The sequence below is a fragment of the Eretmochelys imbricata genome, chromosome 9, assembly GCF_965152235.1.
Source record: "Eretmochelys imbricata isolate rEreImb1 chromosome 9, rEreImb1.hap1, whole genome shotgun sequence".
Taxonomy (NCBI): Eukaryota; Metazoa; Chordata; order Testudines; family Cheloniidae; genus Eretmochelys; species Eretmochelys imbricata.
Genome location: NC_135580.1, coordinates 63,967,726 through 64,110,378, shown reverse-complemented (window position 1 = coordinate 64,110,378; position 142,653 = coordinate 63,967,726). Strand labels below are relative to the sequence as shown.

At 46.1% G+C, this 142,653-nt stretch overlaps 4 protein-coding genes across 6 annotated transcripts; 3 read left to right on the top strand and 1 right to left on the bottom strand.

Moving 5' to 3' along the window:
• Positions 1-25,055: 25,055 nt before the first annotated feature.
• Positions 25,056-48,573, bottom strand: DNAAF6 (dynein axonemal assembly factor 6). The gene is made up of 8 exons (XM_077826190.1): positions 48,295-48,573; positions 46,177-46,329; positions 44,650-44,761; positions 38,443-38,512; positions 32,775-32,880; positions 29,978-30,074; positions 28,677-28,762; positions 25,056-26,552 (listed from the first exon to the last, which is right to left on the bottom strand). Exons 3-8 carry the CDS (start codon positions 44,746-44,748, stop codon positions 26,423-26,425), a joined length of 588 nt encoding a protein of 195 aa, XP_077682316.1. The 5' UTR covers positions 44,749-44,761; positions 46,177-46,329; positions 48,295-48,573; the 3' UTR covers positions 25,056-26,422.
• On the top strand, positions 48,525-66,057 carry NUP62CL (nucleoporin 62 C-terminal like). The gene is made up of 13 exons (XM_077826189.1): positions 48,525-48,609; positions 49,631-49,922; positions 50,428-50,816; positions 52,710-52,820; positions 53,706-53,831; positions 57,008-57,103; positions 58,523-58,634; positions 58,977-59,121; positions 59,590-59,639; positions 59,799-59,933; positions 60,635-60,746; positions 61,761-61,827; positions 65,832-66,057. The coding sequence occupies exons 2-13, from the start codon at positions 49,645-49,647 to the stop codon at positions 65,921-65,923; spliced, it is 1,713 nt and encodes a 570-aa protein (XP_077682315.1). The 5' UTR covers positions 48,525-48,609; positions 49,631-49,644; the 3' UTR covers positions 65,924-66,057.
• Positions 66,058-71,248: 5,191 nt separating this feature from the next.
• RBM41 (RNA binding motif protein 41) lies at positions 71,249-82,366 on the top strand. The gene is made up of 7 exons (XM_077827006.1): positions 71,249-71,306; positions 74,627-74,743; positions 75,307-75,499; positions 76,388-76,592; positions 78,475-78,869; positions 81,106-81,253; positions 81,659-82,366. The coding sequence occupies exons 1-7, from the start codon at positions 71,299-71,301 to the stop codon at positions 81,823-81,825; spliced, it is 1,233 nt and encodes a 410-aa protein (XP_077683132.1). The 5' UTR covers positions 71,249-71,298; the 3' UTR covers positions 81,826-82,366.
• Positions 82,367-90,485: 8,119 nt separating this feature from the next.
• MORC4 (MORC family CW-type zinc finger 4) lies at positions 90,486-123,468 on the top strand. 3 transcript variants are annotated; one of them, XM_077827270.1, is made up of 17 exons: positions 90,486-90,500; positions 90,791-90,863; positions 94,195-94,327; positions 97,551-97,769; positions 99,330-99,476; positions 105,996-106,158; positions 106,460-106,588; positions 108,482-108,601; positions 109,413-109,504; positions 111,661-111,759; positions 112,576-112,704; positions 114,286-114,363; positions 114,881-114,944; positions 116,539-116,729; positions 120,566-121,307; positions 121,599-121,882; positions 123,244-123,468. In XM_077827270.1, the coding sequence occupies exons 2-17, from the start codon at positions 90,791-90,793 to the stop codon at positions 123,395-123,397; spliced, it is 2,817 nt and encodes a 938-aa protein (XP_077683396.1). In that variant the 5' UTR covers positions 90,486-90,500; the 3' UTR covers positions 123,398-123,468. The 3 variants fall into 3 exon arrangements, with proteins under 3 accessions (XP_077683396.1, XP_077683395.1, XP_077683397.1); XM_077827269.1 differs by lacking the exon at positions 90,486-90,500 and adding an exon at positions 90,529-90,703; XM_077827271.1 differs by lacking the exons at positions 90,486-90,500; positions 90,791-90,863; positions 94,195-94,327 and having other exon boundaries at positions 97,640-97,768.
• The last annotated feature ends 19,185 nt before the right edge of the window (positions 123,469-142,653 follow it).

The window sequence follows — 142,653 nt, the reverse complement described above, 5'->3', positions numbered from 1 at the left end:
GCAGTGCAATGAAGTTTGAGAATCCCTGATATATAGTGAATATAAAAATAAAGTGTGCTTGCGGGGGGAGAGGAGGAGTGGGGAAAGGAGAGATGCTGAGATACCATAGGCTAAGGAAATCCAATTCCCTGTTAAATTGGAAAAGGCAGTGCTTTGAAGATAATGCTGATAGGATAAAGGCTCTAGAACAGTGACAAGGCTGCAGGTCATAGAAGCAGGAGAGCGGATGGGAGGTGTGTGACTGAGGGAGCCCATAAGGAACTGTAATATAGAGGAATATGGAAATTAATATAAAATCAGACAGCTTGTAGATTAAAATACACGGCCTGGCCCCAGAAGCTAAATGCATCCCTGATGCCATGCCACTGGAGTTACAGCAAGGGGGGATTTGGCCCCATTTGTTTGGAACGTACTGCAGTCTGCCCTGCTTTGAAGTATTTTGAATGGTACTTTGCAATTCTACGCCATGCATTTTGCATGATGAGTGGAGATGTTAGCTCTTCTCATCCAGTGTATTCCCTCCTTGCAGATGCGATGTAAAACAGGGGCCCTGATCGCACATGGTCATGAGAGACCTTGTGGGGAAAGGAGCTTGCTGGAGTCAGTCCAGTAATGCAGTGCTGTAGTGACTGTCTCAGCAGAGAGGCCCAGGAGACAATGGGCCATGGCGATACCCCACAGGATGAGACTGAGGCGCAAGGGGGGCAGTGCTCTCATCACTACTCGTTCTGGGTGTAAGTGCAGGATTTGTCTCTCCAGGGCTATCAGGCCAGTCCCTTTCAGCAACACCTCAATGCACAGGCACTTTTAAAACAATAATCCCATGTCATTGATTTGGAAGTGTTGAGCGATTGTCCATCAGCTCACTGGCAGAATTCCAGCGGCTGTACTTGCTCCTCCCACCCCCCCTCGTGGTTTCAGTTGGTTATGACATTCATCACTTCCTGTCCTAACTTCTTGTGCAGGGTTGACACTGTGTCCCTTTTAACCACTGCTGCTTTCCACTCTCCAGGGGGCTCTAGTTCAGTAGCGCCTAAGGCACATAGGTACACGCCCATAATAAAGGCCGTGGGAGCTACCCCTCATCCCCTGCCCCCGCAGGAACTATGGGAGGCATGTACCTCAGGCACCATACCTCTCAAGGCTGAGTGGGAGCACTGCTGCTGTCAGCTCCACCCCTTGGGAGGGCATAGAGCGTGCTCTCCTCCCTAGACAGCCAGCACAGCTATCTGGTGCGATGCTCCCCCACATCCCTTTCAGGGTAGCTAGTGCAGTGGGGGGAGCTGTCAGGGAGCAGTTCCTGTGTCTAGGCGTGCCAAGGCACTGCAACGTGCTTGGCCCCTGCATGAGGGTCAATGCTTCTTCCACGCCGCCTCCTGAATCCCACAGACAGACAGCCACAAGCTGGTCCATAGCCTGTAGGTGGCTTTGGGATCCCTTGCGGGTGGAAGGCACAGGAGAAACATACGGCAATATAATATTGCTGGAGAGTGCAGCCAGGTGCGAAGGAGCTCACCCTAGGTGGGAGGCCCAAGCAGGTTGGTGTGAGCAGTCTAACAATAAGGCAATCTCACCTCTTCAATACCCCTCTGACTCTATTTGGCTTGCTCTAGAAACTCCAGAAGTTATTCCATCTGCTGCCTTGGTTTGGACTGGGAAGTTTGTGGAGGGAACTGTTTACTGCTTAACAAACGGGAGCTGAGGAGCATGGCTGAGGGGTAGGAGGAAGACATGGGGGATCATGCTCAAGCCTGCCCTTTATCTCAGGTTCTTACACAGCCCCCATTACTCTAGTATCTGAGCACCTCGCAATCCGTAATGTATTTATCCTCATAGCACCCCTCTGAGGTAGGGCGGTGCTGCTATTCCCATTGTACAGGTGGGGCACTGAGGCCCAGAGGACTAAGGGCAGGTTTTTAAAGGTACTTAGGCATATAAAGAAGCAGCTAGGCACTTCTGAAAATCCTGCTAGGCCCCTATCTGCTTCTTTAGGTGCCTAAATACCTCTAGAAATCAGGGGCACACTGAAGTGTGTGACATAGCAAGGAATTGAACCCAGGTCTCCAATTAGCACCTTGTAACCACTGGGTCACCTTTTCTCCCCTGCTCAATCTACTTTCTAGGCTCCTGCCACCAAGCACTCAACCCAGGATGAAGCAAGCAGCTGTTGAGGCATCATATGGTGGGATGCCTCCCACAGTTTAAAGACTGCACAGAAGACAAACCTGGGGAGGTGCAGTGGGGTGTGGGGATGTACAGGGGCTACAGGGAACCCTATCATTGAGCAGATCTTAACCCAAGTTTAAGGGAATTCCCAGGCAATTAATGAATTAATTAATGAATTAGACACAAGCATAAGGGAGGTGAGTGGGTGCAGGCAAACACAGCAGCCCATTTGTGTTCAACCTGGCCTCACACAAAGGACCAGTATCACTGGGAGGGAACCTTGGTCAGGATACTTGGTAACTCCTCCTCTTCCTCACTCCCACAAGGAACAAGCCAAAGAGACCTCAGTGTATCCCTTGGAAGAATGGTGTAATACCAACCCTCTCCGTTCAGCATAAGCCCAGGGCTGTCCATGGACCTGAAACCCCTGAGCTGTTGAGCCAAGACTGCACCAAGGACTAACAAAAGTAAGAGCCAGGGCCAATGCTATGAGAGTCAAAATGTTCAACACTCTGGAATTTAAAAAGCTCACAATGGTCAGAAGAGAGAGAAAGGACGTTTGCTTTGAAGTACCCGTTAATTAGAGTGTACCACAAGAGCAACAAACAAGGGCTCAGGAGAAAGTTGTGAATGAAGGGGAAATTCGGGGAGCTAATCTATTGGGATATTTATGGCAGTGCTTTGGGGGGGTGGGGAAGGAGGCTAGGACAGTCCCATCCTCAGGAATGTCTTGAGGAGAGCTGGGAAAACTAATCCCATCAGACAATTCATTCAACACACTTAGGCTGGGATCTTCAAAAGGGGCCTAAGGGAATTAGATGCCCAACTCCTATTGCTTTTCTAATCCCAGCCATAGTTCCTTCTTCTGCTTGTAAACTATCTACAGAGAAACTTCTATTTGCACAGATGGGTTCATTATTTGGAATTAGTCAGCTGCTGTCTTGAGCGATACCTTCGTCATGAACAAATCCCAGCGACCATTGCTTTGAACGTTCAATAGTCCTGGTTTGACAGTTGCATTGTGTGATTGGTCATCTAGAAGAGATTACATTGTGTCTGATGTTTTATTGGATGACATCCACGCCCAGAAGATGGCTGCCAAACATATCTGGCACCGATTCCCATGCAAGTACACAGTCGCATGAGTATTCCCCATTCTTTCTCTTCCCACAAATGTTCTTGCATGTCAAAATGCTCTTGCTGAAGGAGAACAAAGGAAAGACGCCTCCAATACCATCACAGTGCATTCACCTCAGCTGGGACGTGAGCAAATCAGTCGTGTCTCAGCAGTGTCAGAATTCTCTGAACCTAATTAGTGCCCCTTCAGCATCTGAATGAGACCAGTTCTCCTCTCAAGGCCAGATGCTGCATTGTGCAGCCATCCCACTGGGAGAGACAGAGACTTGAGACAGAGAGAGAGAGAGAGAGACAATTCCTAATGGAGTAATTAAACTGAAATAATTCAATTACAATGTTAATTGAATAATTACATTTGGAACATTACAGTTTAATTGAGGACTATTTGTACTGTCCCAGCAATGTAGAGAGGCTAGCAGCCCTCTATCAAACGGACAGAGACAGGTGGTGCTAATGAAGGGCAGAGGATAAAACCGAGGTCACAAAATGAGGTGCTGCCTCATTTTTGCCAGAGGAAGGATGACAGTGGTTTGACCCTTATTGCCTTTAGACCAGAAGCCTGGCTGAATTACATAAACAGGTAAAGGAAGAAGAACCTCCGCTGGATCCCAAAAACCGGCTCTGCTATTAGTTATTTTTCACTGAAAGCCAATAAATACTGTGCTTGGCCTCACACCTGCAAGGATGGTCCCTGCCCCAAGTAGCTTGAAATCTTAATCATTCACAGACCTTAGGCTTTGAACATTCCAGCAACTGATGCAAGGCAAAGTGACTTACCCAAGGCCAGCCAGCAGCCCAATGGCAGAGCCAGGTCTAGAACTCAGGTTTCCCCATATCTAGCGGTCTATCCACTAGGCAACTCTGCCTACTTCGGGATGAGATAAAGCTGCTGGTTACAAGCCCAGTGGGTCTGGTCTTCTCCATGACTCATGAGAGTGCAAAGATGGGGGCTGCACAACATACCAGTTGTCATGCTGCCACTTAATTCTGTAACAAAATAATCCATCTGTTATCAACATTACCAGCTTTGCCCGCCTTGGGGACAATACTGTAACCTTTGCCATGCTGCATGCTAACAAGTGGGAGGGCACCGAACTGGACAGAAATTAAGGGGGGCAGAAAAGAGAGAGAAAAGGAATTAAGGAAGTTGGGAGGGGCTGTATCTCATCTTCCACACAGCATCTTTTAATCTCTTGTTTAATATGCCTTCTCCCCTTTTTCTGTTTTGGACAGCTTCACTGATAATTATTTGATTTGTCTTCAGCTCTTCACACACAGATTGACTTGGCCATGAGTCCAGGATTTTTTCACTGTCCTGCTGCAGCTGCAGTCGTTCTTTTGACACCATCTGATCTGCAGTCCCTCCACAGAGCCAACAACCCCCATTGTCTTTGGTGCGCCTGGAGGAGCGCTGGTGCAGCATAGCTGCAGAGACAGACTCTCACTCATGGTCACACAGATCCATACTCCTGTGCCAGCCCTGCAGTAAACCTTCTCACACGTTCTGACATATAAACCACAACCTCCACAGTAGCACCTACAAAAGCCAGCTGAGGGTGGCCCCATGGCGCCAGGCACTGTGCAAACATCTAGTAAGATGCATTCCCTGTTCTAAAGAGCCCACGGTCTAACAGACAAGACAAACAAAGGCCGGTGGGGAAATACAGGCACAGACCAAGGTCAGTGTCAGACCTGGGAACACAACTGAGACTCCTGAATCCCAGTCCAGTGCCCTGTCTAATAAACCAGGCTATTTACATGGAGCTTCATGTGCACAGGATTATCCTACAAACATGTATGTGAGGCACACACATGTACATGACTGCCTTGCTTGTTTTCACAGGTGGCAACCCAAATATGACACAAAATTCATCCTGGGGACCTGCTGGTGCAACTCTTGATTTTGATGGAATTGCAGCTGATTGTACCAGGTATATATTTGGCTCTTACAACCTATACATTACCCACCTCCATGCAACCCTACATGTACCTGATGTGTCCACGTGTGTACATGACACACCCTGACAGACCCTCACATGGCTACGATTCTTTCTCTCTGGAAAGAACGGTTACTTATCTGTAAACTGTTGTTCTTTGAGATGTGGTTCACACGTGTATTCCTTTCAGGTGTGTGCACACCCAGCGCGCCCGAAGCTGGAGAATTTTGTGTAGCAGCATCCGTTGAGGCAGTGCATGTGCCCTATCCCTCCTTGTGGCCCTTCTCAAGACTATTTAAGGGCACCCTCTCACCCAAATCCCCTCAGTTCCTTTGCACTGAAATACGAGGCTAGAAAGTCTGGTGCAGAGGGGACAGAGGGTGGACTCTCGAATAAACAAAGAATGACAGTTACCAGTAAGTAACCATTCTTTCTTCTTTGAGTGGTTCACAGGTGTATTCCACTCAGGTGACTCCCAAGATGTTTGGATAGGTGGTAGGGCTCAGAGTCTACCTGAATAGCAACTCAAAACTATTTTCTCAAAACTTGCATCAGATCTGAAAGCAGTCCTCATGACACAGTACTGAGGAAGGGACATACAGGAGACCACATAACAGCCCTACACAGGACTAGAATAGAAACATCCCGTAAGTAGGCCCTTGGTTTGGCCCCCAGGGCTCTTCCAGACCTGTGGTTGCAACACCATGGTCAGATATGGCACCTGAACTTGAGCAACCCGAGCCTCACAGCAGGGCTATTGAATGGCTAGTCCAGGCACAGGTCCACTGCCATTCGACAAGTCCTGCTAAGCAGTAGAAAACCACCTGCTAAGTCCACCTACCTGCCTACATGGAAGCACTTTTCCATCTGGTCAGCTGCTCAAGGTACCCAGCTCTGGTTCAGGATACCCGTGAGTACTTATTACACCTCAAGTCTTCAGGTCTCTCTCAGTTCCCTGTGGGTCCACATAGCTTCAATCTCAGTGATCCATCCTCCACTCGAGGGAAAGTTGTTGTTCTCTGATCTAATGCTGGGTCGGTTCCTCACAGGTATTATTGATCTCTAATCCCGTTCCCATGTGGGACTTAAACAGAGCTTTTATGGGCCCTCCATTTGAGACTTTAGCTAATTGCTCTCTGGCTGACCTTTCTTAAAAGATTGGCTGTGGGGTACGACTTACTGTTGGGGACCGTACCCTAAAATGTGTTGATGATCATGACCCTGAAGCCTTGGGAACCCCCAAGGTGTCCACTAAGACCATCAAGGCAAGGCCTATGGAATTGGGGGCCAGTATGGACTCAGACAAGATGGCCTGTCGCTATACCAAAAGCAGTCTTTGTTCTCGGTACCAACACTGCCTTTTAGAAGGTAAACTGGAGGTTCTTGTTGACATACGCTGAGGGAGAGGAGAGGGAAGATTCTGACCCAGACTTTGAGGAACTCTCTGAGTTTGCCAAAGTTAGCAGACGAGCTGAGCCCGGGGGAGCTATAAGACGTCCCAATGAGTCCTTAGGCCAGTGGGAATGTGGCAATGTCAGTAACGATGACAGTACAGAGGTCAGTACCAGAAACGTACCCCGAGATATTGAAGGGGCTATGTAAATGGTCGCTGCCAGGCAGGGCCTTTCTACTGGTGCTGGCATCATGGAAGTTGGAGGTGACGTTACCTAAGTCAGAACTGAGGAAGCACCCTTACTGTCCTGCCTAGTCGATGATGATATCGGTACCATCAGTGGATTCCATACCAAGGCTACAAATGCCGACAGACCTGACATGGCTGGAAGTAGGTCCTCATGTGCCATTGGAGAATTTGGGACCAAGAGACTAAGCAGATTGGAAGCTGCTTGAAACGCCTGTAGGGTAGACGCTACAGAAAGGACTGGCACCACAGACTGGTGCCAAGGTTGAGTCTGTTGGTACCGGACCCACTGGCCATCTGGAATCAACAGCACGGCAGTACAGTCCCTTCTCAGTACTGGGGAGAGACAGGATGAGGGCCTGGCTCTAGTCTGTGCACCTGAGGAATCCCTCTTTGACAAAGAGGGGGAACCTTTCTTCAACCTGGAACTCCCACTTGTCTCCTGGGCCCTCTCACATGGAGGGCCCGGAGAAGAAAATTGACCTCTCTTCCTGTGTGGAGAGGAGTCTGAGTCCAGGGGGCTGTCCAAGCCTTGGATGGTGCTTAACGGGCTAGATGAAGAATCAAAGGCTCCAGTGCCAAGGCATGCAGGCATCATTGCCTGTTCCAAGAGGTACTGCTTAAGGTGTAAGTTTCTACATAATCTGTGTCCTCTTTGTGAAGGAATGACAGTGCTGCAGCTCTCTTTAATATGCCCTCGCCGAGGCATTAGAGGCAGCGCAAGTGGGGATCACTGTCAAAAATAGCTACCCCATGTGATAGCCAATGTTTGAAGCCTGGTGATGGCATGCCACCAGCCTTTGATCTAACCTAACTAACTACCTAAACTACCACTAGCTACTGGGTAGTACTGCTAACAAACTAACAAACACTAGCAGGTAAGAGAAAAAAAATCGCTAATTGCATATTAATCATGAGGTAAACCACACAGGGAGCTCCGAATCAGGCTGGGGTGGTGAGAGGGAACTGAGGGGGGGGTCAGGGTGGTGGTGCCCTTAAATAGCCTTGGGAGGGGCCAGCAGGAGGCATGGAGTGCGTGTACTTCCCTGACCAGTAGTGGTACAGAAAATTCTCTGTCTCTGGGCACGCTGGGCATGTGTACACCTGAGTGCAATACGCATGTGAACCACTTGCAGAAGAATATGTATATGATTAATCCTCACATGTGCATGATCCGTTGGCACACCTATGCACTTAAGCAGTCCAAACATACACACACACAGTGTACACAGCCCATCCAAATGTACATACACAGTTCCATGTACACAGTCCACCCGAACACTTGATCTAAAACCACACTTGTATCTATGATAACCCCCACATATGTGTACAGAATCATACCCCATGGCACTTCATATAAAGAACAAATAGTCCACAGTTAGCTCCCCTACACATATAAACATGGCCAATGCATATATATATTGAAAAACTCAGGCATATCTATGATTAAATCACACACACATTCTGTCATAAAGTTGAACTTTGCAGCCCCTCTTTTGTCCTTGCCATCTGAATGAACAGTCATCTCCCCAAATCAGACACAGCGAAAGAAGGAAAATCTCCATCTCAGAAGGGCAAATTGATTCTGTTAGTCCCTATCATGCCAAAACAAGTTAACTGGGTCAGAACTGGCTCACACTGCTACTCCCACTACGTGTAATGTTATTTATCTGCAGCGGTGCCAATCAGATCTTATAACGGACAGCCCTACACAGCAATTGAGGTGAAGGGAAAGCTTATTAGCCCACATGGAAACTGGCTTTTGGAAAGTAAGATGTGATCTAACCAGCCAAATGATCACTATGAGCATCCGTCAGTAAAATCACATGGAACCTGCACACCTTCTAGCTGCCCTGCATGCTAAGCCAAGAGCCTGTGTTCTCTACCCATCTAGTAGAGCCCCAAGACAGTAAATGGAAGCCTCATTAAAACCCTACAGAGGCAGAAAAGGGGGTGGCAGTACGTATAATATTCACATTCTTTGTGCATGGTGCCTCTCCCACGCCCCACCCTCCCTTCTTGTCAACCAATCTACATTTGACTTCACTGCAAGATGTAAGACTGCATCTGGGGGAATAGATGGTTCAGGGACTGAGTAGTGGGAAAAAGAGACTTTCACCATGTGCTGTGTAGCACCCAGCCAGGCTGCTAACAACTGCAAGTGGTTGCCACCTGATGGCTGTTTAGTGACCATTGTGAAATGAGCCCACCTCCATAGGATATCAGGGTTGGAAGGAACCTCAGGAGGTCATCTAGTCCAACCCCCCCTGCTCAAAACAGGACCAATCCCCAATTTTTGCTCCAGACCCCTAAATGGCCCCCTCAAGCATTGAGCTCACAATGCTGGGTTTAGCAGGCTGATGCTCAAACCACTGAGCTATCCCTCCCCTCCAGTTGGAAAGGTATTCACGTCCCAGAAACCATTCCCACATTGTGATTAGTTGTTAGACTCTGAAGAGGTACCAAGCACTGAATGGGTCCTGAAGAGTGAACTACCGTTTTGCTGTTTGAGATGGTCTCTCCAGGTCAGTCCGAGGCTGGTATGGCACTGGGATGGGAGTCAGAAGAGTGGCTCTGCCACTGCCCAGCTGTATGACCCTGTGCAAGTCACGTCATCTCTCTGTGTCTCTGTCTGTCAGATGATGGGGTTCCAATCTCCAACAGTGAAGGCTGAGGCACATCCATAAAGAGGGTGGTTTGTTGGGGAAAGTTTACATGACTGCCCTGTGGTCTAAGAAAGACTCCAGGGTTGTCTATCCAGGAAACAAAAGGAAATGAAGTCTGCATCTCGTTCATAGGAAGAGCTCAGCCTGTGCGTGAACGGGCCAGATGCTCAGCCAGCGTACGTCACCACAGCGCCATTGACTTCAGCAGGACGGCTCCGATTTACAAGAGCTGAGGCTCTGGGCAAGGTTCTTTCTTTCTTGCCTGGAGAATGCGAAGTTGTTACTAAGCAGTACTTGAATCCTCTGCTGCCCCTTAATCAGGGAACTGCATGACGAGGATCAGTTGAGTGTGACATATCCCCTTTCTCTCCCTCACTCAGTAGCAATCTCTCTAGTGTCTCTGCTGCCAGTAAACCGCAGTCAATAATAGATTTTCCCTCCCCAACCTGTCCATTCTCTCTCCCTCAACGCCCAGTGCCTGGTTACATGGACTGCACTGAAGCTCATTTGCGGGGGTAATGCCTTCCAGGCAGCTATTATTTCCCCTGTTATTAAAGCCACTGTTGCACCCTATCACTGCCGCTTTTCTCTCTGCAGGCTCACGTGGCCGATAATGACCACCTAGGTGGTGCTAAGCACTACTGCAGAGGTATTTGTCCCTCTAGTCTGAAGGGCCATGTGTGCACTGGGGCTATGGGTTAATGTTATTGATGGATATTTATTCTCTCTCTGTCGACAGCACATGAGTCCCATCAGCTCAGATGTCCAAATAAAAGCAGGCCACATGTACACACCTTAGCAAATCTCTGATTATACAGCGTCTCTTAAGCTCGCACTCATTCTTCCTGAATTGGCAGGGAGGGGTGGGTGAGGGAAATGCAGTATTTACTATGTGCCGTGAAGTATTGTACAGATATGAACTAATCCGCACAGCAGCCAGACAAGAGCTGTTGGTATTATTATCCCCATTTCACAGATAGGGAACCTGAGGGCTAGAGCAGGTAAATGACTGTCTAAGTCCAAGCAGCAAGGCCATGGCAGAACTGGGAGTCGAACCCAAGAGTTTACGGCACCCAGGCACTTATTCTACTGCCTCTAAAAGACCAACTAGCTTTTGGACACCCAATCTCGGCCCCCTTCAGCAGCCTGCACAAACTGCAGTAGTGGAACAAGGTCAGAGCCCACAGTGACGTCATCTGAACCAAACACCACCTGGAAAAAAGACTCCTCGAGACATTCCCCCACATCCGGAGTATGAGCTGCTGCTTCCTTCCTCCTCTCCGTTCTGCTGGCCCTTCCCTCTTGCTTGGAGGCCAGCAGCGTAATCCCAGGGGCATGTTTACTTCCACCCCATTCAGATGTTTTGTGTTCCATACAATGGATTGCACACACAATGCACGGTGCAGACCAAACTTCTCCCCTGTGCACCACCATCAGCTTCACTGGGCTTCAGTGAGGGATGAATCTACTTCAATGCGACAAACTGCAAACTATATGAAAAATATCACACAGATGGCTGATTTTTATGATATGGCACAAAACTAGGGAATGGGTTTTTTCCCCCTCTTCATTTCCCCCCATCCCTTCTTCCCTGTAGTGCTGGATTTCCCCCCTGAGACACAGCGGATGTCATCGTGTAAAGAAATGTTTCATTATCATCTGCCCCTCAGTTACACAAGTGGTATTTAAACCGTCCAGCCGTATCTCCATGGGGAATGCAGTGCCAACAGAAGGAGGCTTAGCTTGGCAAACACTGCCCAGAAACAGTCCCTATCCTCATCCCGCCTCCTCTGCACAATCTTCATTAACTTACAAATGAATTGCTCCTGTGGCTCCTGGCTTTCTTTGGTTGTTATTCTCCCAGCCTCCAAAGACACATATAATTTTCTCTTGATTTAAAGGTGTAGGCCAAGATGCCTCTTCTCTGTGGCTCGGGCAGGGGGACAGCACTGGGGGAGATGTTTTATTCAAAAGAACAAACTTGCTTGCCAATAATGGCAAAGGTCTGATTTAACTAAACTCACAGAGCGGGAGCCAGAGATCTCAGTGTTAAAGAGAGAATGGAGGCGATTGTGCTCTGTTGCCTTCCAACGGTCCTCACTCAGGGCGAGAAAGGAATTCACTCTCCAGTCAGGGCCTGAACCAAGGCAAATGGTCAATGGGAATCTTTCTATTGACTTCAGTGGGCTTATGGATCAAGGCATCAATCCAGAGTTTCACTTTCACACTGCCACAGCAGTGGCCCACCCCCAGCCTGGAAGATCCTCCCTAATTGTGAGAGAGAAATTCAGTGGCTATGTCCATCCTGTACTGGACTTCAAGCACCGACTCTTCTCCCAATGGACTCCCCCAATCTTGATTTGCAGGGAGCTCCTTTCTGTAGAATCAGAGGGGAATGTTGTCTTCACATACTTTCAGAATTGAGCTGCCCCCACAGTGCGCAACCATTGGACTCAAACCTGCCTCACAAGGTCCTTTTTCAATGGGGAAAGGAGAACGGAGTATAGGATGCACCTGGCTATGGTTCTAGGACCCAAGAACTATCCATTGGCCCTAGTGTGGTGGGGAGTCCCTTCCACAAGGCTTGTGCAATTCACACATGAATTTGACCAGGACAGAAAAATATACAAAGAGTGAGGACATCACAGAAAATCAAGCTGCTTTAAGCAAGGCTTTTGTTGGGGGAGTGCATGAATTCTGGCCCGCTCCCTCCAAGCCCCCATCTTCTCAGAACACACAAGTTCTATTCTCCAGGCTGTTTCCAGAATTCCCCTTTTCTTCCAGTGTTGGCTGGGGTAGTTGCTGAGTGTTATCTTGGATGGTCTCCTAGGAAAGGGAGGATTCCTGACTGGATAGATCTGTGCAGCCTTTGCATTAGCTAGTTCTCAGAGACCAATTGTCTACACAATGAAATTAGGTTGAATTTATAGAAGTCGATTTTTTAGAAAGTGATTTTATACAGTTGATTGTGTGTGTCCCCACACTTAGGGTATGTCTACACTACGAAATTAGGTCGAATTTATAGAAGTCGGTTTTTTAGAAATCGTTTTTATATATTCGAGTGTGTGTGTCCCCACAGAAAATGCTCTAAGTGGATTAAGTGCATTAACTCGGCGGAGTGCTTCCACAGTACCGAGGCAGGCGTTGACTTCCGGAGTGTTGCACTGTGGGTAGCTATCCCACAGTTCCCGCAGTCTCTGCTGCCCATTGGAATTCTGGATTGAGATCCCAATGCCTGATGGGGCTAAAACATTGTCGCAGGTGGTTCTGGGTACATATCGTCAGGCCCCCGTTCCCTCCTTCCCTCCATGAAAGCAGCAGCAGACAATTGTTTCGCGCCTTTTTTCTTGAGTTACCTGTGCAGATGCCATACCACGGCAAGCATGGAGCCCACTCAGGTAACCATCACCGTACGTCTCCTGGGTGCTGGCAGATGTGGTACTGCATTGTTACACAGCAGCAGCAACCCCTTGCCTTGTGGCAGCCGACGGTACAATAGGACTGGTAGCCATCATCGTCATGTCCGAGGTGCTCCTGGCCACATTGGCCAAGAGCGCCTGGGCAGACATGGGTGCAGGGACTACATTAGAAGTGATGTGACCAGGTCATTCTCTTTAGTCCTGCAGTCAGTCCTATTGAACCATCTTATGGTGAGCAGGCAGGTGATACGGGTTGCTAGCAGTCCTATTGTACCATCTTCTGCCGAGCAGCCATGAGACGTGGATGGCTTGCAGTCCTTCTGCACCGTCTGCTGCCAGCCAAAGATGTAAAAGATAGATGGAGTGGATCAAAACAAGAAATAGACCAGATTTGTTTTGTACTCATTTGCTTCCCTGCCCCCCGCCACCCGTCTAGGGGACTCATTCCTCTAGTCACTCACAGAGAAGGTGCAGCGAGGTAAATCTAGCCATGTATCAATCAGAGGCCAGACCAAGCTGCTTGTTCCAATAAGAACAATTACTTAGGTGTACCATTTCTTATTGGAACCCTCCGTGAAGTCCTGCCTGAAATACTCCTTGATGTAAAGCCACCCCCTTTGTGGATTTTAATTCCCTGTAAGCCAACCCTGTAAGCCATGTCGTCAGTCACCCCTCCCTCCGTCAGAGCAACGGCAGACAATCGTTCCGCGCCTTTTTTCTGTGCGGACGCCATACCAAGGCAAGCATGGAGGCCGCTCAGCTCACTTTGGCAATTAGGAGCACATTAAACACCACACGCATTATCCAGCAGTATATGCAGCACCAGAACCTGGCAGAGCAATACCGGGCGAGGAGGTGACGTCAGCGCGGTCACGTGAGTGATCACGACATGGACACAGATTTCTCTCAAAGCATGGGCCCTGCCAATGCATGCATCATGGTGCTAATGGGGCAGGTTCATACGGTGGAACACCGATTCTGGGCTCAGGAAACAAGCACAGACTGGTGGGACCGCATAGTGTTGCAGGTCTGGGACGATTCCCAGGGGCTGCGAAACTTTCGCATGCATAAGGGCACTTTCGTGGAACTTTGTGACTTGCTTTCACCTGCCCTGAGGCACATGAATACCAAGATGAGAGCAGCCCTCACAGTTGAGAAGCGAGTGGCGATAGCCCTGTGGAAGCTTGCAACGCCAGACAGCTACCGGTCAGTCGGGAATCAATTTGGAGTGGGCAAATCTACTGTGGGGGCTGCTGTGATGCAAGTAGCCAATGCAATCAAAGATCTGCTGATATCAAGGGTAGTGACCCTGGGAAATGTGCAGGTCGTAGTGGATGGCTTTGCTGCAATGGGATTCCCGAACTGTGGTGGGGCCATAGACGGAACCCATATCCCTATCTTGTCACCGGAGCACCAAGCTGGCGAGTACATAAACCGCAAGGGGTACTTTTCAATAGTGCTGCAAGCTCTGGTGGATCACAAGGGACGTTTCACCAACATCAACGTGGGATGGCCGGGAAAGGTACATGACGCTCGCATCTTCAGGAACTCTGGTCTGTTTCAAAAGCTGCAGGAAGGGGCTTCATTCCGAGACCAGAAAATAACTGTTGGGGATGTTGAAACGCCTATAGTTATCCTTGGGGACCCAGCCTACCCCTTAACGCCATGGCTCATGAAGCCGTACACAGGCAGCCTGGACAGTAGTCAGGAGCTGTTCAACTACAGGCTGAGCAAGTGCAGAATGGTGGTAGAATGTGCATTTGGACGTTTAAAGGCGCCCTGGCGCAGTTTACTGACTTGCTTAGACCTCAGCGAAACCAATATTCCCACTGTTATTACTGCTTGCTGTGCACTCCACAATATCTGTGAGAGTAAGGGGGAGACGTTTATGGCGGGGTGGGAGGTTGAGGCAAATCGCCTGGCTGCTGGTTACATGCAGCCAGACACCAGGGCGGTTAGAAGAGCACAGGAGGGCGCGGTGCGCATCAGAGAAGCTTTGAAGACCAGTTTCACGACTGGACAGGCTACGGTGTGAAAGTTCTGTTTGTTTCTCCTTGATGAAGCCCCCGCCCCTTGGTTCACTCTGCTTCCCTGTAAGCTAATCACCCTCCCCTCCTCCCTTCGATCACCGCTTGCAGAGGCAATAAAGTCATTGTTGCTTCACATTCGTGCATTCTTTATTCATTCATCACACGAATAGGGGGATGACTACCAAGGTAGCCCAGGAGGGGTGGTGGAGGAGGGAAGGAAAATGCCACACAGCACTTTAAAGGTTTACAACTTTAAAATTTATTGAATGCCAGCCTTCTGTTTTTTGGGCAATCCTCTGGTGGAGTGGCTGGTTGGCCGGAGGCCCCCCCACCGCGTTCTTGGGCGTCTGGGTGTGGAGGCTATGGAACTTGGGGAGGAGGGCGGTTGGTTACACAGGGACTGTAGCGGCAGTCTGTGCTCCAGCTGCCTTTGCTGCAGCTCAACCATATGCTGGAGTATATTGGTTTGATCCTCCAGCAGCCTCAGCATTGAATCCTGCCTCCTCTCATCATGCTGCTGCCACATTTGAGTTTCAGCCCTGTCTTCAGCCTGCCACTTACTCTCTTCAGCCCACCACCTCTCCTCCCGGTCATTTTGTGCTTTCCTGCACTCTGACATTATTTGCTTCCATGCATTCATCTGTGCTCTGTCAGTGTGGGAGGACAGCATGAGCTCAGAGAACATTTCATCATGAGTGCGTTTTTTTTTTCTTTCTAATCTTCACTAGCCTCTGGGAAGGAGAAGATCCTGTGATCATTGAAACACATGCAGCTGGTGGAGAAAAGAAAAAAAAAGTGACAGCGGTATTTAAAAAACACATTTTATAAAACAATGGGTACACTCTTTCAGGGTAAATGTTGCTGTTAACATTACATACATAGCACACGTGCTTTCATTACAAGGTTGCATTTTGCCTCCCCCCACTGCGTGGCTACCCCCTCAACCCTTCCCCCTCCCCGTGGCTAACAGCGGGGAACATTTCTGTTCAGCCACAGGCAAACAGCCCAGCAGGAACGGGCACCTCTGAGTGTCCCCTGAAGAAAAGCACCCTATTTCAACCAGGTGACCATGAATGAAATCACTCTCCTGAGGATAACACAGAGAGATAAAGAACGGATGTTGTTTGAACGCCAGCAAACATACACTGCAATGCTTTGTTGTACAATGATTCCCAAGTACGTGCTACTGGCCTGGAGTGGTAAAGTGTCCTACCATGGAGGACGCAATAAGGCTGCCCTCCCCAGAAACCTTTTGCAAAGTCTTTGGGAGTACATCCAGGAGAGCCGCGAATGCCAGGGCAAATTAATCCTTTCACATGCTTGCTTTTAAACCATGTACAGTATTTTAAAAGGTACACTCACCAGAGGTCCCTTCTCCGCCTGCTGGGTCCAGAAGGCAGCCTTGGGTGGGTTCGGGGGGTACTGGCTCCAGGTCCAGGGTGAGAAACAGTTCCTGGCTGTTGGGAATACCGGTTTCTCTGCTTGCTTGCTGTGAGCTATCTACAACCTCATCATCAATCATCATCATCATCTTCTTGGTCCCCAAAACCTGCTTCCGTGTTGCCGCCATCTCCATTGAAGGAGTCAAACAACATGGCTGGGGTAGTGGTGGCTGAATCCCCTAAAATGGCATGCAGCTCATCATAGAAGCGGCATGTTTGGGGCTCTGACCCGGAGCGGCCGTTCGCCTCTCTGGTTTTCTGGTAGGCTTGCCTCAGCTCCTTAAGTTTCATGCGGCACTGCTTTGGGTCCCTGTTATGGCCTCTGTTCTTCATGCCCTGGGAGATTTTGACAAAGGTTTTGGCATTTCGAAAACTGGAACGGAGTTCTGATAGCATGGATTCCTCTCCCCATACAGCGATCAGATCCCGTACCTCCCATTCGGTCCATGCTGGAGCTCTTTTGCAATTCTGGGACTCCATCATGGTCACCTCTGCTGATGAGCTCTGCATGGTCACCTGCAGCTTGCCATGCTGGCCAAACAGGAAATGAGATTCAAAAGTTCGCGGTTCTTTTCCTGTCTACCTGGCCAGTGCATCTGAGTTGAGAGTGCTGTCCAGAGCGGTCACAATGGAGCACTCTGGGATAGCTCCCAGAGGCCAATACCATCGAATTGTGTCCACAGTACCCCAAATTCGACCCGGCAAGGCCGATTTAAGTGCTAATCCACTTGTCAGGGGTGGAGTAAGGAAATCGATTTTAAGAGCCCTTTAAATTAAAAAAAAGGGCTTCATTGTGTGGACGGGTGCAGGTTTACATCGATTTAACGCTGCTAAATTCGACCTAAAGTCCTAGTGTAGACCAGGGCAAATGCACTAAGTGCATTAAGTCGGTGGAGTGCGTCCACAGTACTGAGGCTAGCGTCGACTTTCGGAGCGTTGCACTGTGGGTAGTTATCCCACAGTTCCTGCAGTCTCTGCTGCCCACTGGAATTCTGGGTTAAGCTCCCAATGCCTGATGGGGCAAAAACATTGTCGCAGGTGGTTTTGGGTACATATTGTCAATCGCCCCTCCCTCCGTGAAAGCAACGGCAGACAATCGTTTCGTGCCTTTTTTCCGTGCGGGCACCGTACTGCTTTCAGCAGACGGTGCAGTAGGACTGCTAACCGTCATCATCGAACCACCGCTTCCGCTGCCACTCTGCTCTCCTGATGCTCTGAATCCATCTCGCAGGTCCTCTATATGACCGTTGTCATCCACCGCTTCCGCTGCCACTCTGCTCTCCTGGTGGTCTCGCGGGGCCGCTTCCGCTGCAACTCTATTCGGCTGCTCTTGTCTCGCCATACCACGGCAAGCGTGCAGCCCACTCAGCTGTTGTGTCCTGGCAGCAGACAGTGCAGTATGTCTGCAAAACTGGTCATCCAACCACTGCTTCCCCTGCAACCCTGCTCTCCTGCAGACGCCATACCACGGCAAGCATGGAGCCTGCTCAGATCACCGCGGCAGTTATGAGCACTGTAAACACCGTGGCAATTATCATGCAGTATATGCAGAACCAGAACCTGCAAAAGCAGGTGAGTCAGCGATGGCAGCTCAGTGACAAGAGCGATGAGGACATGAACACAGACTTCTCTCAAAGCACGAGCCCCGGCACTTTGGCCATCCTGGTGGCAACGGGGCAGGCTCATGCGGTGGAACACCGATTCTGGGCCTGGGAAACAAGCACAGATTGGTGGGACCATATAGTGTTGCAGGTCTGGGACGATTCCCAGTGGTTGCGAAACTTTCGCATGCGTAAAGGCACTTTCATGGAACTTTGTGACTTGCTTTCCCCTGCCCTGAGGCGCAAGAATACCAAGATGAGAGCAGCCCTCACAGTTCATGAGTGGTGATAGTCCTCTGGAAGCTTGCAACGCCAGACAGCCACTTGTCAGTCAGGAATCAATTTGCCTGCAAAGCTGTTGTCAAACTTGGGCCCAGGAACACAAACCAAAGGAGAGTGCACATGACCAGGAGAGGGCCACAACAGGGCAAAAGGTCCAAGCACTTACAAAGAAATTCCACATTAAATAAGAGAGGCAGCCCAGGAAGAAGAGGATGGAATGAGCTTTCTATCACTGAGCGTGATCTAAAACAACTCAAATAGAGAGTTATTACACTAATGCCACTGAACTCAGAATTAGATCCACTCTTTCTGTGGCTGAGAGGGGCTCGGGGCAGTGTTGAACTGGCAGAAAAAAGAGTCTCATAGAGAGACACGGTAGGAATCATTCAAGCTGGGAGGTGTAGTTTAAAACAGTGATTCAGTGAGCATACATAATAATACACATTCAGGAAGTGATGTGTAGTCAAGGCAGCAGGGCAACCTGTCAATGCTTGTGAATTAGGAGTAGCAGAATGTAATCGCAAACTGCCTCCCTTCTATTTTTGCAATCACAGATCAATCTACTTAGTTGGGGAAAGGAGAAGACAAAATATATCAATGTCTCAGAAGGAACCATCAGAGATGGAGAAACTCTAGAAGATGTGTTTCAGAGTAGCAGCCGTGTTAGTCTGTATCCACAAAAAGAAAGGGAGGACTTGTGGCACCTTAGAGACTAACAAATTTATTTGAGCATAAGCTTTCGTGAGCTACAGCTCACTTCATCGGATGCATTCGATGAAGTGAGCTGTAGCTCACAAAAGCTTATGCTCAAATACATTTGTTAGTCTCTAAGGTGCAACAAGTCCTCCCTTTCTTTTTTCTAGAAGATGTAAGTCCTTTCACCTATTTATAGAGTGAGATGTCAAGCAACAAATATCAAAAGCAGCAAACAACTTTCATAAGATTTGGAAAAGATTTGGAAAAATAGCATGACTGGCATTGATACAAAACCACAAATTTTTAAAACCAACATTATGTCTGTCCTCCTTTACAGAGCAGAGTCATGTACATGTACAACAGAAATTTATAAGATCAACTCATTCCAAAGCAAATGCCTGTGGAAGATTTTCAGAGTCCACTGGAGAGAGTTTCTTGTAACATCAGAGCAAACCAATCTAGAGCATCAACTGTAGTAAGACGACAATTATAGACATATTTAGGACATGTTTTAAGATATCACCAACATGACTTCCGTGTCATACAATAATATGGACACCACCTGGGAAGAGAAACAGAGGGCAACCTAGAGAAATATTGTGCAGAACAACAGAGGAAAAAAAGCAAATCCATCAGAATGACACTCAGAAGCCTGAACAGACCAGCGCAAGATGAAATAAATGGCAGAAACTGGCAGCTGCCCTATGCACCTGAGAGTGTGGGAGGAGAAAAAGAAAGAAGAGGCATCTGCCATCCCTGCATGCCCCCTTGCAGTCAGGTGTGGCACTATGGGTGTGCCCCATCTTAATTTCCCTAATTGGGGCACCAATAAATTCACTTAAAAGGATCCGGGCAAAGGGAAACAGAATACAAACTAAGAACATAAGTCTATCCTCGTTAATAAGGTTTCAGGGAGGGAACAGTTTAACCACAGCTCATAAAGCCCTCACCTTAGGACCCTGGTTCAGCACTCCTAAACTTAAAGTTCACAAAACAAAATCTTCGACCCTGTTCAGTCTAGTCTCCAGGAGCCTTAGACAGCAACCATTACAGCCTGCATGGCTTCTAGTCCTCTCTTCTCACTTAGCTTCCTATTCCTGTTTAAATAGCCCAGCCCCAGGGTGGGCAAGAGCCTCCAGGATTATACCCAGGCTGTCTTGGTTGTAGGCTCCAGCCTGTCCCTTAATGGGGTACTACACACTTTCACAGACACACTTAATCCTGAGCTCTGGTATGGACTGCTGTTGAAGACAGGATGCTGGGCAAGATAGACCATGATTTGACCCAGTATAGCAGCTCTTGTATTCTTAACTTTCTCAAGCAGCCAAATAAAGCTTGATGATATAGGGCTGCTGTTTGACTGGGCTTGTAATTTTGGTTAATGAGGATGCCTACAGGTACTGAAGTGGTAAGTGGCTGTGATGTTCAGAGGCAAATAATGCTTTGTGTCCTTTCTGAAAGATCTCTGCAGGTGCTGGTTCAGTAGAGCAAAACTTCGATAATGCCCTTGCTTAAAGTTAACCTCTTTAGGTGGACAGCAGCCCAAGAGTTCTCAGAGACTTGGCAGCACCTTTGTCCCTCCAGTCCAACTGCATTTCAGCTCAGTTTTTGGAAAAATCCCTTCTATCAGTGGCAGGCCTCTGTCACCCTTGATGGGAGGGATGTGAGAATTTGAGAGCCACTTCAAGTAGTTTCTGTTCAGAATTAGGGAAATGCACTTGATTGGGATGATAAACTGTACACAGAGGCCTCCAGACAAAGAAGGATCTACTCTGTTATCAATAAAGCAAATTAAAACACAATGGGCCAGATTCACCTCATGGATTTGAAAGCAGTCTTGAGCTTCCAAGAGGTTATTAATAACAAATGTACCAGTAAATCAATGATTTAAGTAGAACTTGATGCTTTGGGACACCACTAGTTCAAATCTGCCCTATGGTGGCAGTGGCCAAATATCCTTTATTGTCTGGTGGATCTTGAGTGCATCTCTGAAATGAATTGGTGGTTCTCAGCCCTGATCCTCCTGAGCAAGTGTTGATATCACAAAAGGGACGATCAAAACTGCCCCCGCCACCTTGCTGTCAGTCCTAGCAGAGTGGCTATGGATTTTTATGGGCCAGTTAGAGCTGGTTCCTCCAGGTCAGCACTAAATCACAGTGGTAGGGCAAACTGACAAAGCTGCTGCTCATACCATACTCATCCTGGTGGCTAGAGAGCTTCAGTCTTCCGGACTGTCAATATGCTATAATGTATGGAAAAGACCTGGAAAAGCCTTCAATAGTGGAGCTTTCTGTAATTAAGACCATGGAGAGTGAAGCAGGGTGACTGCTTCCAAATGGGTATATATTCGGGGCTACATTCCATTCTTATAAACTAGGGCTGCCAATTAACCGCAGTTAACTCACAATTCAAAAAAATTAATCGCAATTAAAAAATGTAATGGCGATTAATTGCAGTTTTAATCGCACTGTTAAACAATAGAACACCAATTGAATTTTATTAAATATTTTGGATGTTTTTCTACATTTTCACATATATTATATTTTGTGTTGTAATTGAAATCAAAGTGTATATTATTTTTGATTGCAACTATTTGCACTGTAAAAATGATAAATAAAAAATAATATTTTTCAATTCACCTTATATAAGTACTGTAGTACAATCTTTGTTGTGAAAGTGCAACTTACAAATGTAGATTTTGTTTTGTTTTGTTACATAACTGCACTCAAGAACAAAACAATGTGAAACTTCAGAGCCTACAAGTCCACTCAGTCCTACATCTTGTTCAGCCAATCGCTGAGACAAACAAGTTTGTTTACATTTACAGGAGATAATGCTGCTCTCTTCTTATTTACAATATTACCAGAAAGAGAGAACATGCATTTGCATGGCACTTTTGTAGCTGGCATTGCAAGGTATTTACGTGCTAAATATGCTAAACATTCCTATACTCCTTCATACTTCAGCCACTATTCCAGAGGACATGCTTCCATGCTGATGACACTCGTTTAAAAAAAAATGTGTTAATTAAATTTGTGACTGAACTCCTTGGGGGGCAGGGAATTGCATGTCCCCTGCTCTGTTTTGCCCACATTCTGTCATATATTTCATGTTATAGCAGTGTCAGATGATGACCTAGCACATGTTCATTTTAAGAACACTTTCACTGCAGATTTCACAAAATTCAAAGAAGGTACCAATGTGAGATTTCTAAAGATAGCTACAGCACTCGACCCAAGGTTTAAGAATCAGAAGTGCCTTCCAAAATCTGAGAAGGATGAGGTATGGAGAATGCTTTCAGAAATCTTAAAAGAGCAACACTCCGATGTGGAAACTACAGAACCCGAACCACCAAAAAAGAAAATCAACCGTCTGCTGGTGGCATCTGACTCAGATAATGAAAATGAACATGCGTTGGTCCGCACTGCTTTGGATTGTTATTGAGCAGAGCCTGTCATCAGCATGGATGCATGTCCCCTGGAATGGTGGTTGAAGCATGAAGGGACATATGAATCTTTAGTGCATCTGGCAGGAAAATACCTTGAGACACTGGCTACAACAGTGCCATGCAAACACCTGTTCTCACTTTCAGGTGACATTGTAAACAAGAAGTGGGCAGCATTATCTCCTGCAAATGTAAACAAACTTGTTTGTCTGAGTGATTGGCTGAACAAGAAGTAGGACTGAGTGGACTTTGTTTTATTTATGAATGCAGGGGTTTTTTTGTTTGTTTTTTTTTTACATAATTGTACACTTGTAAGTTCAACTTTAATGATAAAGAGATTGCACTACAGTACTTGTATTAGGTGAATTGAAAAATACTATTTTTTTGTTTTTTTACAGTGCATATACTTATAATCAAAAATACATATAAAGTGAGCACTCTACACTTTGTATTCTGTGTTGTAATTGAAATCAATATATTTGAAAATGTAGAAAACATCCAAAAATATTTAAATACACATCATTCTATTGTTTAACAGTGCAATTAATCACACGATTAATCGCGATTAATTGTTTTAATTGCTTGACAGCCCTATTACAAACCCAATTCCTATTATGTAACAGCATCACAAAGCTAGTCTTTTTCCAAGAAGGGCTGGTGCTGTAACTTCTGGCAGCAGCAGCCTGTATATACTCAGCCAGAAATAATGATTTCAGCTTTCTCATACACCAGCACAATCTCCTTCCGCATTGAATCTCAGAGTTGGAGCCAGTGCGTGGTATGATTTATTGAAGTCCTCTGGCAAATAAAAATTCAGGAGGCCTTTAGGCCTTGCCAGAAGTTAAGATGCTCTAAACGGCAATTTTCCTTTGTTTTCCAGACAGAATATTAACACTATAGCAGTGGGTACTGTTACCTGGGTTTCAGCAAAGGGACCAATTGAAATGCCTTGACACACCTCAGTTTCTCCTAGGATGTGACGCAGCCTAATAGAGACATACACCGAAGGCTGCAAATTGTCATTGATCCAACAGAAAATGTTTCTCGTGGGAGATCATTGGCAGTCTGTCATCTCCATCGTGAGGGATCCATCTCCCCTTTACAACCTGTCATGAAATTAGCTGCATGGGCACTGGTCACAGTGGAGCAAGTCAATCTCCTTCCTCCACTTTCATGCAGACCCAAGACATTGTATTGTTAAACTGATTACAAGATCTTGATTGTTAAACATATCCAATCCATCAAAGCCCAGGTCCAGTTTGTCCTCTCTCCACTCTAATCATGGAGCAGATACCTGTTTGCTTCTTGGATGATTAACACCAGTGCATGTCTGCAGAGTGTTATGAGGATTTATTGGTCTGGCTGCTAGTGAAGGAGGAGTGTTTCTTGGGTACATACTGCTGCGTCTCTGGAAGGTACTCCAGGGTTACACAGAGGAACCTCTGCAATGCCTCAGCCCCTCTGGAAAGTGACGCTTTTTTACAGAAGCTTTCCCCTAGTACTACTTTTTACAGCAAGTCTCTCAGGATCCACTTTGGAGAGGGGTGGAGGTAGGAGGAGATCGGCACAATTAATACAGCATGTACTTCCCGTTTAATAAGACAGATCAGGGTAGAGGTGGAGGCACGGCAGGGTGGGTAGCTAACACTGCACCACGCAATTCAGTAAACTGTTCTTGAAAGCCAAGAGGTTCAGCAGTCAGAATAAAGTGCATGCTACATTATCCTGCAGCTCCCAGGGGCCTTGAAGTTGGTGGAAATGGCCTCCTACAGCACAGAAGGCCTACGCGGCAAGAGGAGAGCTGAAATAAGCGTTCCGTGCTAGCCCACTCCCAGCCCCTCAGGGAGAGGGCATTTGGAGGGTAGTTGGAAGTGTGGTCAGAGGGCACTACACTATTATTACTCATCTGTATTGCACTGTTGCCTAGGAGCCCCTCTCATGAACCAGGGTTCTACTGTGCTAGGCACTGAACAAACACAGGAGAAAAAGATACCCCATCCCAAAGAATTTATAATCTACTCTTCTCTGATTCTCAGGGACCATGGTAAGAAGACTGTCAATTAGAGGAACCCCGAGGCTGCTCTAGCTTGCTTGGGCATCAGGCAGGCCCCTTGCAAAGCCCCAGAACACAGGAAGCACAGATGGTTTAACACCACCATTGCATCTTCCTCTCCATTCTTGGCCTAAGCAGAGGAATGGAATAACTGAGGGTTGATTATGTGGCATCAGCCATAAAGACACCATATATTTTCCGTGTGTTCATTTTATAAATAATGACATTTGTTGCACATATAGTATACATGAAAATATATATTTAAATACTGCAGATTGGCCTGTTTTCCTATTTGGAACAGATGCTATGAAGAGGCCTTCTAAATCTGGGACATAGAAAGTATACTGTATCTTACCCGGTGGAGTATTTTAAGTCCCTCTCTCATCAAAATACTCCCAATTTAAATGCATTAACGCCAACTGCATGACTCTCCTAAATATTTTTTATATCTTTATGCATGTTTCAAATCTGTTTATTGAAATTACTTATGTGGAAGAAAACAAACTCCACTCTCAGCTTAGAAGCAACAAAATCAGAGACAGCTTTATTTGAGCAATTGCAAGGGAAGAATACAGCTGACAGAGGCATCTCTGCCTCAGTTTCTTCAAAGTACAAGCAATATCACACAAGAATTTATACATTTTAGTGGCATGCATTAATTAAAAACATCTGCAGTTTGTTTATGTTATGTCCTGCCCATTTCTGTATTTTCTCACTTCTGTTCTCAAAACATCGCTATCTCAAGGCGGGGTCACGCTGACTCTACTCTGCTGTCTTCCCACCCGCTTCTGACGTGAGCCCTGCTTCTACAGGTACCGCAATATTAGGCTAAGACTTAGCATGACAGTTGCTCTGTTTCTTACAACTAAGAGGCCTATATTTAAATCCTTTAACCCTGTTTCCACACTTACATTCCTATTTTTAACTGTAATGGTGCTTTACAAATATGCACATTGTTATAATGAATCAACCTATCTGTAAATTAAAACTGAACCTCGGTATGATGGCTCTTTACAAGATTTGGAAACCAAACTGACCGAGTAAATTTGTCCCATTTTTCCCCAGTCATTATATGTTTCGGTTTCAGGGCCTGATCTCCCCAAAAAGGTGTCAATGCAAGCATTTTAGTTAGATAGGAGTAACATTTTAATTATTCATGGCGTGTAGACTACAGCATCACATTAACAGCAGCAACCCAGTGACAACTAATTCAAACCAAATACATATGTCTGGTCTAGGTCCTGCCCTCTGGACCAAGTGATGCACCACTATCTAAGGCCTAATCCAAAGCTCAGTGAAGTCATTAGGTGTGTTTCCATTGACTTCAATGAGTTTTGGATCAGATCCATGGCTTCTATTCCAAAACACATACTCACAGGCATCTCCTTCCTGAGATATGGAATGATGAGTGCTATCTAACAGGGGAAGATCAAGCTTAACCTGGGAAACCTGTACAACAAACACTAGAGTTCCATGAGAGGCTAAAGATGGAATCATCTCCATCCATGAACTCAGCAGGATTTTATCTAGGAGGCAGAAATGGTGTCTCGCAGTCCTGTTCCATTGGCCATTACAGCTGGTGTTCTGGGTCACACTCACATACCAAGATGAGTTCAGAGAAAATTCAGAGGTTCTAAGAATTTATATGGCAAGGCTGGGATCCCAAGCTCAGAGATAGAATTGCACAGAGATAGAAATACTATCCTATACTTGCTCAGAGACACCTCTGATTGCTATTCACCTCCAACAGACAAATGGGGTGGTTCATTACACTGCCTAACTGCACAACCAGGAGCTGCAGTGGAAGGATCTATCCTTCCTGAACCATTCCCAAGGGGAATAGGCCAATGTTTGGCTATCAAACAGGTAGCCATATAGATCACTGTTTGAAAACGTTCTCCATTTTCCCTTAGGCAAAGTTGATGAAGTCAAACTCTCTTTTCATCCTCAAGGTGACTTCCAGGGTCTCCTTTTCTGAGATGAAACAAGCTTTGCCATTCTTGCTGTCCACAGGGTGGGGGAGATGCAGTAGCAGCTTCCTAGAAAACAGGAAATGGGATTTTTCAGCCTCAGCCCTAAGTAGGCACTAGAGAAGGGAATGCAAATTACTAGTGCCAGGCTAGTGTTTGCTATTTAGAAACCAGAATGTGATGGGCCATGTTAATTTAGTGTGAGGTGGTGGGACAGTGTGAGGTGGTGGGACTCACTGAACTACTGGGGCTCTGCCCCACTGGGCCCTCGAATTATTCCAAATCTGGTTCTCTCTTAACACGCTCTTGGCTTTGTGCTCTGACAAAGATTTCCAGTAATAGATTGTCGGGCCTCTCACAGCTCTTGCTGCTGCATAGTGGTGCATTTTAGATGCAGAGTGAGAATGACTCACATCCACAGGCTGTCACAGTGGTAAAAATCTGAATAATGCATACAGTCTGAACATGTGTTTGAAGAAAATGTAGCTCAGGGAGCAGTAACCTAGCTTCCCCAATGAAGAAAAAATAATAGGAGCATCCTGATTAAAAGTTTGGCCACCCCAATGACACAAGAGGCCGTGATCCCAAGGGATCTGGCTAGCCAAGGATTACTTCAAGCATGGGGGAATCCTTGACTACATAGAGTCAGCGAAGTCTCATGGCTGCTCTAAACAAGGCTCTAAGCTATGTGGTTCTACATCATGCCCCTCCAGGCCCTCTGCTGTAGTAGGGATTGCTGGGAGAGGGGTGTAGTCCCAATTCCCTGTGCCCTGGCTGCTGGAATGGGCCACTGGGAGCTGGCATAGTTCAGAGCAGCCTAAAGCAGCTTTACAGTGGACTGACACAGAACCAGCCCCAGGACCAGAAAGCTGCACACAGTTCCTTTGTGCTCCCCAACTTCAGCTGTGTCCAGCATTTACTGATGCATTCGAAGATATAAGACTGAAAATCTTACTTTCTTTCATAGTGCAAGGAATTGCATCTATACTTGGGAAATCAACACTAGCTCAGATAGTGCCCTATACAGCCTTTAGATTTACTGAGAATCTCTTCATTTGCTGGATTCAGGACTTGCAATGTCTCGAAGCAAAGAAGATATGGCAAATCCCTGACTCACTAATGAAACTGGATCACAAGAGAAACAGCATGTTGAGGTTTCCCTACAGCTGCAGTGTTATTCTTAGATGTCTGATTTTGCCAACTAGGGGTTTTTGCCTAGCCAGTGGCTGCTGGCTTAATATGCATTTCTCCTGCTTTTTGACTGGCATCACTTCCAAAGACTAGTGTTGCATTTCAGAAGGGAAAATTTGGTGGCCACATTTAGTGTGACCTTCCAGTATTCACAGGTCTTTTGGTCAAATTCATGCCTGGTATAACTGTATTGGCTTCATTGGGTCTGAACAGTGCTCAGAAGGCCCTATGGACTTTTGTTTCCCATGTGGCAATTCCTATTTTTTTTAATATTTAAAATAAAATTTTTCTTTAGTATTTATCAAAATATGTGCTTTGAAGCTCTGTGTATTTGTGCATCAACTTAAAAATAAACATTGGGGCTGTTTGGATCTTTTCAATATGGGAAGAATATGAGCTGTGCGTATATGTTCAACCTGCTAATCATGGATACCCAAAACACTTTTGTGTTGGTGGAAGATAGGGAAAACATCTGATCTCTGTATATAAAAGGTTATGCGGAGCTTAAAATGGTTTTGGAAGGATATGAAGCTGGCCCTTCATGTGGTATTATATAGTTAGCCTAATAGGGACAACTTTCCTCTGGCCTTAATCCAGATCACACCTCTTGGATCAACTTGCAGATGGTCCTCCATCTTTGTGTGTGAACAGCTGTATGCATGTACACTTGGCATTTGTGGCCAAATAACCAAGTAGGCATTCAGAACTGTAGGCCCAATTTTGTAGACTACAATTTTGGCCCATAGGGTTTGCTGTTTTAAGGCTATCCTTGTCAGAGAAGGATTATAGAGGTTTCCAGAGATGTTAGTCTTAGGGGCCCCAAACCCAGCCCACTATTAATCTAACAAATTAATAATGGCTGGGTTTCCATCTATCTGTATCTTTCCTTGCAATTAAATAATCACATCTGCATCATCACCTTTGCATGCTGCTGAGCATTCCCCTAAAGCCTTTGTTAAATTCCATTACAGAGAAAACTTATAACAATTCTGCTTCACTTACTTTTTTGGGGTTCGAAGGTCAAGAATCTTGTCCTGGATGTCAAGTGTAATGTCCGAGGACCTTGTATCTGGCAGTTTGATTTTAATCTGAAAGGACAGGTACAAGTAAGACAGAAGTGTGGGAGAGGTAATGGCAGGGGGAATCTAGAGATGCACTGGAAGCTGGGATGAGCTTTGCAGTACTATGGTCTACAGATGATCAGGGCCAGCATTTAGCAGAGGTGATTTCTATCAGAAGAAAGATGAAGTAGTAATAATTTCTTTCAATGGTTTCATGAAGTCTGCAGATACCACTACCCTCTACACAAATCCGGAGTTGAAAGCCTACGTGAAAGATATTTTGCAGTCACTGAAAGCCCCTGCTCTGGTAAAGGCCTGGAGCACCTTATACCAACTAGAATAAAATACACATGAATGTTGCAGATGAAGGAGGTCACTGATCATATATAGTAAGGTGAGAGGTTCAGATACCTGTGACTTTGAGGGCTGTCACAATGTTGTAATGTTCCACTACTTCACACAGTGTCATGACCCACAGTTCTCAAACCCAGGCCCATAGGGTTCATTGGAGCAGCCACACTCAACCCTCCCACTGGTAGCCTGCTAACAGCAGCTTACCTGGGCCACATGAAGTCCAGCCCTAGTATGAGGCTCTGCCCCTGAGCACTGACTGGTGGAGTCCCAGAGCAGCTGATTGGCCCACTGGTCCTATTTAAGCAAGCAGCAGGAACGGGAAGTTGTTTGAACAAATGGGTTCCATCTTGCTCCTGCTCCTCTAACACCCTAACCTGGCTTGAGACTCTTGGCATCTGACTTGTGGTTGCTGATCTCCAGTTTGTATCCTGCTTCTGACCTCCTGGTATCCTGATGCAGCTGATTCCTGTCTCATGACTGTGGACTCTGGTTCTAATAGGTCTGGCCACCCACGACTTGGCTGTGACACAGTCTATTCTTTAACTGCACTATCACTTCAATGAGTTTATGCAAGTGTAAAAAAACCCCCAACCACACAGGGTTATAGGTAAGTGGGTGTAACATCCAGTTGGACCTGCATCCACTTACACCAGGTCTGAACCTGGCCCATAGAACTGGGCAGGTTGTGTATTTTCGGAATATATCCAGCTCTCAAAGAGCTGCATGATACTCAGGGCAGTGGCAATGGCAGATTCACTGAAAGCTACTTAGCAGATCCTGCATAGGTCCAAAGACAGTAATAGAGCTGCTGTGTAGGTATGTGCTACATTGAAGGAGACAGTGAGGAAAGGGGAAGGAGAAGGGACTGGAGCTGTGGTTCATGCTCACCAGCATGTCCTCGCAACAGGCTGTGGAAGGGTCCTTTCTGCTCATCCCCAGGAAGATGTCCTCCGCTCCCACCTGTTGCTTGAATAAAATCTCATACCTAGCAGAGACAAAACTGGTCATCAAACCCTGTATGAATCTCCATGTTAAGGGAGGGCAGGAGAAGAAGAGTATAATATTGTTTCTTCTGGGAATATAGGTCCTTTTATCTCTGCTGGCACTCTTGAGATTCTCCATTTTACATGCCCTTCAAAGGGACACCTGGCTTGGGACTTTATTCATAACTATCACTGTCTCTCATAGTTGGCTGGAGGGCTCATGATGAACAATGAGTCACCCTTCACTTGTCACCAGATGCTGGGCATGCTGCCTCCACAGCACAATCAACCTTTGCAGGACCAGGGAATAAGACACTGGGGGTGGAAACTGAACCATGTGGATGAGATATTTATCTCGTAGATCTCCTAGATAGCCCCCTGTGGAAAAATTTTAAAAGGATGCAGTCAAGTAATTAAGTTGCAAACAATTTTCTGTCCATCATTTGGCTCCTGGAGCCCAAAAATAATATAGCTTTCTCTGCTAATTTTAATGATATTCCATTTTACATACATTGATTTTTTTCTCTCCAAATCAGTCTGTCTAATTCAGAATGCAGCAAAATCTGGAATTCTATGTTCTCTTTCTGTTGGTCTTTAATGAATGAGGAAACACAACTGAAGATTGTATTTAGAACATGTAACACTCTTAGTAAATTGAGCAAAATAAATAGAGCAATTTCTCCAGACTGTTGAAAGGTTGTATGGAAAGAAGCTCTTTTTTCATCTCCAGTGGTCATGCATGCATGTAACACAATTCTAGTCTCTCAGTCAGTGTAAAATCTATCTAATAACAGCTCTAGATTTATCTTTCAAGGCTTTTTCCATGCATTAATTTGATGAACTATTACGAAGATTTATACTCTCATTTTATTTGTGCTACACAGTACATAATTGCTCAGGGCCAAAGAAAAGATATACCTCCTTCAGTAGAGACTGAATGAGTCCAGAGAGTTTGGTTCATATCAGCATTGGACAAATTTACCTTACCTCGACAGGACAATAGAAGTTATAGTTTTAAATAAAAATGTGTGCACAAATGTATGTGGGTGCATAAGTGGAGGCTAAACAGGGAACTGTCAAAAATGTTCATTTTTAAGGTCTAATTTTAAAGGGGAAAAATCAGCCTAGTTTTTAGATCAGGCAACTGAGTGGCTAATTGTATTTATGCACAGAGAAAAGTGGAAATTCTGGGCCAGATCTTCAATCAGGTATACACTGTGTAGCTCTGTTGACTTCAATGAAACTACTCCAATTTACACCAACGGAGGATCTGGCCCTCAGGGGTGCAGTATTTTGTGATAATAAATGTAAAGGCTGCCTTTTGGATTAGTTGACCCCTTGGAGCCGGAGAATTTTCCAGAGCACTTCAGAGCACTTTCCAACCTAAACTACATGACAGCATCTACTTAAGAATGCTTTATTTGAGGTGGGGAAGGAAGAAGTCTATTAGTATTTTTAGGCTGTCCTCTTACAATCCATCTCTGACTGAATGCCATCCATTAGAAAAGTAACATTGCCTGTAAAATACTGCTCCAACAGCAGGTATTTGCCTCTAAAGCACTTAATTCCCTGCAATATAAATATAAATCCAAAGCCCCCCATACAGTACAGCATTATCAAAAGAATGGAACTCTCACTTACTGTCATAAAAGCAGCAGGTAAATTCAGTAATGTTGTATACAAACTTGGCATGTATGAAGGCTAATAAATTTTGGCACTGGCCTCCTTTCCCTCCTAATCCTACTTTACACAAGCATCTGACACTGGGAATAATCTTATAACAGGGATAACAGACTCCAAATTTCAGTAATGAGATTAGAAGGTCTCCTCCACAGAAGAGATTAAAGTCACTTTTTAATTGTTGCTGCTTTGGAGGCAAAGCCCATCAGGATATGTCTACCGTGCATCTACACTGCAATTGTGCTAATCTAGGGCTCAGACCCAGGGTCCCAGGACCCTGCAGGGCTGAAGGGTCCAAGTTTGAGTTAAGCCAAGACCCAAGGTCCGAGCCCTATTGGTTTGCAGTGTTGACACAACCCTACTTGACTCGGGTCATGGGAATCAGTATCCCACAACTCCATGGGACAATTTCCAACAGTTTACAATCCACTCTACTGAAAACAGAAGCCACCCCCATTTTGCAAATAGCAGCAGCTCAGGTTAGCATTAACCCATTCTGTTCTGATCACCGATCTGCAAGCATACTATCAGAGAGTCTCCTGGGTTTGCAATGGAGAGCAAACCGATCCAGCCTTTTGCAAAGCAAGCTGCTTCCTAGTAATGTGCAGGGTGGGCAGTAAAGTTTTCCCACACCGCACCACAGTTCTAGAGCTGCGGGAGTTGGGGGCATTAGGGACCCTGGGATATGGTTACTTTGACTTGGGTCTGTGCACTGCAATGTGGATGCCAGAGCCCAAGGTTCACGCATCACTTGGAAAAGACTTAATGTAGGGGTAAAACACAGTGTAGATCCTCAAAGCCCAAGGTTCCCTAACATGGGTCAGCTGACTCAAGCCCCACTAACCCTGGGCTTACATTGCAGTGAAACGTACCCCTAGTGTACATCCCTTCTGCCCTTCCATGACACAAGCTTTTCAGTAGTGTGTGTTTTGTTGTAAACACAATATATATGCTATGCAGAACATGCTTGTATTTCAGCTACACAAAACCCATGCACACAGTTTTAGCTCTGTTACACTTACTCTGGCTGTTCCCTTGGATCCCAGATATCATCAAACTCTGATCCTTCTGGCACCTCCTCTGTATTCCAGATATCTTTACTATTTCCAGACTTCACATCAGGGGTGACTAGGAGAGGGGATGAAAGCGAGAATTTGATACTGTCAGTTTCTAGGATAGGTCTGTCTTTCTAGGGTTGCTGTGTTTAACCATGGTGTGGTTGTCTGATAAAAGATATTTCACGGTATTCCTAGTCTCCCTAGGATCTACCTAGCCACAATCTAAGTGGAAATTTAGAAAAAGAGGCGATTTTTTATTTCCATAAATTTTACTCTCTTTTGCCCACCCTGTGTGTGGAACAAGTCAGGGAACATTCTGCTCCATGTCACAAAACATCAGGCATTCCTCAAATTGGGATGGGTAAAATCTAAAGGGATTACAGGATACTGAGACTTCTCCAAATAGGATTTTAAGTGAGCAGAAATGATTTGTAAAGGGATCCCCTTTCTCCTCTCATTTATAAACAGCACAATATATCACAGTCCTTTTCATAAATCCTTGGGGATATGCAAAACAAAGGTGATGATGTACACTGGGAAAAAGCATATAGGGAATATGGCAGGGATGGTATCTACCCCTATTATTGAGGGGACGTGTCTTCCCTTCATCCAGTATATAGGTTGGGGTTCTTTTGGCTCCCTGATTGTTTCTGGATTCCTAAGCAGAAACAGTGTTTAAAAGCATCTTTGTTATATTTGAGACTGTTTCTTTTAGACACAGCTCTCACTGCAGTTCTCCATGTCATTGTGACGTCTGGAATGACTCACTGCTATTGGCAAAAACAACGAGGAGTACTTGCGGCATGTTAGAGTCTAACAAATGTATTTGGGCATAAGCTTTCCTGGGCTAAAACCCACTTCATCTGATGCATGGAGTGGAAAATGCAGTAGGCAGAGATATATACACACTACATGAAAAAAACCTAAAAACTTATTTCCCCATGCTAATTTCCCCCTACTGTTACTCACACCTTCTTGTCAACTGTTTGAAATGGCCCACCTTGATTACCACTACAAAAGTGATTTTTCCTCCTGTTGATAATAGCCCACTTCCACTTTAATTGAATTATCTTGTTAGAACTGACTCACTCTTAGTAAGGCAACTCCCATTTTTTCATATACTGTGTATATATAATTGCCTACTGTATTTTCCACTCCATGCATCAGATGAAGTGGGTTTTAGCCCACGAAAGCTTATGCCCAAACACATTTGTTAGTCTCTAAGGTACCACAAGTACTCCTCATTGTTTTTGCTGATACAGACTAACACGGCTACCACTCTGAAACCTGTCACTACTATTGGGCCACTCTTGAAGACTATGCAAATGGTACAGCTGGTGGATAATGCTGCTGCCCAACTGTCTGATAGTTTTAGCAGCAGGAAGGATACTACACCCATTCTGCAAAGACTGCACTGACTTTCTTTTTTTTTTTTTTTCTGGATGTAATTCAAGGTGTTGACATTAATGCATAAGACCCTAGAGGACTTAGGTTCCAGTTGTCTGAGAGCCTGCCTCTCTCTTTACATGTGACCAGTGGAGTTGTCACCACTTGTGCTGCAATTTCCAATTTCCCAACTGAGGACTGGAGGCAGCATGTTCTATGAGGGGTACCTTGAATGAGGAATTTCCTTTCCCCTTGCTCTGGCACAGTTTGAGTTTGTTGATCTTCAGGGCACAGAGTTAAGGCTCAGTTCTTCTCTCAAGCTTTTTCCTAAATAGGTTTGTGTGACTTTTGCCCCGGGGGGGGGGGGGGGTTTGAGGAAGATGTCTATGGTTTCATGGTGGGGTAGTAGCGTCTCCTCCTTATTGGGTGGATAAACTGAGTTCCATGCAGTTTATGTGAAGATGAGCTCTAAAAACCAAGCTCTTGTCTGCTTTGTGTGAGCATTAAAGATTCCACAGCACTTTTTGTAAGAATAGATGTTTGCCAATATTTCCCCCTTGTCCCATAACAGGGCAGTGTGCTGTCTTCTGTGGTGGATACGCTCCGTCTCAGATATGCTACATTTCAGTGGCACTGTATGTACAGAGTTTATAAAGTGTTTCAACCCTTCAGGTTAAAAAGTGCCATATAATGTACATGTAAAATATTATTGTTCTCCTCTCAACAAAGAGGAAAGCAACCAGGGCTGGGCTTACCAGGAGGTGAACTGAGGCGACCGCCTCAGGTGCCAGACTGTGAGAGGGCACCACTAGGACCCAGAGTGTAGAAAATTGTGTCTGCTGCTGGTGCATATGTATTCTCTCTGCTCTAGATGTACAGAGATGGTGGAGTGCTATGCTGGAGGAAAGAGGGCACGAGACATAACAGGCAGGAGAAAAGGTGGGAGGGAATAACAGAAAGCAGCAGGAGCTGCAGGAAGAGAGAGGAGGAGGAGCTTCTTATGTACCTCCCTAGCACCCCCAGGAGTCTGGACTGATTAACACCAGCTTCTCAGGGAGCTTTCTGTTTCCTCCTGCTTCCCTGAACCCACTTGAGGAGAACAGGCAGTCAGCTGAAGTAGTAGGAGCCAGTTAGGCCCTTAAGACACTGATATCGTCCCTCACTCAGGCTCTGCTACCAACCTGCTCATTTGTCCCCTTCAACTGAGTGTTGAGAGCCACTATAGCTGGCACAGAACAGCAGTCATGAGTGAAAGAAGAAAATGCCCCTCTGGGGCAGCATTCAGAAAAAGAAACAAAGCAAAGGAAGCTTTTCAATTTAAGCAGGAAGGAGCTCCTAAGGTACATAAACACAAATGTTCATGGTGAGCCTTCCGGCCCCAGTGAGGATGTGAGTGGTGAGGAGATGCCTGATCTTCCAGTTAGTCAGAGTGCAGGTGACCTGGCAGCTACAGCAGCATCCATATCTCCATCTCAAATGGATGTAACCATGCACATTCCTGAAAAAAAGTGTAGATCAGAGAAGAGTGTGGTGGAGGCGCAAGAAACAGCTGCTGCTGAGTTTAGTTCCTTAAGTCTAGATGATCCAGGACTGTGGACCCACTTGAGCAGTAGCCTAAGGGACTTCCTTGTACTGCATGGGCCACAGCAAGTGAAAAACTTCATGTTCCTCAAAGACAATGAAAACAGAAGTTTCCACCCAACACATTACTGGCGTGAAATCCCCAATGGTGACAAAGTGGAAAGCCCATGGCTTATGTACGCAAAAAACCAAAGTGCTGCGTCCTGTTTTTGTTGCAAACTCTTCCAGTCTAATGTTCCAGCCGCATTGGGTTCTACAGGAACAAAGGACTGGAAAAATCTGGCTAGAAATCTGGCATGCCATGAGAAGGCAGCAAATCACCAGAGAGCATTCCATAGGTGGAAAGAGCTTGAGATGAAACTAAAGTTAAAGGCCACCATAGATGATCAGCATCATGAGAAGATTGCATTGGAGTCTCTTTACTGGCAAAATGTTCTGAAAAGGCTCATTGCTATTGAGAGAATGCTTGCTACCCAAAACCTAGCACTGCGAGGCACTTCAGAGCAGCTGTATGTGCCAAACAATGGAAACTTCCTTAAAATTGTGGAGCTGATGGCTGAGTTTGATGCTGTACTCCAGGAGCATCTAAAAAGAGTCACCACCCAAGAAATCTGCACACACCACTACCTTGGAAAAACAATTCAAAATGAGATCATACAGCTACTGGCAACAAAAGTCAAACAGAAGACTGTGGCAGATCTGAAGTCAGCAAGATATTACTCTGTTATTCTGGACTGCACACCTGACATCAGCCATGTGGAACAAATGACTAATGGTACGTTTTGTAACAACAACAGAACCTAGTGAAAATGTCCCTGCAATGGTGACTGACAGAGAGCATTTTCTAGAATTTATTGACATTGATGATACTACAGGAGCTGGTATGACAAATGTGCTTCTTAAAAAGCTGGAAGATACGGGAATTGCAATAGCTGATATGAGAGGTCAGGGCTATAATACTGGTGCCAACATGAGAGGAAAGAACAGAGGAGTGCAGACACGGATCCGAGAGTTAAACCCTTGAGCTTTTTTTGTCCCATGCAGTTCTCATTCATTGAACTTGATGGTCAGTGATGCAGAACCAGCTTCTAGTGAAGCTGCTGAATTTTTTAACGTAATTCAAAGCATCTATGTATTTTTCTCTGCATCAACTTGTCGATGGCAAATTTTGAAACAACATCTGGAAACATCCTCTCTGACACTGAAACCACTGAGTGCCACACAATGGGAAGGTCGAGTGGAGGCAATAAAGCCTATCAAACACCAAATTGGGAAGATAGATGATACCATAGTTGCCATTATGGAGGATAATGCTATGACAGGAACTGTTCATGGGAGAACAGTGGCAGAGGGAAATGGAATCACCAGAAACATACCTAACTTCAGATTTCTGTGTGGCTTAGTGTAGTGGCATGACATACTGTTTGAAATAAATGTTGTAAGCAAGAGACTCCAAGGTGTTGACCTTGATATATCTGGAGCAATGGAACAACTGGATAAAGCAAAGTCATACCTACAGTCTTACCAGTCAGATGAGGGATTTCAAAACGTTCTGAAGAATGCACAGAAGTTGGCAGAGGAACTTCACACTGAAGCTAATTTCCCACCCATTCAAGAATACAAGAGTCACCGAAGAAGAAGACATTTTGATTACGAGGCATGGGATAATCCCATAAGAGATCCCAAACAACAATTCAAAGTTGAATTCTTTAACCAGGTGCTAGATTGTGCAATACAGTCAGTTGAAGAACGTTTCATGCAGCTCAAGGAACACAGCAGTATATTTGGGATGTTGTAGGATATTCCCAAACTCCTCACTGTAGCTGAAGAAGACCTACACCAGCAATGCAGGGCACTAGAGACAGTGTTGACACATGATGACATGTGCGATATTGATGCGAGTAATTTAGGTGATGAACTGAAAGCCCTTTCAAGATACATTTCAACAGGATCAACTCCAAATGCTGTTCTGGAATATATGTGCACAAATAAGATGACCACCCTCTTTCCAAATGCTTTTGTTGCTCTGCGCATACTTCTAACACTTCCTATAACCGTTGCCAGTGGAGAACGCAGCTTCTCCAAGCTGAAGTTAATAAAAACACATCTACGGTCCACAGTGACACAGGAGAGGCTGGTCGGGCTTGCAACCACCTCAGTAGAGCATGAGCTAGCCCAGACTGTGGACCTTCAGCAGGAAGCAGTTCAAATCTTTGCAACCAAGAAGGCACGGAAAGCACCGCTTTGATTATTCAAACAGATAAAAATGCCAGTGTTTACTATGCAGACAAGAAAAGTTACATTTGCTGTTCAGGCATTTGAAAGTTAAGTGTTACTTAAAATTTTTGAACAAGGCATTTTAAGTTGTTGGTTCTCCTTTATTGGGGTAGGTAGCAGAGCAGTACCATGAGAGGAGTAGAACAGGAAGAAGGCAGAATTGAGACCTTTCAAAGTTTTGGCCCAAGTGAGGGAGTATTGGGGGGCGGCATTTGAGCTCCCTGCCTCAGGTGCCAAAATGTTGTGGGCCAGCCCTGAAGGCAACCGCCCTCAGTCATAGCTGAGACGAGCTATGTCAGAGGCAGCTGCTATTACAGCTATTTTATTGTGGTAGTGTAATGGTGGATCCCTGTCTTTGCTGACACCATTCTATTACAACTCAACTTACCTGTAGGCTCTGCTTTCTTTGCTGGTCCGATATTCCCAGGACCCACGGCGCTAACAGTAGAAGAATGTGACTAAAAAAAGCCAAATACAACTGAAATGAATGTTCTCATAGCCCACCTCAGTAATAATAATAAACAATTAATAGCAATAATACTTTGTATTTACAGAGCACTGTTCATCAAAGGATATCTACAATAGCTATCTATATCAGAATGCTTTTACAAACTTTAATTACATTTTCACAACTTCCCTATAAGCATTATTATCATCCCCACTTTAGAGATGGAGAAAATGAGGCACAGAAAAGTTAAATTATTTGTCCAAATCAATGGCAATACTGAAAAGTCTTGTGTCACAGTCTTTGCTCTAACCACTATGTAACAATTCCCACCTCATTCTCACCAATGAGACCATGGCCTTGATGTGCTACATTTAAACAAGAACCCCATAACTATGGCTTTATAGCCACATGTGCTAGCACCTAACGGTACGTCTACAGTACAAAATTATTTCGAAATTATTCTATTTGAATTTTCGGAAGCGATTTTATACATTCGGTCTTCTGTGTCCCCACTAAAGCGTGTGAATTCGGCAGAGTGCGTCCACAGTACCAAGGCTAGCATTGAATGTCGGAGCGGTGCACTGTGGGTAGCTATCACACAGTTCCGGCAGTCCCCACTACTCTTTGGAATGCTGGGTTAAGCTCCCAGTGCATGATGGGGCAAAAACATTCTCTTGGGTGTTTCTGGGTGTGTGTCATCAGTTGCTCCTCCCTTCGTGAAAGTTACGACAGACAATCGTTTTGCGCCTTTTTGGCGTGCAGACGCCATACTGCTTTCAGCAGACGGTGCACCGCTGCTCTCCTGCTACTATAAATCCATCTCTCATTTCCTCTCATCTTCCTATGTAATCTCTACTATCTACTCTTTCTCATTGAACGCTTCCGCTGCCAACTCTGCTTGGACATCGTGAACCGAGCAGCATAGCTTCCGCTGCCAACTCTGCTCTCCCACTATTGCCGCGCTTCTGAGCTTCTCCATGTTGTCTGTCCTGGGCTCCAGCCTCCGTGAAAGCAACAGAAGACAACCATTTCCCGCCTTTTTTCAGCTACCGTGAACCGAACAGCACCTCTTCCACTGCCACTCTGCTCTCCTACGTTTTGCATCCTTTTTCCAGGATTATCCATGCAGGCTTCATAGCCATGGAGCCCGCTCAGATCTCCGCTGCAGTTTTGACCATTGTAAATACCTCGCACATTATCCAGCAGTATGTGCAATACCTGCAAAACCGGGTGAGGAAGCGACGACAGTGCAATTACGTTAATGATGAGGACTTGGACACAGACATTCCTAGAAGCACGGCATGTGGCAATTGTGGTGGTGTTGGGCCAGGTTCATGCCATGGAACGCCGATTCTGGGCCTGGGAAACAAGCACAGACTGGTGGGACTGCATAGTGTTGCAGGTATGGGATGATTCCCAGTGGCTGAGAAACTTTCGTATGCGTGGGGCCACTTTCATGGAACTTTGTGATTTGCTGTCCCCTGCCCTGAAGTGCAAAGGCACCAAAATGAGAGCAGCCCTCACAGTTGATAAGCCAGTGGCCATAGCTCTGTGGAAGCTTGCAACGCCCGACAGCTACCGGTCAGTCGGGAATCAGTTTGGAGTGGGCAAATCTACTGTGGGGGCTGCTGTACTGCAAGTAGCCAATGCAATCATTGACCAGCTGCTATCAAGGGTAGTGACTTTGGGAAATGTGCAGACCATTGTGGATGGCTTTAATGCGCTGGGGTTCCTTAACTGTGGTGAGGCAACAGACAGAATGCATATCCCTATCTTGGCCCTGGAACACCGGGGCAGCCAGTTCATAAACCGCAAGGGGTACTTTTCCATGGTGCTGCAAGCACTGGTGGATCACAAGGGACATTTCATCGACATCAACGTGGGATGGGGGAAAGGTGCATGACGCTCGCATCTTCAGGAACTCTGGTCTGTTTGAACAGCTGCAGGAAGGAACTTACTTCCCAGACCAGAAAATTACTGTTGGGGATGTTGAAATGCCTATAGTTATCCTTGGGGACCCTGCTTACCCCTTAATGCCATGGCTCATGAAGCCGTACACAGACACCCTGGACAGTAGTAAGGAGCAGTTCAACTATAGGCTGAGCAAGTGCAGAATGGTGGTAGAATGTGCGTTTGGACGTTTGAAAGCATGCTGGCGCAGTTTACTGACTCGGTTAGATCTCAGCACAACCAATATTCCAATTGTAATTGCTGCTTGTTGTGTGCTCCACAATATCTGTGAGAGTAAGGGGGAGACATTTATGGCGGGGTGGGAGGTTGAGGCAATTCGCCTGGTGGTCAGTTTCGCACAGCCAGACAACAGGGCGATTAGAAAAGCGCAGCAGAGCACGCTGCACATCAGACAAGCTTTGAAAGCCAGTTCCATGACTGGCCAGGGTACGGTGTGAGAGTTGTGTTTGTTTCTCTTAAAGTTACCCGCTTCATATATATATGAAAGGAAATAAAGTCACAATTGTTTAAAAACCATTCTTTATTATTTGTTGCACAAAACACTGAGAGAAATCAGAAGCTAGACAGGGGAGGGCGGGTATTGGGTTAAGGGGGTGGAGGAGGAGGGAAGGCCAAGTCCAGAAACCAAATCAAAATTTAGGATATGCCAGCTTTCTGCTGCTTGTGCAATCCTCTGGGGTTGACTGTGTGAGTCCCCGTAGCCTCCCGCCCCCTGTGTTCTTGGGCGTCTGGGTGAGGAGGCTATGAAACTTGGGGAGGAAGGAGGGTGGTTATACAGGGGCTGCAGTGGCAGTCTGTGGTCTTGCTGCCTTTCCCACATTAGATCCACCATACAGCTGAGCATGTCAGTTTGCTCCCCCATGAGCTTGACCATAGCATCCTGCCTGCTCTCATCGTGCACGTCCCTCCTCTCTTCGTATTCATGTAACGCTTTACGCGACTCTGCAATTGTTTGCCTCCATGCATTCAGCTGGGCCCTATCAGTGCGGGAGGACTGCATGAGCTCAGCAAACATGTCGTCCCAAGTTCGTTTTTTCTGCCTTCTAATCTGGACCAGCCTCTGGGACGGAGTAGATAGGGGCCGTGCTGAAACATTTACACCTGCTGCAGGAGAAGAAAAAGGGAGGGTAGTATTTTAAAAGATACATTTTAGAGAACAAAGGGGACACTCTTTCTCAGTGAAACAGGCAATTCATAGTACACAGCACATGTTCTTTCTGTACAAAGTCGCATTTTGCCTCTTATACTGAAGTGCCTGCCACTTTGGTGTGAGTAAGCCATCACATGCGGCCAGGCAACAGAATTCAGCTTTCATGCAGCCATGGTAAGCCCTGGGGGCCCGCGGGGTTCTGCTTCTTCCTCATTCATTTCAATGCTTTCAAACGGCAGGGCCCCCTTTCCCATAGCAAGCAATGCCTGGTGGATTTGCCATATAAAAGGAGGGCCTGTGGGCTGTCTGGGATGATCGCTTCACACAACACCGTCCCCTCCACCCCACACCCACTGCGTGGCTTTGATGAGGCTCTGAGCAGGGATGAGCCCTTTAAACTAAACGCGAACAGCCCAGCGTGGCTGGGTTTCCCCCACCCCCCCACCGTGTGGCTCTGATCAAGCTCTCACTCACCAGAAGTGCCTTCTCCAGGGTCATGGTCTGGGAGCATGCCTTGGGAGTGGGAGGAGACTATTGGCTCTAGTGTTAAGAATAGTTCCTGGCTAGGAGGGAAAATGGATTCCCCACTTGCTGCCTGTGCACTGTCCTCCTCCTCCTCCTCTTCGTCCTCCAAAAACTCATCCTCCTCACTCCATGCTACTCCCCCCTTGCAGGTGTCCATGGACAGTGGTGGGGTAGTGGTCATCCCCCATAACTGCATGCAGCTCACGGTAGAAGCGGCATGTATGGAGCTGTGACCCAGAGCGCCCGTTCTCCTCCCTGGCTTTTTGGTACGCTTGCCTGAGCTCCTTGATTTTTCTACAACACAGCTCTGTGTCCGTGGAGTAACCGCTTTCCACATTGGCCCTGGAGACTTTAATGTATGTATTTGCATTTCTTTTTTTGGAACATAGTTCTGCCATAACAGATTCATCTTCCCAACATGAGATGAGATCCTGTACCTCCTGTTCAGACCAAGCTGGAGCTTGTCTGCGAATCCGGGATTGTGTGGTCTCTTGTGATGGTGGACTCTGCATGGTCGCCTGTGATGGTGGACTGTGCTGATGGTTACCTGTGCTGATGGTGACCAAACAGGAAATTCAAAAGTTCCTGCGGCTTTTACTGCCTACCTGGCTAATGCATCGGAGTTGAGAGTGTTGTCCAGAGCGGTCACAAGGGAGCATTCTGGGATAGCTCCTGCAGGCCAATAACGTCAAATTGCATCCACAGTACCTGTAACCTGGAACTGCAATCTCGATTTTAGCGCTACTCCACTTGCTGAGGTGGAGTACAGAAATCGGATTAAAGAGCCCTTTAAATCAAAAAAATTGGTTTGTTCTTGTGGACGGAATCAGTTTTATTTTGAAGTAACTTGGCTAATTCCGAAATAACTGCATACTGTAGACCAGGCCTCAGAGATCTTTCCTATGGGGCACTTGGGAAAACTGCCCCACTTTGCCTGCCATGACAATGCTGCATACCAATTTTGTGTACTACATGCAGTCCCATCATAGCATTTAGAATCTTTTTAACGCCAGCAATCATGCAAGGCAATAACATTTATTTTAAATGATGAATCACTGTAATGCTAATAGGCAGTCAGTGTGAACCATTGCTATGTTTTCTAAAAATTTCTTGGTTTGATAAAAGCACTTCACATGCAGAGGACAATAAATAAAACAAATATTCCAAATTACCAAGAGGATTGACAAATGGGTGAGGTAATATCTTTTATTGAAGTTGGTCCAATAAAAGATATTACCTCACTCACCTTGTCTCTTTAATGTCCTGGGAGACAACATGGCTACAGCTACACAGCATACAAGAAGACTGACACAGACTTCATGGGCATCACTGAGGGCAATTTTCCATTGCTGGCACAGAAGTGTTATTCATTTTATTAATAAGACATAAACAAATGATCGAGATTTCTTTTCTGACAAGATAGTAAGGCATAATAATAACTTTCAAAGGCAGATATAGAAGAACTGAGGGATGATTAGGGAGTGTGGAGGATTCATATCCTCCCGCTATTGAAGGTAGATCTTGAGGGACTTGCATCCAACCCCAAATGAAGACTACTACACAAGAAGGTTCTAAGGCCAGCCAGTTGGCTCCCGTAGTGGATGCGATGTCATGAAAGAGGACTGAGACATTTGTCATTTTTATTTATGCCATAATAGAACATGTACAAGATTCTATCAGACTTTTCAAAGAGTTGTGAAGACTCCTTGCACCACTGTAGATTGCTTAGCCTGCTGTGGCCTAAACAGGGCCAGACACATAACTCCCCTGATACACACACTCAGAAAATACCAACAACAGTGACAATAACATAGTATGGGCATAGAGTACACTTTCCAGACACCATGACTGTCATCTAGATAAAAGAATGCAAAGATGTTTCTTTCCTTAATCATTGTTTCCAAATTTTTCATCTTGCAATGCTTACTCACCTCTCCCAATTCTATCCCCTCCAACGATCAGTTATCTCTAAAATGTTTCAGAGACACACATAATCAGTACACTGAGTCTCCTCCCAATTATCACAGGCTTTACTCTCAAGTTGCACTGCATCTTTTTATCCCTTCCTATGAAGCCATTTGTCTCTAGGAGTAAATGCCTTCATCTATAGCAGACTGTGGGGAAAGGGAGGGCTAAGTCTGCGTTTGAGGCTAGTTTTCATTTCCTTTTGACTAGAGCATTCAATTTCTCTCCTGTTCCCAGGAGCATGAGCTTTCCTACTATTTCTTCTTTTCCCTCTCCGTAGAATGCCACCCTGCAATAATTTTCCTCCTGTTTCAATCAGTCTAGCACCTGAAAAGATTTCTAGGTTTGATTCTCTTTTTACATTAAATTAAAATCACTCCATAGAGGTCAATGGAGTTACACCAACGTAAAATCAGCGAGAAAGGAGAATCAGGCCCTTGGACTTTTGACTTCCATGGGAGTTGCAGCATTTTCTACCAGACCTGCATTTGGCCCCATGCGACTACAGTATTCCTTATTTCTTGTCAGGTACTCACCCCAAGGTCATTGTCTTCATTGTCTTCTTCCTGAGGGTCAGCAAGCAGTTTAGCGAGAGCTTGCAGAGAAGAGAATTGGGAAACGCTGTCTAGATCCATATCTATTGCTCACCTGTGTACAGAAACAAACATAACAGCTGAAGAAAGAACAATTACTTTTTCCTTGTTTTTTTAAATAACAATACAAAAGCACTTTGTTTTCTAGATGTGATCATTTCTGGGCAGAAACACACACCGATCCTACTATTTATGAAGCAAGATAGTTAGAAAACTTTCTAAGGTACTTATCTAGCCCCTATTGCCTCATTATTTATTATTATTGTAGCTCCAAGAAGCCCCGCTCATGGGCCAGGACCCAGGGCCGGTGCAAGGATGTTTCGCACCCTAGGAGAAACTTCCACCTTGCGTCCGCCCCCCCCCCAAGCCCTGTGGCAACTCTGCACCCACCCTGCCTTGAAGGTGCCCCCCACGCGGCAGCTCCCCGCCGCCCCCTCCCTCGGCCCGGGGAGCCGCGCGGCAGCTCCCCGCCGCCCCCTCCCTCGGCCCGGGGAGCCGCGCGGCAGCTCCCCGCCGCCCCCTCCCTCGGCCCGGGGAGCCGCGCGGCAGCTCCCCGCCGCCCCCTCCCTCGGCCCGGGGAGCCGCGTGGCAGCTCCCTGCCGCCCCCTCCCTCGGCTCGGGGAGCCGCGTGCGGCAACTCCCCGCCCCAGCTCACCTCTGCTCCGCCTCCTCCCCAAGCACACTGCTGCTTCTCTTGCCTCCCAGGCTTGCGGTGCCAATCAGCTGTTTGGCACGCAAGCCTGGGAGGGAGAGAAGTACAGCTGGGCGGCATGCTCAGGGGAGGAGGCGGAGCAGAGGTGAGCTGGGGCGGGGAGCGGTTCTCTTGTGCGCCCCCCACTCCCCGTTACTTGCTGCAGGTGGCCCTCCCTGCGCTCCCCTGCCCCAGCTCACCTCTGCTCCACCGCCTCCCCAGAGTGCGCTTTTGGCCACCCCCAACCACTTGGCACCCTAGGCAACCGCCTACTTTGCCTAGTGGTTGTACCGGCCCTGCCAGGACCACATTGTGCTACATGCGATACAAACAGAGAACAAAGAGACAGCCTCTGCCCCAAAGAGCTTACAATCTAAGTATAAGACATAAGATTGATACAGACAAACCAATAGGGGTAAAAGGAATATATCTGTACACCTCATATTCTTTAATGTAGCTATCCTAACAAAACACTTGTGAGCTAAGGAAGTGCTATTATCCCCATTTTACAAATGGGGCATTGAGACACAGAGAGACTAAGCAACTTGTCCAAGGTCACGCAGGAAGGCTGTGGTGGAGCAAAGACTTGAACCTGGGTGTTCCCAGTTGTAGCCTCATGCCCTAACCCGTTTCTTCATATTGATCACAGAAGCATCTAAACACCTTACGGAATTGGGGTTAAATTTCAGCTAGCTCTGTATAAGAGAAGATGTCAACCTCTGTTACAGAGATGTTACTGATGTGAGAAAATTGCTAAGTTATATGGTCTTATAACTTACTGTGGATGTTGGTGAGTTTGTTTCTTCTGTTTGATGTAATCTGCTGAAGGCTTTTGTGATAAGGAGATGACTTTGACTTCTCAGTTGTTCTTACTTATGTATAATTATTTTGAGATATAATCACTTGATAGTATTAATAAAGTTAGATAGTTCCTAAAACCAATAAAAATAACATAAAAATATTAAAGATTATCTTATGGAAGATGAAATACTTAGCATTTTCCAAACTCTCTGATTCTCTAAGCCTCCAACTCTAAACCTTATGAGTAGAGCCTTGCATGGATTCAAAATTGTATCCACAGCTGATCTGTGATCTGAAAACATCATCTGTGAATAGCCACAGGTTTGCAGGGCTCTATTTATGAGGTGAACGATGATTGTTTGTCCTCTTCTCCCAGAATCCCCTTGGGATCCCAGAAGGTCTTTCAAAATCTCCCATAAATTTTTGCTTCAGTTAGCTGTGCCAGGAACTGTGGGATTGCTACTCAAAGGGCAACGCAACTACAGCAATGTAGTACAGCACTAATTGGGACACAGGGGGAAAATGGCACACAAAACAACACAACTAATGTTGATGCATAATACCAATGGTTCTTATGCTGGTGTTATCCCACTGCATCACCTACCTATGGGTCCATTCCTTTGTGTAGACGCAGCCTGTGAGACCTAATCCTAAACTCTTTCTACAGGCATCAAACAGAATCATTTTGTTCTTCTTCCATCAATTGTCCTTTTCCTAGGATATAAGGCTATAGCTGTACTAGACTGTTTTTCATGAAACATCTAGTTGTTGCCGTCATTGTCACAGCTCTCATGTAAACCAGCCACTTTATTTTAACTGTTGTGTCATCCAATCCTGTACAGAGAAGGCACAGATAATTTATGACAAGATTTTCAAAAGTGGTTAGTCGATTTGAGTGCTTTAATATTTGGGTGCCCAATTTGAGACACCTTAAAAGGGCCTGTTTTTCAGAGAGTGGATGCTCAGCACTGTATGAAAATCAGAACTCTTTAAGATATCTCAAATTGAGCACCAGAAAATTGAGGCAAGCAAAATTGGCAGCCACCTTTGAAATTCTTAGCCACAGAGTTAACACACTGTCTGGCTGCCTATCTAAACTATGCTTGCACTGTTGCTACCAGTGCCAGAGCTGAAACAGTGGTAATGTTTCAGTAGGAAATTTGAAGCAAAATGTTAGTGCAGACAAGGCCTCCGAGTAACTTTTCTATCCCCTTCGGAGATGCTTCTTTTTCTTTCAAAGGTGTCTGGCAATATGTATGGTGGATGGTGGGGTTGTGTGGAAAAGAGACCACTTTCTTTGGCTGATTCTGGGACTACTCTATTTCTCACAGGCCTGGGCATTTGGTATCTCTCCTCTTTTTCTCAGGGACATTGTCCCCTTTTTCCTCTCAGTAGGTCCCATTTCCTTCTTTACACCGGCTCCAGGGCCAAGGCTGAGCATAGGCATCTGCCCACTACCCTCATCTTGCTCTTTCTTCTCCCAAAGAACTTCAAACCATGTGCGGTCAACTATCTGAGCTGTATAGTTCCAGCTTTGCTACAGCACCTGGTCTAAGAGCCGCCTGCCACAGGCTAAAGGTTATGGACCTCACCCCTGCTCACACCTTCGACTCTTCGACACACAGAGCGGCTCCTGGTGGTGCTCGGGGGCGGGGGGACTTTATGCCCCAAATGCAGGGGTCATGGGGGGAAACCCCCCGAAGGCAGCCAGGAGCCTGCGGAGACGGCGACGGGGGCCGAAGTGGTTCGATGTGGCCGCTGCCCCTTGTACTACTCGGCACGCTGGGGGTTTCGCCCGACCCGATCCCGGTCTCTGTCCCACCTCCCGACGCCTTCGCAACGTGCTTGCCCCGCGTCTTTCCCCCTCCTCTCCCCAGCTCCCGCCTCAAGGCCTCCCCTGGGTCTTGGCCCCTCCTCCGTCACCACCAGGCCCTCCACCCCCCCGCTCCGATCCCTCCCGCGAGTCCCCGTCCCCTTCCCCTTCCCGGGAGGAACCCCTGGCCCCCCGCGCTCCCCGCCCCAATCCCCCGGGGTCCCTCCCACTCCCCGACTCCCCCCGCCCGTGGTGCCGGCGCCTCGCTCCCCAGGCTCGGTACCTGGCGGTCTCCAGCGTCTGCCGTTACCATGGCAGCGGCACGCCTTTCCCCCCCTCCCGACGCGACCCGTGCAGGGCGGGATCTCGACCTCTCAGCCAACCCCGCGAGAGCATGGCGGAATGGCAGCAAGGTCAGTCAGTAACGTGCTAGATCCTCTTAACGCTGAGAGGGATTGGCGGAAGCTGGGCCCATCATCCTCGCGGTCCGTACGCGTCACACGCACGCATGTTGCCCGTCGTCACTCGCCGTCAGGGCCGGCGCGCGCGATCTGTAAGGCAAAGAGCGGTGGCGCGGGGCTGGGCCTTGAGTGACCAGGTGAGAAGGCGCCTGTTCCCCTCGGGCCCTGCGCGGCCCCGGCCGCCGCGCCGCTCTGCCCTGAGGGGTGGGGGCAGCGATGGCGGCCCGCGCAGGTGCACGGGCTCGGCGGTCCTTGAGGGGCGCCTCGGGCCTTGCCCAGCTGCCTGGGCTGGGGCGGGGCGGTGCCCTGACGTGCCTCTCGGACCCCGGGTCCTGCCGCCCTCCCAGCGACACGCGGGTGAAACCTGCCCCGCCCCGCGCGTGGCGTCCCGATCCCCCCCACTCAGTGATATTTAACTGGGCGGGCGTCTATGGCCTATGCGATGCAACAGCTGAAACTAGATGAGCCCAGGGGGGTGCTGGCCTTGGGATCTAGAACATTTTCCTCTGCCCGGTCCCCGGGTGCTAAGGGCCCAGCACGGGGCTTCTCGGGGTGAAGGGGTGTTTATTGTGTGTGGGGGGTGGGTGCTCTCCGTGGTGCCTGCTGAAGTTTAAGATCCACCCCGAGGCAGGCGCTACCTGCCGTGATCTTTCCCCTAGTCAGCTGCTGTTGGCATCTCGTGGCACAGCCTTGTAGCTCAGTTAGGGATATCTGTACCCTGCTGTAGCGCATTTCCCAAGGAGTGCTGCCATGTGCCTTCAGTGTGCCCCAGGTTATGATGGCAGCCTCTGCCTTTCTTTGTAGATTCATAGAAGTTAAGGCTAATTTCATTAGTGCTCATCCTTGTAGCACTCGTGACTGGCAAATTCTTATAGTTAACATATGTGTTATGTCGCCTTTGGTGACTGTGGTGAATTAATGTTTCGCTGGTAGAAATGTTCATGGGGAAAATGAAAGCATTGAAATATTCTTTACTCTGCAAGGTAGAGCTCAGTAGCACTTTGCAAGTGAATCACACTAACTGTATTTCATTACCTACTCACAGTGCGTGGATGCACAGAAAAGCCGAATTCCTTAGTCAGTCAGAAATTAGGGTGGCACAAAGTGCGATGGGCAGTTGGGTGGTTTTTTAATTTATTCTTTCTTTTTTCTTCTCAGAGTCAGAAATCATAATGAGTCAGTTTAACTTTGGATCTGGTTCTGCTGGGGGAGGGTTCAACTTTGGCACTCCAAAGACAGCAGCCACCACAGCACCAACAGCATATTCGTTCACACCTGGCAGTGGAGCAGGATTCAGTTTTGGGACACCAACTCAGACCCCAGCAAGCACCCAGTCTACAGGTCTGTTCTCCCTGGCCACCCCTGCTACATCTGCACAGGCTTCTGGATTCACTTTCGGATCACCGGCCACATCAACTGCAGCCCCAGCAGGAAATGTATTTTCGTTAGGGTAAGAACTAACTAGAGGAAGCATCTGTTCGTGTTGTTCTCATGAGTTGCCATAATTGAGTTGTCTTTTTCTGTAAATTTTTAAAAAATACATTGTGTGTGGGAGTGGAGAGAATCTAAGTGGAAAGCTAGTTGATTGATTAAGTCTTGTGGGGGATTCAGAAGAAGGAAGATGGGGAAGATGTTTGACATATAGAAGGAGAGCGGTTGTCCCAGGCATACCAAGTGGTGTGGAAAAGGTAGACTTTACTGAGAGGAGGTAATTAAGGAAGCCTCAAGGTAAGTGGAGTTAAGATGTGACGGGTAGTAGTATAGCGTGTTAGAACTGAGCTATCTCTTTGAGATTAAATCCGATGTTCTACAAAGGAATCTGGTAAAGGGCTGACCTTCCTGAAACTCTGCTTATCTAAAACGTTAAAGATAATCTATAAAAACCTGCCCTTCAGCAGCTTGCTGGACTATATTATAAACAGGGCAGTTCACCTTGCTATTCTTTTTCTGTCTAGGGGAAATGTACCAAAGTTAAACTTGGGCAGCAGTGGCACCACTCAGACTACAGGAATTGCTGGGGGTTTTGGACTTGCTAACAGTACCACCCTTACCAGCTCTATACCAAGCAGTGTGCCTTCAAGTCAGGTAGCAGCTCCTTCTGGCTTTGTTTTTGGCCCTGCTACCACCACCACTGCTCAGGCTGGGACAACTGGAGGGTTCAACTTCGCCAGCAGCGGAACAGCTCAGACTGGAACCCCGAACTTTAATATCAGCTCTGTGGGAAATACAACTCAGCAAGTAGCACCTACAGGGTTAACCTTTGGAGCAGCCCCAGCTGCTGCCACCGTTGCAGCAACTACTGCACAACCAGCCACTGCCTTCAGTCTTGGGGGACAGTCCACAAGTGAGTATCAATCTTGAATTGGAAGCCCAAGTGTTAACAGTACCATATTCGTATTAAAGCTCCTTCAGTCAGCTGACTTCTGAAACTATGTAAATGAAATGGTATTTACCTATTAAAAGTTCTAATAATGCATTGATGATTTGTTTGATAAATAGACACTGAAGTCTGCTGTTTCTGTCTGGTGTGAAATAGAATTGGTGCTGTAGGTCAGCATTTTCCAATATATGCTTGCCAGAAGTCACCAGTTACCTGTAACATTTTTTCATGTAGTCTTTAAGATGGCATCTTTATGGATGGTCTCAATAATGTCACGGAAATACAGAGTATACTTTGCACCCTAAATGTTGATAGTCAGCTTTTCTTTCTTGATCCCCGACAGATAATATGAAATTTAGAACCTTAGCAGGAGTGAAATGAAGTGAGCTGTAGCTCATGAAAGCCTATGGTTAAATAAATTTGTTAGTCTCTAAGGTGCCACAAGTACTCCTCCTTTTCTTTTTGCGAATACAGACTAACACGGCTGCTACTCTGAAATTTAGCAGGAGTGTTTTTGTTTGCTGCTGCAGATGCTATAATGGGAAGTGACAGAGTGTGAGCATGCACTGAGTCAACAAATCAGTTTGTGGCCTAGTTAGATAGTTGCCTGTTAACCAAGCTGGACTCTTTTGTAGGCCATTTCGCAGAGGAAATTTATCTTTCATAGCACTCCAATCTAAGGCCATAATGCTGTGATGAGTGGTCTGCAGTCTTATCTCATTAAATCTTGGGCTACTGACTTGCTCATGTCTTGTGTCTGAGTATCTAGACGCACTCAGATGATGGGATGAAATAAGAGTTTAGAAAGAAACAACTGCAGAGATGACAGTGGGATCATCTGATCTTTATTTTGCACGGCTTGGAGTGTCTTTGCAATCATAGTTCCAAAAACCTTTGTGGAAAGGGTTTGGTACCATAGTATTATGACTGTTACAGATGAATATCTCTTATTAGAACTGTGTTTTCCGTATGTGCTGGTTTTCAACCTCAAAGGACTGAAAAAATTCTGCCACATCCTGAGTGTCGGCAGCAAGTTGAAAAGTGGTTGCATTTGTAAAATCAGTTCTCTTTAGAAAGAAGATCTATATGTGGGCATTTATAGTCAGTTGCTCAGTGGACTGTGTGCCGGGGTTTGAAGCCACCACTGTACTTCCCAGGCCATTAAGGGTACGTCTTCACTACCCAGCGGCTCGGCGGGTAGTGATCAATCTATCGGGGATCGATTTATCGTGTCTCGTCTAGATGTGATAAATCGATCCCCGAATCGATGCCTGTTCTCCACCTCGGAAGGAGGAGTAAGCAGAGTCAATGGGGGAGCCGCCGCGGTCGACCTGCCGCCGTGAGGACGGCCAGGTAACTCAAACTAAGATACTTTGACTTCAGCTACGCGAATAGCATAGCAGAAGTTGCGTATCTCAGTTCAACCTCCACCCCCCCACAGTGTAGCCTAGGCCCAAGAATAGTTCCAGTACCTCAGACAGGGACAAAGTAGAAGTAGCAAAAAGTCAAATTTGACACATCAGCACGAAGTTACAGTGATGGTCTTTTAGCTATTAAAAAGTGGGGTAAAGTCTATAGCCTGGGTGGGTGATGGTCAGCTGCAGTTAGTCTGCATAAGAGCAAATCCTAAAAGTTGTTATGGACAGAATGTATTAGATCTAGTGAATCCCTTTGACAGTGCTGGACCTAGGTCTGTCAGAGAGAGATCAATATTAACCTGATAATAGATACTCTTAGCTCTACTTATAGGATATTGTGGTGTTTTTTTCAGTCTCTCTCCGCAGTTACGGGTATTTTAGAGTCTCTGCTTGAGAACTGTTTGCTCTTGTTTCATTCTTTTTGTATTTCTTAATCCAGGTTTAAATTTTGGAGTACTGGCCTCAACAGCAGCCACCTCTGCACCCACAGGAACATTGACAGCTACTACCATCCAGGGACCTAGTTTATCATTTGGAGCCAAACTTGGAAGTAGGTGGTGACTGGGGCATAGTGACTGAAAGATGAGTCAGGGTGAAGGGGGTCTGACTACCCTTGAAATAGTTCTGTTTATTGGGGTGTGGAGAACAGATCAAAATAGGAGTGGAGTGGACACATTATACTTTGTCTTACAGTGAATTTGCTCCTTGGTAAGCACCCTTCTGTAAGTTCTCTAAGCACCTTATTTTACTGTACAGCTCAATTTTACTTTGTACAGAGTTTTGCGCGTGAAAACTCTATTTCACAATTCTTTATGGGGTAAAATTAAACAGAAAGAAGTTTAAAGGTGATGGGGAGGGGGGGAAGAGATACTTTAAAATTAAACTTGAAAAGATATGTAGTACTGATGAGGCATAATACAGGAAAACTGTTTTAGAAAACAGAAGCTGCAGAGGAGAAGACTCTTGCATCAATAGAAAGCAGATTAGTGTAGATCAAGGATTCTCAAACTTCATTTTACTATGACCCCTTTCTGACAACAAAAATTACTACATGAACCTAGGCAGGGTGGAGGGGACTGAAGCCTGCGCCCCGGGCGGGGGGGAGCCAAAGCCCAAGGATTTCAGTCCCAGGCCAGGGGGCCTGTAACCTGAGCCCTGCCACCCAGGGCTGAAGCCCTCAGGCTTCAGCTCCAGGTTGTAGGGCTTGGGCTTCAGCCCTGGGCCCCAGCAAGTCTAACTCCAGCCCTGGCAATGCCATTAAAACGGCATCACAACCCACTTTGGGGTCATGACCCACAGTTTGAGAACCGCTGGTGTAGATGAATGGAGAAAAGGTGTGTCAAAAGGTCCCATTCTCTGCTTTGTTCATTCTGAGTATGTGTTGAAGCTTCAGAGAAGGATATGTTTATATGGGTTTTGGCTTTTTTTGTTCTAGGCTTGACAGCAACATCCACAGCTCCTACCACCACAGCTTCCCTTCTTGGTTCATCTGGGCCTACTTTGTTTGCATCCATAGCAAGTTCTTCAGCGCCAAACTCCTCTGCCTCCACAGGCCTCTCACGTAAGTCACAGAACATGTATCAGACAGTTTTCCTCACAGTCTGTCCTCGTATTGGCAAGTAGATGGTTAAGGAGTAGGTTGGCAGGCTCTGTTTGTGGTGATGGTGCTTTTTCACTAAAACGGAGGAATCGTGATAAGGCACAACTACAGTTATTTTGGTCTTTGATAGTGTCAGCTTGTCTTTGTTTGCTTCAGGGCAAAAATCTTGTCAGTGATGTATCCTGTTCATTGCATAGAAAGTTTTGTCCAGAACATAATGCATGTGAGAAGAGTGGCAATTTTAACTAACTCTGATTTTTTTTGTGTCTACTGTCCTGATATTGTCATCACAGCTGAACATGCCAGTGACTATGATTACGCATGTTAAACTCAGGCCTGATCTATGCTACAGAGTTAGGTTGACATGCGGCCACTTACATTGACCTAACTCTGTGAGTGTCTACGTTACAATGTTGCTCCTGCTGATCTAAGTCGCTCACTAGGCTGACTTAATAACTCCACCTCCCCGAGAACTGTAGCGCTTAGGTTGATATAGTTAGGTTGTTGCAGTGTCAGTATAAACACTGAATTGACTGTTCTGGCTGTCAATTCCTGGTGGCTGACAGCCCAGAGCTGCCAGTGCCCCACACTGTAAGTTTAAATTGGTGGAAGCGCGCCTGGTGAGGACGTGCACTGCTGACAGCAGGAGGGGAGTGTGGACCTGTAAAATGTAATTTAATTACTACAGTGACTGTACAGCAATGTAACTTAAGTCAACTTAATTTTGTAATGTAGTTTTCCCTCCCTGTGTTGCTATCTTTGAGATAGTGTTTATGATGGTCAGGTCTTCACATTCTATTTTAAAGTGAGGTGCTGGTTTGGGGAAGGGTGTATGTGAATATTCGGTGGTTTTAATATGCTGCATATCTCAGTAATTCCTTTGTGGTAGGAGATGTGCCAGCTACTGTCAGTTACTTCATACCAGGAAATACTAACCCTCTTCTGCCCACTTTAGGGTAGTTAATCTCACCCTGTGTCCAACTGCTCTCTCACTTTGCAAGCCTATAAATGTGTTAACAGTCATAGTCAACAATGGGGAAACAAACGTGACTAAAGAATTTTACCACAAGGGTTGATTTCTGCTGTTAATATAGCTATTTGTGTAGAAAAACGCCACTTTGTACCTAGCCAGAGAGAGGTTTTAAAAGTCCTTTGGAGAAGTGAAAATGTGGATTTATTGCACTACAGTCTTTTTGGCGACTGGAGAATATCTTTTTTGATTGCTCACCTGTAACTTTTAGTAGCTTATATATTTGCTGTATGAATAATTTACCAGATTTTCTCTGAGTACTTGATTAAAACATAGAGTCACAGAAATGTAGGACTGGAAGGGACCTCAATAGGTCATCTAGTCTAGTCCCCTGCACTGTGGCAGGACTAAGTATTAGACCATCCCAAACAGGTGTTTGTCTAACCTGTTCTTAAAAACCTCTAATAACAGAGATTCCACAGCTTCCCTAGGTAATTTTGTTTCAGTGCTTAACTACCTTTAAAATTAGGAAGTTTTCCATAATATCTAACCCAAATCTCCCTTGCTGCAATTTAAGCCCAGTACTTCTTGGCCTGTCCTCAGTGATTAAGGAGCAAAATTTATCACCCTCCTCTTTATAACAGTCTTTTATACACTTGAATACTGTTATCCTGTCCCCTCTGCTCTTTTCAAGACTAAACAAACCCATTTTTTTTTTTCAATCTTTCCCCCTAATTCATATTTTCAAGACCTTTAGTCAGTTTTGTTGCTCTCCTCTTCACTTTCTCCAATTTATCCACACCTTTCCTGAAGTGCGATGCCGAGAACTGGACACAGTACTCCAGCTGAGGCCTTACTAGTGTTGAGTAGAGTAGAGGAATTACTGCTGGTGTCTTGCTTACAACGCTCCTGATAATACATCCCAGAATGATGTTTGGTTTTTTTGTAACAGTATTACATGTAGTTCTAAGATACAGAAGCTTCAGGATAAGGTTGTTCTTGGTCTAATCAGCTGTGACTCAAGCTCTCCAGAATGCTCACTTTCTTTGCCCCTACCCTTGCAAAGAGGCTTGAGGAGGGCTTTTGGCTTGATAACGACAATCAGGTGTCCTCTCCTTTTTTAGATAAAGGCCTGGGTTTTGGCTGCACTGTTTGTGGAGGTTTTTTCCCCTCCCTTTTTTTTTTTTTTTCCTAGATGACACTTTCTTTACTCTGTGGACCAGAGTAATTTTGTTGTTGTTTATATTATTCAGCTGTTTCAGGTGTTAGGACATGAAAGCAGAAGGTTGGGTCCATCAGTAAATACATATGCTATGTAACTTCAGGATCACCTTCATTTTCTGTCTATGAGAGAAACCATGTAGTTTACCAGAGAGAGCATGCAAAACTGGGCCACCTGAAGTAAGAAATAGCCGCTCACTTGCATTAGAAGAAACCAGGCAGTATTTTGAGATCTTTAGGCTGTGTTCATAGGAACATAGCCTAGCCAGATCACTCCAACCAAATTACATTACATGTTGTAAAAACTCAGTGAGTATGGAGTCAATCATGCACCTCGTGGGGACCAAACTTGTCCCTGGTGTAACTCCATTGAAGTTAGTGGAGTTCTACCAGAAATGAATTTGGCTTACTGCCTTCATTCTGCTTACGATTTGGCAGCCCTTTTCCAAAGTGTCTCTCTGTGGGGCTTAGTAAATTTGACAAGAGAGTCTTCTGAGTTTCGCCATATCCAGGTTGCTGTATTTGATACAGTGGATTGTTTCCATAATGAGTTACTCTCAATCCTTACTCTCATTTAGCCTCTGAGAACTTATCCTTTCGAATTGTGTTCTCAACCTGTCTTGAGTCTGGTGTTTGGGTCCTATTGCCTGTTCTAGCAGTTTGTACTTGTTGAATGTTGCATGTTTCAAATTATCCAAATATAATAGTTAGTCGCTTTGCAGCTGAATTGAGAAGAACTCTTAAAACAGCTGTGAGGCCTTCTGCATGTATTCATGGTTTCAATCTGCCATTCTTCACCTAGATGCCTGGATGTTCCCTCAGCCTACATAGTTATTGATTCATTGCTTGTACAGATAAAATAGGGACCAGGGCACAGTAACTTTCTAAAGGGGATCCTTGTGCAGTGGGATGCAGAGGAAGCTGTTTCATTCTCTTCTGTTTACAGTTGGTGGCACCTCAACTGCAGCAACCAGTCTGGGTACTCTTGGATTTGGATTAAAGGTCCCTGGAACAACAACTGCTGCAACCATCACTACCACCAGTAAGGACTAGATTCTGAAAAGAATAAGAATGGTCATGCTGATAACACTATTGTATAGTCCCATGGTTCTCATTCTCTTTCTGCCCAGGATCTGAAAACCATCCACTGTTTTGTGTTATGATACATCTGGTCCCACAATTCTTTGTGGTCATTGTGGACTTGTGTTCACAGCAAGAAACCACAGGTGGTCTTGGCTGGGGGCTGTTGGAATTTGGCAGTTTGGTTTACAGGGTTGGTGAGGGGCTGCTGTTACTGGGGTAGCATCTCCCTCTCCAGCCACCAGCCTTCCTACACAGCAGGCATAGCATTGCTTCAAGAGGCTGTGGATCTAGCTGAACATTGTGTAGGGATAGAGGGGAGGGAGAAATAGGAAGGATTAGGGAGCTGCAGTAGGATTAGTTGGGGTGATAGAATAGAAAGGGAGCATCTAGCTTCTTCCGTGCCCTGGATCCTAGAGAATGCAGAATTTTGAAGCCTTTTCCCCACTTCCATCAACCAGTGGGTTGTTCGCACTTCTGAGTTGCACCCGACTGGTTGAGAAGTCCTTGTCTAGACTTAATACTAACACAGTACCAAGATCCAGGACCCAGCATCCTGTTCCTGACTCTGACAGTCAGTTGCTCTGTGATCCTTGCCTGTCTATGTCTTAGCTTTCCTTTTTGTAAAATAGTAGTATTGCCCAACAAGCATTGAGGCTTGTTTCCTTAAGTCTCATAAAGAGCTTTGATGTCCTGGAACAGAAGGTGCAGTGTAACTGTCAAGTTTTATTAACAGATGTTCATCAGCATCATAAAAACCATTTTTTTTGTTCACCAGCTCTGCTTATAAGAAGTCCAGTTCCAAAAGAAGAGTGGTGATGCAGCTCACAAATTGCATGCGTTGGCAGAGCTATGTGTAGATCCAGTATAATAGTAGTTGGGGTCTTGCAGAACTGGGTTGAGAGAAATGTGTGCAAAGTTTGCATTGTATCTTTCTCAATATTACCTGGTTAAATACATGCTTTCAGTCCCTCATTTTAATAGAGCCACTTGGGTTGGAAGGGAACTTGGGGATCTTCAGTCCATCCCTGTCCATTGTAGCAATATTGATTTATTTATAATCAATCTTCTCTCTATATCTATATAATTTGAAAACTAAGAGAAATAAGACACCAGTTGCTGCTTATACAGGATAGAGCTTTCTAAAGATCTCCTAACACCTTACAAAGCGTTATCTACATCTTACAAATGGAGAAACTCAAGTGAAGTGGCTAATCTAGATCACACAGTCAAGGTCATTTGCGAATAGAACTCATGTCTCCTAATTCCCAGTCTTGCGTCCAATCTGCTAAATCACAGCTGACCTCTCCTCCGACCTCTCCTCCTCTGTATTCATTCCTCTCCTTTTATGTGTGGTGTGACACTAAATCTTCCCTTGCAGGCACTTCTTCTGCCCCTAGCACAGGCTTTGCCTTGAATCTTAAACCACTGACCACCACTGGTACCATTGGTGCTGTGACTTCTACTGCTACTATAGCCGCCACCACAGCCAGGTGAGTCCTTTCAGCCAATTGAGTTACTGCCAAGTGTCCTAGTTCAGTGTCTGAGTACTGAGAGTGAGTACTCAAATTCATGATGTAGTCAGTTTATTGGATTTTGGGTGGAGGAATCAGAATAGGCTACTCCAGACAAAGAGTCTGTGGTGGGATTGGAATGCAGCAGTATAGTGAGTATCCTAGATATACTATATCCTGGCAGGGATGTTCTGTTGGGGTCTATTTATAATTCAGTGGTATTGTGGTTTAGACTAACTGTGCTGTCAGCTTTATATCTTGTCATTTTTGAGCTTATATTCGTTCTAATGCTTAATGCTTTCTTAACTTCCCGAACCCCAGTGCTCCCCCAGTGATGACTTATGCTCAGCTGGAGAGTCTGATTAATAAGTGGAGCCTAGAACTGGAGGACCAGGAGAAACATTTTCTTCATCAGGCTACCCAGGTCAATGCCTGGGATCGGACACTGATTGAGAATGGAGAGAAGGTGAGATGGCATGCCTTACCAACCTGCTTTTCACATAGGGCCAGATTTTTAAAGGTATTTGGGTGCCGAAAGATGCAAATAGCCACCCAGTGGGATTTTCAAAAGCACCTAGACACCAAACTCCCATTGGTGGGTTTTTGGGGGGAGGAGGAAATCCCTCTAGGCACCTATCTGCTGCTTATACAGCTTTACAAATCTGGCCCAGCATGATTAAGAGTTGCCCAGATAAGATGAGAAATCTTAGACCAGCCTGTTTCTAGGAGTTGGCTTTTGTGGCCATAACTCCAGTGCTAAATCTAAAATGTTCTTTATAAATATTTATACCACTATTTCCTCTTTCTAGTACACAATTTTCATGGTGTTTTTCTCAATCCCACCCCTTTCCATCTACCCCTACATCCTGACAAATGATTTCTGAATTCTATTACTACAGTCTCTTAAATGCTGTGTGTTCCTGTCTGGTTTTAGATTACTTCGTTACACAGAGAAGTGGAGAAAGTGAAGCTGGATCAGAAGAGGTAAGAGAGACTGAGTGTTTTAGTGAGTTGTTTTATTTTCCTGGGATAGTGTTCTTTCCATCTCCTTGCAGCCTTCTGATGATGAAGAGTTTATACACCATATATAATTCTCCCCTAAGTTGCTTTCAGTAGCACACTTGTTCATTTGCCTTTTTGCAGGTTGGATCAGGAACTTGATTTCATCCTGTCACAACAGAAGGAGCTGGAAGATTTGCTGATTCCTCTGGAGGAGTCTGTAAAGGAACAGAGTGGGACTATCTACTTGCAGCACGCAGATGAGGAGCGGGAGCGAACGTACGGAAGTGACCCTGGTTAAGCACATGATGGGGCAGAACTAATGTAGTAACATTTGCAAACAGGGAGAATTAAACTTGGACTACAGGGCATTCTACGGGGTTGCTATAGGATGAGGAAACTAGTAACAGCTTTTTGTGGAACATAGTCTTCCCAGTGGCTTAAATTTCCCATATTGGAAGTGGGGATAGAGGAATGGGGAAGTAGAGCTGTCAATATATTTTATTAGGTAGCATCAACGGAGTTCTTTTGAGGGATGTGGACTTAACTAGCTATTTGAGGGCAGTCTATTAATGATCTCTCTAATACTACTGAAAGTGAAGTCCCATGGGTGCTGATTAGAGCCAGGGAAGCACTGTGTGTGATTATTCAAGTCATGCAAGCATTTTAGGGCAAGGACTGGTGAATTCTAGTAAGGCGACCAGAGAGGGCGTCTGACTTGCCCAAGAGATGTCTTGCAGGATCTGGACCAGTTGGTTTGTTTTATTCCTCTGGCAGGGTGTGAGGAGAATATCCTTTTGAATCTTAAATGTCAAAGAGCACTGAAGACATCTCTGCTCCCAGTGTCCTCACAGGTCTCTCTCCTATGAAAGAATGTTGGTGTTGCCTAGTTCGTGTGGCAAAACATTCCTCCCAGTGTACCTGGTATATCTGTTTGATTTGAAACACTCTGACCACATCTTCTCTTATGTTCTTTGCAGCTATAAATTGGCTGAAAACATAGATGCCCAGTTGAAGCGTATGGCACAGGATCTCAAAGACATCATCGAGCACCTAAACACATCTGGGGGCCCTGCCGATACCAGTGACCCAGTGAGTATGAGCCCAGTACTCTTGTGAACATGGTAAAAATCTCTTATAGGCTATTTTAACTTGTGTAGTTCTCAATACTCTTCGTCGTTTGTATTTTCAGGATTTGAAGAGATTTTACAGCTTTTACTCCGTTTTTTTTTCTGTTGGCCAATCTCCTGTTCCAGCACAAGCCAATGTGGCTTCCTTATGCTTCCTCTAGGGTCACATGAACATTATAAATGCTGCCAGCAGAGAGATTGCAAAACCTCCCCACACAATCACTCACCTGTTGTATTTATTTTTTATATAAATATATTTTTGAAGTCTGGAAGATATTTTCCACCATGTTGTAGACTTTTGCAGACCTATCAGATTTTGGGTGTGGACTTTGGATAGTCCTGTGTGCACCACTCAGCTGCCCTAGGGACAACAGGCCATCTCTTGCTTGGGTTTAGGACCAAATACTATTTGTTTTACACAGATAGTGTGGCTGCAATCCTGCTTACTATTATGCTGCTTGCATATTCCTTGTGATGGATCAAAGTTCTCCTCCGTCCCATGTACATCTGACATTATTTCCATCTGTTGTACTTTTCATCTTCTAATTCAGACCTGCATTCTCATCTTTCTCCTGCATATCAACTTGATTTTAATCTCCATCATAGTTTTTGCCGGTAGGCTTGTCAGTGGAGAACTTCCCAGCCTCTTCTACACCACCCTGAGAGTAAACCTTTTACGGGTATGATGTATCTGACCTCTATTAGCTTAAGAAAGCCCAGGCCACAAGGATATTTTCCAAACCAGAGGTCCCTCATACAGCTGTACTATGTGCTACTTCTGTACCAGCTTCACCTGGGTGAAGTGACTGATAGACTTGCTAAATGTATGGAGTATTTAGTTAGCCCTGACTGCTACAGCAAGCCCCGAGGACCAGGATAGACTGGTGTCTAACTGGTATTTCTCTTACTGTTGTTCATTTCCACGTGTTACAACACAATAACTCACACCTAAAATCTTGCATCTATTTCTCTCCAGCTCCAGCAGATCTGTAAAATTTTGAATGCACACATGGATTCACTGCAGTGGATTGACCAGAACTCTGGTAAGAACCTTAATGAAGCCTTTTTTTAAGTAAAAAAACCAGACTGGCCAAAATGTCAGGTCTGAACTGCACTTAGGAAGGAAGATTGGATATCTTGAAGGAGAAGGGGAAGTGTAATCTCTTACTGGTCTCTCTGTTCAGTGCTTAGTGGAGGGACTGAATTTTGAGAGATCAGCTAGATAGTGATTGGTGCTGGTAGTGGACTGTGCAAAACAATCACTTGTTATGAAGTTAAAATACTAAGTCCAGTTCTGGTGTGTGTGTGCGTTTCTTGACCATAGATCACTAAAGAAAGATACGTGAGGCGTCTTCCCCAAGTATCTAGTCTATCGTCATTTGGATTCCCCTGTCTCTTCATGCTCCATTAAAGGCCTATAAATTCAGTAGTTCCTGGATGAAGTTCCTGGACATTTGCTAAATATGCTAGGAAAATCAGTGTTCTAAAACTATCAATAGAAAATGGCTTCCCTATTGATAGTCCTGAGCATGGACTTCTATGATGTTATCAGTCTTTTCTTTATGGAAAATGTCTTATGAGGGTCACAAATGCCAATTTTTAAAATGCTCTGGTCACCCCCATTGGCCTTCCTACCTCAGTACCTATCCTGTGGCCCCTCTCTCTCCTGACTTTCAGCACAGGAAGATTGCTCCTTACACTATTAGCTGAGGTCAAACGTTCCTTCCCTGCAGGTGCAGTAACTCCATTTTCTGAGGGACACTGCAGAAGTTGCAAAGTAACTTTTGAGAAGATAATACTGAGCAGATGTTATGCTTGGTATTAGAAAGGAAGATTGCTCTCCAGGGACTAGTTTTTTTTCCCACTAAAATATTGGGATGCTTCCAGGGTTTAATTGCTTTTTCTAAAGTTATTACACATAGTTTTCATGACCAGGAACCATCTGTCTCCCAGTAAAGGATCCTGAGTATTCTAGCTAGTTTGCATCTCTCCTTAACTGAACCTAATTAGCCACAAGGGGACACTGTTGAGTGATGTGGTGCTGCTCTTTCCAGGACTCAGGTACACTAGCTCTGCTGCATTCTCAACTCCTGCAAAGCTGTGAATGTTCCCAAACCCATGGTTTATATTCATCCCTGTTGAAAGTAGGCACAACTCCCTTGATTTAAACAGACTTGCGTCTCCTTATACCAGAGCTGTATTTGGCTTCCAGATTCCTAAAAGGTGTTAACTTCTCAGTACCCAGTGCTTGTCATCATGATGAGACTTGACAGCTTCTGGGATGTCACCTGTAGCAGCAGATCTGTGGGTCCAGTTGCAGAAAGTATCTGGAAACGTTAGCCTTGTGTAAAGCAGTTGCCTGTTTCTTTTGAAGATGATTATTAAAGGGGTTGCAATTTGTTCCCTCAGTGTGAGAATTTTTCTTGTATTACAAATAGGACCCTACCAAATTCATGGTCAGTTTTGGTCAATTTCATGATCATAGAATTTTTAAAATAGTAAATTTCATTATTTCAGCTATTTAAATTTGAAATTTCATGGTGTTGTAATTGTAGGGGTCCTGACCCAAAAAGGAGGGGGAAGGGGGTGGGGAGGGGGAGGAGGGTTTGCAAGGTTATAATGGTGTGGGGGTTGTGGTACTGCTACGCTTACTTCTGTGCTGCTGCAGCCGGTGGCTGCTTTCAGAGCTGGGCAGCTGGAGAGTGGTGACTGCTGGCCGGGATCCCAGCTTTGAAGGCAGAGCCACCATCAGCAGCAGGGCAGAAGTAAGGATGGCATGGTATGGTATTGTGCTAACCTTACTTCTACACTGCTGTTGGCGGGGCGCTGCCTTCAGAGCTGGGCACCTGGCCAACAGCTGCCGCTCTCCAGCTGGCTAGCTCTGAAGGCAGTGCAGAAATAAGGGTGGCAATACCACGATTCCTCCCTAAAATAACCTTGTGATCCCCCTGCAACTCCCTTTTGGGTCAGGACTCCCAATTTGAGACACTCTGGTCTCCCCTGTGACATCTGTATAGTATACGGTAAAAGCACACAAGACCAGATTTTACAGTCCGTGACGTGTTTTTCATGGCTGAATTTGGTAGGGTCCTAATTGTAATTCATGGCTATTCAGCCAGTTAATTAGATCACTAGATGAATTGAATGGTCCAATGTCTATTTTTAGGGGATATGCAAGTTTCAAAGAGGAACCTGTCAACTTTAGTATGATAGGACTAGCTAAAGATGTTACAAAATGTACTTTTTTCCCTAAATGATTCATGTGCTTCCTTTGTTCCCTTGGGGTGTTTAGCAAATATAAGAGTTCCTGTTCTTATGTACACTTCCCCATCATGTGTCCCCTTCTGCAACAGCCAGAATGGCTTGTCCCATTGGCAGGACTGGGAGAAGTGGAGCTTCTAAGATTATATTTTTCTTGATTTTAAAAATGTAAAACATAGAGATTGTTCACAAGTTTCTAAATCCCATTCCCTTAAAACACCTTTAGAGCCACTTCATAAAAGCAAAGGAGCTCTTCTAGATAATAGTTACATCTGTTATTTTGTCTGAGGGGTTTCTTAAGACTTATGTAACTTTAACATTTGCATCCAGAGAGCTGTATTAGCCTAGTAAATGTGTGGGTTTTTTAAAATATGGAACAGGCACCTACTAGATTCCAAACTCTCACATTGGTAAGATCTGTAAACACACCTTAGGCTAATCTGCTTCCCATTTCCAATGAGTCTGCTCCTTCTCGGCCCACCATAGCACCTTAAAATGACAAGAGCTTAGCTGGCGGAACATGGGTATAGTCTAGAAAATCTTAAGTCTCCCCTCTTGCCAAAATAACTCCATGGAATTTTACTTTCTTCCTGTTTCTCTTACTAAATGTTTGAGGGTTACCATAGCTGACTGGACACTGGTGAGAGCTCTGCTTTGTAATGGGACTATTAAGTTTTGAGATGCATATATTTGTAGCTGATGGTGGGGCTAAAACTCACTGTACACAGAGTGCCCTGCATAATATGGAGCTTTGAAAGGGTATTTAAATTTGCTGAGTTATTTGTTCTTGAAAATATGGGCCATTGCATGTGTTTTAATACTTCTAATACACGTTAACTGCAAAGGGAAAGCTTGTTTGTCCAGGAGAGGGCTTTCCTGGAGTCTGACTTAAGAGTGGAATGAACTCCTGCAGACTCGAAGTACTAACACAAAACATGCTGCTTTCTATTCCAAGTGCAAAATGCATTTCAACCTGCCTTCATTAACAAAAACACATAGAGTATCTTACATTCATTAAAATGTGTATATAATAAACCCATATATAATTTTCCCTTTAAGAAGAAAGAAAACATCCCAAATGCTAGTCAGGTCACTTAATGTGCTCCTGGAAGACTCTCTGATATCCCATGTTAGATGTATTACAAAAACTTAAATGGACTAGAATGTCTCTGTAATACAGACCCATAGTGCAGCTTTATGATAAAGATTGGTGAAATGATTCCGGAGGAGTCACTTACAGGCTTTCAGAAAGAGTAGGCTTTTTCAGTGTAGTGCCTACAGCATACAGAACTATTACAGTAATTTTACAGACAATAATTGACAATGAATTATAGGTCATGAAGAGGGCAGAGCGGCTTGCGTGTGTGTGTGTGTGTGTGATTTGCATATTTCCAAAATATGGAGCCTGTTCCAACTACTCATGTTCAGCAAGTGTTTAGTTTCTAACTTTGTAAAACTTTTGTTGAAAATGTAAATGAAATAACATAAATTAATCAGTAAGGAAGATTGATGTGATGTCTAAAATGTCCTCTTGGGCTCGTCCACTTGTTTCTGGGTGTTGCTGGAGTTTCTCCAATCAAAGCCATCCAATGAGCCTTTTGTAGTTCAGCAGTGTCTTGTGTTGGGTTTTTCTCTCCCCTTCTGTTCCCAAACCTATCTTAATCATTGATCTTTACTCTTTCTGAGACACTCCTCTCTCCTCCAGACCTGTACTGCCTAGGGCTGTCTCTTATGATGTTCATGTGATCCTCATGTGTGTATTATGTTTTTCCCCCTCTTCCCACAGCCCTGCTGCAGAGGAAAGTGGAGGAGGTGACGAAGGTTTGTGAGAGCCGCCGAAAGGAACAGGAACGCAGTTTTCGGATCACATTTGATTGAGTGATCCAAGAAATATCTACTGCTGTAATATTCACCTGATAGCCATTATGTAAAAACTTAGGAAAAATAGAGTAAAAATTGTGATATCACGTTGTTTTTTTGTTTCAATAAAATGCTTTTTCATGCCAAACCTCCTATTGTCTGCAATATCCACCTTACTGGCATTCACATTGACTCGTACCATAGAGATTGCATAGAGCTTCTTAGTTCTGCAGCCTCTGTCCTTGTTCTGTGGTTTTTGTACATATGTTTCATGTATTTTACTCGGTTCTTGTTTGCTGTCTTTAGAGTGTTTTAAACTACAGTGAAGTCACATGACTAACCTCACCAGCTCAATTTTGCTTTAAAATTGGACTTATGATGACCTATATTAAGACCTTAACTTAGTATGTGCTATTAAAATAAATTTAAAAAATTCAAGCAGTACATGTTTGCTGCTCAAGTTTTAAAGGAAGTCAGATCATTGAACTGGTGGAATTCACTGACAAAGCACCAGGAATCAGTTTGCTGAAGAGCTCAACCAGCTTTTGAAAGCAATAGCCTCTTCTGCAGATGCAGAAAATATTTTCTTCATTTCAGTTTATTCAACTAGTTCAGTTCAATGACGAGTGCATTAAATGTTAAGATGATTGGGAGTTGAAAAACAAAACAGAAGCTTGTTTTCTCTTCCAATCTATGACAAGTATGAATGGATGGTGACTAGAAACAACTAGTTCCATTCATTAAGTACAGATAATACTTCCTTTATTTTAATAAATAAGTTTTAAATGCATCCAGCACATTTAAGCTTGTCTGGTTTTTATTTGGTTAAATAAAATTTTAAAATGCTGGGGTGGGGAGGGGTGAATTCCACATTCCATCCAAATAGAGCTTGACAAAAATCACAAGTGAAAAATCCACCTAAAGAAATACACTATTCATCATTTTCTAACAGTGTAAATATTAATCTTAATTTAAGATATACAGTTACTTAAATGTGTATAAATATAGTGTATCCTGCTGAGCAAAAAGTATCAAATTTAGTGTAAAGGCTGTATTTTATTGCAAATCATGTTTTAATGGTTAACCAACTAATGAGAATCAACCTTTTTTAGAAAACTAAAGTACAAATGCAAGACTGAAATCAGTCCATCTTAAATTGGGCTTGTTTCCACTTCTGAAAACTTGATCTGCATTCTGCTGTCTGCAATAAGATGCAGTCTCCCTTCCTGCTTGTACCCCACAAATCTTTTCTGAGATGTCATAACTTCAACCGATCTCTTTTTTTATTCAAAGATGGTTTATCAGGTTACGGAGGAAATGTTGTAGGTGTGTTGCTCCCTGATGCTAGAGAAACAAGGTGGGTGAGGTAATATCTTTTATTGGACCAGCTGATGTTGGTGAAAGAGACGATCTTTCAAGCTATACAGAGCTCTTCAGGTTTTCATGTAGCTCAAAAGCTCACCCACTTCTCTCCAGAGGAAAATTTGGCACTTAGGAAACACTTAACCCAGATTCACAAAGGTATTTAACTTCAGTGGAAGTTAGGAACCTAAATACATTTGTGGATCTGGGCCTTATCTTCTAGCACTTGTAGTGTTCAATGAGCTCTTCTACACCATATATCGGGGTCAGCAACCTTTCGGAAGTGGTGTGCCGAGTCTTCATTTATTCACTCTTAATTTAAGGTTTCGCGTGCCAGTAATACATTTTAACGTTTTTAGAAGGTCTCTATAAGTCTATATTATATAACTAAACTAGTGTATGTAAAGTAAACAAGGTTTTTAAAATGTTTAAGAAGCTTCATTTAAAATTAAATTAAAATGCAGATCTTATCAGTTTAGTGCAGTGGTTCTTAACCTGGGGTGCATGTACCCCCTGGGGGTGCAAGATGCCCTTTCTGGGGATGCGAGACATGCAAGATTCTTTTTTTTTAAAGAAGATAAATCATCAAAAACACAAATTAAGCACAGGCACATAAGTACAACTAGTTTGTTTCATCAAACCTACATAGTAACATTTTTTAACGATTACTGTAATATACAAAGTTTTTAAGTTTTAAAGTTTTTAAGCTAATTGTAGTGTAATTTTTGATAAGGGCTGCAGAGTGCTGGCCCCAGGCCAGGAGCAAAGTGCTGGGCTAGCTGCCGGTACTCCAAGCCGGCAGGAGGGCTGAGCAGGGCTGGAGGCCCGGACCCCGTCTGGCGGGGGCTGAGCGGCTGGAACCCCAGACCAGCAGCGAGGTGAGTGGGGCCAGCGGCTGGTATCCCAGGCCGGCAGCAGGCTGAGCGGGGCAGATGTCTGGGATCCCGGTTGGCAAGGGGCTGGCGGCCGGAACCCTAGACTGTCATGGGCTGAACTGGGTGGCGGACAGAAACCCAGACCGGCAGCGGGTCACCCACTGCTGATCTGGGGTTCCGCCAGCTCCTGCCAGTGTGGGTCCCAGCTGCCAGCCCCGCTCAGCCCGCTGCCAGCCTGGGGTTCCATTGACCCAGGCAGGCACTGAGCTGAGCGGTGCCAGCGGCCGGGACCCCGGCTAGCAGCAGCATACCAGTAAAAATTGGCTCGCGTACTGACTTTGGCACGTGTGCCGCAGGTTGCCGACCCCTGGCATATATGGATTGTGAGGGTAAGTGGCAGTAGACCTCTATCTTCTATATGGTTTTAAACTGATTTTGTTATTTGTAGGAATGTGATGAAACTGGATTGATCTTAATTTGTATATTTGCTGATGGAGAAGGAGCAGCTTCCCTCCACAACTCTCTTTAACTCCAGTTCACTAAGTATATATGAATATCTCCAGACCAATGCTAATAAAATTGAGACGTTAATGCATGATTCCCTTCCTCCTCAACTGGTTTGCCCCATTGCTCCAGTTGCCACCTGTGATAGAGTAAGGGCCTGAGTCTCCTGACATTTATTGACTTTAACAGAGTAACTTTTGCCTCTCACTAATGTGAGGTCAGAATCAGGCCTTCAGTTGCTATACAAATACATAATAAGGAACAGCCCTAGCCCCTATGGGCTTACTGCCCTATTTGGATGAAGATTTAGTGTAATAAGGGGGCAGGGACTTGTCCGTACTTGTACAGCACTTGGCCGGAGGGGGCCCTGATTGTGGTGGGTGCCAAGGACCCATAATGTGGTGATTACTAGCAGGCCAGCCTGCATAGCAGGGCCATGGCTATGGTGGGGCTAGGGTGACCAAGTGTCCAGTTTTGGACCAGAACAGCTGGTCAGAAAGGAATCCTGATGGCTCTGGTCAGCACCACTGAATGTTCGGTTTGCTTCACCGCGGTGGGGCTGGCAAGCTCCCTCCTAGCACTGTGGCCTGCGGGGCTCCCAGGTCTGGAACCAGCTGGCATGTCCAGCTCCTAGCCTTAAGGGCTGCCAGGTGAGTCTGCATGCTGCCCCGCCCACAGGTGCAGCTCCCATTGGCTGGGTCAGGGCAGGGGAGGAACTAGCGCCACTTGCAAGAGCTCAGCAGGCGGCTGTTGAGGGGTCACGTGGCGCATGCTTCTCCTGCTGCTGCATGGCCCTCTTCTCATGTGGCTCAGCTTGAGCTGCGGCACATGCCCTGCTGCGAACCACGGTCTGTCACCCCATCACCAGCACCCAGGAGTTGAAGGTATGCGTATCCCTATCTCCCAGTGCTGGGAATGGGGCTGCGTCCCTATCATGCATTTCTCCCCATTCCAACCCCCACCCCCTATCATTGCATCCCTCCCCTGACCTATCCTATCCTGTCCCCCACACCTACCCATCCCAGCCCTGTACCCCTTACAGCACTCTCCCACCCATCCTCTCTACCTCCCAGAGCCACTACCCCCATGTCCCTCACCCCTGCACTCCATTCACCACCATACACTGCTGCACTCCCATTATGGACCAATACACCCCTGTGCCCCCCACATCCTCATTCACCTGTAGCCTTCTGCCTCCCCACATACCCCTCCCACACCCTCCTCTCTCCTTCACTGCCCCCCTCACCTCCACCCTGCTCTTCTCCTTGGCCTCTTTCCTTCCCCATCCTCTCTCCTCCGCAAACCCCCACATCTTTTCCCCTACAGCCCCACCCCCTTTTCGGCTGGGTGATTTAGGCACTCCCTGGAAAAGCGTGTCTGTAGGCAAGTGTGTGTGTGTGTACATACATGCATGGCAAGTGGGTCTTTGTGTAGAGAGGTGTGTGTATTGCTGCATCACCTGCATGTGTATATACCTGTGTGAATACAATTTGTAGCCTAACTCTTGGACTCTTGTTCCTCTTGCTGGCTTGCACACAAGAAAATAGATGTTATGAAATGAATAGACATTTTATGCCAAGTTTTTAAAAGAGAAGGGAACGCTGAAAGAAACATATTATTTCTTAAACAGTGAATGTTGACTAGTAATCGGCTCTTCTGCAATGTATCATACATTTCTCCCCACCTTTCTCTACCTACATTATAAACTTTGTTGCAGGCTCTCTCTTTTTATGTGGATGTCCAGCACCTACCACCCTGGAAACCTGATCTTTGGGGTCTCTAGGTACTAAACAATAATTGTAATAATAAATAATGTGGAAGTATGTGTTAGTGCATGCTAGATATGTACACATGAATACACATGTGCAGGTAGGTGTGGGAGTTTGTAGAAACTGCTTTATTTTTATAAGTATCTGGACAGGTGTGCATTTCTGTGGCTGTGCTTTATGGGTTTGTATCAGGCTGCAGGAGTGAGCCTTTAATGGACCCACTGTAGCTGTGATAATGTGTGGTCCTACTTCTACATGTACAATTACAATAACTTTAGTGAACAAAAACCATGGAGCTGGTTATGAAAAATGGGAAGAGGGAATGGTGAAAACCTTAGTGAAATTTCATTGACTGTTTTGCTGCCCCCTCTAGCATCATGTAACAAATAAAACCTGAACTTAGCAGGATCCATCTGTCAAAACAATAGCCAGGCCTGTTTGGGCCTTGCCGTGAAAACCAGGCCGTGCTTGCGGGTGGGGAAGACCAAGCGCCAGGGGGGAGATGGAGGGAGCGGAGGGCGTGGGGGGTTTCTGCGATTAGAAAGCTGGCTGCCCTAGCTGGGCAAAGGCCTGTAGCTCAGGCGCCCCAGTCTGTCTGACCCAGCTCGCCCTGAGGAAGCTCGTGGGGCTCGGGCCCAGGGGAACAGACAGAGGTTGACAGAGGCCGCGTAAGGCAGCCGCGCTCTGGTTGGCCCCTATGGGCTTCCGCGGCGGGTTAGCAATGGGGGTACGGGCGAGCCTGGCTGCACTACAACAACCAGCAGGCCCTGGAGCCCGCCCCGCCCCTCCACTCGGGCCCCGCCGCACGGTGCTCCTGGGAGTTGCAGTCCAGGCCTTGAGCGGGCTGGGGCAGGGGGAGTGAGAGGTGCGGGGGGCCGGAGCCATGCGGAGGTGAGAGGGGAGGGTTCCGGGTGGTGCGGGGGCGGGGGCGGGGGGTGTCTCGGATCTCGCAGCTGGGCGCTCGTGACTCCCCCGGGGGCAGCCAGGGCCTGGGCTGCTGCTGGGTTCGGCAGCTGGAGGGCTCCTGTGCCCTCCATTGGGGAGTGGGGGCAGAAAAGGGGTTGCTCTGTGGGAGGAAGTGGGAGTGGGGTGCTCTGGAGTGGGGTTTGGGGGTGCTCTGGGGGAGGGAGGGAGGGGGAAGTCTGGGTGGGGCTGGGGGCTACAGAGTTGTGGGTGCTCTGGAAGGGAGGGAATGGGGAAAGGATGATGACTGGGCGTTGGGGATGCTCAGGTCGGGGGAAGATGAAGACTGGGGGGTTGAGGGTGCTCTGAAGGAGGGGTGGGGGAAGGATGGAGGGAGGAAAGAGGGTTGGGGGTGCTCTGGGGGCGGAAGGGAGGGGAGATGAGAGGGAGCACGGGGGAAGGATGGGGGCTAGTAGGGGGTGCTGGTAGCTGTAGAGTTGGGGTGTTCTGGTGGAAGGATGAGGGATGGGGGGAGTGCTGGGGGCTACAGAGTTGGGGTGCTCTGGGGAGGAAGGGAGGGGATGGGAAAGGATGATAATGGGGGTTGGGGATGCTCAGGTGGGGGGAAGATGAGGGTTGGGGTGCTCTGGAGGAAGAAGGGGGAGTTTGGGGGGGAAAGGAAGGATGGGGATTTGAGGTGCTTTGGGGGAGGAAAAGTGGAGGTTGAAGGTGCTCTGGGGGAATGATTTCCTTGTATGCAAGTTCCTGTGAGATTCCTTTAATGGAGACAGCCTGTACCTGAATTCCAGCGTTGCCAGCTCTCGTGATTTTATTGTGAGTCCTACAATACTTAGTGTTTTTCTTAAAGCCCCAGTTCCTGGATCAAGAGAGGGCAACAATGTCTCAGCTTCCATTAAAAAAAAAAAAAAAAAAAAAAAAAGGGTACTAGCTTTTGTGACTGCAGAGAAAAGCTTGAAAACACCAAGTGAGTTTGCCCTAAAGGATCTTAAACCTCAACAGAAATAAAAAGCCCAGTATTTATTATTTTAAAATAAATCTAATTATTTCAGTGCGTGGCCCAAGTCATGATTTTTGAGGCTTTGGGTTGGCCACCTTGCAATCTTTCATGTTCCCATCACCCCCTGAAGTGAGTGAGGACGGCCTATCTGCTCTGCAGTGAGAGGTTTGAGCAGTCTCCATTTGCTACCAAAGTTCAGTATCACTGATGCAATACCTGGCCTAAAAGCTTCTGTGTTAATTTCTACTCCAGTTAAACACAGGAAAGGATGGTGAAATGCGGGGAGTCTTTGGCAAAGGTAAAACCAAGTAGCAATTTTAAAAAAGAAAGTTCCAGTTTAACACAGAGAGGGGTCAGACTGAGTTGGCACATCACACCAGTAATTGATAATAAAACAAAATATGATAATGCAACCATTTAAATCCATGGTTTGCTCACGCTTTGAATATTGCATGTAGTTCTGGTCGCCTCATCTCAAAAAAGGTCTATTAGAATTGGGAAAAGCCCAGAGAAGGGCAATACAAAGGATTAGGGGTCAGGAACAGCTTTTCTGTGAGGAGAAATTAAAAACGCTGGGGCTGTTCAGCTTAGAAAAGAGGCGACTAAAGGTAGATACGATGGAGGTCTATAAAATCATGACGGGTGTGGAGAAAGTGAACAGGGAAGTATTATTTACCCCTTCACATAACAAGAACTGTGTGGGTCACCCGATGAAATTAGTAGGCAGCAAGTTTAAAACAAACATGAAGATGTACTTTCTTACCCAATGCACAGTCCATCTGTGGAATTCATTGCCAGGGGATGTTGTGAAGGCCAAAAGTATAACAGGGTTCAAAAAAGAATTAGATAAGTTCATGGAGGATAGGGCCATCAATGGCTATTAGCCAAGATGGTCAGGGATACAATCCCATGCTCTGGGTGTCCCTAAACCTTTGACTGCCAGAAGCTGGGACTGGACAATGGGATAGATCAGTACTTCTCAAACTGTGGGTCGGAACCCCATTTTAATGGGGTTACCAGGGCCAGCGTTAGACTTGCTGGCACCCAGAGCTGAATCTGAGCTCCACTCCCACCCAAGGTGGTGGGGCTTGGGCTGTGGCCTCCTCTCCCCCACCCAAGGTGGCAGGGCTCGGGCTCGGGCTCCAGCACGCTCCTGGGGTCATGTAGTAATTTTGTTGTCAGAAGGGGGTCGCGGTGCAATGAAGTTTGAGAACCCTTGAGATAGATCGATTGAAATTGCCCTGTCCTGTTCATTCCCTCTGAAGCATCTAGCACCTGCCACTGTCAGAGACAGTATATTGGGCTTGATGGACCATTGTTCTGATTCAGTATGGCTGTTCTTATGTTGTTATACCAGCACTTTCTAAGTTTTCATTTAAAAACAAAGTGAAGTTTCTAGCTGTGATTGTTGTGAAGAAACCTTCACCCAACACTGAGCTGTTTGCCCAAATGTTCCCCAGTGCATGGCTGTCTGCCTGAGTTTAGAGGCAGCCTGAAACAATCGCTCTAGGAGAGGTGTGGGCAGCTCCATTCATAACAATAAAGTATTAAAGCCTGAATCTTAATACGTGTTTAGACCTTTGTTAATCATTTCACTGTTCATAACTTTTGCAGAAACATCCTGTGCCTCTAAGATTGGGAGTTGGGCTTGAGAAGTGTATCAACTATTTCTTCCCTCCCCCTATTCTGACCTTGGTGCAGGCGCTGAGAGAAGGAAACAAAAAGCCACAGAACAGTAGATGCCAATGTCCTTTAAAGTTCTGTACGAAATAACAAGTGCAAGGCAATGTGCCATAGGTGGAGCAAGTTTTCCCTTAGAAAGGCAGATTGATAATCAAGTTTATAACTATATTCTAGAATGCTGCCAACTTTCTGCTTTCTTTGATGGTCTCTGATGGCTTTGTTTTTGATTTTGGGGTTTTTTTTATTGCACTGAGTCATTTGAAGCTAGGCAGAATTAATTTTTTTAAATAGATCTTCCGTAAATAAAAATTACAGGATTGAATGTGAATTAAAAAAAAAGTGTTCCTGGCATATTTTAAATTTTCCAAAAATCATCTGTGTGCCCTTCTAATTGACATCAGTGAGAATTCTGCCATGAAGTTTATTTTTAGTTCCATCTTGTGCTTTATAGCCCATCTGGACTGTCACATTGTCTTCCTAGTGTTCTTATAAAGGACTGAAAGACAGAATATCTGCAGAATTATAAATATGGTAGATTTGGGTGTGTGGGGGGAGTAAAGCACTCTCTGTAATTCACTGACTCCCTCTGTTGTGTTTCCATGCCCAGGGTCAACAGCAGCCTGTCTAGTGATGAGCTCCTCCTAGAGGATTTGGAGACAGAGGGAGAGAGGCAGCTGAAGAGCCTCCTTCACCATCAGCTTGATACTGCTGTCTCTATTGAACAGTAAGTATTGAACTAGCCAGCATTGTCCAGCAAAGCACAAGGCTAAAGGCTGCCCCTGCTGGCACTTCGGTGCCGGCGGACAGAGCTCATTCAGGTTCTTGAGAGCAGCACCACCAGCAGCACGGCAGCATTAATGCTGTAGCATGCAGGTGATGAGAAGATATTGGTATAGGTGAATCATTGACAAATACATGGAGGCAGGTTGCACAAGCAGAGCTTCCTGTGCTGTGTCTCACTCAAGCAGTGAGCACTGGAGCACGGCTCTTTCTCCCAACAGTGTCATCATGCAAACACACAGTGCAGTTAGATTTTTCAGCCACTAGGTGACACTGCATATAATAGAAATATACACTGCTTGATGCTCCCTTGCTTTATAAGCTTATAGTATCAGATAAAAGAATGTGGAGTATGTCCAGGCTTCAGAAGCACAGCATCTCTGGTGCTCGTGCTAGGCTGGTGGTGGTGAGAGCATATCCAGGTTTATATAAAGGCCAGGATCTTACCCCCGCACTTAACTTCTGAGCCCTAAGGACATCTCGCTGTGCTGTTGATTTGGGTTGCAGGTGCGTGTCCAAACGACGATGCTTCGCCCCAGCCGCTCTTTACAAGCCCTTTGGAGAGGAGGCGGCAGGGACTCTGACCTTATCGCAGTTCCAGGCACTGCAGGAGAGTGAGCAAGAAACAGCCTCTCTTCGGGAACTGGGGCTCTCAGACTCAGAGATCCTGCTCTGGAAGAACCATGGTTCAGCAGATAAGGTGGGGAAGGAGCTTTACTAGCAACCGCAGGATCCTGGAATCCAGCATAGAGAGCCCTCTAGAACAAAATGGAGTCTGGAGTCCAAAGCTCTGCAGAGCGTATTAATACTAGCCAATAATAAATTGCAGATTTTAAGGCACCTCAAGCATTCTCCAAGGAATGGTTAACAGTATGTCTATCTTCCATAGAGCTGCATTCACAAATAGGTAGAGCCCTGTGCGGATACACAGTTTATATCTGCAGATATAAATCGGTAACTGCAGAGCTCTATTGGGAAGTGCAGTGACAAAAGCACAGCCTGGCAGGCTGCCGCTCCCAGGAGCCGGTGTCCTGTGCTGGCAGCTCCTCCAGCGTGGTTGTACCACTCCCAGCCCTGCCCACTGGAGCGGGCACCACACTCACTGGCAGCTGTCCCTGGTTGCACTAGTGCAGTGGGTGGTGCTAGGAGTGGTACAGCCAAGCTGGAGGAGCTGCTGGTGCAGGGCACTGGCTCCTGGAAGCGACGGACCGCCAGGCTGCTGCTTTTACCACTTTGGTTCCGATTTATATCTGTGGATATAAATTGTGTATCTGTGCAGGGCGCTACAAATAGATTGGCAAACTGGAGCAGATGTTAGCCATTGCCCAGTTAAAGAGAGCCAGAAACAGTGGGGTATGTGGATACAAATAAATAAGGAGCAAAGTAAATGAAATCAGAACTATCAGTAAGATCAGATGAGAATGAGCTCTGTGTCCTTTTAACCCCTCTGGGTGGTGGGTTCCTAGCTTTGAAAATAATGATGTTTCTGCCCTTGTCTGGTGATAACAGTAGCTCTTGTCGCTAATCAGCGCCCCCTAGTCTGAATTAGGTGTTTTTTCTCCTAAGCGATGCTGCTACTGTGTTTCAGGGCTCTGGGCTAGGGGCAGCCCCTGAAGCCATGCGGGAACGGCTGCGAGCCATCCAGGAGAAGATCACAGAGCGCCAGCGCATTTTGTCCCTGCCGCAGAGGTTTGCTGGCAGCAAACAGCTGAGTCGGCGGGAGATGGAGATTGAGAATGCGCTCTTCCAGGGGACGGACCGTCACTCCTTCCTGCGGGCACTCTACCACCAAGGTACACTGGCTCCCCAACGCCATCAGTGGCCCTAGCAGGGTGGGAGTAACTCACTGAGCACCTGGGTGTGCAGGAGCAAGTGTTCTGTGAACGTAGATCTGGAGTGTTTCTTTCTTGCCCTTTCTCCCTAAAGAAATCTTCTGGACTGTGCGATGGGCGGGAAGGAGCTATTTTCATTTTGTCCAGAGAATCTTGCATGAACAGACCGTTTAAAGAAAGGACTCTCTAACATATGAGTCTGCACAGAGCCACTGTCAGAATGAACACGCCCGCACTGGCAGGCTGAATTCAGCGCTCTCTGACAGCTGTGCAACCCTGTTGGTTCACTGGGATGGCATGGGTGTAGCTGGAGACAGAGTTCAGCCTGTATGTATAATAGCAGCATGTAACCTGGTTCTCTTATTCATTATTTGTACTGCTGTAGTGCCTAGAGGGCCAACCAAAATCAGTGCCTATCGTGCTAGACAGAGTGAATACACAAAGTAAGACTGTCCCTATCCTGAATTGCTATCAGGCTAAATATACAAGACAGACTCAGGGTTGGATGGAAACTGAGCGGGGAAGTGACTTGGCCAAGGTCACCCAGCAGGGTCAGTGGCAGAGTCCGAACTAGAACCCAGGTGTCCTGATTCCCAGCCCAGGACCCTCTCCACTTCACCACACTGCCTCTCACCCGAGCATCAGTTTTCTCCTGCCCCTTGGTTGTATTCTTTCTTACAGTCTGAGCCTTAGGCAGTGATATCTAGCACTGCCCTAGGCGACTGCAGAAACGCATCATGCACCAGATCATAGCGAGGGTCACCTTTAAAGGGGTATTGCAAGCCTAACAATTAGGTTTTGTTTGTTAGAAAAACTGTTTAATGGAGGTGCTTTTCATGACTTATTTTTAAAAATGCCCTTTTGATTATTCAAGTAAGACATGCATCCGACGAAGTGGGTATTCACCCATGAAAGCTTATGCTCCAATACGTCTGTTAGTCTATAAGGTGCCACAGGACTCTTTGCCGCTTCTTTTGATTATTATTATTATTGTTGTTTGTTTGTATTATTGGCGTGGTTAGGAGCCCTGGTCATTGACTAGGTCCCCATTGCACTAAGCGCTGTACAAACACAGTACAGAAAGATGGTCCTTGCTCCAAAGAGCTGACAATCTAATGACATTGATCCCCATTCCCACCTACAGCTGCAGCGTCCAGGAAGTGCAGCTGCCCAGGGACTAACCACTCTGGTGTTACACTGCACTCTGCTGGGACCCTAACACAGTAAAAAAGCACCCTATTTAATGCTACATGGATGAGGGGAAAGTTTCTTTTTTGCCCTTGCTTCCATTAAATAAACTAAGGCAGGTGTTATTGGTAACCCAGGCAAGGAAGCACCTTTAAATCCCTGATTTTTAACCTGACAGTGTCCCTGAAAGCTCAACAAAATGTGTTTGTTCAAAATAACATTTTTAAAAAGCTGCATGGCAGGAAATAAGCTTCACTAGCTATAAGCACGGACCAGGTGGAGAAAGGTCTCTGCTAGCTGGAGCACAGGGGAACCAGTCAGTGTGCTGATCTCTGGAACATATTGAAATCAAGTGGCAGATTATCAAGTCCCCAGGATAATTGAGTTGGGAATGAGAGCCATAGAAAACATTCTGGTAGAGTTGCTGTTCTTCCCGGAAACCTGTTCTAATCTGGAATACCATCAGTTACTGCTGGCAGCCTACATTTTGCCTTTCAGTGACCCCCAGTCTCCTGCCAGAGGCTGGACTTAGCTGCCCTAGAGCAGAACTTTCTGTCTTTGGGGCCCAGGCTTTAGCCCTCCCCAGTAATCTATTCATTTACTTGTGGTGGTAGTCGGTTTTGTCATGTCACCATATTTCTTTACTGTGGATTAGATGAAGCTCAGAAGAGGATGGTGAATGAAAAGGACCCAATGGGTGATTTGGAGACTGTCTGTCAAGAGATGCTAAAAAAGCCATTGACCGGGGAATCCCAGTCTACAGAAAGTGATCCATGCTTGCCTTGCTTCCCCTCCCCAAGTGGACCTGTGGTTAAGGGTACCGCACAGCTTCTGGATCAGGGAGAGCAGACAGAAGAGTATGGAGGTCCCAGCCTCCCCGCGATTAAGGCAGCGGGAACTGTGGCCCAGCGACCCACCCTGGGGCCTGCAACTGTAAAGGAGCCCGTGGAGTTCATCCCAGAAGAGGAGATCCGCAAGAATCGTCTCTCGGAAGAGGAGATCAGGAGCATCTCCCGGTTTTCCTCCTACAAGCCGGGAGAGCCAAGCAAGGTATGGTAAACGTCAAGCTGAAGGTAATAAACTGGGTATGTTCCCTCTTCACAGTTATAATTGTACCATATAAGCTGGGTGCAAAACTGATTGGAAAACCATTCTCAGAGAGTAATTATCAGTGGTTCACAGTCATGATGGAAGGGTGTATCGAATGCAGTCCCGCAAGGATCAGTTCTGGGTCCAGTTCTGTTAAGTATCTTCATCAGTGATTTAGATAATGGCATAGAGAGTACACTTATAAAGTTTGCGGACGATACCAAGCCGGGAGGGGTTGCAAGTGCTTTGGAAGTTAGGATTAAAATTCAAAATGATCTGGACAAACTGGAGAAATGGTCTGAAGTAAATAGGATGAAATTAAATAAGAACAAATGCAAAGTCCTCCACTTAGGAAGGAACAATCAGTTGCACATGTACAAAATGGGAAATGACTGCGTAGGAAGGAGTACTGCGGAAAGGGATCTCGGGGTCATAGTGGACCACAAGCTAAATATGAGTCAACAGTGTAACACTGTTGCAGAATAAGTGAACATTATTCTGGGATATATTAGCAAGAATGCTGTAAGCAAGACACAAGAAATAACTCTTCCACTCTACTCCGCACGGATTAGGCCTCAACTGGAGTATTGTGTCCAATTCTGGGTGCCACATTTCAGGAAAGATGTGGACAAATTGGAGAAAGTCCAGAGAAGAGCAACAGAAATGATGAAAGGTCTAGAAAACATGACCTATGAGGGAAGATTGAAAAAATTGGGTGTGTTTAGTCTGGAAAAGAAAAGACTGAGAGGAGACATGATAACCGTTTTCAAGTACATAAAAGGTTGTTACAAGGAGAAGAATTGTTCTTCTTAACCTCTGAGGATAGGACAAGAATCAGTGGGCTTAAATTGAGGCAAGGGAGGTTTAGGTTGTACATTAGGAAAATTGTCCTAACTGTAAGAGTGGTTAAGCACTGGAATAATTTGCCCAGGGAGGTTGTGGAATCTCCATCATTGGAGATTTTGAAGAGCAGGTTAGACAAACACCTGTCAGGAATGGTCTAGATAATACTTAGTCCTGCCATGAGTGCAGGGGACTGGACTAGATGACTTCTCGAGGTTCCTTCCAGTCCTTTGATTCTATGCCCTAATGTGGAGCTCTGGGGATGCTGTTCTGGCATCTGTATTAGATTTATGGATTCCAAGGCCAGAAGGGGCTAGTGGGCAGAATCCTAATGGATAAAGATTCCTGCTTGCTAATGATAGAGCATCACCAAACGAGTGTGTGCAGTCACCTCCCAGCCAAAGGAGAAATAGCCTCCTCTGCTGGGGAATAAAGGGGGATCTTTGGAGTCAACAAAAGAGATTCCCTTGCTTAAATACTCATAGGATACCTAGCTGCCAGCCATGCTTCAAACCCAGCCCCAGATGGACTAAAGCGGGAGGAAGATCTCTGGCTCTGAGACCTAGACTAACACAGTGCTGCCTCCATAACTAGTCATGAGCAATCTGACTGCCTTCCCACAATGCTATGTTTAAACCTTGTTTAACAGGCAGCAAGAGCTCATGGTATAAATAACTGGAGCCAACAGGAACCGGTGTAGATATAGCGTGATACAGCCTCAAAGAAGCCATAAGATGCCCTCCCATATATGGCTGTCTCTGTCCTCTAAACATACAACCACCAGTGTGGGGCAGGGGGAGGGCTGTAGGGGGATGAGAGGGGCAGGGCCAGGCCCTTCCCATGTGGGGCAGGGGGAGGGCTGTAGGGGGATGAGAGGGGCAGGGCCAGGCCCTTCCCATGTGGGGCAGGGGGAGGGCTGTAGGGGGATGAGAGGGGCAGGGCCAGGCCCTTCCCATGTGGGGCAGGGGGAGGGCTGTAGGGGGATGAGAGGGGCAGGGCCAGGCCCTTCCCATGTGGAGCAGAAGGGGCTGTAGGGGGAATGAGAGAGGTGGGGCTAGCCCCTCGCTGTGTGGGGCAAGCAGGCTGTAGGGGGAGTGAGAAGGGCGAGGCTAGCCCCTTGCCGTGTGGGGCAAGCAGGCTGTAGAGGGGTGAGAGTGGCAGGGCCAGCCTCCCACCGTGGGGGGTGGGGGGGCTGTAGGGGGAGTGCAAGGGTCAGGGCTAGCCCCTTCTGGTGTGTGGCAGAGGGGCTGTGGGAGTGAGATGGGAGTTAGCTGTATAGAGATGGCCCTTCTCACACAAGGCTGTGGTGACTCTTTCTCTCCCTCCTCCCCACATTGTTCTGGGGGCTGATTAGGTGCTGTATTTGAAGAACCTGAGCACTCGGGTGACAGTGAGGGAGCTGGTCTCTTTGTTTGCTCGGTTCCAGGAGAAGGATGGCACACCGATCCAGTTCCGTCTGCTGAGTGGCCGCATGAGGGGCCAGGCCTTCATCACCTTTCCCAGTGAGTCGCTCAGCTACATCTCGCAGGCCTTTCCTGATGAGTGAAGGTTCAGTGTCAGCTCCACAGTGCACTGTGCTGGAAGGGCCACGCTCCCTGGGGTAAAAGGGGAATTTGGTCTCCATGCTTATCTGACCTCAGCATCCCCACACTGCCCCACTGACGAATTCCAGCCCTCCCATAGAATAAGAGGGGGATTCAGTGTCATATGTTCACTGAGTGCTGGCATTCCCCACACACTGCTCTACTGATGAGCTTATAACAGTGCACAAGAGCTAGAAATAGTCAGGAGAAGACCACATGGTCCTGAGGTCTGTGCTTGAACCCAGTGGGCTTGAGAGCAGAGCTGGTTGTAAGAGCAGTTATATGTGCCCTGTAACCTGAGCTCACTTTACTCTCCTGTTCCAGGTGTCGAGGTTGCACGGGAAGCAATGCTGCTGGTGAACGGCTATAGCCTGCTGGGGAAAACGCTGGTGATAGAGTTTGGGAAAAGTAAGGTGCAGTCATCAAGTGTTGACTCTGTCTCCCATAGCTCATGTGCCACAGACCGTGCAGAGAAACCCACTACTAACTAGTGGACAAGTAATCTGTGGGGGATGTGTGGATCCTCATGGGTTGTGGTTACTCAGCTGTTGGAACCATCCTTTAATGCTCTGATTCTGAGCTCAACATTCAGGTATATAAGTCCCAGCGTGGGACAGGGGAGTCCTGGGAGCTAAGTTCCTTCAAGTGAGACGCAGAGGAAAGCTAGAGGCAGCCCCACTCAGCATGGGACAGAGGTGACGCTTGGGATGACAGGAACAGAGGCAACCTTGCCCGGTGTAAGGCAGAAGGGATGCTGAGGTCAGTGGCTTGATAACAGACACTGGTTTGAAGGAGTCTGAGGATCTTAAATTGCTGTGTGTTTGAACACTCATACCATGCAGCATGTTCTGAGGGATGAGTCCTGTGCTGTATTCCATTCTGTATATAGTTTAAACAAATAGCTTTATGCTGTTTGTACAGGATGCCTACTTTGTCACCACCTCCAGGGTAGGTGATAGCTGTTCCCTCCTGTTTATATCTGTATTTTTGGTGCTTCCGTCTGAATGGCCTTTAAGGGAGGTGAATATGTAAATAAATGTGTTCAAGTTGTATTTTCCTAGTGCATGTCTCTGTTCCCCAGATGCTCTTGAGCCTTTTGCCCTCTCAGTATTGCAGGAAAGCTGCATCCATCATCTCCTTTGCCCAGAGGAAATCTTTTTGGAGACTAGGAGCCTCCTGTGTAGGGCCTTTCCTTTAGGACCAGGTATATTGTGCTTTGCAGACTAACAGCAGATCTCACACCTTCCTCACAAGTTACTGTACTGGAGCAGACCAGCAATGGTCTGTCTGGTCTGGGAGCCTGTCTCTGACAGTGGATAGTGCTGGAGGGTTCAGAAGACAGACATAAATGTCCCTCCCCTCACTCCATAGCCACACTGTTACATCAATGTATTTGATTATACTGTGCTACATGACTGGGAAAACTTCTTGACCCCTCACTCTTGATCCACTAAAGCCCTGAAGCACAACGATTGGTAGACTTTGTAATTTTTCCCAGCTAGTCTCACTGTAGATGCTGTTCTTGATATAAATGTTCAATTGCTTTCTGAGAATTATGCGGTTTTCTTCAGGAACAGCCTCCTCTGTCAGTAAATATGGCAGGTTATTGTAATGCTTCTTCCCCACCAACCCGACTGTTTCTGGAGAGAAGCATTTGAGATCCCCTTGCCCTCTGATTGATGGAACCAGATTTCATGGCTTTAACAGAGATGAGCTGTGCAACACCTGCCACACACCCAGAAGGGATGCAAATTCCCTATAACAGCTGGTTCCTTCCACAAACGTCCAGCTATTAGCCCTGCTGTCTGTTGCTTTTTTCTCCCCTTGTCTAGTCTCCCCCTAGCCTGTCAGTTTGATTTTTTTCTAGCTATTGTTTCTTGTCAGCTCTCGGTAGCCTTTCATCATGTGCCATGTGCAAAATCCAGGCTTGAGTTCAAACGTCAAATGGAGTGATGTGTAGTGTCCTACTTGTAATGCTGGGGGCGATGGCTTTAGAGCAAAACAAGCAGAATGCGGAAGTGTTACTACATCCAGCCTTGAAGAATGCTCTACACACTACAACAGAGCTCTCTGGCTTTGGTTCTGACCACCTTTGCCCTTACAAACTCTGGAGGCCTAATTCTTCAAAACAGCAGCGTGATAGGCACAACGTCTGAGGAGCTTTCTTGGACTCTTCGAACACCAGAGTTCCTTTGAGGCCCTGTCTGGTGACCTCAGCCTGCTTAGTTCACATTGCCACGGAATGTTTGTGCATCACAATGGGGATGGTTCCAAGCTCAGCACTGGCTGGGATTTAAATTGAATTTCATAGGAAATGGAGAAGGTGGAATTTTCTTCCGCTTTAAAAGAGAGTAGAAAACAGAGGGACATGCCAGAGGTAGGTCTAGTTTATCCATTTTGTTTCCTTTCATGAGCGAGTCTTTTAATTCAGTTTACACCTTTCATGCCCACGCTTCCCTGAACATGTGCACACTTTAATGATCATACAGAACTGATAGTGGGACTGGGGGATAGGGTGAGAGCTCTAGCAACGGGGGCCAAAATCACCTTACCTAATACATTTGGGCAAAGTGGGGTGCACTAATTGTTACATGTATGCACTGAGTTTGGGCAGGGTAAGTTCAAAAATCAAGACAGACCAAAAACCACAATATAGTCCTTTTAAAAAAAGCCCTAAACTCATGATTTTTTGGGTCTGACTCATGATTTTTGATCTCTTGAGATTGGCAGTACAGGAGTAGGGTTAGGGGGTTACTGTATTTCAAATTCCCAAATAGAGAACGCTGCTGAGGGGAAGGGGAGCTGGGGTAGGGCGAAGGCACTGCCTTCAGAGCTGGGTGCCCAACTAGCAGCTGCCACTTTCGGGGCAGTGCGTAAGTACCGCTGGCAAAATCACAGACCTTTACTCATATTTCAAAAATCTTCCCTGATAGAGATTGGTTTCCTGACCTGAACATATGGGAATCCTAAAAAGAAAAGGAGTACTTGTGGCAACTTAGAGACTAACCAATTTATTTGAGCATAAGCTTTTGTGAGCTACAGCTCACTTCATCGGATGCATACTGTGGAAAGTGTAGAAGATTTTTTTATACACACAAAGCATGAAAAAATACTCCCCCACTCTCCTGCTGGTAATAGCTTATCTAAAGTGATCACTCTCCTTACAATGAGTATGATAATCAAGTTGGGCTATTTCCAGCACAAATTCAGGTTAGGACAGGCCTAACAAAGAAAATAACAGAACGCCACTAGCCGTCGCCTTCAGCCCCCAACTAAAACCCCTCCAACGCATTATTAAGGATCTACAGCCTATCCTGAAGGATGACCCAACAGTCTCACAAATCTTGGGAGACAGGCCAGTCTTTGCCTAAAGACAGCCCCCCAACCTGAAGCAAATACTCACCAACAACCACATACCACACACAGAACCACTAACCCAGGAACCTGTCCTTGCAACAAAGCCCGTGGCTAACTGTGCCCACATATCTATTCAGGGGACACCATCCCAGGGCCTAATAACATCAGCCACACTATCAGAGGCTTGTTCACCTGCACATCCACCAATGTGATATATGCCATCATGTGCCAGCAATGCCCCTCTGCCATGTACATTGGTCAAACTGGACAGTCTCTACGTAAAAGAATAAATGGATACAAATCAGATGTCAAGAATTATAACATTCATAAATCAGTCGGAGAACACTTCAATCTCTCTGGTCACGCGATTACAGACATGAAAGTTGCGATATTACAACAAAAAAACTTCAAATCCAGACTCCAGCGAGAGACTGTTGAATTGGAATTCATTTGCAAATTGGATACAATTAACTTAGGCTTGAATAGAGACTGGGAGTGGCTAAGTCATTATGCAAGGTAACCTATTTCCCCTTGTTTTTTCCACCCCCCCCCCCCCCCCCCCCCCCCGACGTTCTTGTTAAACCCTGGATTTGTGCTGGAAATGGCCCAACTTGATTATCATACACATTGTAAGGAGAGTGGTCACTTTAGATAAGCTATTACCAGCAGGAGAGTGGGGTGGGAGGAGGTATTTTTTCATGCTTTGTGTGTATAAAAAGATCTTCTACACTTTCCACAGTATGCATCCGATGAAGTGAGCTGTAGCTCACGAAAGCTTATGCTCAAATAAATTGGTTAGTCTCTAAGGTGCCACAAGTACTCCTTTTCTTTTTGCGAATACACGGCTGTTACTCTGAAACATATGACAGGTTTCAGAGTATGTTTCAGAGTAACAGCCGTGTTAGTCTGTATTCGCAAAAAGAAAAGGAGTACCTGTGGCACCTTAGAGACTAACCAATTTATTTGAGCATAAGCTTTCGTGAGCTACAGCTCACTTCATCGGATGCATACTGTTAAGGAAAAGTTAGCACATGTGACTCCATTTTGGTTTGGGGCCCACCATTGTTTAAATGCCAGCACATCATACACCAGGAGGAGTAATCCTTAGATATTGAATCCCTGTGAAAATCCTCCTCCTTGTCTCCAGCCTGCCTTGACTCCCAGTATCTGGTTTTTGTCAGTCTCTAACTCCCTGTCTCTTGGCCTTGATGTGAGGCCTCCCATCCTGATAATAAAAGTTACTGATGCATGGCTTTAGGACCATGCTGTGTAATTAACATACTGGTATAGCACGAGGAATGCACCAAGCAGGGATAGGTGGTAGATAAGACAAGGGTTTGTTTATTGGCTAAGGTTTCTGATGCACGAGGGCAACATGCTTTGCTAAAAGGTATATAACCTTTGTATAATCTGCATTCAGGGTCCCCTCCTGGCTAGCAGGGGGGCACCACGCTCGAGCGTAATAAACTTAGTGTCTTTTGGGAACTCTGCAGTTGTGGACTTTGTTTCTGTGCCTCAGCCTAGATTCGAACTGTGCGTGACCTATCAGGTATAATTCGCAGCACTGGTGTGCGTGTCGTATCAGGTGTAATTCGTAGCACTTGTGTGCGTGTCCTACCAGGTGTAATTCGTAACAGTTTTACCCTGTAGTGCTTTGGTTTCTTTAGCAAATACTGAATGCAGGTTAGCTTTGTCAGTGGACAAGGGAGAGGTTACTAGCACTTCACCTTGTTGTTTTTTTGTTTGTTTGTTTGTTTGTTTGTTTTTGCTGTTTAAAAGGAGGAAAGAAAAAAAAAAAACCCAGAAGGAGGGACAGGCTGATCAGTAGTCGAAGTGAAGTCACCTCGAGGTGGAGGGGTCTTTTTGCAGTAAGAAGCATGAGTCTAGGCAGTCAGTCCTTGGCACTTCACAGCGGTGTTGGTAGTTAGCAGGACTTAATAAGGGCCTTTTCAACATGGGGCCAGAGTAGTATTTTGTCGAGGGACCTTTATGTAGACCCAGTCACCTGGTTTTAACAAATGGCAGGTTTGCTCAGGATTCTTGAAGCAGGACTTCTTTTACCTGTAAATACAGAGACCTAACACATTTCATTAATGTCTGGCAGTGTGTTGCAGATTTCACAGCTGTTTGGGCACATTTAAGCCCCCCTCTTTCTTGGCTGTTAGCCAAATCCTAGCTGTGAGTAGTGTCCTTGGGCAGGCCAGTGTCTTATCTTTGGACCGAGCCTGCCAAGCCTGCCAGCTACAGCATTGAATTAGCTCGTCCTCCGTTTTATTTTTTTTTTCCCCTTCTTGGCTTTTATTAACCTGCAAAGGAAACTTTCACTTTTTACTTATACATTTTTGTTTAATGGGCAATGTACATGTATTCCTTTTTATACAGCACTTTAGTCTTATTGTATAATGTATGCCACATATACCCTTCTAGGAAAATGACTTTATTACAGAGCTTTGGAGCAACAAGCCAGGACAAGCACACCCACTTTTGAGGAGTCCACTTGGTACAATTTCTGGTGCCCAATAGCTTTTTTTCCCTCCCCAGCCCTCTGGCTAGAAATGTGAGGTAGCCAGAAGGATCTCATGTATAATATGGGGAGTGGGTTAACCTTTGATGTCCTTGCTTCCAAAGACTGTTGGTGTGCAAATTTTAACAACAATTTTTTAATTAAAAGATCTGGCCAATGAATTTTTTTTTTTATTTTTTTTTTTTTTTACTTAAGCAAATGTATTAAACTTTAGTATATCACATTTTTTTTATATTATCCAAACACTTTGTATTGCAATTTGAATAAAACAAGTATCTGCATTTTGATTTAACCCTTCTATTTAGTTTTAAACTAAACTGTCCTATGAAAAATTAAACACAGCAATTCTGGCCACAAGACAAACACCACAAGACAGGACATAGAACACAGAACAGAATTTCTATTGTGCCAGTAAATTCATGAGATGTTGAATTGCTTTTCAGCTGGCATCAGTTTTCTCTGATTTTCTGAAAGACAAAAATAAAACACAGATCTACCCCTTTTGGGCAGTCAGTCATTGCTTAAAATATTTCCTTTTTATACAAATACCCTTGTTAATTGCAGGCAAAACAGAGGAATTACCCATATTTTCTTGTATTTGTTTTATAGGCAGCCCAGGTTTCAGTGGTCTCTACCTTATTAGTTAGGTAATTTACATTAAAATAAATGCTTTCCGGCTTGCTTTTGGATCCACAGGTTAAAGATTCTTACTTTAAAAAGGGCACAATAAACTTTACCAGACTTTTGATTGCCTTTTACTTTTAACTCCTGCTGTCAAACACACAGCGACCTGAAAAGGAAGACACCACCTATTGTAGCCTCTTGGAACTTAATACGGTATTAATTAAGTAGCATTGTATAATTGCATTTCTTTGGAAAAGGGCCCATTTTTTTCCAAAATGGCTGCAAAGAAACCAAGCATTTTTTTTTTCTTTTCAGTATTTTACAAAGTTTAACTGTTTAATTCTTTCCAGCAACTAAAGAGTTAACTTTTTACTTTTTTTTTTAAATTACTTGCTTATTTTTCAAAACGACACCCAATTACTTAGATTTTACCATTTTAAGTATTATTCCGGGATTTACGTTTTTCATTCCTGTAATTATTTACTTTTCTTTTTCACTATGACCTTTAAGTTTTCAACCTGTTTTCCAATCTCTCTAGCTGTTGCCTGCCCGCTTGGGCCCGATCCTTTTTTTTCTCTGAACTGTCCCTTCCATGAGCACCAGCTTTGTTTCACTACCAAATTAACAAGGAGGGTGGGCTTCTTAACTAGCCCCCAGCCCTCCTGGTCTCTTTTTTAAAATATTTTTACTTACAAGGGCTACCCGAGTCCTCCCCACATGAGGCTTGTCACCTGGACAGAAAGCACAGCTAATTGGCAAGCAAGGAGGTGACGGGCATAAGTCAAAGCCGAGGGTAAGCCGGAGGAGGGGCAGAAGCAGGCATAGCACAGAGCGGGGCTGGAGACCCCTGAGATGAATAAGAAAAGGAGGAGAAAAGAGGATGTCCTTTTGCATGCGCATAAGTCCAGTTGTCCCATACATACCAATAATCCATCTGGGCTGGAGCTTTGTCCTCCAGCCTCCTTTTAAGCACTGTTAATGTATCCCCAGCAAAGGACCCATCCGGTGGCCATTCAACAGATGTTTGAGTTGTTAGTGCTGGCCACTCAACCTTACATAAAATAACAGCTTTTTTTCTGCCTAACCCATGGGTGCCAGAAATATTCCCCCAATTCTTGAGAATTTCAGCCACAGGGGTCCCCTTACTTACACTCTGCCCAGAACCTATAACGGGCTACCAAAAGAACACAAAATGTGCCACCTTATCGCCTAAGCAACGGCTCACACCCCCCCCCCCCCCCTCGGAGTTCTCAGAGGTGAACTCACCCTGTGCCGGCTGGAGCTGTCCGAGAGGAGGAGTGTAGTCTCGCTTGTTGGGGCGAGCCTAGAGTCCCTTCGTGGTCGCCAAAACTGTTACGAATTACACCTTGTAGGACACGCACACAAGTGCTACGAATTACACCTTGTAGGACACGCACACAAGTGCTACGAATTACACCTTGTAGGACACGCACACAATTGCTGCGAATTATACCTGATAGGACACGCACACCAGTGCTGCGAATTATACCTGATAGGTCACGCACAGTTCGAATCTAGGCTGAGGCACAGAAACAAAGTCCACAACTGCAGAGTTCCCAAAAGACACTAAGTTTATTACGCTCGCACACCAGTGCTGCGAATTATACCTGATAGGTCACGCACAGTTCGAATCTAGGCTGAGGCACAGAAACAAAGTCCACAACTGCAGAGTTCCCAAAAGACACTAAGTTTATTACGCTCGAGCGTGGTGCCCCCCTGCTAGCCAGGAGGGGACCCTGAATGCAGATTATACAAAGGTTATATACCTTTTAGCAAAGCATGTTGCCCTCGTGCATCAGAAACCTTAGCCAATAAACAAACCCTTGTCTTATCTACCACCTATCCCTGCTTGGTGCATTCCTCGTGCTATACCAGTATGTTAATTACACAGCATGGTCCTAAAGCCATGCATCAGTAACTTTTATTATCAGGATGGGAGGCCTCACATCAAGGCCAAGAGACAGGGAGTTAGAGACTGACAAAAACCAGATACTGGGAGTCAAGGCAGGCTGGAGACAAGGAGGAGGATTTTCACAGGGATTCAATATCTAAGGATTACTCCTCCTGGTGTATGATGTGCTGGCATTTAAACAATGGTGGGCCCCAAACCAAAATGGAGTCACATGCGCTAACTTTTCCTTAACAATACTGTGGAAACTGCAGAAGACATTATATACACAGAGCCCATGAAACAATACCTCCTCCCACCCCACTCTCCTGCTGGTAATAGTTTATCTAAAGTGATCACTCTCCTTACAATATGTATGATAATCAAGTTGGGCCATTTCCAACACAAATCCAGGGTTTAACAAGAACGTCTGAGGGGAGGGCCACATATGGGAATCCTAGTTACAGGAGAGCCAGCGTGGGGGCAGCTCTCGGAGACAGAAGGGCTGCTGCCCCAGACGGTGGGTATGCAAATAGGTCCAGGCCTTTAGGGAGCACCATGTGGGGGATCTCTCATTTGGCTAGGTGAGAAGGCCGCCATGTTGCCTTACGGATGTGGAAATGTCCCTTCGGAGGTCGCCATCTTTCTGTACGGCAGAGTGAAGGGGGAATCTGTATTGCCGTAGCGCAGGACGTGAAAACCTCCATGTTGCTGTACGGCTGCGGACACCGAGCAGGGGCCGCCATGTTGCTGTACGGCACGGGAGGGGATCTGCTGGCCGGGGGCCGCCATATTGCTGCGGTTGAAGGGGAAGGGGGCTCTCGGCTTTGCTGCAGTCCGAGCTGTCACTGCGCGGCTCCGCGGCTCCTCGCTTCCCGCTGGAGCCCGCGGCGCGGAGCGCTGGGCCGCCATGGCCCGGAGGCTGAACACGGAGCAGGGTATCCGCCTCAGCGCGGTAGGTGGGGGGTCCGGGTGCGGGGCGGTGGGGCCCGGCCTGCGGGAGTCCGGCCCTGACCGTCCCTCTCTGTCACTCTCCCCGCAGATGAGCCCGCGCTACCTGCAGAGCAACAGCACCAGCCACACGCGGCCCTTCAGCGCCATGGCCGAGCTGCTGGGTGAGGCCGGCTGCGCAGTGGGGTTGCTCGGGGAGCGGGGGGGCAGAGCACTGGGGAGGGTGTTCAGGGCACCGGTAGCTGTGCTGTGGGGGGCAGGGCAGGGGGCTTGGAGGGCGCTGGGGAGGGTGTTCAGGACACCGGTAGCTGTGCTGTGGGGGGCAGGGCAGGGGGCTTGGAGGGCGCTGGGGAGGGTGTTCAGGACACCGGTAGCTGTGCTGTGGGGGGCAGGGCAGGGGGCTTGGAGGGCTCTGGGGAGGGTGTTCAGGGCACCGGTAGCTGTGCTGTGGGGGGCAGGGCAGGGGGCTTGGAGGGCTCTGGGGAGGGTGTTCAGGGCACCGGTAGCTGTTCTGTGGGGGGCAGGGCAGGGGGCTTGGAGGGCGCTGGGGAGGGTGTTCAGGGCACCGGTAGCTGTTCTGGGGGGGGCAGGGCAGGGGGCTTGGAGGGCTCTGGGGAGGGTGTTCAGGGCACCGGTAGCTGTTCTGTGGGGGGCAGGGCAGGGGGGTTGGAGGGCTCTGGGGAGGGTGTTCAGGGCACCGGTAGCTGTTCTGTGGGGGGCAGGGCAGGGGGGTTGGAGGGCTCTGGGGAGGGTGTTCAGGGCACCGGTAGCTGTTCTGTGGGGGGCAAGGCAGGGGGGTTGGAGGGCTCTGGGGAGGGTGTTCAGGGCACCGGTAGCTGTGCTGGGGGGGGCAGGGCAGGGGGCTTGGAGGGCGCTGGGGAGGGTGTTCAGGGCACTGGTAGCTGTTCTGTGGGGGGCAGGGCAGGGGGCTTGGAGGGCGCTGGGGAGGGTGTTCAGGGCACCGGTAGCTGTTCTGTGGGGGGCAGGGCAGGGGGCTTGGAGGGCGCTGGGGAGGGTGTTCAGGACACCGGTAGCTGTGCTGTGGGGGGCAGGGCAGGGGGCTTGGAGGGCTCTGGGGAGGGTGTTCAGGGCACTGGTAGCTGTGCTGTGGGGGCAGGGCAGGGGGGTTGGAGGGCTCTGGGGAGGGTGTTCAGGGCACTGGTAGCTGTGCTGTGGTAGGGGCAGGGCAGGGTGGGGGGGGGACTTTGGAGGACTCTGTGGAGAATATTCATGGCACTTGTACCAGTTCTATATACTATATTAGTGTTTCTCAAACTGGTTGAGCCCATTTTAATGGGGTCGCCAGGGCCAGTGTTAGACTCACTTTGGCCCAGGGCAGAAACACGAAGCCCGAGTTTTCAAGTGAGGAGAAACTTGAGGTATGGAGGACAAATCATATTTCTGAAAGTAGAATAGTAGTCTGGAACGGTTGAGAACCTCTGTGCTAAGTCACTGTGCATGTGCTGGGCAGGGGCAGCTCTGCCAGTGAGAGGTGAAGCAGGCATCTGAGTCTCAGCTCTCTCCTCATTTAACAATGACTCAGTTCTTGACCCATATGTTTGAAGCTCTTATTGACCTGAATGTGACTGGTGCAGTGATGCCTGCCTGAGTCTGCAGACAGATGGCTTCAGTGTCTCTGTGTCTTGTCCAAGAACAGGAATGTAAAATTAAGAACACTGCTATATTTTGCTGTTGCTATTTGGAACCCTATGGACAGCAGTAAAGCTGCAGTTCCATGCTGCTTGAGAAAACTCTGAGCAAGCACTGAGGACAAGGAGTCACAAGCAGGTTAGCATAGGGTAGTGGAAACCGCTCTTGCAGCATCTGGGGATTGAACTTTACATGTCCTGGGCCTCAGGCAGGCATGATTTGATGGAAAGTTCCACAATTGGATGCAGAAGGATGAAATATTCAAGGACAGGAAACTTAAAAAAAACAAAATGTTGGCTGTATGAACCTGCTCAGAAATTTGGAATGTTAGAATAAATCCCAGGTGAGATGGAATAATGGCGGTCAAAGGGGCATGATCACTACTTATCCCATGATACGGTAAATATTGTCATCACTTTTGTGGTGTGTGTCTACTTATAGAATATAACACACATTACCGTGGTTTTGCAATTATCATACATTCTTTGATTGCCTCCTCTGACCATCAGTCCATGTTCCTTCAGTACAATTTCCAACTGTACACACTTCGGAGCAGCTACAAATAGCCAGTCATACTAATTTTTTTTTAAGCAACCTGCTCGAGTGATTCTTGCTTTCACCTCACATGCAGCATTCCCGCCACCAGTTTTCTCAAATTCTACATGCCTGTTGCTCAAGATTGGCTGTGACCAGTCCTGCTTGGGCTTAAGGTCTGATATTTTTTGACCCTTCAGGATTACAAGAGAGCTTCCTCTTGGGACACTTCCTTCTAGCCCTGGAAGGTCTCAAGATACAATCTTAAAATCATGATCTTTTTATGTATAGAAAACACTTTTTAAAGAAATTCATATTGACTTCCTCTAAGCCCTATATAAGTGAACTGAAGGTAACCACGGTACCTGGGTTTACAATGCAAGGGTTCCAATAACATTTTATTTCTAAATCATTTTCAGAATAGTTGTTCTGTAACGCATATAGCACATACAGAATACACAAGGGTGGCATGTGGAGTTATAATTTTATTGACAATTGTTTGAGATGACTCGCATAATTTATTTGTGGCTTCTTCATGCATAAAAAATACCCCACCCCCAACTCATTCTGTTTAAATATTTTGTGTTATATGATAGTATTCCTGTATTTTCTGTATAATTTATATTTACACACCCTTCTTCAGATAAGAAGCTCTTTTCTTGTGATAAGCAGTTTTGGGGAATATGGGAGAGATTAATAAAACAGACTTTTCAGCTTGGAAAAGAGATGACTAAGTGGGGGATATTATAGAGGTCTAGAAAATCATGACTGGTGTGCAGAAAGTAAATAAGGAAGTGTTGTTTAGTCCTCATAACACAAGAACTAGGGTTCACCAAATGAAATTAATAGGCAGCAGGTTTAAAACAAACAAAAGGAAGTATTTCTTCACACAACACACAGTCAACCCGTGGAACTCCTTGCCAGAGGATGTTGTGAAGGCCAAGACTTTAACAGGGTTCAAAAAAGAACTAGATAAGTTCATGGAGGATAGGTCCATCTATGGCTATTAGCCTGTGTTTGCCAGAAGCTGGGAATGGGTGACGGGATGGATCACTTGATGATTCCCTGTGAAGCACCTGGCATTGGCCGCTGTTGGAAGACAGGACACTGGGCTAGATGGAGCTTTGATCTGACCCAGTATGGCCTTTCTTGTGTTCTTATGGTACATCCTTTATCAGACATTTGCCTGTATTTGGGAGAAGGAAGGTTCAAGAATGCTTTCATTTCTGAGATCTAAGGAGATGATCTGTGTGTCAGGAATAGTTGAGGACAATGAGAATGCCTAACTGTCCAGGCTTTTTGCTTCCACAGACAATGCCTCAGATCCCGGTGTGACGGCTAAGCTTCTTTGCATTGATGTTGTGGAGATCAAGGGGGAGCTTTGTTTGACTTTCACAGATAATGGTGCTGGAATGACACCTCACAAACTTCACCGTATGCTCAGGTAACAAGCTAGGAATTCACCCCAGTTATGGTTCTTCTACTGTAGATTCAGATCTTGCAAGCAAGTGTTGTTGTTGACCCAGGGTTCAGGATTTCAGGGATCCTGGTTCAGATGTACACAGGGCTCTCCCTGTGGTTTCTCTTCTCTGCCTCACCCTCACACTGTGCAAAATCCTAAAATAACTGCTTTTAGATTTACCCTCTCACAAGCTGTTTTTTAACATACAGTGCATGGTCCAAAGACTCGTGACTTTTTACATTCAGGGCTGTTCCATATGCAGGGTTCCTCATGTAACAACCTGTCCCTGGCCTAGCTGAAGTAATTTGGCATGAATTAGAAGCAGTAAGCAAGAGCACATGCTTCAATACAGTACATGGGGTAAGGAGTATTTGCTTAAAATGGACAAATGTCGCCTGGAGTTAGTAAATAAATCAGGAGTCCATGATCTCGTTTCTGAAGACTTGTGGTAATGATAAGTTTCCCATCTTGCCTCCCTTCCCTTCAGAATGTTAAAATGGCTTGTGGTTTTAGAGAATGTGACTTTTCTTTAATCTTTCATTCTGTGATGTAAGAAGGTAGGCTTTCCTCATTGCTGGTTTCATGCCTTCTCATTAACAATGGCAGAGGGAGACATGGTGTGACTCTCTGCAGTGAGGAATTTCAATTCAATTTTTATTATATAACTAACTTTTTAAAAAATTAAAATTTAACTTGTTACTTTTTATTCTAAACCACAGAATATCAAATTTGCCTAACTGTAATATCATCTAAAATACTTTTTATCCCTAACAGTAGCATTCTCTAAGAGATGACCTCTCATCCTGTCACCTGCCAAAGGCGTAAAGTTCAGCTGGATGCTCTTGCAGTTGGTTCCTAGGGTAAAATTCTCAGGAGTTGGCTCTGAGGCTGCGGCAGTGCTTTAACATGCCTTTTGTGCTCATGGCTCAGAGAGAGCTCTCCTGGCGCTCTAAAAAAACCCATCTCAATGAGGGGCATTGCTCCCAGCGCTGGGGCACTATTTACACTGGTACTTTACAGCGCTGCAACTTGCTGCGCTCAGGGGGGTGTTTTTTCACACCGCTGAGCGAGAAAGTTGCAGTGCTGTTAATTGCCAGCTTAGACAAGCCCTTAGTAGAGTCTCCACCCCTCACTCAAGTCTGCCACAGCCTGAGTTCAACAAACTTTAGGGTGTGATACAAGGCCTGCTGATCTTATTTGCTCTTGTTTAGGTTAGTTTATTCCGCTTGTGCTTTAATCGTATCTGCTAGTAGTAGTCATACTAGATGCCGTGTGATCATCATCCTTTGTGTGTAGAGAAGGGCCTGGAATCTGTATCTTAAACACCAAAAAGATGTGCTTGAGTGGCTATGGCAGTAGGTGCTCTATACATTGAAGAAGCATGTTAGAACTGGCAGTTAATTTTCCAGGAGTTTATCATAGACTAGAAAATAGTAAAAAGCTTGCTTCTGCATCTTCCTGTGAATGCCTCTTCCGTTACACCTCTGTGCCTGGCAGATGCCCAGGGAACATCAGATGTCTGCTCCTTTGGGGCCACACCAGTCCCACATTTCCATCTTCCTGCTTAGTGTTGGTGCTCATTTTTGTCTTTCCTAGGAGCATCACCAAGTCCTCCCTCCTTTCTCTCCCTAGGTTGCATTTCCAGTCCATCTGCGGATATTTCTCCTCACTTGGATGCTGCTGCACTATCCATTATCCTGTTCTGCTACTTCTCCTCTCAGAACAAATGTCATGTAACCTCTAGGTTTCCATGAGACCTAATAATAATTTTTCTGTTTCCAGCAGGCCATCTGCAAAGCAGATAGTCACTCGTGGTAGGGCATGGTTTGGTTGTTCCTCTGCAACAATTTGTTGATAGATAAGAAAAGGTGCGGGACAGAGGCAGAGAATCTAACATTTCTTCAAATGCTGTGAACACAAAACCACAGGTCTTCTGAAAAGCCAGGGGGGTTCAGGAAGTGAAAACCAGAAGCCTTAGCCCCTTCCTGCTCTGTGTGGTGAGGGAGGAAAGCAATGGCTTGGTCTCTCATTTCAGGTTCTCTTGAGTTAATATGAAGTGGCTGTGAAATTGAAGTGGGGGAGGGACAGCAGGCCTCTCTAGCTGTTAAAATTCTAAGACTGAGATAATTTCACATGGGAAGCTCATTTCAAATTCCTTCCCCAGAACTAGAGAGAGACGCTTTCCACATCTTCTGTAGGACTAATCTATGGTGAGCTACATTGAGGTGTGACAAAGCCACAAAGTGACCCTCTTTCCTTACCACATCACTTCTTCACCCTTCTTGTCATGGTGTATGGGGGAGGGGAAGGACTGTCTGTCTCATGGATGCACACCAAGAGGAAAGAATGAAAAGAGAATTGGATGGTGTGGCCCAGAGTTGCTGGCACATAGACACCTATGTGGAGGACAGATAATGAGAGGAGGGAAGGGAATTTTCTGGTTATTTTTCCTTATTCTCCCCTCCCTCCCCAAAGGCAGCCTCAATATCAAAGAGCCACAGTTATTAGCTCTCCTGACTGCAGACACTTAAGTGTAGAGTTATAAAAATGGGTGAATTGGACATGCAGAGCTTTAGAGGAGTAATGGAATAGTGCTGTGCCAAGGCTGAACCTTTAACAAGTACAAGGCTGGTTTTAGTAGTTTGGGTCACAGCAGCTGAGTCTTGGAGATGCACTTCTTATCTAAACTGCATCATTGCAACATCTTGAAGTTTTTCTTCACATATCATACTCTGCTGGTGCGTTAGGCTGATCACACTGAGGTAGCGTATAATGTAATTGCAGTATCAGTGAGGTGTGGTGGTGTCAGTTTGTTGTGACCCATGAAGTAAAACGTGGGCAGTGGTGACAAACGCTTCCTTGAAAATCAGGGCAGCAGGCATTGTAGATGCCTGAACCAACCTCGATTATGTATGTGATGGGAGGAGAAGCTGGCCTCTCTTCAGTCTTGCCAACCCCTACTGAGGATTTTATTCCACTTGAGGATACAGATTGGGATAGCTCAGTGGTTTGAGCATTGGCCTGCTAAATGGGAAATGCTGTATTAAGGCAAAGTAGTATTCATTTGCCTGACACTTTTTGAGTCAGGTGACCACCATGGAGTTCCACATTTAAAATCACTTTCCACTCCATCTATTCTCTTCCTGTTTACCTCTGTCTATCAGACAGCTCTCCACTTGACTGACTGAGTGTGTGTGATTTGCAGCTTTGGCTTCACGGACAAGGCAGTGAAGAAGAACCACCCATCCATTGGAGTGTATGGTAATGGTTTCAAGTCAGGCTCCATGCGTCTGGGAAAGGATGCCATTGTCTTCACCAAGAATGGAGGTGCACTCAGCGTGGGGCTCCTTTCGCAGACCTATTTGGAACGTGTCCATGCTCAGGCTGTTGTTGTTCCAGTGATACCATTCAACCAGCAAAACAATATCCTTCCCTGTAAGGCAAGAGTGGCTGTGGAATCTGCATAGGGGTAGGAGAAGGGGCTGGTTGGGGCTGCAGGGGTAGGAGAAGTGTGGTACTGAGGAAGCCCATGGCTCAATGTTTCATGAGGCGCTATTGTTGCAACAGTGTCTTCACACAAGAGTTCTGATGGTGAGGGTTGTTTGGGGATATATCTGGGTAGCCTCCCACAGTGTCACCTGCATGTGTTCCTGCCTCCAGGTAACATCTGTGGAGGGCATCAGCCATATGGAGTACTAGAGCAGGGGTGGGCAAACTTCTTAGCCCGAGGGCCATATCTGGGTGGGGAAATTGAATGTAGGGCTGGGGCAGGGGGTTGGGGTGCGAGAGGGAGTGCGTGTGGTGTGCAGGAAGGGGCTCAGGGCAGGGGATTGGGGTGCAGGGAGGGGTGTGGAGTGTGGGAGGGGACTCGGGGCAGGGGGTTGGGGTGCGGGCTCCAGCCTGGCACAGCTTACCTTGAGCAGCTCTGGGGTGGCAGCGGTGTGCAGCAGGGCTAAGGCAGGCTCCCTGCCTGCCCTGGCCCTGCGCTGCTCCCAGAAGTGGCCGGCACAATGTCCCTGCGGCCCCTTGGGGAGTGGGGGGCAGAGGGCTCTGTGTGCTGCCCTCACTGGTGGGTACCTCCCCCAAAGCTCCCATTGACCGCCGTTCCCTGTTCCCGGCCAATGGGAGCTGCAGGAGGTGGTGTCTGCAGGCGAGGGCAGTGTGCGGCACCCCACTTCCCCCCCGGGGCCACAGAGACATGGTGCCGGCCACTTCCGGGAGTGGCGTGGGGCCAGGGCAGGCAGGGAGTCTGCCTTAACCCCGCAGTGCCAAGGGTGGGAGGGGGAGGGGGCAATCCCACAGGCCGGATCTGGCCCGCGAGCCGTAGTTTGCCTACCACGGTACTAGGGTAATGGCAAATTTCGCACTGCACTTGGAGAGCCCCTATAATAGCAACTGTGCTTGGTGTTGCATCCGTCATATTATTCCCCTGCACTGATGTCAGAAATTGTTATGAATCTGATGGGCACTTCTGCTAATTTCCATGACCAGCATAACTTCTGGATAATTTCTGCAGTAACTGCATCTCCACCTCCCCCTGTGGAGTGCCCCCTCTTTTCTAATAGTTGTCTGGTCTGTTCCCCCACATAGTCTTATCCCTTGGCAGCAGTAACATGCTTTTTGGTGTTGTGATACGATACGTGTGTACGGTGCTGCCTTCACACTGATGGGAGCCTTAAATACACAGCTGCCGCCTCAAGTTAACAGCTGTGCATAGCTTTACATACTTCCTTCCTTCCCTGTAAAGTTGGTGCCTGGTGGTATTTTTTCACCAAGTTCCCTTGGTTACTACTTAGCATGGTTCAACTCCCCTTTGGACACACCTGCTGTTGGCACTGCACCTAGTCATGCTTCTGATGGGTGCTATGTCCACGTACATCCCCTGCCTATGCAGAAATGTTTGAATTCTTAATGTCTCATTGGTAGTGGGGATAGGGGAAACCCGGGCCAATCTTGTTCTTTCTTTGACTCTGTGGCTTCTAAAGAAAATGATTGTTACGGAAGATTCTGCACCCAGCCTCGAGGCCATCCTGAAACATACGCTCTTCAGTACTGAGGAGGAGTTGCTGGCCCAATTTGATGCCATTCCAGGCAAAAAGGGCACACGGATCCTCATCTGGAACATCCGCAGGTACTGGGAGCCAGGGCACACAAGGAGGGAGGAGTGGAAAATGATAGGTTCAGCCCTTTGTAAGGCTGAGGGGGAGAAAGAGGTAATAACTCAGTAGCCTAAGGATTGAGTACAGTAACTCCTCATTTAACGTTGTAGTTATGTTCCTGAAAAATGCGACTTTATGCAAAACGATGTTAAGCGAATCCAATTTCCCCATAAAAATTAATGTAAAGGGGAGGGGGTAGGGTTAGGTTCCAGGGAAATGTTTTTTGCCAGACAAAGACATTATATACTTGTGGAGTAGGCGGTATACGTATACAGTATAAGTTTTTAAAACAATTTTAAACAGTTTAATATTGTACACAGCAATGAATGATTGTAAAAGGGTGGAATATTTCCCAGGGAATGCCTTGCTGCTAAATGATGATGAACTACCACTCGCCTGAGCCCTCAAGGGTTAATATGCTCTTGTTAATGTAGCCTCACACTCTACAGGGCAGCATGGACTGAGGCAAGAGGGAGGAAACACAATAGATGCAGGGCAGTAGCTGCAAACACTTCCGTGCAAAAACGGAACATGCTGATGAGCCCATGCTATCCAGCTGGAGCGCACCACTCCCTCCTCCTGACAGCACATGCATGGCTGCACAGGTGCTGACTTTCCAAAGTGCTGGGGGTGAGTGCATGAGTGAGAGCGAGAGATGTGCATTGCCCCTTTAAGTATGCTGACCGCACTTCAAGTACATTGCCCATTTAAGCAGTTCAGACAGGAAACAACAGCTTCCAGGAAGTTCCCTCCTTTCTGTCTCTGAGCCCTGTCCCCCAACTCCGCTTTGTGGAGAGCAGGTATGGGGGGTGGGGGTGGGCAGGAGAAGGGGAACATCCTAATATCAGCACCCCCCCTCTGCCAGCAAGTAGGAACCCCCCCTGGTTCTAATCACCACAAGGAGGGGCTGCTCTTCCAGAGAATCCTGCAAGCAGTGGACAAAGTAGGTAGTTGCCAAATGAGGTTATAAGGGAGCATCGCACAACTTTAAACGAGCTTGTTCCCTAATAGATCAGCAGTGTAAGGAAACAACAATGTTAAGTGAGGAGTTACTGTACCTAGACAGGCCCAATTTGCATCAGGGTCAAATACCCAGTTTTATGCAACTTGCTATGTTTGGTTCTTTCAAGTGTAACAATGGCACCGCCTACTCCACATGTTTGCTTCTTGGGTGGATCCCAGTCAGATCTTCCAGCATTTGTAACTAAATATGTTCTGCTGCTGCTCTTCCCTCCTGTTAGCCCTGCAGAGCCACCACAGCTAAGTGCTTGTCTACCTAGGCAATTTACAGCACTGCAACTTCCTTGCTCATGGATGTGAAAAAACACCCCCCTGAGCACAGCAAGTTTCAGCGCTGTAAAGTGCCAGTGTAGACAGGGCTCCCAGCGGAGGTGGTTTCTTTAGAGCCCTGGGAGACCTCTCTCCCAGCGCTGTGCCATGACCACACAAGACACGTTAAAGTGCTGCCAGTGTAGATTAGCCCTAATAAGAAAGAATCATCTGGAGTGTATTCTCTTCTGTGCAGCACGAGAATGATTTAAGTTCCAGTGGCTTACACCTGTGCTGAAGGTAGTGGGTTAGCATGGGTGTCACCAAGGGCCTGCAGATCTTTTGTTAGAGCTTGTGGCACATGAGAAGTGAAGAACCCAGCTTGAATCTCAGAATTTTCAGTGTTGGCCCTCAGAAATACTTCATTTTATTTGTAGACTGAGCATATTTGATACAGAAGTCATTGAGATCCCAGTAACGGAAATGCATGGTACCCTCTTTAGTCACTTTTCGCAATAGAATTGCAGTTTGATTACCAAGATCCTGCTTTTGGTGGTTGGAGATATAAAGATCCTGTGTGTTGCTCATTAGAGTAGGGTGCTGCCTAAGTCTCTTTACTAAATTTCCCCTTTACCTATTATTGTGTTGTGTTCTGTGTCAGTTGGCTGCCAAATGCTACCCTAAAAGTAGAAGCATTTCAGAGGTGTTCCATGCATGTTGTTTAGGAAGTGCTTGGGAAGAAAGATGCTATAAAATGTAAAATATTTATAGATAGGACTTCTGTTTTTACTTTTTAACCAATAAAATTATCCTGAAGTTATTGTTCACATCCAGTTACTTTGAGGAAGCACTGAGAAAATTTTGTTTAGTTCTGAAGTTTCAATTTATCCCTCAGTTTTTTAATTGGGTTATGCTCTTAAATTTGTTGCTGAGAAATTAAATGATACATCTGGTGATGGGGGAAGCTGAATAGTGCAGCTTAAAGTTTTTCCTGTTTTTTAAATGAGAACATTTTCTAAACTGAGAATTTGGGCTAAGATGCATTGGAATTTAACTTTTTAGCACATAAAAACTAGACAGTCTTGAAAATATACGAAAAATGATCTCCAAAAACTAGAAACCCTATTTATAGATAATTTGGTACTATGTTCACGCTGCTACTGTGAAATGTTGCTTCTTTTTAGTGCAACTTTTATTTTATCAATAGAAAATTCTTCTCCTAGTGTCCCCTTCAATCTCAGCCCCACATGGACTGCAGAATATGTTGGGGTTTTTATCATTATGACATAATGAAACACTGCTAGAGCGCTTCCTTTTAACTTCATAGCATGTGTCCATCTCCATCTGTGGTTTAGGAGATAGTGTTGTATACATTGTGGCACGGGCACTGGCAGAATTGTGTAAGGTTATGCAGACCGATGAAACTTTTAATTTATTCTTCAGCACTTAGCACTAGCTTTGTAGTGTTATTGCGGCCTTCCTCTCCTATCTCGTGGCATAATAGTAATTGCTGTTAGTCCTGTGGGCACCCTTCTGTTATCAAACTCCTATCCTCAGGTATTTATAGCTCCTCTGGAAAATTTCACTCCCAAGATTAGGGTGAGATGGTGGGTTGGGGGGAAGAGCTGTTGGTATTGGCTACTAGTGCTCAGAAACAGACGTTGGATCGTGCTCATTTGTACCTGGCATTGTAGTGCTGCAGATTTCACATTTAGCCTGTCGTATGGATGACTGAAGGCTCTGTCTGTCACTGCAGAAATCTTAGGGTTTCTATGTGATTTCCTCCAACCTAGGCTTCTGTTTAATCAGATGCTTTTTTAATAAGCCAATGGGATATAGTCGTAGGATAATTCAGCTTAGAGTACGTCATCAAAAATGCAGATTTTAGCCTTACACGTCTCTTCTCTTGTACAAGCACTAGCTGATTCTCCTTCCTTCCTTTTCCCCTCAGCAAGTAGAAGGGACTTCTGTAGAACGCTTGCAGAGACAGTTATGGACAAAGAGCTTGTTACGTCATACATCTAGATATCCCCTCGTTCCCATCGGGAAACCTTAGATAAATCTGAATATTCCATCTCCTTCCTGTGTATAATCTTGTTTTTGGCACACAGGGCGTGGGAGATCTGGGTTTATCTTCCTGTTTCTGCCACAGACTTGTTGTATGTTCTTAGGCAAATCACTTAACCCCTCTGTGCCACAGTTTCCCCATATAAAATGAGGATGTTTCTCTACTTTCATAGGGCAGTTGTGAGGTACTCTTTTACTGTGGAATTTGGCATAGAAAAGCAATATAAATAAAATGACTGCCTGTGGGGTAACGTGAAAGAAGATGTAACACTTTGAACTGCTTGCCAGATATATCATGGATGATCTTGTAAGGGGAAAATAGCATGTTAGTCCCTTATCCTGCCACTAGGAGTCAGGAATAGAGGAGCAACTTTAGTCTTTACTTTTCACATAGCAGAGCCCCATCGGTTACTATGTTCTTATTTGTGGGATACTGTGTAGCAGAGGTCCCCAAACTGTGGGGCGCGCCCCCTTACGCGGGCACAGAGGATCAGTGCAGTTTTTCAAAGAGACATTTTTAAGGGCACAAGAGCAAACTATCCCACTGCGTAGAAAAGATAGGAAATATGGCAAGAGACCACTCTAGCTTAACCAGGAGATGTTCAATGATCTAAAACTCAAAAAAGAGTCGTACAAAAAGTGGAAACTTGGTCAAATTACATAGGATGAATATAAACAAATAACACAAGTATGTAGGGACAAAATTAGAAAAGCCAAGACACAAAATGAGATCAAACTAACTAGGGACATAAAAGGAAACAAGAAAACATTCTACAAATACATTAGAAGCAAGAGGAAGACCAAGGGCAAAGTAGGCCCATTACTCAATGGAGCGGGGGGGACAATAACACGAAATGTGGAAATGGCAGAGGTGCTTAATAAATTCTTTGTTTCGGTTTTCACCAAGAAGGTTGGTGGCAATTGGACGTCTTAACATAGTGAATGCCAGTGAAAATGAGGTAGAATCAGAGTCTAAAATAGGGAAAGAACAAGTCAAAAATTACTTAGACCAGTTAGATGTCTTCAAATCACCAGGGGCCTGATGAAATGCATCCTAGAATACTCAAGGAGCTGACTGAGGAGATATGAGCCATTAGCAATTATCTTTGAAAAGTCATGGAAGCCGGGAGACATTCCAGAAGACTGGAAAAGGGCAAATATAGTGCCCATCTGCAAAAAGGGAAATAAGGACAACCCAGGAAATTACAGATTAGTCTGCTTAACTTCTGTACCCAGAAAGATAATGGAGCAAATAATTAAGCAATCAATTTGCAAACATCCAGACGATAATAAGGTGATAAGTAACAGTCAACATGCATCCGATGAAGTGAGCTGTAGCTCACGAAAGCTTATGCTCAAATAAATTTGTTAGTCTTTAAGGTGCCACAAGTACTCCTTTTCATTTTGCGAATACAGACTACCACGGCTGCTACTCTGAAACCAGTCAACATGGATTTGTCAAGAACAAATAGTGTCAAACCAACCTGATAGCTTTCTTTGACAGGGTAACAAGTCTTGTGGATAGGGGGGAAGTGGTAGATGTGATATATCTTGACTTTAATAAGGCTTTTGATACTGTCTCGAATGACCTTCTCATAAACTAACTAGGGAAATACAACCTAGATGGAGTTACTATAAGGTGGGTGCATAACTGGTTGGAAAATCATTCCCAGAGAGTAATCAGTGGTTCACAGTCATGCTGGAAAGGCATAACAAGTGGGGTCCCACAAGGATCGGTTTGGGGTCCGGTTCTGTTAAGTATCTTCATCAATGATTTAGATAATGGCGTAGAGAGTACGCTTATAAAATTTGTGGACGATACCAAGCTGGGAGGGGTTGCAAGTGCTTTGGAAGATAGGATTAAAATTCAAAATGATCTGGGCAAACTGGAGAAATGGTCTGAAGTAGATAGGATTAAATTAAATAGGGACAAATGCAAAGTCCTCCACTTAGGAAGGAACCATGAGTTGCACACATACAAAATGGGAAATGACGCATAGGAAGGAGTACTGCGGAAAGCGATCTGGAGGTCATAGTGGATCACAAGCTAAATATGAATCAACAGTGTAACACTGTTTCAAAAAAAGCAAACATCATTCTGGGATGTATTAGCAGGAGTGTTGTAAGCAAGACACGAGAAGTAACTTGCTTACAACAAGAGAAGTAACTCTTCCACTCTACTCCCCGTTGATTAGGCCTCAGCTGGAGTATTGTGTCCAGTTCTGGACACCACATTTCAGGAAAGATGTGGACAAATTGGAGAAAGTCCAGAGAAGAGCAACAAAAATGATGAAAGGTCTAGAAAACATGACCTGTGAGGGAAGATTGAAAAAAAATTGGGTTTGTTTAGTCTGGAGAAGAGAAGACTGAGAAGGGACATAACAGTTTTCAAGTACATAAAGGGTTGTTACAAGGAGGAGGGAGAAAAATTGTTGTTCTTAACCTCTGAAGATAGGACAAGAATCAATGAGCTTCAATTGCAGCAAGGGCAGTTTAGATTGTACGTTAGGAAAAGCTTCCTAACTGTGAGAATGGTTAAGCACTGGAATAAGTTGCCTAGGGAGGTTGTGGAATCTCCATCATTGGGGATTTTTAAGAGCAGGTTGGACAAATGCCTGTCAGGGATGGTCTAGATAATACTTAGTCCTTCCTTGAATTGTGGGGGACTGGACTAGATGACCTCTCGAGGTCCCTTCCAGTTCTGTGATTCAGGGAGGGGGCATGGGGGGGCCAGGCCAACCCCATGGGCCGTTGCGGAGGGAGCACCACACAGCCCTGCTCCACCCCCAGCTCTGTTCTGGCCCAGCCACCAACTCCTGACCACTCCCAGCCCCGCTGCTAGCTTCATCCCCCCGGCAGGGGCTCTGCTCTCAGCCCTGCCCCTGGCTCCGTTCCTGGCCCACCCTGCCCCCCAGCTGTGGCTCCCTTACCCCTGTCCATGTTCTCCCCTTTCCCTGGAAGCTGCAGCCCCAGTCCCAGCCCTGGCTAGCAGGGAAGGGGGTGCGGACACGGTTGGGGGGTGGGGGGGGGGGCGCAACCCTGAAAAGTTTGGGGACCACTGCTGTATAGCTTCACTGCTATAAAGTTGTTCTATTGCTGCTACAGAATGAGTGGCTGGATAGGATGTTCTGATTTTTGTTTATCATGTTTTTCAGAAATAAAGATGGGAAGCCTGAATTGGACTTTGTTACAGACCAGTATGACATTCGGATATCAGACTTCAGCATGGAGGAATCAGAAAATGCCGGGAAGAAGGTTCCTCCTCGCCTTGAGAAGGTTCAAGAGTCCTCTGCACCAGAAACGGAATACTCCTTACGGGTGAGTTAGGAATGCTGGAGTTACACCAAAGAAGTAGATTGGTCCTTGCCCTATGTCTGTCCTAGGAAAACAGTGTAAGCTAAGAGTCTGTGCTGATGTCGGACAAACCAGGGCCCCTCAATATAGCATTTCCCATGGAATTGAAAGGTGTGGAATCCAAGCTGTGTTTGCCTGGAAAGGACTCAGCTACTTGGCTAGACGGGACTGATTGTGTTGTCAAATGACTTCACTTTTTTCTCTAAAGGTCTCCAGTGAAGTCTGTGTCCATAATACCTCTTCTTTCCCTGTCCCCTCCTCCCAGGCATACTGCAGTATCTTGTACCTGAAGCCTCGCATGCAGATTGTTCTGCGACAGAAGAAAGTGAAGACTCAGCTGATCTCCAAGAGCTTGGCCAATATTGAATATGATGTATACAGACCTACCTCCACAGTATCCTTATAGCTGCCTCTGACCTTTCCTGCCTCCTGGTGACTTCTTTGCATCCAGGGTAGCACACAATGAGGATCACTTGTTTCCCAATTGAAATTAACTCCTCATCTGTACTCAGATGGGTGGATTGGATTGGGTGGCCTGGGGCAGCAGGGTAGAGAAGCCGAGGTTTGAAATGAACTTGGAGACTGACTTTTCTTCTCTGGCCCTCCCTTTACCCCCCATAGAGGCTAGATCCTGACCTGAATAGTTCAAGAAGGAGCCTTGAAAACTCTTGGATGGAGAAGGCAAGGATGTGTCAACTTACTGGATGGAAGCCCTTTCATGTTTCAAGTGTGAGTGAGGTCCAGATGAGTGGAAGGAGTCTTCATGCTTCAATAGTCCTGGCAACTGAATTCCAATACCAGGCTTATCTGATGTTTTCGGCACAAACCTATTTAAACCTGTTTAAAACTATAAACATCTTTAAAAATGTATAGGAAGAACCCTCAGTACAAGCCAAGGCCTGACTTCTGTGTATAAGACCAGAACTTGTGTATGATAAAAGGGAAACCTTGCTCCGTGCTCTCCTTTAACCCATTTATCAGCATTCAATTGCTAGCTTTATTTTTTCTGACTGAATGGAAAGCATGAGATCTGTGTTCATTTCATTCATTTTTTTTGCCTGTTAGCGATATGAACACACAATTTGTCTTTACGCTTTGTGTGCGTTTTGAGAACGCACTGACTGAAGAAGGGAGCCATGATTCCAAGTCAAGGCAAACTTCCAGCCCTGCATACTCAGCCAGGGATCAGAGACTCGGCATGGGTCCTTTCTTGTTTGTGCATCCTACTCACTATTAAATATTTTACAGATTTAGATCCTGCCTTTAGTGACACTTGAGCATAAGTGTACCTAAGTGGAGTTTAGTAAGCGATGACAATGCACAAGAAGGAATGGACTTTGGCTTGTTCTCTGACAACTGTATTAGTTCTGCAGAACCAGCATGAGTAAAATGTAATATATCCCTGATGCTGAAGAATAAAAATTGTTAGAATGCACTTAAGGTAACACCATAAGGTGACACCCAATGAAAATATACCTCTTTGCATATGTTCTGTAAATGTGGGAACCCCCTTACAAGGATAGGCCAACCAGAAGGATACTTCTGGGGTAACAAGATTGTTCTTTATAAATAGCTTCTATTTTTTTAAACCTGGTAGCAGAATTTCTTGCCCAGAACTGAAACCAAGTGAAGTGGGTGTCTCCTGAATTTCCTCTACTTCTGTGGGCCTTGATGTCTTCATTACATTATTTCTTGAGGTTTCTTTGGTTTACAAAGCCAAAACAACCAAATTTAATCACATTTTTAGTCATTTCTGGCCCATCTGGGTTATAACTCAGTTTGATGATGATTCTTTGGTCAGAACTTGATTGCTTTATAACCAGCTTAAAATTAATATTGTAGCCTTTTTAGAGACCTTGGGTAAACCATGTTATTTTAACCTATCTGTAACAGTCTTGTTCTGTCCAGACTGGCTGTGTTAAACTGTTGGAACTCAGATGGGCTGCAGTTATGCTTATCCACCATTTTTGGCTGTGTATGCCAGGCCTTCCTCACTCTACAAAGGCCAATGCTCAGCTCTGCCCTCCTGCTAAAGAAGCAAAGGTGTTACTCTAGTCTAAACGGCACAACGTTTGCATGACACAACCTACATCATGAGGCTGAGACATTGAAAACTTGTGGGCTTTACCTCTTTTTGGAGACATTTGACCTTCTGCTGTTCTCCATCAGCGGCCCCTTTCCCCGCGCCCCCAACCACACACATAACGGCCTTCCCACAAAACGGCATTCACTTCTTTCTTCCTCCTTGGAGCTTGCTGTTTTTCTCCTTTGACGAGCTTTATCTCAGAACAAGAGGGTGAGGATCACCTTTGGGTTTAATTGCAAGAACAATAGTCACTTCGGGATCATGATGTATCACAACAACCGACTCATCAAGTCCTACGAGAAGGTGGGCTGCCAAATGAAGGTGAGTGATCAGTGCTTCCCCTCTGCTCTCAGGAATGGGGGAGGAGAGAGGAACATGGCTTCATCAGAGATAGGCCCTGTCCATTAGATCCTTACTCTCAGGTCCCATGGTCCTCCAGGATCTCACCAGCTTAGCGCAGGAGTTCTTGAACCTGGTAACTGGGCTGTCAGTCTCCGTGAGCCGTTTACTCAACCTATATCCATATTGTACACTTGTCTAGAAGCTGAGATCCAAGTGCGTCCCCTGAGATTATTTATAGCTGCTATAAGGAGCAGATGCTGATGGGGAACTCAAGTTGTGAAAGCCATCCTTTTTGCTCAGCCAGACTACCCTCTTCTCTGAGTGGTGTACTCATTACAGAATTGCATGTGCAGTGGTGGAGCAGCATAGCTATACCAGCAAGCTGGCTGTCATTGCTTTGCTTCTAGGGGTCATCTTAGATACAGATAAATTGGTGGCTTTCAGAGTAAGGAAGCTAGATGATATTCGAGGTTTATGCCTTATGGATTTGTGCTTACGCCTTTCCTTGTCTGCACTGTCTCAAGGGGATCTGCCAGCTGGGGACTGAGATCAGGCCCTTGGAGATTGCCAAGTGTTCATATCTGATACATGTTGTTGCTGTACATGGCACATTCAGAGGTGTTACCATCAACTCCTGCATCAGGGAGGGGATGTATGGTAACTTGAATCTTGTTGCCGGGATTCCAGGGGAATAGGAATTGTTCTCCTGAAGGTGCTACCTCCTTTTCTGTTGTAATCAGTGTGGCTGAAATGTTTGGTTCTCTTCCTTCTTTTTTGACCATTGGTGTAGGGGGATGGCATGGGCGTGATTGGGGTGATCGAATGTAACTTCTTGAAACCAGCACACAACAAACAGGACTTTGAAGAAAGCAAGGAATACCGGTAAGGGAGGGCTGCAGCTGGGTCTACTGTTATGCATGGGCTTTACATATGAAGTAGCTCCATGTTGGCCTATCTTCCTTCCGATGCCCTTACCAGAAAATATCTGACCATGTTTCTGAGCAGTCTGGAGAGACCTTGCTGTCCTGGGTTGAGAGAGGGAGTAGTCTCCATGTTCATCTAGTGCTGGTTTTCATGCATGTCTCCACCCATGAACCCTAAACCATGCCCCTGAGATTTATCTGAAATAGAACAGTGTGTTTTCATTCACTAAAGCAGTGTTTCCCAGGCTTTCAGAAACTGAACCCCACAGCTGGAAAATTAAACCAGTCATGTCCCCACCTTGAACCCTGTCATGTTAGCAGGGCAGCATGAGAGAAACTGACATTGACACTGTTCCATACCTCCCCTCCCCCCAGCTACTCATTTGGACATAGCCCTAACTTTGGGGAAATGCTGCACTATAGAGATGAACATTTATAAATGAATGTAAGCATCGAATTTAGAACGGGCAGTGGGGGAGTGAAGGGAGGGGGTCAGAGCAGACCCTGCCGTTTGTCTTTGCTTTGCAGATAGCCAGCTGCTCTTAAGTTAGTGCAAATAGCTACCAGAGCTCTGGGCTGCTGTGCTGAGGTTAGGGGCCCCCTTGTCTCAGCAGGAAGTGAGAGGTGAGATGTTTGTGAACGTCTCTCTAGTCTGTCATCTTCATGACCTCCTCCCCCACCAATAACCAAGCTGCTAGATTGTTGACTTGACCAGAACTTACATCCTTCTGAGGTGCATAGGTTTCATGCTGCTGCTTGATGAGGGCTTTTGGAGTGAGTCTGACACCAGGAAGCCTGTTTTATCAGTGGAAAGGGTATATTATGGATGCAATTAATCCTTGAATGCAGGGGATGCCTAAAGTTAAGGGAGACGAGGCATCCCCAAATCTTGGTCCCTATAGCAAGCTGGCCTGTAGAGCAAGAGAGACAGTAATTTGGGGTGAGGCTTGTGCTTTGTGTTCCAGTGTGAACGCGGCTATCTAGAATTTGAATTTTCTCTTTTCATAACTGTGTCCGGTATCTCTACATTCTAAGGTATCCTCTGGTCAGTGTGATGAAACATTTTCTGTTAGGATGTGTAGGAGATGGCGAGACTATCCCAAAAAGCAATTAAAGACCTTATTCCGATATACCAGCCTCATCCAAATGCAAAGGGTAAAAATGCAGTTTTCCTTGGGAGAAGAAAACCCTATGTCTGCTCCACCCTCTCTATCTGTGCACAATACCCATGCTTGGGCTCGTATCTAATTTGTTTTAAGTTAATGGATGCTGGCCTTAGTCCCAGTGATTACTTGAATCGTATATAGCAGCCAGTAGCTGGATGAGACATTTCATTAGGCTACCTGGAAATGTTAGAGGGCCTGATGGCTTCTCTTTGGAGGGTGTGGGGGAATTGCCCAAAGGTTTCAGGCAAGGCTAGCCAGGACTAGTTAGCTGCTTGGGTTTGGTCTTAGCCTGTGAGGCCTCAGTCTTCCTTAGTAAAAATTATGTGTTTATGCTGTAGCCAAATTTTGGGGCCAAAGATGAGACCTTTGTTTCTGTGCACAGCCTGACCTTGAGCCAAAGGATGCAGAAATTATAGGATGAGGTTCTCTAGCCTGTGTTGTACAGGAGGTCAGACTACATGATCTTAATGGTCCCTTCTGGTTTTAAACTCTGTGAAAACTGGGGTGCTCGTAACTCTGGTTTGGAAAGGAAATGACCCTGGCTCTGAACAAAAAGGCAATCCGGCTCTAATGAGAGGCTCTAAGACCATTTTGGGTGGCAGAGAGTGAGACCCCAGAGATCATGAGTATCAGGAACCCTGTGTACAGGTAACATAGGGTGGTATTGGCAGACTTCTGAAGCTGTGGGATGGGTGATACATCAGGGTTATTCTTGGTACAAATCTAGATGAATGTTCCAAAACCCAAGTTGTTCCTGCAGTGGCACGTCTGAGTACCTTCTCCATTCCCACCACTGTCATATCTGAGCACCTGTGATTACTGAAGTGAAAGGCAGAGACAGGCAGTAAAGAAGGTTTGCTTCTCCACCTGGGTTGTGTTACTTGTGCTATCTGTTGTGACTTTCAGTGGAATTTGCCTGATTTTCACTGCTGTCTCCCCTTCCCTCTAGACGGACAATTACTGCCCTGGGACAGAAACTCAACACTTACTGGAAGGCGAAGATGGCACAGATGAACTTGGGTAGTTCTAGTACCGCCAACATGATAGCGTGAGTTCGAACATGTTGATGGTCTAATTTTAGTGCAGCATTAAAAGCACTGGGCCTTTCATCTGCAGAGAAGGTGGGGAGTTGAGGAAGGACAGAAAGTATGGCGGGTTGATTAGTATCCCTTCACATTGGGAGATCTAGCTGCAAAGGCTGCTAGTGTAATAAGTTTTTAGTGATCTCAGCCTAGTCCACTGGCTAATGTTGTGACCAGGACATGTAACGATAGGGTGTTCCAGGTGAGAATGGAGGGGCATTGGCAGGCATATGGAGGGCACTGTGACTAGGATAATGTGGTGTTCCAGGCTGGGATGTGCAGTGCCTTGGCTGAGCTACCTGTCCAGATTAGGTGCTAATACGATTGAGCCTTCATTTTCATAGCTCTGATGTGAACAGTACAATAGTGAGGTGAGCAATCTATTCTGAGGGAGCTATGTGCAGCTGACAGAGCATGGCGAGGTGTGGGGTTGAGGTGATGGGGAATGGGTGAGGTGCTGATGGCTATCTGTCCTCTGCAAGGCCAAGCACTTTATGTCTACAGGGAATCTGTTGCTGGCGATGGGGAAGGAGCTTCACTTGGGGCTGCTCATATTATACAGGCACTACCTGTAGAGTGGATCAGAACGTCTGAGAATGGACAGTTATTAAAAACAAAACTAAAGAGGGACACGTGCTGCCAGAAATTGTAGACCAGGCTAGCCAGTCACGCAGTTGCAGCTCTGGACGCAATGTTCTCAGTACTCGAGGGATGAAATATAGGGCAGGGGTAGTTCTTTGCTTTGTATCCTAGACATTTAGTCCATGTATCTCTCTTTCCAGAGGGAGACCAGACCAGACTTGGGTGCAGTGTGAGGAGTGTCTGAAATGGAGGAAGCTCCCTGACAAGGTTGATCCTGCATCATTACCTGAGAAGTGGTTCTGTCATCTCCATCCCCACCCCAAGTACAAGTAAGGAGCTCACCTATCTCAGTCCTTGTCTGAACTTTCTCCCTGCTGCCTCCCACTCTTAATACAAATGCTCACTGTCCCAATTTTTGCTGTCCCCTGCTTCCTTTCCCATGTACATGTGCATCTGCATAGACCTTGAAATACAGAAGCGTACTTGGCCAGCCCTTATGATCGCCACTCAGAAAACATAGGTATGGAACAAAAATCCCCCTTGAAATACAGGTCCTCACATGGGAGGAGGTTAATAGGTTTCCTCAATATTCTGGACTAGAATAGTGGCTGTTTAATATATTAATTAGTGATCTGGAAAAGGAGGTGTCGGATTACAGATGATGCAATTTTCAGTCAAGATGAGTGGATTGTCAGCAACTTCAGCTGAATCTATTTAAACTGAGTAGTCAGGAGGCAAGATAAACAAGTGCAAAGCAATTAAGGTTATTCATACGTACAGATGGTTTCTAAATTAATTGTAACCTTTCAGGCGAAAGACCTACGATATTATGAACAGTTGAGTGAAAACATCTGTTCCATGTGCCATAGTTGTGGTTTTAAAAAAAACACCAAAACAAAACCCATCAAGGTGTTACTAGGAGGTACTTTAAAAAGGGATAGAGAATATTACTGAGACTATTTTTACAGTTTTATATAAATCACTGGTAAACCCAAACCTGGAATTCTGTGCCTACTCATGGTCACCCTGTCTCACAAAGAAGAAGGTCAATGAAAATTATTAGAGCCATGGAAAGACTTCCATAGGAGGAGAAATCAAAAGGATTAGGATCGACTCGTTTAGTGGTAGGATGTACTGGATGTATACACAATAATGAATGGTGTAAAGGTGGTCAGTCGGGAACTCCTCTTTGCCCTTTCTCATAGTATAAGGACTAGGGAATATTCAGTCAAATTTAAAAGTGACAAAGGAACTCAGTGTTTACGTGGCACATAATTACTCTGGGGAATTCATTGCCACAAGGTAAAATGGAGGTAAGGAATTTAGTAGAATTAGATATTTTTATACAATTCATATCCACAGTTGCATTTTTTTTTTAAACTAGTATATAAGGGATGTAAACCCTCCTGCTTCAGGTTATAAGCAACCACTAACTGTCTGGGATCAGGAGTTACTTTTCCCTATAAGCATATTACAGTCTAATTGTTCATTATGGGGGTCTTATGCTTTCCCCTAAGGCATTTGGTATTGGCCACTATGGGAGACAGGGATTGCCACACTGTTCTCCATAGTAACTCATAATTTGAGAGGAAATGACACACATGCAACAATACTTGATGCCGTAAACTCAGATCTTAAAAGCTTCACTTCCTGCCTCCTCATCTGTGTAACTTTAGGAGGTAAGTTGCTTGTTTTCCTCTAAATATTTTAAATTTTGTTGTTTCCAGGCTGCTCCCAAAGCTCTCTTTGTGTGAAATAGATGCAAAGGTTATAAGGAAAGATAAAGTACTGAAGAGTCTGAGAGAGCAGCTGGAGACGTATACAAAGATCCTAAAGACTTGGGGAATTCGTAGGCGACAATCAAACTGTACTCTCTCATGCTCAAGCATGATGGACTGATCTCATTGCAGAAGCTGCTCAGCACCTGAGGAGCAGGAGCCCAGTGATGAGGAGATGAGCCCCAGCTATGACCGAAAATCCAGGAAACAGTTAAGTATTTGCTGACTCCATCCTGCAGATGGGCTAGCAACAGCAAGGGAGTCAGCAAACCAATTTTGTTTTCCCTCCCCAGTCCTGCTGCTGCTTCTGTCCACTCAACCCAACCAGGGAGGGGGAGAAGGAAACAGCAGTACCTCTCTGCATAGCAGCTCAAGGTGCAGGTGACATGTCCCAGTTTTCTCATAGGAGGCGCACATGTCAGTGGTTCCTGAGTGAACATCAATGATGTCGCCTTGGTTTCTCTCACCCACTTTCTAGGATCTGTATCTCTGAAACCAGACTTCTCTAGTTAATCCAAACTGCCTGCTCACTGGAGTCACAGAGGTGATGCCATGACAATGTTCTTGCACTGTAGTAGTAAACTCTACTCATGCTGAGGTATCTTAAAGTCCTAAGTCTTGCACGTGCCACCTCCCAACTGTTTCTCCTAGTAGAGATAAACTTCAGATCCCGATTGAGCCTTACAGAGAGCGGAAACTGAATGCCTTCTTCCTTCCCATCACTTAGAGAACAGACTGCAGATAGAAAGAGGAGGAGGTCGTCGTCATCTTTGGAGAACCTGGAACACCAGGTGAGAGGAAGGAAATGACTGGAGAAGGCTTTGCGACGGTCTGGAGAGTGGGGAACCCTGCTCTTTGCTGTTGAGGATGGCAAAGTCTCTGCCCTGCCCCGGTCTTTCTTATTTCTGTCTTCTGCTGAGAGAGGCGCTGACACGAGGATCACAGTGTATTGGCTGGAACAAGAAAACCCTGTGTATGCACAGCTTGGACATGAAAACACCAGAGCAATATTAACACCATACTTATTAACAGTGTGACAGTGCTTAGGAGCTCCAGCTCACATGCCATTCTTTCTCCCAAGCCCTGTCTTAATCAAGGGGCTTGATCTTGCCCCCTTTCAACACAGAAGAGGGGTCAGTGAGGTCCCTCTTCCTGTCCTGCGGTCGCAGGGCTGGTTCTTTCAGGCCCTTTCCCACTTTCAGGCTATCTGGTTATATAAAGACTGATGTTTTGAATTTTCAGGAGCACTGTCTTTCGGACACGGCTGCCCAGGATGGGTTCTCCGGGCAGCTCTGGACACTGCAGCGTGCGATCAGGTTGGCCGTCCTTTAGGGACAATTCCCTCCCAACAATCATCATGGTATTAAAACATCTTCCCGCTCCCATTCCAACCCCAGCCTAGTCTTGTTGCATGCCCTCTTCCCAAAGATACCCTCATGTCGCATGCTAGACTAGTCTTTCCCTGATCCATTGGGAAGGACAAACCTGGTGAGGACAGGAGACTTCTCACTCCCACCTTCTCTCCTCTCCATAAGCCACCTCCCAATAAGCCATGCATACCGTGAAGCACGTAAGTAGATGAGGCTTTGATCACTGTTGCAGAGCATTTGATCTGGTTTGAGACTAGGAGGCTCTCTGAGGTGTTACTCTGTCCTCACTCATGTTTGTCGTCTCTTCCCACAGTAGTGGCATCAATTCCTCCTCTCTTCCCTTAGTCATTCATGTTTCTTTCATGACATGGTCATCCCACAATTTCCCCAGGTGCATGCCCTTGTATGTGTAGAAAGAAAGTCAGTTTGTCTCTTGCATGCATCCCTCTGTGCATGGACATTCTCACAGAAGCACCAGGAAACCCCTCGCATCCTGGCATGGAGAAGCTAAAGCACCATTGCCTGAATTGGGAAGGAGATGAGCTCTTATAGCCCTAAACACTAACTGTGCCACTTGTGGTAGTGACTGGGGATGTGGAGGAGAGAGGAATTCCCCTTTGGGACAGTGACTGTGCAGTAATTTGGTTCGGTCCTCAGCTGGTAAAGTCTGCTGAGGTGGTTATTGCAAGGGGGACCAGTTCAACATCCAGCTGGCAGAGTCCCCTGAAGTGGTAGCCACTAGGGGAATGGGTCAGTCCTGGACTTGTAGAGACTTGTCTGATGGTGTTGTGGGTGCAGTTCATGACCATTAGGTGATTGAGATGGTGTGGGGGAGGAGAGTGGGTGTTCGTCTTAGCTGGCAGAGCCCCAGTGATGGTACCCACTAGGAAAAATTTCTTTTAATTCCCAGTTGGTGGATCTGCTCAGTTTGGTTAAGTAACTTTTTTCCAAAGCTGCAGCTGGCATGTGAGAGGGGCTATTCGTTTTATTGTTTCAATGCTCCCTTCCTTGCCAGGTATTATCCACTACTCCAGAGCCCTGTCCTGCTCACAATAACAGTGTAACAAGTGTGGCAAAGCAAGAGCCCACAGAAGAGGGGCCTGTTGGGATTGCTGGCTCTCTCACTCCTCCCCCTGCTCTTGACAAGATCAGTGCTGTCTATCTGACCACTGGGCCTTTGGAGCAAAATATACCACAGACAGCAAGGTAGGTGCGATGGTGCAAACAAGTGCCTCCTTATCAATAACAACCCTCTTCCTGTTGTGGGACACCCACCCTGTGAGTGAGATTCTGTGTGGGGGGAGGGGTATGCTTGCTCTTGGAGTGTAGGGTCATGAGGCAGGGAGTGAGAGAGGATTATCTGAGAATCTGATTAAAGCAGGTGTTGGCTGGAGCCAGAAGATCTGTCCTCATTCCTCTTACATTTTCCTTTTTTAACTTCAGATTCTCTGAACACAATTCAGCTTTCTTCTTGGTGTTTTGCTGGCCTTGAAATGGGAACACGGAGAGCTTTGCTAAATGGATTGCAAGGCGATCTGGTTTAATTATGGCTACAGCTAGTGTCTGTGTATCCTCGGCTGAACCTTCAGTGCTGAGATTATAGCAGCACTCAGTGAATCACGGTACACTGGGGGAAGGGATGGTGTGGTTCACTTAATTTTCTAACAAGTACCTAGGGCATGCATGACTGGGCTTCTCCAGTCCTTGACATTGGTACCCATGATGCCCTCCCTTAAATGCTGAAAGAACGAAGTTTGGAATATTACTAACTAATCAGGATCACGTTTGCAGAGTTGTTTTTCCTTTTGTCTTTCTCTTTGAGGTGAGTCTCTTGCCGTTTGTGACACAAATTTGATTTTTCACCTTAACCTAGGACAAGGAAAGTGGGAGCAGGGTGGGCATAGAGGAAGGAACAGAAATCCTTATTATGTCCTAATTTTTTAATCTTTTCCTCCTTTCACTTTGACCAGTGTCCTTTTTCTATCTCATTGGTGCCACCACCTTCACAGCTCTACATATGTAGAGTCTCAACCTAAATTCATCTCAGCAGTTCTTTGCACTGGTTCTAGGGTTGCCAGGTGTCCGGTTTTCGACCGGAATGCCCAGTCAAAAAGGGATCCTGGGCAGTTAAGTCTGGTTTGCAGCACAGTGGAGCTAAGGCAGGCTCCTTGTGGCTTCCGGCAGCAGCGGCATGTCCTCCCCTCCGCTCCTACGTGTAGGGGCAGACAGGGGGCTCCGCACTGTGCCCCCGCCCTAAGCACTAGCTCTGCAGCTCCCATTGGCGGCGAACTGTGGCCAAAGGGAGCTGATGGGGCAGCGCCTGCAGACAGGTCAGTGTGCGGAGCCACCTGGCCACCCCTCCGCATAGGAGCCAGAGCGGGGACATGCCGCTGCTTCTAGGAGCTGCTTGAGGTAAGTGCCGCCTGGAGCCTGACCACCTCCCGATCCCAACCCCGGGCCCCAGCCCTGATCCCCCCTCCAACTCTCCGAACCCCTCAGACCCAGCCTGGAGCCCACTCCTGCACCCCCTGGCCCCACCCCAGAGCCCTCACTCCCACTCGCATCCCAACCCACTGCCCTAGCCCAGAGCCCCCCTCCCACATCCTGAACTCCTCATTTCTGGCCACACCCTGGAGCTCCCACCTCCATCCAGAGCCCTCACCCCCTCCCGCACCCCAACCCCCTGAGTCAGCCTGGTGAAAATGAGTGAGTGAGAGTGAGTGACAGAGGGAGGGGGAATGGAATGAGCAGGGGGCGTGGCCTCGGAGAAGGGGCAAAACAGGGGGTGTGGCCTCGGAGGAGTGACGGGAACTGGGCAAGGGTGTTCGGTTTTGTGCAAGTGGAAAGTTGGCAACCCTAACTGGTGCAATTCTGATTCTCCCACAGCCCCTAGGGTCAGTCTGGATAATGGGCAATGTGACTTCCTGTCATCAGATGGAGACAGGAAATTCAGCAAAATTTGTGAAGTCAGCCCTTAAGAGCTCTAGCTGAAAATCCAGTTGATTTTTGGCCTTGAGCAGGTGGAACAGCTACTTTGGTTAAGAGAAGCTTCTTAGTTAAATTTGAACCTCACTTGGGTTTTAGGTTCATTTTCTCCTCTCCTGTCGCTTGCCCTAGCATTGTCTCCAGGTCTGTATTTACTATGTGAGAAGTCGTTGGTCAGTTTTTTAAGTGCTGCAGAACACCTTCTGTGCACTTGGTGGCACAATTTGTCCACCTTCCCTTTTAGAGCCCCATTGGGAAGAGGAGCTGCTCAGATGGTGAAGCCTGTTCTGTATGCACAAGGGTAGTGACATGTAGCATTAGTGAATTTAAAATGCTTTAGAAATAATGCAATGGCATGAGCAGAGGTTCTCAAATTCTTAAAAGGTTGTCAGTGGTACTCTTTGGTAATGCTGCTTACCTGGTGCTTTTATTTCCAGCTTCTAATTCATGCCAAGAAGCAGAAAATACATTCAGCACCTTCCTAACACTGCTTTTTCCCCTGAGCAGTCGCTGTAGTTGACATTGCAAATGGTAGACCAAGTCTTCGTATTTAAATGTTCCATGGTGTTGAAGAGTTGGAAGACTCTTGTTGTAGAGGATCAAATCTTCCAGTCATAACAGATCCCTGAGTAGACCATACATGGAGAGGAACCACTTAACCTGCCACTAAAACACAGCCACCTCTGGGTAAATGATGGCAGCCATTCTGAATCAGCCAGACTGCATACCAGATTTTAGGATTTTCCAGGCACAGAAGTGAAAATTAAATTCTGGCTGACTGTTGAACCAGGAAGTTTAAGAAGGTAGAATGGAATTGGCCAAGGTGGGATTTGGCCGGGGTAATGGCCAACTCCTGCTCTTTCCTAGTGGAAAGAATCAAGTGCAAAGCAGCCTGGAGAAATGTAAAGCAGTGTGGGATGGAGGCAACAAGAGGAGATTTGAATAAACCTGAAGCCTTACAATCAGGGAGCAGAACTAAACAACCTAAATATGAATAAAGGGGGACATAAGCAGGAAGCCACTTTGTGCTAAAGCAAATGTATGTTCATCTAGTTAATACTTCCCTGATTATTTTTTTCCGACATAAGCAAGCACTGTAGTCACTGCAGAGACAGTGTGAGATTGAGAGGAAGGTGTCTGCCCGCTGGGGAAGATCTGTTTTAAGAAGTGGTCTGGAATGAGCGAGTCTGAGAGCTTAGCTTCTCCAGATCCGTGCATGGTTTTTATGGGTGTAGGTGCACTGTGCACTTACAAATGAGCTGGCTTCTTCCTGGCTGAAGTTCAGTTTTGTTTTTAATTGTGTGAATAAGTCCATCAGCCATCTGACAGTTTGAGTGGCGCAGATTTTGCTTGGGAATGTGGACAATATATGCTTGACAATGTATTGTAAACTTTATTTAACTGGGTCATTTTCCTGATACTTAAAAAAGCCTAATATTTTAAACATAGCCTGTGTTGTGTTTAATTAAATGTATCAACCAAACATTTTTCATGAGAGATTTTGCAAGCTGCAGCTGGTTTCCATTCAGGGACACAGGATTCACAGGCTTTGCTATACTGGAATAGAGGGGCAGTGGGTTCTTCTGGATTGAGTTTGGGGAGGAGTGAGGAGCCAGGAACTCCAGAGATCTAATCCCAGCTCTGCCACTGACGTTGCAAGTTCCCCATCTGTAAAATGAGGATAACAATTAATTACCTGTTTCTCTCAAGGGTTGGGGAGGGAGTTGTGAGGATTATTAGTTAGTTTCTGTATAGCACTTTAGATTTTCAAAGTGCTGTGTTAGTGCTGAGTGTATTCAGACCAGTAGGCCCGCAGAACTGGTCTCCTGCCTCCAGCACTGGCCTCGTCTTAATGTTTCTGTGGAGCTTGCCCCCTGCCCCAAAGAGCACCCCTGACTAGTGGGGGAGGGGGAGAGGGAAAGTGACTCTGACTACTCTTGGAGATCAACATTACTTCCTAAACACTGAGGTTAGTTTTCTCAGTGGGATGGGGTGGCACTGCTTGGCTGCTGTACAGAGTGGGTTCAGGCTCGCTGACCCAGTCCTCTCTTTTGCAGCAAGCACAAGCTATCTATGGAAGAAGAGCCGCTGGAAAAGCGGAAGCGATATCAGGAGCGGATAGACCCATCCCCCCCAGATCTGACCAGTCCCAGCCCCCGCACTTCTTTTGAAAGGGACAGCTCTGCTGAAGCAGACCAGGACCAGGAATGCAGCGAGTCTGACAAGGATGATGAGAGTGTAGAGGACAGCATAGACTCCCACCTAGTCAGAGAACCTCTGGATGCACTCAGTGGCACCAACCAAGCTGGGGATGCTTCACACAATGGGGGTCTCTGTCCTACCAAAGAGACTCGAGCAAGTCTCAGTCACTTAGAAGGAGAGCAAAAGGAGACTGCAGTGGTTCAGGTGGAACTGGAAGAGGAAATGCCAGCCTTAATATCAGAAAGCCAGGCAGCAGATAAGAACGTCTGTGTAAATACCTGTGGGAACGTGGAGGAGATGGACAAGAGGCCCTTCGTGGCTGTTGTTGGTATTTCAAAGGCTGCTGCGGATGGTGAAGCCCCCATTCAGCTAATCCCTTTTGGGTGGGAGGAGAGACTTGATAAAGCAAAGGTTGAGAAGGCCCGGAGCCACAATGATCCTCCCCCTGATGGGGACAAAGGAGGAGGAGACTTGCAGGTACCAAAGACCACAAATCAGAGGGATATGGTGGAGCAGGAGGAGCTGAGACAAATTGCAGAGAATTTCTCGGTGGAGCTGAAGAGGGTCTCAGCGGAACGAGATTTGCTCCAGGGCAAGGTAATGTTAGCACCTGGCTGTGAATTCCGGTGTGGCAGGAGGGGTAAAGTTCTGCGGCAGTAGGGAATTGGATGGGGAAGATCAAGACTGACTTAACAAGGAGAGAGAATCCCCTTGCCTTGTGTCTCACGTAAGGCAAGTAGGGGTTAGGATTTCTTCTTTACCCTACTAGCCATTACCCTGTTCCTTAGCCCCTGGAAAGTTTTTTTTTTTTTTAATTTTTCTTTTCCCCCTTAATGTGCAATCTCACTTCCTGTGCATGCTCCTGCATTTGCTGTTTCTTTAACTCAGGTGGAAGAACTAGAGCAGGAGAAGTGCCACCTGGAGACAGATTTCTTGAAAAGCCAACAGGAGTTGGCAACGCTCAGGGCTCAGGAAACCGAAGGCTTGTACTGGAGCAAGAAACACATGGGTTACCGCCAGGCTGAACTGCAAGAGCTGAAGGCTCAGCTGGAGAGGACCATAGAGGAAAAGACCGAGCTGAAGGAGAGGCTCAAGGAGACAGAGATGCACCTGGAGGTGCTTAGGGAGGCGCATGTCTCCTGCAGGAGCCCAGAGAGGGGAGACTTGAAAAGGTGAGAACTGTGGGTTAAACCATAGATATCAGTCAGTCCCAAGGTGGGGGGATAGAACATGGGTTACCTTGCCGGGGGACATCCACGTAGGAAACTGACTTCTGGGAGAACACTTTGGTGCCCATGAATTGAAGATGCTGCATGAGTAACAGTGGGTTATTACTAAGGATTGTTAGTTGTGAGGAGAAGGGCGGCTACGGAGGAGATTTACAGGTGAAGTCAAATAACTACAGGTTTGAAGGATACCCCACGCAGAGTTCCTTTGTCAGGGCTGGGTTCTCTCCTGCAGTACATTGTTCACTTTATGGAGTATTCCTGTTGAATCATTCAGACAATATTGGCTTCCTTAAGGATAAGAGAATGCGTAAGGGGAAAGAAATACTCTGTAGGTACTGAACTGTCTTTCCCACAAGCATGGGACTTTCCATATCCAGGATGTGTTTTTAGCCCTGCTTCTGACCTGACAACACTTATGGAATCATAAGGAACAAGTGCGAATGCTGAGCTATGCAACCCTAAGTTAGATTCATCTGGAGTACTGTGTCCAGTTTTGGGCCCTACACTACAAGAAGGATGTGGATAAATTGGAAAGAGTCCAGCGAAGGGCAACAAAAATGATTAGGGGTCTGGAACACATGACTTATGAGGAGAGGCTGAGGGAACTGGGATTGTTTAGTCTGCAGAAGAGAAGAATGAGGGAGGATTTGATAGCTGCTTTCAACTACCTGAGAGGTGGTTCCAGAGAGGATGGTTCTAGACTATTCTCAGTGGTAGAAGAGGACAGGACAAGGAGTAATGGTCTCAAGTTGCAGTGGGGGAGATTTAGGTTGGATATTAGGAAAAACGTTTTCACTAGGAGGGTGGTGAAACACTGGAATGCGTTACCTAGGGAGGTGGTAGAATCTCCTTCCTTAGAAGTTTTTAAGGTCAGGCCTGACAAAGCCCTGGCTGGGATGATTTAATTGGGGATTGGTCCTGCTTTGAGCAGGGGGTTGGACTAGATGACCTCCTGAGGTCCCTTCCAACCCTGATATTCTATGATTCACAAATACAACCCCTCTGTGTGGTAAGTATTGTTGCCCCCCTGTTACAGAGAAGTGAACTCATTTGCACAGTGTCACATGAGAAACTTACAACATAGTTGAGAACTGAGTTACATTCCCCTATTTCCAATCATGTGCGTTGGCCCCAAGATCTTCCCATCCTACCATCTGCATGCTGCACTGCTTTTAGAATGGAGCAAAGAACCTCAGCTTCCCACGGCACTGGTGATAGGAAGGAAGACAGCAAGTTAAGGGAAGGGATGTATTGGAACTAACATTTGCATTTCTGACTGTTGACTCTTCTCCTCTTGTCCACAGCACTATGGAGAAGCTGAAGAACCTGCGTAGGAATGTCAGCCAGCTCCTCTCACTGGTTCTCCCTCACCTTGAACTGCAGGATGTTAACTATGAGTCAGACCAGATTGATGAGATCTTGCAGACGGTGTTGGAGACTAACAGGATGTCAGAGTAGCCCTTGTCCCATGCTGCCATTGTGCCTTTTTGTATAGTTTCTTTAATAAACTCGTAAGTGCTTCATCCTAACTCTGGGCCTTCCTTCATTTCATTAGGAGTGGGGCTTCCATTCCCTCCTCCTTTCTTGTGGCTTTGTAAACTTGTTGTCAGAGTCCTGTGGAGACCAACATGGATAGCTCATCCCTCTGTGTCCTGGCCAGTCTCCTTTGTTTAAAGCTGCTTTGGGGGTGTGCTGGCTGGCTTCTAGGTAGTTGGGTCCTCAGATGTTTTTGTCTCTTAAATGCTTTTTCATTTTTTTTGTTAAATAATGGAGTGAGACGATTCTTTGAACTAATTTTAACATTCCAAGTTGCTATGGGAACCCGTTGGTGACTCACTGACACTATCCTGATGTCAGTTTAATTGCAAAGCTCTAGAATGATATTGATGAGGTTCTTTGGCATCTTTCAGCAGATGGTGCTTTGTGTAAAACTCTCTTCTTTGCCCAAACTTCCCTGTAAGAATGCACTCATTCTCAGACCCATAAGAAACAAAGCCAGTATCGAAGCTTGCCTTTTGGGGGCAGGGACTAAAGAGATCATTGAGTACCTCTTGTAAGTAAAACAAACAAAACCAGAAACTATGATGATGAGGGCCATAGAAGTACCTGGATAGATCACACATAGATTGCCGGGGAGGGGCCAGTGGCTCCAGAGACTACTTGGAGTTTCTAAAGGGTCTAAAACCCTTAAAATTCTTCATTCATCTTCCTGTTTTGAAACAAACTCTCCTTCTCATCTGATTAAAAATGGAAGGAACACCCCCACGTGTCAGTGTCACAATTGGCTGGGCTGCTTTGATTTAACTTGGAATTATGTCTGTCTTGTAGAAGAATTAGTCCTGACTTAAGAAACAAATGGCCTAATAGGTTATAGAAAATGTATATTATTTATATGTAAATGTATATCAAGGAGGAGCCTGGCTGACTTTGCTATGCCTTTAGGCAGTGCTGATGTGTGACCACCAACTCAATCCATTTCAAAGCCTCCTGCCTTAGGGGCATCCAGAACAGTCTGGCAGACCAGTTGAGCAGGTCTTTCACCAGCCACCATGAGTGGGGTTTCCGCCCAGATGTAGCCAGGTTCATTTTTCAGCTGTGGAGATTCCCCATATAGATCTGTTTGCAACCAAAATCAACAGGAAATGTATCAGTTTTGTTCATGAGCAGGTCACAGTCCTGGAGTTCTCGGATGCTTTTCTGTTGCCCTGGATGAATGAGTTCCTATAAGCTCTGTCCTATTCCACTCCTACCCAGGATGTTGTTAAAAATCAAGCAGGACCACACCCAAGTGATACTCGTAGCACCTGTGTAGCGTCACCAATACTGGTTTTCCACTCTGCTGAACTGTCAGACTAGGCTCCTTTGACGCTACCATGGGATCCAGACCTGATCTCACAGGACCAGGGTCGCCTCTTCCATCCCAACCTAGAGGCCTTTCAGCTGACAGCCTGCATACTCTGTGGTTGACATCTCAAAAGGAGATCTATTCAAAGGGGTGCAAGATTAGTAAAGAAAACCTTTTTACCGGGTATACTTACTTGTGAATGGAAGAAATTCTCCATCTGGTCCCAACAGAAAGGAGTTTCCCTGTTCTGGGCTCCAGTATATGTGCTGGACTATTTGGTATGCTTGAAACAGCAAGGTCTGGTCATTAGTTCCATCAGGGTCCACGTGGCAGCTATCTCAGCTTTCCATCCTCCAATTGGTAATAGCTCTCTTTTTTGCATTCCCATGTACATCAGGTTTTTGAAGGGTGTGGACCAGTCCTATCCCCAAGTAAAGGATCCTATTTCCCCTTGGGACTTAAACCTGGTATTGACAAAGCTAATGTCTCCTTTTGAATCATTAGCCACTTGTTCATTACTCCATCTCTTGAGGAAGGTAGCCATGAAGGCATGGCAATCATGATGGCAATCACCTCAGCCAGGAGAGTGGGGTGAATTATGAGCTCTAGTGTCGACCTCCAAGTCCTATCTTCTACAGGACAAGGGACACCTGCACCTTTATCCGAAGTTTCTCACCAAAGTGGTTCTGACATCCACATCCATCAGGAAATATATTTGTCAACTTTCTTCCCGAACCTTCATGCTCATAAGGAATGAGGAGAGACTCCACACGTGAGATGTGTTTTACTTGGACAGGACTAACCCAATTGTTTGTGGCAGTTGCAGACAGGATTAAAAGCCTTCTTATCTCTTACATTTGTGCTACAACATGGCCAACGTAACTCCTCCGAAGAGCATGCTGGTGCATTCAGCCAGATCTCATGCAGCCTCTGAAGGCCTTTTAGCCCTGGTGCCTATTCTGGACGTTTGTAGAGCTGCAGCTTGGTTTTCACTGTGTGCCTTGGCTTCACATTATGCCATCTCAGCAATCTAGAGATGATGCTAAATTTGAATAGGTAGTCCTTCAGTCATTATCCAGGTAGATTCTAATCCCACCTCTAGACCAAACTGCTTGTGAGTCATCTGAAGTGGAGTGAAACTTGCATGGAAAAGATAGGGGGTGGGGGAGAGATGGGCAGCCAGGACTTTGGTTCCACAGGAAAGAGCTCAGGGAATGGTACGTAGATGCAGATTCTTGAGAAAAACAGCAATAGCAAGCTTTGCAATTATCTCCAGCTTTGATTCTTTTTAAATCAGAGGTTTATTTACACCGAAAGATGCTTTCTGCCAAGCTGAAGGGCTGCTCGGATCAGGGCCTGGTAGCCTTCCAGCATTCTCCTTAAAAGACTACCCTGCAGGGCAAAGCCGAGCCTAAAGCTCTTTTCAAGTAGTGAGCTGGGATCAGATGAGAAGCAATAGGGACTATGGTCCCAGCTCTGGCCTTTCATTCACTTCCTTGTTCGGTCTTGCCGCTGCTTTTATATTATTCCCTCTCCCCCCCTGCTCTTATAACCCCTCCCACTTTTTCTCCTGCTCACCTCTTCTCCCACTGAGGACCCATATTACAACTACCATTCTTCTGCTTGAGGAGGGCTAGCCAGGATTACTTCCAGAAACCATCAGTTCTACTCCATAATAGTCTAGAGAGGACATGGGCCACTTCCTGCTCTCCAAAGCTGAGCACTCTGCTTCTACCTCCTTCCCAGTCTCAGCAGCCAAGACCTGGGTATTGCATAGCACTGCAACATATTTACTAGTGCCCCAACCCAGCCCTGTTTCCAGTTACCTCCTGTTTCTTCTCACCTACTCCCTTGGTATGGCAAGCATGTAGTACTGGCAGTGGGTTTACCAACAGGGCTCTGGCAGGCCTCCTTGCCAAGAAGCATGCGTGGCATTGCTAGAGTGGTGGAGAGCTGTTGACTTGCCCTTGGGTTTTTAAATGTTGTGTTGGAAGTTGGGGAAAGCCACTTTTGACAATTTGTGGTTTGGTTTTTTTTAATTTAAAAAAACAAATCAAACCTTTAGAAAGTTTGTGTCCTCCCTGTGTCCCAAGACTGGGTCCTTCACATCTTGGTTCCTTCCCCCTCCACTAGCTAATCTCTCCTGAGCAGCTAGAATTTGCTCTTCAGTTAGTCTTTGTGTTACCCCATTGGGGGGATCCTTTCCCTGAATACACAGTTCAAAGCCTTGAGGGTCCTGATCCCCCAAGGGGATTCATTCCCTGGCAGACCTGTTCTGTGCGTTCACCCCTAATGCCTTGGGGCTCCCATTTTGCACTCGTGCATGGCAACACCTGACATTTCCAGGTGGTGAGTGTTCCTTTTCCTGGCAGTGCATGTTACACCACACAAGTCCCTGGTGATGCACCCGTGTGCAGTGCCCCGACAGGAAAGGGCTGTGTTATAAAGCCATGCAATTTTGAACTGCCTCTTATCCAGTGACCTGTGCTCACTGATACTTAAAGGTGTTGTGTGTTGAGTAATAGAAGGCTTTGGCCTGGTTTTATTTAACCAGAGAAAGACTAGGACAGTCTCTTTCCAGGTCACAACCTGGGACATATAAACCACACATATAATTAAACTCTGTGTAAAGTAGAGATGACTAAATATAACCAGGGACACAGCTGATCAGAGGGCAGGACAAGAGGCAATGGGTTCAAACTACAGCATAGCAGATTTAGATTAAATCTCAAGAAAAACTTCCTAGCTGTAAGAATAGTAGGACAAGGGAACAGACATCTCAGGAGGTTGTAGAAGCTCCTTCACTGGAGGTTTTCAAAAGGAGGCTGGAGAGCCATCTGTCTTAGATGGTTTAGACCCAACAAATCCTGCATTTTGGCAGGGGGTTAGACTAGATGACCCTTGCGGTCCCTTCTAACCCTATGGCTCTATGGACATGTGCAATCACTTGAAGAAGAAACTGTTATTAACCTGTTCCGTAACTACTATTCGAGATGTGTTGCACATGTTCATCCCATGATCCACCTTCCTTTCCATCTGTAGCAGAGTCTGTCCTATCAAAAGGAGCTGAGGTGGGGATTGGGATGGCACTGCCCTTTATACTGTCACACAGTAGCACGAGGCAGCAGAGAGCATATGCACCATCACAACACGTACCAAAAATCTCTGAAAACACTGTGCACATGTGAAGTGAAATGGACGTATGCAACATGTATTGAAGAACAACAATTACAGAACAGGTTAGTAACAGTTTCTTATCCCCAGATCTATTCACTGACTTCTATTTTCTTGCATTCTCGTTTACCTCCAGAGATCTGGCCTCTTACTCTGTATCTGCCTGGACTTTAGCCATGCTTCCAGCACACTTGCCATTTACCAGTAGAAAAAATAACAAAGGTTACCATGGCTAAATAAAGGTTACTGAGGTTAAATAAAATCCAGGAAAAAATTTAGCTGACTTGTCTTAATTTTTATGTTTTGGAAACTGAAAACAGCTTTCCAGATATCAAGCCAGTTCTGCTGCCCCTGGGGAAACGTCAAAGTCTTTCTTCAGTTTCTTTTTATTTTGCAGGTAATTAATTCCTTTCCTAAGTATACTGATACATCAGAGAAGTTAAACTCCCCTTCACTACTTTCTTCTGCAATAAATTCTTTGCCATCATTCCAGTGAATATTTGTAGACCTGTTAACCACAACTAGATGTTAGCTCTAATTTAGAAATAATCTGCAAAGGGATTTTATATTTCTCCCTGATCTTCCCAGAAGACAAGACCACCCTTACCTACTAGCTATGCTGCCTTTTAAAAATTCCACTGTTTCTATTACATTATTTTTCAGCTACAGTGCAGTGAGTACTTCCATAGAATGAGCCCTGAGGAAATTAGATCCACTGACCTTTCTCTTTCTCAGCTTCTTGGCTACCTTGACACTTGGTTATCTATTTTTTGAAACTACGCACTTCCCTGTTATAACCTTGCAAAGCTAATTTACCAGCTTAGATACCAAAATACCTCAGTTATAATCAAAAATTAATATTTAACTTTCCTATCAAAAGTTATCCATCTCAGGTGAGCGGGCAAGAAGAATATTGTGATACAATCTTTTGATCAAGTCCTCCAGCTCTTCTGATTTGCATACAGTGTGTTGCTGTTTTTCAGGCATTTCGAAATCTGTTCTGGATCAATAGCTGCTTTTAAGTTTTCATAATTGTCCAACTTTCTTTTATTGTTAAAAATCATTTTTAAAAGGGCAGTGTCTGATGTGCTTGAGACATCAATTTCATCCATTAATGAATCTACTTTCTAATATGCCTCTGTCAAGATGTCCTGAATGGCTCAAGAGCATGAGTACCAATCTCAGGGCCGACTGTTGAGAGCCATGGCACAAACCCCAAATTAGTTGTGAGTTCTATATTTAGATTTCACCAACCAATTATCAAGTGTAAACTCCTCAGGTGCCTTTAACAGCCTTAACATGAAATCACAGACCCTGGGTACTCCAGTCTGTCTTGCCATTCCAGTGAGTCTGCCTCTGTGATAGATGGTCCCTTACACCACAAATCACAGCAATATTCAGGTTACTTCCAGTCCCAGAGAACCAGTCACTTACCTCAGGTCAATTGCACCTTAGATCTCTGGCCAAAGACAATGCTTGTTGCCAATCCTTTAATAAACTATGTATAGATTTAGTAATAGGAAAAAGAAATGAGAGCTATTTACAAAATTAAAGCAGGTAAACATACATACAGAAATTAGTTACAATCTTAAGTTTCAACATGTAATAGAAGCTTCTATAATAAGCAAGCTCTTTACAGTATGTCCTTTAGGGCTAACTCAGGCTAAGTAGCTGGGGATCCCTGGCTTATATCTAGAAACCTGGCCCCAAGAGTCCAAGCAGCATAGAGATCCAGTTCCTTCTTGTTAGGGATTTTTTTTCCTTCCCCCTTCTGTTTTGAGCTGCACACTCAGCTGATGGGAGGAATCCACTTGCAAGACTCCTCTTCATGGGCAGGGGAGAGTAAACAACAAAGTCTTTTGTTCTGTTCCACTCTATTCAGTTTGTGCTGAAGGGTCTTCACTGTTGTGTAGGACATAACACCTTCTTTCTACTTTCTACTCTTCTTTCTGAGACCAGCACTTCACACTCTCCTGTCTGATGATTTACACAGTTACAGAGGCTTATAATGTGAATGCTCAAATATTTCCTTACAGCATGGGATACAGATGTTTTAAGTAAGATTTTAATGCTTGCAGCAACTTGCAAACATTCAATAAAGTCTAAACACATTCTTATAATTCTAGTACCTATTTGAACAACACTAACACAGGTGAGCCCGACTGATTGCAGCTATGTGTTTCAGTGTTCAACTGAGGCCGGGGACCTTCAGCGTCCCAGCCTCACATGGTAAATTTGTGAAAGGCCTTATTTCCCTTAACTCTACTATGTAGCTGTGATTTATATGCCCTTTTCCTCTTCTCATCTTTTACCCTAAATGTCTTAATTGGCTGTGTTCCTGTTTGTCTTCCCTCTTCTGTTTCCCATGCAGCTTTTCTAAACTGCCTTGAACAGTCTCTTTTATGAAGGTGGACTGGCCATTTCTTCCTCCCTCGTTTGCTTGCTTTAATAGAGGAATTGTTCTCTGTGCCTTGATATGGTGTCTCTTAGGATTCCCAGCATTGCCTTGCGCACTGGTAGATTTTCACCCTTCCACCCTTTGCCCCTTACTAAATTTCATATTTCCCCAGAGCTTGCTTTCCTGAAATGTCATACTCTTAAACTGCTGTGTTCTGTACAGTGCTGCCTTCAAATAGCGTGGGGTTGCTGGTGTGAAGCTGTCCTGTCAAAGGTTCTCTTTCCACTTCCTACTGCTGTATCCAGTTTTAGTCTAAATTAAAACCGTCCCTGTTTTGAACCCAAGGGCTTACTCTCACTTCTGCTGAAGTGAAGTTTGTGTGATGGGAACAATCCCTTCCTGTGGCATTCAAGTGCTCTGTGAATTCCAACTCCCCTCCTGCCCCTTTACCATTGCTGCTCTTCAGTATTGGTCTTCTCCTTATTTTCTTACATGCACTTGGCACAAGATTCCTGGCTTGGCAGAGAGAAGTGCTGAAAGAACTTGGGTGCCTTTCATTCCCTTTTGTAGCATTCCTGGTTCTTAATGTGTGACTCTAGTGCAGGGGTGGCCAACCTGAGCCTGAGAAGGAGCCAGAATTTACCAATGTGCATTGCCAAAGAGCCACAGTAACACATCAGTAGCCCCCCCGTCAGCTCCCCCTGTGCCCCAGTGTCTCCCACATGCCAGCAGCACCGCTGATCAGCACCTAACCCTCCATCCCTGTGCCTCCTGCCGGCTGCGATCAGCTGTTTTGTGGTGTGCAGGAGGTGGAGGGGGCGGGAGGAAGAGCAGCAAAGGCATGGCAGACTCGGGAAGGGGCCTTGGCGGAAGGAGTGGAATGGGACCGGGCCGTGGGGCAGAGCCAGGGGTTGAGCAGTGAGCACCCTGTAGCACATTGGAAAGTTGGCGCCTACACAAGGAGCGGCATATTAACCTCTGAGGAGCCGCATGTGGCTGTGGTTGGCCACCCCTAATGGCCTTTATCTTTTTTCCTAGGCGGTGTTCAACCAGGCATGGAAGCTGTTTTCTAAAGACACAGTAGTTTCTCATTGTAGCCTGACCTTGGGCACCTCCTGCACTCCAGAGCAGTCCACATCTCCCCATCTCACCATGTCATTTCAATATAATATCGGCACTGGAATTGGGACAGCAGATGATCCTCAGGATTTTCTGGGGCAGTGTGGGAAGGATGAAAAAGGGGAAGAGGCTGAGGGAGTGAAGGGTTAATGTAAATTGTTGGCCAATCAATAAGTAGCCTTCACTGCTGCCCCTGTGATATTTCCATCAGGTTTTGTGGACCAGGGAACATGGCAGTAACATAAGAATGGCCATACGGGTCAGACCAAAGGTCCATCTAGCCCAGTATTCTGTCTACCGACAGTGGCCAATGCCAGGTGCCCCAGAGGGAGTGAACCTAACAGATAATAATCAAGTGATCTCTCGTCTGCCATCCATCTCCACCCTCTGACAAACAGAGGCTAGGGGCACTGTTCCTTACCCAGCCTGGCTACTAGCCATTAATGGACTTAACCTCCATGAATTTATTCAGTTCTCTTTTAAACCCTGTTTTATACCTAGCCTTCACAGCTTCCTCAGGTAAGGCGTTCTACAGGTTGACTGTGCGCTGAGTGAAGAAGGACTTCCTTTATTTGTTTTAAACCTGCTTCCCATTAATTTCATTTGGTGGCTCCTAGTTCTTGTATTATGGGAACAAGTAAATAACTTTTCCTTATTCACTTTCTCCACACCACTCATGATTTTATATATCTCTATCATATCCCCCTTAGTCTAGTCTTTTCCAAGCTGAAAAGTCCTAGCCTCTTTAATCTCTCTTCATATGGGACCTGTTCCAAACCCCTAATCATTTTAGTTGCCCTTTTCTGAACCTTTCCTAATGCCAGTATATCTTTTTTCAAGATGAGGGGACCACATCTGTACGCAGTATTCAAGATGTAGGCGTACCATGGATTTATATAAGGGCAATAAGATATTCTCCGTCTTATTCTCCCTTTTGTTAATGATTCCTAACATACCATTTACTTTTTTGACTGCCTGCTGCACACTTTGTGGACGTCTTCAGAGAACTGTCCACGATGAATCCAAGATCTTTCTCCTGATTAGTTGTAGCTAAATTAGCCCCCATCATGTTGTATGTGTAATTGGGGTTATTTTTTCCAATGTGCATTACTTTACATTTATCCACATTAAATTTCATTTGCCATTTTGTCGCCCAATCACTGTTTTGTGAGGTCTTTTTGAAGTTCTTCACAGTCTGCTTTGGTCTTAACTATCTTGAGCAGTTTAGTATCATCTGCAAACTTTGCCACCTCGCTGTTTACCCCTTTCTCTAGATCATTTATGAATAAGTTGAATAGGATTGGTCCTAGGACAGACCCTTGGGAACACCACTAGTTACCCCTCTCCATTCTGGAAATTTACCATTTATTCCTACTCTTTGTTCCCTGTCTTTTAACCAGTTCTCAATCCATGAAAGGATCTTCCTTCTTATCCCATGACAACTTAATTTATGTAAGAGCCTTTGGTGAGGGACCTTGTCAAAGGCTTTCTGGAAATCTAAGTACACTATGTCCATTGGATCCCCCTTGTTCACATGTTTGTTGACCCCCTCAAAGAACTCTAATACATTAGTAAGACATGATCTCCCTTTACAGAAACCATGCTGACTTTTGGGCAACAATTTATGTTCTTCTATGTGTCTGACAATTTTATTCTTTACTATTGTTTCAACTAATTTGCCCGGTACTGACGTTAGACTTACCAGTCTGTAATTGCCAGGATCACCTCTTGAGCCCTTCTTAAATATTGGCTTTACGTTAGCTATCTTCAGTCATTGGGTACAGTAGCTGATTTAAAGGACAGGTTACAAACCATAGTTAATAGTTCCGCAATTTCACATTTGAGTTCTTTCAGAACTTTTGGGTGAATGCCATCTGGTCCCGGTGACTTGTTCTTATTCTCAAATAATTCCAAAACCTCCTCTAGTGACACTTCAATCTGTGACAATTCCTCAGATTTGTCACCTACAAAAGATGGCCCAGGTTTGGGAATCTCCCTAACATCCTCAGCCATGAAGACTGAAGCAAATAATTCATTTAGTTTCTCTGCAATGACTTTATCGTCTTTAAGTGCTCCAGGGGCCCCACTGGTTGTTTAACAGGCTTCCTGCTTCTGATGTACTTAAAAAACATTTTGTTATTACCTTTTGAGTTTTTTGGCTAGCTGTTCTTCAAACTCCTTTTTGGCTTTTCTTATTACATTTTTACATTTAATTTGGCAGTGTTTATGCTCCTTTCTATTTACCTCACTAGGATTTGACTTCCACTTTTTAAAAGGTGCCTTTTTATCTCTCACTGCTTCTTTTACATGGTTGTTAAGCCATGGTGGCTCTTTTTTAGTTCTTTTACTGTGTTTTTTAATTTGGGGTATACATTTCAGTTGAGCCTCTATTATGGTGTCTTTGAAAAGTGTCCATGCAGCTTGCAGGGATTTCACACTAGTCACTGTACCTTTTAATTTCTGTTTAACTAACCTCCTCATTTTTTGCATAGTTGCCCTTTCTGAAATTAAATGTCACAGTGTTGGGCTGTTGAGGTGTTCTTCCCACCACAGGAATGTTAAATTTTGTTATATTATGGTCACTGTTTCCAAGTGGTCCTGTTATAGTTACCTCTTGGACCAGATCCTGCGCTTCACTCGGGACTAAATCGAGAGTTGCCTCTCCCCTTGTGGGTTCCTGTACCAGCTGTTCCAAGAAGCAGTCATTTAAACTATCGAGAAATTTTGTCTCTGCATTTCGTCCTGAGGTGACATGTACCCAGTCAATATGGGGATAATTGAAATCCCCCACTATTATCAAGTTTTTTATTTTAATAGCCTTTCTAATCTCCCTTAGCATTTCATCGTCACTATAACTGTCCTGGGCAGGTGGTCAGTAATAGATCTCTACTGTTATATTCTTATTAGAGCATGGAATTACTATCCATAGAGATTCTATGGAATGTATGGATTCATTTTAGATTTTTATTTCATTTGATTCTACATTTTCTTTCACATATAGTGCCATTCTCCCCCCTCCTGCACAACCTGTTCTGTCCTTCCGATATATTTTGTACCTTGGAATGATTGTGTCCCATTGATTGTCCCCACTCCACCAGGTTTCTGTGATACCTATTATATCAATATCCTCGTTTAACACAAGGCACTCTAGTTCACCCATCTTATTATTTAGACTTCTAGCATTTGTGTACAAGCACTTTAAAAACTTGTCACTGTTTATTTGTCTGCCCTTTTCTGATGTGTTAGATTATGTGAATGTTTCTCGTCTGATCTTCCCCATACTTTGTCCTCTTTCTTCCTCTCCTCCTGACTAAACCCTAGAGAATCTCTATCAATAGACTCTCCTCTAAGAGAAGTCTCCCTCTGATCCACGTGCGCCTCTGCAGCAATCGACTTTCCCCCATCTCTTAGTTTAAAAACTGCTCTGCAACCTTTTTAATGTTAAGTGCCAGCAGTCTGGATCCACTATGGTTTAGGTGGAGCCCATCCTTCCTGTATAGACTCCCCCTACCCCAAACATTTCCACAGTTCCTAATGAATCTAAACCCCTCCTCTCTACACCATCGTCTCATCCACGCATTGAGACTCTGAAGCTGTGCCTGCCTACCTGGCCCTGCGTGTGGAACTGGAACCATTTCTGAGAAGAGGGGGCAATTGTACCAGGGCCTCCAGCTCAGTGGAGCCCCCGAAACATCCGTAACTGGACTGAAATGGGAGGGGAGTGGGCCTCAGTGAACACTACGTACCAGGCCCCACATTTCTCTCAGTTGGCCTGTGACCCCTTCCCAATGTGAGGCAGAGGTAACTCTGGCAGGTTAAAAAGTGGAAAGTTCCATCACTTGGCAGGGGTATTGACTAGAGTTTGAGTTGTGATAGAAGCCAGGTTCTCATTGTGGTAGGCACCGCAGAAACGTATGATAGACTGTCCCTACCCCAAAGAGTTTATAATCTATGTGTAAAACTATAGACAACAGGCGAAGGCAGGCAGAGGAGCACCAGGAAGCTAGGAGATGACATAGGTCAGCTTGCAAAGCAGCAGTCCCAGCACACCAGTCATTGTTGAGTGTTTTGAAGGCATCATACTGAAGGAGAGTTCGAAGGAGGACAGCAGATATTTGTGGGGTGCTTCTCCCATGCATGGCAGAGAACATGAAGCTGCCTCTTGGAAATTTATAATCATGGGTAATCAAGACTGGCATAACCTGCAAAGAGAAGGTGGAGCGGTTGACGTCTTGATATAGAAAGAAATATGATGGGTAGGGTGAGGATAGGCCATGAAGGGGCTTCAAAGTGAAAGCAAGTTTTTGGGTGCAGTGGGGAAGGGGAAGCTAGTGGAGGGATGCAAAGAGAGAGGTGACATGGTGAAAGCCAGGAAAATGCTCTTTGCAGCAGCACTAATGCTGAACTCTGCAACCCCCAGATCCAGGTGTGGCTGCTGGTTTCTACCTAAATCTGTTTATGATGCCTGTATCGCACTTGGAGATAAGAGCATGTTAATATTTTATTGCCCATTGCTTGATCTGAGACACCAGTCAGGCAACAAGGCAATCAAAACTAGCTTTAGTGGTGGGGATATATTTATATATGAGTCATCAAAGCAGGGCCACCACTTAGCAGAGAAGGCTGGGCTCTGGCCCTCCTGGTCCCACTCTTTCTGGTGTAGGGGTGGCGGAAGGGCTCTCAGGAATGGAAGTGATCCCTGTCCTTGGAAGGAAGTACAGTGGGAGTGCTGCTGCAGGGGTTGCACTGGTTGCTAAAGCCTGGGGGGAGGGGTCCCTCCTGCCCTGGCCACTAACTGGTGCCCTCAGTGCCTTGTTCTTTCTGTTTCACCGAGTCCATTGCACTCACTGTCCTGCTCGCCTTGGCCTTTCTTCAGAGTGATTCATCCTTGGTGTGTAGTGCATCATGGCCAGCCCTGCAAAGAAGGCTCTGAGGGCTGACGATAAACAACTTGCCCATCAAGATACAGGGCATGCTGGCAATAGCCCAGCCCAGACAGCTGCGTAGGCATGGAAACAAAACGGGCCTCTGGCCCCTAGAGAGTGGGCCCTGAACTGAGTAGCTGAGCTGAGTTAGCAGAGGGGAGAAGACAGTCTTCTCTTTGGGCAGCATATTAAAAGAACCCGTCAATTGGGCATATTCCACTAGCAAGAAATTCACATTAACCTTGAGAAAACAAAGGCAGCTTGGAGAACAGGGAACTTCAGACAGTGCCACGTTTTCAACATTATTGTGCTGAATGAGCTTCTAGCCACCTCTCTGTGCAGCGTTTCCATCCCCAGCGCCCCACATTCATTCACATGCCTGATTATTGACTGGCTTTGGTTCAAACAGGAAATGGTTCTGCTCACAAGTCCGTTCAGCTTGAGACATGCACAGCAGTGATGCAAATCGTGATACCTCGATGGTCTTGAAAAATACTCAGCTGCAGCAATATCCGCAGGCATTCTTTCGGGCTGCAGGGTGTGGGCCCCTGGCTGTCGAATACCACAGTGCATACACCATGTCGCTGATCTGGACTGTATTGGGAGACCCCCTGTCAATGACCTGCTTACTTGATTTAGTCTAATTGATCTCTTTCCCTATCATATATTGCAATCGCGTGTAGTGAAGATTGTGACTGGATTTATATGATCTGCCCAATTTTTTTCCTTTTTCCTGTCCTTAATCCTAGTTTAAAAGTAAACCAGCTCACGTTTCATCGGTCGCAGAGATTGTTGCAAGTTTCCAGGTGTGTTAAAGTTGGATGAAGGTCTGATGATGCATTTTGAAAAGCCTTATGCTAATTTTCTTTTGTTGTTTCATTGCTCAAACACAGCTTGGCTTGGCCACTTCAGAGTTGGTTCCAGAGTGTCTGGGATGTAGCACACAGGACTTACTGGAGAAGGGGGCGCTTACTCTTGAAGTTCATTACAGGAGCTTGATGAAAGGATTGATCATGTCTGAGGGACTTTTTGTGCCCTGTTGGCACACCACCTGAGTCTTGGATTCTGGGGCTTCCGTGAAAGCTTTCCCCATGCCTGCCAGAGCCAGGTCCTGTTAGTTATTATTTGTATTACAGCAGTACCAACTGAGCTCAGGGACCCATTGTTCTAGGCACTGTACAAACACCCAGTGAAAGACAGCTCCTGCCCTGGAGAGCTTACAGTTTCCGTAGACAAGACAGACAAATGATGAAAGGAGAAATAGAGTCACAGACAAGCAGAGGTCACACAGCAGCTCAGCGGCAGAACCAGGGATGGAATGTAGATCTAGCGCCCTTCCCGCTGCTGACTCAACTTAAAAGTGCCACTAGGCTTATGGGCTGTCCACAGTAAGTTACCAGAGTAAATCACAATAGTACCTGGGCACTGTCTACATTAGGGCTCTGCTCCAGTATAGTTACGTTGATGCAAATTTCCCTGCTGCAATCAGGCCCCTAGATCTCTGGTTTCAGAGTCTTGTAAATTGTAACATTGGTTCCGGTTCACTTTACAATTGCTGCTAACTCTGGAGTTCTGCTTGGAGCCTTAAGTGCTCATGGATCAAGCCTGACACTCTGTTTTTTAAATGAAAAAGGAAATTCCAAGGCAATGATTCGAAGTTCCTATTGGTAATTTAAGAGAACGTTAGATTTACAAAAGCCACACATTGTGCTAAGAAACTCTACTTTAAGGTTACGCATACTTCTTGTCTATTACGTTATCCTAAACAACCTTAATGTTGCCCCGGTAGCCCTGCAAATTGTGTGCCCAACTCTCAGACATCCTTTCTCCCATGCACCTTACATCTGTTACTTTGATTATATCCGCCATATATTCTGTTCTTCCCTCAGCCTGTCCTGTGAATTGGGAGCGCTCTCAGCCCTTAATTGTAGCTGCTGGGGTGTTGAATCTTTTAACAAAAGAGCTTTACTTCTGACTGTTTGTTCAGATATTTGGGTTAATTAGGAGTGGCTAAAAATAAACCTCAGAATTTTTAATAGTCTGAATAAAGTATCCCCTTTTCTCAATCAGGTCTCCCTGAATATTGATGATATCGTAAACCTGCTGGTTCTCCTGTCAGCTGTAGAATCTTTGAGGAGGGGCAGGACAACACTGGACAGACAAAACCTGAATTTCTAGGGCAGGGGAAAAAATTATTTCAAGTCACCATTGTACATCATCTGCAAAGAAGCAAGCATTTACAATTGAATGGCTTAAGTAAATGTAAATAGCGCCTGGTCTACACTCCTGTTAGGCCGACACAAGGCAGCTTATGTCGACCTAACTATGGAAGTGTCACCACTAAAATTTCACTCTCACCGACATAACTGCCACGCTACGCCGACTTCATAACTCCACCTCCATGAGTGGCACAGAGTCAAGGTTGACGTAGTTAGGTCACTGACACTGTGTTGCTTGCATTGACTGTTACTGGCTTTCGGAAGCTGTCCCACAATGCCCGGTACTGACAGTACGGTTGGTACAAGTGCTCCTGGTGAGCACATGCACTGCTGACACAAGAAGCATAGTGTGGACGTGCAAAAGCGATTTAATTACTGTGGTGGCTGTATGCTGATGTAACTTAGGTCAGGATAATTTTGTAGGGTAGACATGTCCTGAGTGATGAACTCACCATCTTTCCCCAACTCAAATGAAGGTGTCTTTTTCTGTGAGGAACAGTCTTTAGAAAGGACTTGCTGCATAGTAGGGGGCTAGCGTTCGCAGAGCCCTCTGTTCTATTGCCACCTGCTGCAGTGAGTTTTCTTCTTGTCCTGTGCTCTTTCTGCTGAACCGGGACCCAAGTTCCCTCTCCTGCCCCTGTGGCCGGTTACCACCAATACATGGGTTGGTCAACAGATTGGTCCCACCAACCTATTTGCTCATCCATCTCGGGGCCTTTTGTGGCTTTTGATCCCTCATGCCCTTTGTGGAAGAGATTTCAGGCTCATTGTTTTGCTCCAGAGAAAGCTGGGCCCAGAGAGGCGAAGGCCCTTTGCCTTGCTATGAGCTGCAGCCTCCCCTAACTAACGTCTCCATTATCACTGGGGACAGGTCCCTGGGGTTGCTGCTGCAACAAACTTGGAGGGGAGAAAGCATGAGTCATGCTATTATCAGGAGTATTAGCGCTTCAGATAAATATAATTTCCCTTGTGCAAGGTTAATGGTGGAGGCGGTGACGTCTGAGCAGTGAACCTCCTGCCCCGCTTGCCCTTGCTAATCTAAATTGCTTTATGTTGGGACAGCATGTAGGGAACTTTTAAAACTGAACCCGATGCCCTCAAGTTCATTAAAGGAATTTTGGCAAGTGAAGAGGCATTCACTGTGCACCAGATAAGGATTAGCTGGAGGATGTTCATACTGATACTGAGCCCAGCGATGTGATTCCTGGTCGCAGTGCACTGGCCGTGCCAGCCATGACTACAGAGTTCTGCAGGGCTCTGTAATGTAGTGCTTGGTCAGTGCCACCCCAGACCTCAGCAGGGTGGGGCAACACCGTGGCAAAACCAGCTGCCCTCTAAACGATGGATGGTCCCTGCAGACTCTGCCAGTGCTCCAGTCTGGCTGGACTGTCCCTTATCACCTTCATCCATTGTCGCACATATTTGTTTCATCACTGCATCATCAACAACCTATGCTGTCACCATGGTGTGCTTTCCTCTAGCTTATTGCATCTGTGCAGGGCTTTTTAATTATAAAACACCTAACAATGTAGCCATGGGCTCATGGCATGTGCAGAGCATATTGAGGCTGCCATGTTTAATTAGTTTATTCCTCATTTTTGATCAATGCCTCTCATAAAACGCGGGAGAGCCAGCGTAAGCACGTCAGCAAAATCCTTCATCTCTGACCTCTCAGAGTGGGTGGCAGAGTTCAGCTGAATGTGCCCTGGAAATACACAACTCTGTAAGGCACCCTTGTCTCCTGAGCCCCAAGGCACTGGGATGAGAGTGTCCCGTGGCTCAGCTGGACAGATTGGGAAACTGACCATGGTGGTACAGAGTGCGCCATGTTGTCCTCCAGCAAGTTAGAGGATTTATGAGAAACCAGTTTGCTCATCGAGAGGGGTCTTGCGCTGTGATTGCTGACCCAGCCTGCTGCAGCATAGCATCGTGGTCTGAGCTCAGGCCTGGAAGCCAGGAATGCCTATATTTAGACTAGCTGTACCACTGCCTTGCTTTTTTTGGGGGCAAGCTACCCCACGCACTGTCAGTTTACCTATCTGTAAAATGGGACCAATAAAATCCACCTTACAGGCATTGGGGAGGATGAACTGGTGTCTGCGAGAGCTACAGAAATGCCAGAAATTACTAGCAAAGGCAGGGCTTGTAAATGTTTGGAGAGATCCTCGTTAGCCTCAGTGTTTTAACGTGACAGGCAGAGGCTATTTTGTTGCCGCCTGGCCTGGTTTTCCCAGGTTGGGCCGTGACTTTGGCCCTCTCTGATCTTTTTCTTTCTTTAAGTGTCTCAAGGATTAAACATTCCAGCTTCTGGGTCTCTCACTCCCTAGAGAGCTTATTTAATATTCCTTCCATGGGGTAAGTGTATGGCTGTCCCTGCACAGGGAAGTGCTCTGTTTATGTGTGAAACAGGTACAGCCTACGCAGTGCAAGCTGCCCTCAGCTCAGACCCACAGGGGGCTGCAGAGAGGGGGGTTCTCTCCCCATGGCCTCTCCCTTCCTGTTCCCAAGTACCAAGGGAGTGAACTGTGATTACAGTGCCTGTGTGATGACACCTGCCTGCTAATATGCCAATGACTGTGTTACTGCTGCCCCAGGTTGGATTTGTCCCCTTGTCCTGAAGGTGAAAGATGCTATCTCAGTACCAGTCCTCCGAGCCAGATGGTCCCCCACACAACTAGCTTGAAAGATACTCCTTTGCTCACCTATAGCATGTTCCTGTGGAGGGTCTCAAAGCACTTGGCAAATATCAGTGCATTTAGGCCTGGCAGTTCCCCCTCTGAGATAGGTGGCTGTTACCCCCATTTTACAGATAGGGAAACTGAGGCATAGAGTGATGGTGTGACCGGCTAAGGCCCCATGGCCAATCGCTGGTAGCACTGGGTATAGAGCCCAGACTCCAGTTCCCTGGCCTGGCTGCTAGCCCAGAGGCTTTCCCACCTGTGGTCTGCAGAGACCTGCCTGGTCACGTGGTGCCGGCTCTCCTTATTCTGGCGGAGAACAGACGGGGTAGTGGACTGAAGAGCAACAGGGGATGTTGGCTCTAATTTTTAAGAACACCAAAGACTGATGGAGAGAGAGAGAGAAACACACCGGTTCTCTCTGTCTGTGTACACAGCTTCTGCAGGGATGTTATGCCCGTGCATGGGGGGAGACGGCCCATGATTGCTGTGTATTGCCACAGCCCCTAAAGATCGCAGCCAAGATCAGGGCCCCTTGTGCTGCGTTGGGAGGTGGTAAGGACAGTCCTTACCCCCAGACACTGACTCTCTCCATAAGGGAATAGTCCTCACCAAGAGTGAAAGTGGATTGAAACCGGCGTGGGATCTCTCACTGCACCAGCCAAAGAGGAGAGGAGTTGTGCAGGAGTGGTGTTTACCCAAGCCAGAGAGAGGATTGGGAGCTGCACTCCCCTACTCCATTGTCCCTTGACCCTGGTCCATGCTGTGAAAACACTTGGGTTCCCTCACACTGGGAAATGCTCTCTGATCACAATGGGGTGGAGGCTGCCACAGGATGCAAACCTGCACCTTCTGCTTCTCCACTCACCTCCTGGACTCATCTTCAGTTGCTAGAAGTGACTGACATATTGGAGGAGCAGACAGAGCGAAGCTGTGAGTGACAGAGCGGTGCAGAGACAGTGCAGCTAGACAGATGGCAGGCACCGGCCCTCAGCATGGAGCGGGAGACCAGAACCTCTGGTGTTCCAGTTCTGGGGAGCACTGGACTGGAGTGTTTGCCCTGGGAAAGAAGGGCTCCCCTGGCTTTGGGCTGTTAGTTAGCGAGGGATAATGTGATGTTCTGATGCACAGGATTGCTTGGGGGGATGGAGTCAGTGGCCCATCTGATCTGCCAATGCCAGTTACGTCAGGGTTACTCCCCAGGCTCCCTACCTGTGCAATTCCTTCTCACTGGGGGAGCTTTCCTGCAGACTCCGAGCAGGGATCATTTCACACATGGGCCTGGAAGGTCTTGTCATGTATCCTGGCTAGTGTTGCTGTGTGCCTGTGGACACATGCCCTGTCCCCCTCAGCTCA

Bases quoted from the DNA above. Each gene is read 5' to 3' on its own strand.
- DNAAF6 (XM_077826190.1), bottom strand. From the start codon at position 44,748: ATGGATCTAGACAGCGTTTCCCAATTCTCTTCTCTGCAAGCTCTCGCT. The intron at 30,075-32,774 runs GTAAGTGTAACA...TGTCTCTGCTAG, and splicing joins GATCCAAGGGAACAGCCAGA to GTATGAGATTTTATTCAAGC. The intron at 28,763-29,977 runs GTGAGCATGAAC...CTGTCCTTTCAG, and splicing joins CCTGTTGCGAGGACATGCTG to ATTAAAATCAAACTGCCAGA.
- NUP62CL (XM_077826189.1), top strand. From the start codon at position 49,645: ATGAGTCAGTTTAACTTTGGATCTGGTTCTGCTGGGGGAGGGTTCAAC. The intron at 57,104-58,522 runs GTAAGGACTAGA...CTTCCCTTGCAG, and splicing joins TGCAACCATCACTACCACCA to GCACTTCTTCTGCCCCTAGC. The intron at 59,934-60,634 runs GTACGGAAGTGA...TGTTCTTTGCAG, and splicing joins GATGAGGAGCGGGAGCGAAC to CTATAAATTGGCTGAAAACA.
- RBM41 (XM_077827006.1), top strand. The intron at 74,744-75,306 runs GTAAGTATTGAA...TTTGGGTTGCAG, and splicing joins ACTGCTGTCTCTATTGAACA to GTGCGTGTCCAAACGACGAT. The intron at 81,254-81,658 runs GTGAGTCGCTCA...CTCCTGTTCCAG, and splicing joins GGCCTTCATCACCTTTCCCA to GTGTCGAGGTTGCACGGGAA.
- MORC4 (XM_077827269.1), top strand. From the start codon at position 90,659: ATGGCCCGGAGGCTGAACACGGAGCAGGGTATCCGCCTCAGCGCG. The intron at 97,770-99,329 runs TATCCTTCCCTG...GTGGCTTCTAAA, and splicing joins CCATTCAACCAGCAAAACAA to GAAAATGATTGTTACGGAAG. The intron at 116,730-120,565 runs GTAGGTGCGATG...TCTCTTTTGCAG, and splicing joins AATATACCACAGACAGCAAG to CAAGCACAAGCTATCTATGG.